Source organism: Elgaria multicarinata, chromosome 2 (assembly GCF_023053635.1).
Source record: "Elgaria multicarinata webbii isolate HBS135686 ecotype San Diego chromosome 2, rElgMul1.1.pri, whole genome shotgun sequence".
In the NCBI taxonomy this organism is placed as follows: Eukaryota; Metazoa; Chordata; class Lepidosauria; order Squamata; family Anguidae; genus Elgaria; species Elgaria multicarinata.
In genome coordinates, this window is record NC_086172.1 from 118572313 (window position 1) to 118716491 (window position 144179).

Below are 144179 nucleotides of genomic sequence, written 5' to 3' on the forward strand. Positions count from 1 at the left end.
CAACGATACAAACTATATTGTGTAGTTTGCAGGTATCAGCATGCCTTACACTCATCTCTCTCTCTCTCTCTCTCTCACTCTCACTCTCACACACACACACACACACTTACCCCACTCAGGCACTAGCTAACTACACTGATAGCAACCACATTCTTCTGGTGCTAGTTACCATTAACCTGTTCATAAGATTAGAATACATGGAATTAGCGATGGCTCATGAGGGAACAATCAAGTAGGAATTGTGGTTTGAGGTGTTTTGCTTTATTTTTGTAAGAGAGGGACCAACTGGGGGTGCTTCCGGATGGACAGCTCCTAGTATAGCCCACCAAGGGATATTGTACAGCCGTTCCATTCTTCCCCCCATAATGGATTTTCTGTGGGAAGGGGGGAAAAGACAGAAGAAGCAGCGGGAAAACATGGAAGGTTTGCAAACGGAAGATGGGGCTGTCGGAATCCTGCTTAAAATTCTGTGTTCGGCAGGGGGATTGCAGGAGAGAAGCCTCATCTGGAAGCACCCCCCCCCCCCGGTCAGAAAAAGCAGGGGGAGATGACCGTCCTTTTTCATTGGCAAACGGTAAAATGAGACAGCGTGAGGGGAAACATGCCATGTGAACAGAGAACACAGATTTGTGTGGCGCAGTAGAAACAGCTATTATTTCCTTCCCCATGCCTGTTTTCGGCGACAAAAAAGCCCTGCTGGCTTAAAATTCTCCAAATAGGGTAATATACGCAAGGCTATTATACCTAGGGTAGCTAAAAGTGCTGCATTTCCTCTCTCTGAGGAGGGCACCGGCTGCCTCAAGTCCAAGAGTGGATGGATTGGTTCGATTGTCCGTCCCTGTTTGTTCGGTTAGTGTCTGGAGGGCAACAGCCACAGCCCTGTCATGTCGCCCATGATATGGCAGCGCTGTGCTCCTTGGCTTTCATCCGCAGGGCTGCAATGCTGGAGGACTTGCGGTCGGGCTCCCCATTCAGCTCGTACCCATTGATGCCAGGGCTGATGCCTGCGCCGCCAAACAGGCTGCCCATGTGAGTCTGCCCCACGTGGCTGCCGGGACCTGAGACGCTCAGGAATTCAGAGACTCCTCCGGTTGTGTGGGGATGAGCGTGGGGAGACATGCAGGAAGGCACTGAGTCACAGGGCACTACGCAGGCTGGCACAGGGGAGGCAGTGCCATTGTTGCCAATCCAAGTTGGATTCTGGATCTGAGATTGGGGTGGGGGTGGGAGGAAGGGAAAGATACCAGTTAGCTCACATTGGCTTATCCCATGGTTCTCAAAGTGTAAGCAGCAGGGTCTCATGAGTAGGGATGTCCGGATTTTGTAAAATTTGTCCCATGTGTGTTTTGTGGATTGTGCAGTGTTGTTCATTCTGGCTTCGATCCCCCCCCACACAATTATGCAGAAAAATACACAAATAATTCCATAAGAAAGTTCACAACAATTTACATAATTTATGTTAGTACGTAACATTCAGCATATTTCCCCCATTCCATCTGACTTTCCCTCATGTGTATTTTCTAGCATGACATATGTCTCAGCAGAAATATGCGCATTTTCCTGTGAATGAATTTGTATAAATTTCAGGAGAGTCAAAAAATAGATCTGGAAGTCCACAAACTCTGTGCGGCCTGGGAAGGGTGTTCTGCTGCAGATTCCGCAAGCCGGATTCTTAGAAATCCGAACTCATTTTAGTTCATCTCGAATTTCGCCAGCATCCCTACTCATGAGAGAGGCGCAAATAGGGTGAACTTGTCCAAATGTTGTGTTCTCCCCTGAGTCAAGCCAATCCCTTCTTAGCATCTGTGAAGGGTAGGTGTCTCCCCACTTCCTGTTGATTGGCTGGGTTGATGGTGTTCTTATTTTTTCTCTCTCTCGCTTTTGGTCTCCTTGCAATCACTTCCATCTGAAAATATGCCTTTGCAATCTAAACCAGCTCTGAGATCAACATGAGCCGCCTCAGCTACAACGACCAAAACACTATGACTCGAGGTGTTTTGCCTGTGAAACTTGGTGGTGATGGTTTTGCATGTCTTGCATTCATAATGCAAATCCACTAGAATGCCCATTTGGTTTTAAATGATTTCTACGAGACTGCATTAATAATTTTCACAAAAGTTTAGAATTAGGCTGCATGACAGGCTCGTCAACGCTGTACGTGTTAGGTGTGAAAACGCTCCAAAATGCTCATACTGCCTGCTTAAGCGGGCAAGGTAATCAAGGGCTTGCCAAATCCAAGTTTCAGAAAGAAGAGGTATGCTGGAGTTGCATTTAAACTAATGCACATCCATTTATGTGTCCACTGGGGCTGCGGTATTTTAGAATAAGGGCAATTAGGCATAGGCTGATGCCAAAGTTGGCTAACATCGAACAACCATCAACTCTGCCTTTCATTGTCCCTTAGAGATAGCCAAAGTACCTGAAGAGTTTCCATTCTAGCATAAGACCTGTAACTTTAAGAACTGGTGCCCGAGTTTGCCTTTTACCGCCTCTTCTCTCCCCATCTCTTTTTCCTTTTGTGTCATGTCTTTTAGCTTGTACGCCTAGGGGCAGGGGCTGCCTTATTTTTTAGTTATCTCTAAGCTGCTCTGGGAGACTTTTCAGCTGAAAAGTGGAGTAAAAATGCTTTAAAAACGTAAGATCATAAGAAGAACCATTCTGGATCAGACCATGGTCCTATCATCATCATCATCATCATCATCATCATCATCATCATCATCATCATCTTGTTTTATATTGTTTGATTTTATCTGTATGCTGCCCTATGTTCCCAAAGATATAAGGAGGGATACAAATGTTTAAATAAATAAATGCCCAGCATTCCATTCACACAGTAGCCAACCAGCTGCCCATGGAAACCCACAAGAAGAACATGAGTGCAACAGCTCCCTTCCACCCATGTTCCCCAGCAAGTGATGTACATAGGCATACTGCCCGTGATACTGGACTTAGCATATAGACACCAGGACTAGTAGCCATTGATAGCCTCCTCCATGAATTTGTCTAACCCCCCTTTAAAGCCATCCAAATTGATGGCCATCACTATATCTTGTGGCAGTTTAACTATGAGCCGTGTGAAAAAAAACTTCTTTTCATCTGTCCTTAAGGTCCCAGCAATCAGCATCATGGGATGACACCGGGTTCTAGTATTACAATATTACTACTACTGCTGCTGCTGCTGCTAAACAATGAGCTCAGTCTGTTCCAACAACAGCCCATCATATCAGCCTAATCAATATATTAATTGCCACTGGATAATCATGGTGTGCAAAATTAATGTGACCTTGCCACCAAAGAGATGCCAGCTCCTGAAAGAAAGGACATTTCTGTTCAATGGAGAAATGCAGGACTGAGAAGTTCCATTTGGATCAGAAGCTGGCTGCCCCATGCCAAATGTCACATTTTGTATGCTTCATCCACTGGACCAGTTCTTCTCTTAGCAGATAGCAAAAGAACAGACAAACCTGTGTTTGGAATACTGTTAACCTGCTCAGATTGAATGGCAGCAGCTTAGGTTGACGTTACAGGGAATAGGTCTGCCACTATTTCCTCCCTGACAGAGGCTTAGTGCCTTGAATGCAAGCATGGCAGGCAACAATTCAACTGGTGTGGCTCCTTCCAGCGTAGAGATTGCAATGATGCTGAAAGCTGAACCTGCTGAATTTCTGTCAGTCAGTCATTACACGTACAGAGCCTTTGACAGGAAAGAAAAGGTGGGAATCCTAAGAAAGATTTGCCTTCTTGTGAATCATTCCAAATGTCTGTCTAGCCCAGGACTATCTGCTCTGACTGACAGCAGCTGTGCCTGCTGTGGGAAACAATCCTGGGTGAGACAAATTGGCCTGATTTTGAAACAGAAGTGTTCCTCACTTCTTCTATTCAGGATCCTTTCAACTGGAGGTGGTAGGGGTTGCGTCTGGGGCATTCGGTAATTAAATACATACTCTAGCTCTGATGTTCCCCCACCCCCCTTCTTTCCCATTGCTTTTAGGGTAACAAACAGAAAGGCAAAGGCAGAGCTCTCACAGTCACAAAGGCTTTGCACGTCCCTCTCAACAAGCGGATAATCGAAGATGTGAAAGCCAAAGACATCCTACCAAAGAGGAGAGTGAAAAATGGCCTGGACCAGCAGCAGCAGCAAGAGGAGGAGGAGGAGGAGGAGGAGGAGGAGGGGGCCTTTTGGGGGGTGAAGGGGAGGTGTGATGAGGGGGGAGTGCAAGATGAAAGAATGCAACAGGAGAGGATCCAGATGGAGAGTAGGAAAATGCATGTCTCCGAAAGGCCTGCATTCCACAGCCTGCCAGCACCATTTGCTCTGGCTCCACTTCTGACCTTTTACCTCTGGCAGGCTACAGAGTCATGTCAGGTGGGGGTGGGGGGTTTTCGGGGAGGGGGGAGTGACTTGGCAACACTCAAGAGGCGATGAAAAGCACGGGCCCAAAGGATGGCAAGCGTCATCAGAGGCATTGATGGTTCTGCCACATTTAGAATATTGTCTTCAGCTCTGGTGCCCACCCACCCCCATCTCAAAACTGGATAACACGGGAGACTGGAGAAAGTACAGAAAAGGACAACTGAAACAATCAAGGGATTGGAGCATCTGCCTTATTAGAGAATAGCTAAAGAGCCAGAGACACTGTAGATTCAGAAAAGATGACTGGGGTGGGGATCATTAGCGGGCTTTAAAAATAAAAATAGCAGGGATGGGGGGGAGTTTTCACTGAGATTGCAGCACAGGAGGAGAGGTTTAACCCTTTATTCTGCTGCCACCAATGGGAGCTTTCCTCCTGGGGCATATAGTAGCTTGGGGAGGGGACAATTTTTGTTAGGGCTGTGGCATGGTGTAACCTCCCCCATTTGCTCCCTGCGTGCTGTGATCCTGAAGAAAAGTGTGGATCATGTACCATTATTATTATTATTATTATTATTATTATTATTATTATTATTTTAAAACATGTGGATGTCAATCAGTGATGTAGGGGTAATTTTGACAATCCCTAGAGCCATGCCCCCGAGGGGAATCCAAAAACACAGGCAGCTATGTTGATGCATATTAAGGAACCAGTTCTAGCAGTATTCATCCACTAGGAATAGGTCTTTTGTAAACCTAATGGGTCTTCAGTGCCCATTCAATGCCAGTTAGGGATGCTGGAGTGCTCCACAACAGATTCAAATGGGTTCAGATTTCTTTAAATTTTACCTGCAGATTCTGCAGCAGACTGGCTTTCTTTGAGTGGTTAGTTCTTCCAGAGCGGAAGCTTTTTTTAAAACAATTTTTGGGAGGATTTGCACAAATCCATACTTGTGCCAATGTGCATTAATGCTGATGTGCTCATGATGAGCTCATGCTCATGCTCATTTGCACAAGTCGAATGAAATTCTCATACATCCCTAAAAAAACCAACTCCCCTGGATGCCATTGATGACCAGACAACAGAATGAAAGAAGCCTGGCAATCCATGGGACAGATTTTACAAAATCTGTACATCTCAAACACTAGGTTACCCCACAAATACTTTGCATTACAACAGGGAACAATCTGTTATTGCTGGGAAAATTAATTCCCCCTTCTATTATGTTAGGGTTGCAGCTGAGCTCAGAGGGAACAGGGGAATTGTGTGTGGGGGGGTGCGGGGCTGGCGCTACCATTAGGCCAACTAGGCAGCCACCTAGGGTGCAGACCTCAGAGGGGCGCAGTACTGCCCTTTTAAGGGTCACAGTTTTATACAGATTAGCTGTTTTAAGAAAAAAACATAATAAAAGGAAAATATAATAGTTCAGAAACTCTTCTTGAACAGCTGAATCGAAGTTGGCAATTTTTTGGGGGGGGGTTGCAAGTAGCTTGCCTTGCCTAGGGCGCAAAATAGTCTGCTACTGGCCCTGGGGGGTGATGGCAGCAGATGATGATGTCAGCATCTCTGCAAATCAAGTGGAGTCAGCATGGCATCCCTGTGAGCCCTGCCTCCATTACACACTGATGGTAATTACATGTTTGGTATCTCATCAAGTTTGACCATAATGGTGGAGATGATATTGGGGTACAAGGTTATAAACCAGCTTTTCCCAATGTGGAGTCCTCCAGATGTGTTTGACTGCAGCTCCCAAGATCTCCAGCCAACATGGCCAGTGGCAGTATTTGCACAATCTCCTGAAATCTGTGCAAATTTCCTCCATAGACTAAAGTGGGGCTGATTTAATCTACTGGGGAAGTTTTCATGAACCTAACTTGGAATCAGTAATGAGACAAATGCGAGAACATCTTCGATGATGTGGACACGTGCTCTCTCTCTCAGGGCTTTGAAAGGTGCATGCTCACATGTTTTGTGAGCAAAAATGAAATTCTCAAAAATCCCTACATTAGAGCAATGTTTTTCAAAATTTCTAATTCAGGATGTATTTACATCATTTTGTCAAAGAGCTCCTGTGCATTGCTAAGGATTCCAGGGAATGTTCTAGGATGCATGTTTAGTTCACACTCAACACTGGCCAGCTTCGTTTGGCCAACAGTTGCCTCATGAAAACCGAGAATGCACTTCAAAACACATCTTCTGTATGTACGTTGCAGGAGAAGATTGTAAGTGACCGGAAAAGATGACAGGTGAATTCATGCAATCTGATCACATGCACATTTACTCTGAAGTAACTGTCACTGAGTTCAACATGCTTACTCTCAAGTAATGAACATAGGATTGCAGATGGGTGGCAGATTCTCCAGTCTACTTTATGTTTCACACTTCTCCAGTGTTGTTTTTTTAAATAAAATAAGCAAGGTACACATTGTACATTTACTTCTTCCTGTTTTTGAAGTTCAAGGTTGAATTTCACAACCATTATTTAAAAACAAACAAACAAACAAACAAACCAATAATCTGTTCACTGAATCTGTCTCATCCAACAATATCCCAACTGGTTTAAGGCAGAGCCTCTGTCAGAACTTGAAGGGACAGGTATGCTGGTGACACGCACTCACCTGGGCATAGTTCTCTGCTCGAGTTAGCAAGGGCAGCTCATAGGCTGTAGAGAAGTGTGTGCGGACCTGTTGCATTTGACCAAACCGCTCTCGTTTCCTCCATTTTGCCCGTCTGTTCTGAAACCAAACCTGAGAAGATAAGCACAAAAGGATCCACATCAGAAAAGGTAGGAGGGGCAAAAAACCCTCAACGCTTCTATGGCTGGAGATGAGGAGCACACTGGAGGCAGCATACTGGCTTGCTCCCACTCACCTCTGCCAATTCATGGATTAAATAACACATCAAAGGATGTGAAAGAGGTGAGTGTTTAAAGTAGGAATGGAAGGACCAGATGGATGCTAAGAGTTCCCTGGGAGAGAATAGCAAACAAGAAAGAGCACGGTTGAGCATTGCAGGATGCAATTCTGTGTTTCTGGAGAATGCACATCTATCAGAAGAATGAAGAGAGTGTGATGGAGAATACAGAGGGGAAAGAAAAGATAGATAAGTGGGAACAATAGCATGAAGATATCTTATATGCAGGCTTCCCACTGTTCCTCCAGACAATTACAGCTTTCTGTCATGTACACATCCTGTGAAACTCCACAGATAGCTTGTCACATAGTACAATCCACATATCCTGAATATTATTATTTCTTTTACATGGAAACACTTTCTGTGTAGGAAATTGGGATTTGATAATGTGAGAAGAAGGTCATAGTTCAAGATGAGAGGCAGCCCAAGGCCCAAGCAAGCTTTGATTGCAGCTGGGTCATTAGGATTCACCACAGATTGCAAATAAAGTCCGGTTTTAAAGAACACCTATGTTGGCAGCCGCTGAACAAATAGCAGGGAATCCTCCAAACAGCTGCAAGGTCCTATTTTAACCAGCAATATCCAGAGCGTTAATAATTGCTAGACTATTAGCCATGCTGGTAATGTTCAAATGAAAGATGAAACCATTCCTCTCAATGCTTCTCTTAAGCTGATTTCAGCTTTTACAAGATACCTGCCAATTGTCCATCTTAAACTTAAAAGACGAGGCATGCACAGCAAACTGCAGTTGCCCTTAAATGCCCTAAACAAAGCCATTGGTTATCTGCTATTATCCAAATATTACTCATCTTCACATCAAGTGAGAACAACAAAGGGACAAACTAGAAGTTGCATGGAGTTCCAGGGCTTTCTCACCCAACTCTTTTAAAATGAAACATTAAACTGTCTGTTTAGACATTCGTGTTGTCTGAATGCAGCGCTTTCCCACAGGGTAGGTTATGGTGTTGCCCAAACGCAGCACTTTCCTGAAGGGTGTGTTATTGTGTTGTCTGAACATAGTGCATTGTCTACAGAGTTGCTCGTTAACTATGGAGTGTGGCTTTTTAACCACCCTGAACAACCCAACAACAAGCCATGGATTCTCAAGGTGGCTTGTTCGAGAAAAATAAACCATACTGCATGGTGAGCAAGCCAATCTGCAGAAAATGCTCTGTGTTCAGACAACACGATAACCCATGTGGGTTAGCATGTTGCATGAACCCAGCCCTAAAAAGCTACAAGCAGAAGTGGATGAACAGGGAGTGGAAGGGAGAAGGGGCTGTTTAATACTTTTCCTTCCACAATTTGTCTGCTAAGAATCGTGCCCCCTCCCAAAGCAACCTCCCAAATTGCCTTCCTCCTGGTGCTGAGTCCCCATCTTGTGTGGCACTGAAAAGACTGACGAATTTATTCTTGCATGAGCTTTGTAAGCAGGCACCTAGTTCATCAGATGCATGCAGCTGGTAGTGAAAATATTTTTATATAGTTCCAGTTAGTTAAGGAAGATGGAAGCTAACTGAAAGTAGAAAGTAGAAATGCAGTGTCTGAGTCAAGAAATAAATGAGATTCAATCGCAAGGGTTCAAACTGTGAATCCAGAGAAACCTAATTGCTGCAGGCTAAGACTTGGGTGATGCCACAAGCAAGATGACAGTTGTGAGACAACAAACCAAGCTTGATTAAAAAGTGTAAAATCTGTCAGTGAGCACCTCTGTCCACTCTTCAAACATTTTTTGCTTGCAAGATCGTAAAGTTCAAGATTTTATCCCAAAGACACTGATGTCGCCCTACCACAATAGTACATGAACAGTGTAAGATGCCAAAACCAACAACAATTAAAAAAGAATTACAGTCAGTTGCCATCATTTCTACCCTTTGATGCAAACTGACTGTGGTATAGGGCGAATTTGTCTTCTGTGCAGTGATGTGGGGTGGAACATTTTCCCAAACTGACAAATTTCCAGTGCTTTATTTTTCCGTGGAAATTTTTCCATTTCATAAATTCATCAGTAACAATAAGTGGCTGCTAATACAATATTAGCAAGTTTGGCAGTTTCGAAATTGTGATTAGCATTTTTCAGGTGATTATCCCAAGCAAGTATGTGAGAGAATACATACGAGTTATTGAAATACGTATTTCAATGACATATATGACAAATTTCACCAATATCAGTGGAGGAAAGTTGAACTCCGTTGAAACAGAGGAGTGATTGTCAGCATATTTGGGTTTCTAAAATTAGCAGGTCAACTGTTTTTAGTACTATTGTTCTTTTCTTAAATGAGAAACAATTGCCTTTACAGTTTTGCAAATATTCTAATTCAAAATTCATCATAATTTGACATTTAAATCATACTGTGTATGTTTTCCCTCAAATATTTCGGATCAAATACTTGGGGTGTACTGAGGCAAACAACAACAACATGAGGTACTTCGCTGTTTACTAAATGCAGGTAAAATAAACATGCTAATTTAGATCACCCTCTGGGGCATATGACATTTTTGCAATGCAAACTGAAAATTTTCCGAGGCAAATTGCCCTATGCAAATTGAGCTTAATTTGCACAGAGCATGGGCCAGGCCAAAATAACTCTCCTAACTCCATGAGCAGTTGCTGGCAGGCCCTCCTGCAGATGGGTTCCAGCCATTTCACATAAATGAGTGATCGTCTTGCTTTTACTGCTGCTGCTGTTTGGACAAGAGACAAACCATCCAACTCACAAAATTTCCAGAAAACCCACATCACTGCTTCTCTGTGTTATGCACTTCTGTTTTTTGCTATGGCGTTTGGCTGATGCAATTTTTAAATATATCTTGAATTTAAAAAAAATAAAACTCAAGAGCTGGAACAGAACATTTCTACAGGTAAACATTCAAATCTGATTAACTGTGCTTGTTTCACCCTCTGTGTCCACCATCTATCCAATCCTCTGCAGAGGCGCTTGGATGTCACAGTTAATTGAAGTACAATTATTTCCGATGGGGGTGGTGACTTCATGGTGTTGCTTTACTACTCCTTCCTGGTAAAAACCTACAGCACTGCTGCTTTGGGGTGGGAAATCCCCCCACCAGGGGGGAGCTCAGGCTTTCTGGTGGCCATTTGGCTCATCAGGCCCGCCCCCTGCCCGGTTTTATCAGCAGCCACCATCCACCCCAGAACACCCCCAGCTTGATGCCGAAGCAAGGTCACACAATGGAAGGACCGAGGTGATGGTCCTTGCTTCAAAGGAAAAAGTCAGGGCAAGTCCCTGACTTCTAAAAATCGCAGGTTCGGGGCTGCAAGTTAGCGACTGCATCGCATCATATAACTGACACAGCGCTGCTGCGTAGCCACTGCAGGGCAAATAAGTCGCATAGACAGCCCCATAGACTCACACCTGAATTGACTTTCCTTGTAGGGTTTTGCTAGGAGGTCTCCCTTCTCGTATTCACATAAATGTTTTCACATGTTGCCACAAATTTAATAGGTTGTCCTGTATTTTAGTCCAATTTCAATTATTTTATATGCTATTCATGCCTTTTGAGAACTAAGAGAGTGAGTATGGGTGGAAAATCTCTTCCTGATCTGCCTACTTCTCTTCTGATCTTCCAGCCCCGCACCCTACCCTGAGAGTCTGATTTCCCTTGTAAACCGCTAGAGTCAGTCCTGCCAGCATCTCGCTTTGATCTCTGAGAGGAGATCTCTCTCTGTCTGGTTAGTGCTGGCAAGGAGCATCTCAGTGACCTGGAAATTTCCTCCCCATGTGGCCCTGGGATGGCTTGTCTCTCATCCAAGCAGCAGTGGCTGCAGCAGTGAAAAAGCAAGATGATCACTCATTTCTATGAAATGACTGGAAGGGCATCTGTACGAGTGCTTGCCGGCTGCAGCTTTTTGAATTAGGAGAGAGATTTGGGCCTAGCTGCACACAGTTCAAGAGATGACAGTCCCTGCCAGTTAAAGTGGAGTCCCAAAGTGACTGTGGGATCAAATAGAGTTAGAGTTCTGACACAGACAAGAGAGAGAGAGAGATTGGGCTCCACCAGTGTCGACACAGAAACATGCATTTACTGGGGGGGGGGGAGAGGGGGAAGACTTGTAATGGGATTGGCTGTATCCATCACCCTCTTCAGTCTGCTTTGCCTTCCCCACACGTTGACATTGCCCCCTCCTATAAGCAGCCCAGCTGGCAGCCAGTCGCAAAAGTGGCCAGCCCCATAGATCTTTGATCTGTAGATGCAAAGTCCAGGATGGTGACCCTGCTGTGCGTAGAGGAACGGAGAGCAGGTAGAAGAGGGTACTGTGCGTTGCAAGCAACATATGCTGTGCACATGTGTCCATACCTGGCAAGCACATTGCTTTCTGTCAGTGTTAACTGCTCACTCTGGGGCTCCTGAATATGCATGACGTGCACTATGTAACCATTGCAGAGCATCCAGGTGTGCCCTCGGGCAAGCAGAAACCCCGGCGGACAACTTCCGAGGGGAGGACAGCGCTGGCGACGTGTGCGCAGGCCTAGATATCAAAGCAGCTTTCATATCCACAGGTTAGGACCTCCAGAGGAATAAAGCTGACCCTGGGCCTTTGAGACAGCTGACTTGAGAGGGGGATGAAGAGCTGGTTTTACATGTTTTAATGCACAGGCATTTCATGAGCCATCGTTCTGATGGGCCGAATCCTATACCTGAAAAGTTAAAACAGTGGTGCCCCTAGGCAGGACATAGAAGAAAGAGAGGCGAGCTCTGGTGCTGTGTGTAAATAAACAATGAACGTTTTATTTTTGTAACGATATAAAAACGCTTGACATTTCGGATTCAGAAGAATCCTTCCTCAGGAGCTGTAATAAGAAAAAAGGCGGGCAAGCTGCAATACTACAAACACAGTTTACTTAATGGGAAAGCCTCAGCGTTTGTTGTATGTGCTGCTATCAGAACAGCTCACACAACCCAGAAAAAAATTCAGTTCTGATAGCAGGACATACAACAAACGCTGAGGCTTTTCCATCAAGCGAACTGTGTTTGTAGTATTGGAGCTTGCCCGCCTTTTTTCTTATTAAAGCTCCTGAGGAAGGATTCTTCTGAATCTGAAACATCAAGCATTTTTATATCGTTACAAAAATAAAATGTTCATTGTTTATTTAGACACAGCACCAGAGCTCACCTCTCTTTCTTCTACCTCCTTACTGGTGCCAATTCCCTTCACCTACCAGTGCCCCTAGGCAGGACGTCAGAGCAAAAGTCCTGGGCTCCACTCATCAAAATGTATAGAAGGGCCCCCGGATGCATCAGAGCTAGCAGGTAACATTTTGGATTCAGTGAAATAAAACATATTACCTAAAGATCACACACGTACCCCTGGCGAAGATCATTAAGTTCAGAGTCTAAAATTACCCAGCTGTACCAATGGGATAGAAGCGTCATTCAGTTCTGCCTCTCTGCCAGGCAGGTCATCCCTCTAGCCCCGTGCTTAGAATTGGAACCAGCTGCTCTTCAAGGACTTGAAAGCTCATGTGCTGTATTTGTCTCAACAGGTTCCTCTACGTAGAATGGCTGCATCATGGAGAAAGCAGGCGAAGCCACCAGTATATCAGTGCTAATTAGAGTTGTTTGTGAAATGCAATAAAATCCATTTATTGAATTTGTTTCATTTTTGCTGTATTTATTCATTTATTTGTTAAATGTATATACTGCTCCATTGCCAAATGCTCTCAAGGCATTTGACCCATTAGAAACAAAACAAAAAGAGCAATATAATTGATGAGCTGCCTTACACTGACTCAGACCCTTGGTCCGTTGAGCCCAGTGCTATCGACACTGGCCCATCTCGCACGTAACGACAAGCCGCTGTGGTTGAATTCCCCATGGGGCTTGTCACTGCGGCGACTGCTGCCATTTTGAATATTCGAGGCACAGTGGGTGAGCCATAACTTCTACTTACGTGCGAACCTGGTGAGGATGGGTGGTTGGGGTGGCTGACAAGCAATCTGCAACCCTAAAACAACCCATGGGTTCTGGGTGGCTTGTCAACCACCCCAACAACCCACCCTCCTGGGGTTCATATGTAACAAGAAGCTGTGATAGTGGGAAGTTGGTTTGACACTAACCTCAAAAAAAAAGTCCAAAAGGAGCCAGGTATTTCCATTGATTAGATTTCCAATGATTTCCATCGATTCCATTGATTAGAAGCAGTTCAGCAGAACGCTCAAAAAGGAAAAAGGTTCCAGAAAATATTTAAAATATAAGAATAAGGTTTTCAGCATCAGCTCCTGAAGAAGGATTATTTTTAATCTGAAACGTCGAGCATTCTGGACACAGACAAGACTTATTAAAGATTTTAATCACTTTTATCGGCACTAGAGCTGGTCTCTCAATCTGCACCTGCACAGTGGTGCCTTTTTATCCTGCCAACTACATATCTGAAGGTGGAAGCAGATTGGGCCTGAACTGTAATGACTGCCTCAAAGGACTCTAGACCAGGGGGTCCCCAAATTTGGGGGGCACATTTGGGAATTTGAGAAACTGATGTGGGCACCACTACAAAATGGCTCCCATGGAAGATGTCACATAATGGCTGCTGTGGGGGCCTGGCTAGTCAGGAGGTTTGTGGTCATTCAAGAGGCAGCTGGACAACCATCTGTCGGGGATGCTTTAGGGTAGATTCCTGCATTGAGCAGGGGGTTGAACTTGATGGCCTTATAGGCCCCTTCCAACTCTACTATTCTATGATTCTATGGGAGAGGAAGAAATCATTAGGCGAGGGGGGAGGGGAAATGGAAAGAGTTGCTTCCTGGCCCACCCCATGTTCTTCCATCCCTACAAAAAATTTCCCCATTGCTCTCTTTTTCTCTCTCCGCTCCCAGCCTCTAGCCTTGCTATTTTTCTCCACCAAAGCCCTTTCCTCGCTATGGGCATCATCAGGCGGGGTGGTAGTAATTGTGGTTCCCTACCATCACTTCTCTGCCCCTGCTCCTGTTCCACAATACTTCCTTTTTCTTCCAGGAGAAGAAAGAGGAAATAAACAAAGATCACATGACCTATTCAGGGGCCATTTTTATTATGCTGTTTTTCCTGCACACAGCAGGAAATGGCAGCACATTCCGTTTCCTTAAAAAAAAAAAGGTCAGATTAAAAGGGGTCCATTTTGTGATGGAAAAAAGGCAAGGAGGAGCGGGAGGTGGTCATCATCGTCTAAAGGATGTGCGAAAAACCGTTAGTGGGCAGTAGCGAGCATAAGATAAAATTCTCATCTGATAAACCCCCTATTTCTCTCCCTTCCCTGTCCTCAGCGTTCTTCCTCTCCCTTCCTAGCACCTAGCCTCACTCTTTCTCTGCCCTCTACTTTCTCTTGCTTCCTCCTCCTGCTTGCTGAACAACTGATCAGCAGAAGGTTCAGGAATAGGAAGCAGTATCTGGCACCCTAATGTTTTTCCATTTTTTTAAAGTGAGCAGGGAGAGAAGAGCTGTCCGGGCACCATCAGCATGGCCTGCAGGTGCCATAGTGCCTGTGGGCACTACATTGGGGACTCCTCTAGGCCTTAGCCTTCAAGCTAGAAGCCTGTTCTATAGTTAAACTAGTTTTACTAGATTGGACTGGGGACAGTCTCTCCATGCCTTTTGCCAGTGGTTGCTGTTTTGCCACCATGGGGCCTAAGGTTGAATTCTAGTTCCACCATAAGGACAACACATATGTAGAAGTCCAAGTCCAAGTGCTCCAACAGTGGAATGCTAGATTCCAAAAGCCTCCAACTTGATCCCTTCCCTTCTTGGTCAATCAGGTTTTGTCCCGCATCACCAGCTCATGACATTTTGTCATGGGGCAAATGGTTTTAGTTGGTTTTGAAAGTCTCGGTGGATAACAGCATAAGAATTTAAACTAACAATAAAACAAAAGAAAGGCTCCTAAAGGTTTCAGAAACCGAGCCATGGCTGATATGCAAATATGAACCTATTAAAATTGCTCATTGCTGAGCAGTGAAATTGAGCTAAAACCACCCATTAACATCTGGGCGGATGAAAAACACACAATCTGTAACCATTTGAGTTCAGTGTGGTAGCAACCCTACTACCTCTTGGCTCCTTCAAAATGTGATATAATGAAATGCAAATGCTCACAAATTATGTACAAATGCTCAGATTAAGATTTCAACATCCTCTGCACAGAGAACTATATTAATCACTACTATTTCTAGGATGATGTTTTTGGACAACCTTGTGCTTCTATTGCTACATTCCTTGGGTTGCATCCACTGTTAGTGTAACTTAAGTCCCATTCATTTTAATGAGCGTATTTTAAGTAGGACCAACATTGAATACAACCCCTTTTTAAATAAACATACTCTTCATTTCTTTACAAGATTTTCCAGAAAAATGAGAGCGGACTGCAATGTGTTTACGAGATGGAGCCTAAAGGATTCTGATGGCTGCGTTTTCTCTGTGCCATTTTGAAAGTCCATTCAGTTCAATCAGAAGCAATGCATATTGGAATATGCAACGTCAGTAGCCCTTGCTTCTATATTACCTAGCCCTTCTAGGTAGCCAAGGGCAGAACTTTAATTTGCCCTTCCAATTTAAACCTGCCACAAGCAAGGTGTAATGTTACACCTTGTAAAATGATGTTTGTGTATCCTTGAAAAATGGTGTTTTGGTAGCATGACAAAAACCACCTTCTGTGCCTGGCAGGAGACACATTATCAGCTTGTCACAGGCAGTCAACATGCGCAGACGTTTTCCGTGGCTCTCACACATCCAGATTTGAATAGGCCCTTCTACTGTTATTTCCTAATTCATTAATAATATTTGTATACTACTTAACAGCATAAAATCTCTAGCCAGTTTACATATAACTAAGCACTTGACTTGCATTATACTCGTGCTGTTCAGGCACTGAAGAGAACATGTGTGGATTGAAAGTATGTACTGTGACAGGGATGTAGATGTAGCGGCCCCCAATATCTCTGGGCACACCGATCCCTCAGCCTCAGTTAAGACCTTGCCATGTTGAGGGTAAGAGAACTCTCACTGCGTTCGGAAACCCTGATAAAGCAGTTGGCTGCAATCGCCAGAGAGTTTGGGCTCATCTACACCAAGCAGGATATTCCACTATGAAAGTGGTATGAAAGCAGTATATAAAAGGCAGGAGCCACACTACTGCTTTATAGCAGCATTGAAGTGTGCTGCAGGATCTACACTACTGCTTTATAGTGGTACTGAAGTGCATTGACAACTGTCGGGGCCCATGACACATCTATACCAAGCAGGATATAACACTATGAAAGTGGTATATGGTTTGTGCCATGGGCCCCAACAGTTGTCAATGCAATTCAATACCTCTATAAAGCAGTAGGGTGGCTCCTGCTTTTATATACTGCTTTCATAGTGGAATATCTTGCTTGGTGTAGATGAGCCCTTTGACTCACATTCAAGTGAACGCAAGAAGAACTCCTGTTCTGACCTTGTCAGTTTGACTCTGGAGATGAATCCGGCACACCTGGAGACGTAGTGGGGGTGGGGTGGGCAGTGTACACGACCCTGGCTAGATCTACACCAAGCAGGATAAAACACTTTGAAAATGGTTTAAAAGCTGTATATGTAATCTGTTCTGGGCCTGAACAGTTGTCAAAACCATTATAAACTGTTTTAAAGCAGTAGTGTAGATCCTGTCCCTGTCTCAGTACACTCTTTAAGCCCTCACACATTCTCTTAAAACACCTGAACAGGGCTGATATCTATTCATATTATTATTATTACTGCTATTCCTATTACTATCTATCTAGTCATCTTCATCTTCATACTGTACAAAGACCTAAGCTAATTCAAATCCACCAATTTGGGGGCGGGAGGAACTGGTTTGGATTGGGGCTGTGGTGCTATAGAGGACTTAGGTACAAAATTAGAGAAGGCAGTAGTTGATATGAATGATAGCAACCAACGAGTGCCAAAGGCACAGAACTACTATAGTAGTATAAAATATACTAAAAAATACTAAAAAAGGGGGTGGATACTTATATCAAACAAAAGTTTATATAATATAATAAACAACCATAAATAGTCATAGTACACATTAGAATAATGATATACAATTGTAGAAACACAGAATCATAAAATGTAAACACAAATCTCAACAGTATTTTTTGAATTGACATAAGCTTCTTTCAATAGGCTAAACTGGCTATCGGTGTGAATTAATCCTGTTTTCGCCGTCTGCTTCTTCAGAATTACACCAACCATAGGGATAATGCCGTGGCCAAAAAGGCAGGAGTTCCAAACTTCATTCTATATATATCCACTTGAATGCCAAAAGCTCAGCAGAAAAACCTCAAACAGATTTTTTTTCTTCTAATAGCTGTGTTTCTGCAATTGTATATCATTATTCTAATGTGTACTATGACTGTTTATGGTTGTTTATTATCTTATATAAACTTTTGTTTGATAGAAGTGTTCAGCCCTTTTTTTTTTAGTATTTTTTTTAGTATATTGTATATTACTACGGTTGCTATAGAGGACTTAACCGTTTCCCAAAAGAAAATTGCCCTTCCTGCCAAAGCTTTTAAGAGAAAAAAGTCCTGTTAGGAAAACTTGCATGTGTCACATATAGAACATACGTTCTCTTTTATAGGTTTAGTTAAATGGGTGAGCAATTCATAAAAAGCTAAATTGGCAATGCTCCTAGTGGGTGGAAGCACAACTAAATTCAACTGCTATGGAGTTCCAAAAAGTGCAGATAACATACAAAATAAACACACACATACAGTTTATGCTTTAACTAATCAGGAAAAAATTGGGATAAGAGGATATGCTGTTTCTGTCACCACTTTCAAGAAATTGTACTTTGAAGCTCCTAGTTTTTAGCTTACTGAAAAGTACTTTAAGGAAAAGAATGTGAGCTCCATCACCTCTGCTGAGGACTAAAACAGGCATTACTAAAAAATTGTATCTAACAACTATGTATTTTAATGTTTACTCTAGAGTAGATGCAGCCCTCCTGAGCCAGGTCTTTAAAGTCTCCTCCCCTCCATTAACAATCTGGATTGGGGGCCTATGCTACAGTAAACATGAACAAATGTAATGTGTATTTTGGCCCTGAGAAGCCAGTTTCATCAGGTACTTCCTCTCCCTCAACTGTTATACAGCCATTCCATCAGGCTGCAACAGAGGGAGAGATGGGAACCAGGGACACTCCATCTGCTCAGTTGAGAGACTTTGGCTTCCCTGCCTTGAATATTTTCCAGTTCCATTATAAGGCCTTCGTAGTGTCAAGAACTGCCTGTGTTTGCTTTTCTTTCTCTTCTTCTCCAAGAACTGCCCGTGTTTGCTTTTTTTCCTCCTCCTTTTTCCTTTTATGTGACGTCTTTTACATTATAAGGCTAAAGGCAGGACTCGCTGCTTCTTGATTTTGTAAGCTGCTCTGGGAGCCGTTGAAGAGCAGAGTAAAAATGCAGTAAATAAATAATCCAAAGTAACGACGACTTATCTGGTTTTGAATTTTCAATGGCCATGGATTGCGATTTGTGGTTCATCCATAGCTAAGGAACCCTCGAACTGCAACTCCTGGTCCCCTAGGTCCCAAATCCAAATCCTCTCTTCTACGCACAGCCATAGCAATTAAGGAAATCATCATACTTGGAACTCCTCACAGGCAGCCATGGTTTTTTTTTGTTGGACTGCTGACTTTTGGCCATAGGTCAGGATAGTCACGTGATAGCCAAATGGCCCATTTAAACTCTGCTCTAATCAGGTTGTAGCACTTGATTATGACAACCCTAAAACAACAGTTGCTGTCAAATGCGAAAAGTGATAGGCCCAGGGACCAGCATGTGGTCATCAATAGTCAAATTACTGTCTGCATGACTAAAGGTGCAATCCTATGCATGTTTAGACAGAAAAAAGGTTTACAACCGCAAGCATTTCCCATGCTGGCTAGGGAATGGTGACCATTGTAGGACTTTTTCTGTCTAAACATACATAAACATACATAAATACATGCACCCTAAATGTCTGCACAGGCTGACTGAAAAACATGCCTAGCACAGTATGATAAAGTTATGTGAAGGTGCAATGAACAACAAAGCAGAAATAGTCCTCAACAAATTGTAACATCAACAAAAGCCAAAGTTAAGGAAAATGTATACCTCCAAACAGTATTCTTTAATACAAATGAATGCAAATGTAATAGCAATATAGTAATGAGAAATATATAAATATAAAAAAATTAAAAGCTGTGTGTATAAAACCTAAAAACAATAACACAAAACGCCAAATGCATTTTGACAGCAGCCTTCATCAGTCAAGGCCAACCAATTACTCACACATGACTTTGATACTGTTCGAGGAAAGTGGAGGAGAAAGACAGCTTATGCATTTTTCATCTATATTATAAGCTGCAGCTAACCATTTTTGAGGACTTTGTTATTAAGCAGCTGCTCACTTAGGATGATCACACTTTTAAGTTGCATGGATGGATTTATTCAGCCCTCCAAATCAAAGACTTATTTGCTAGAGTTAAGGCCAAGTGTTTTTTAGGCCACTGATGAAGATTGCTGTTGAAACACGTTTACTCTAATATGTAACTGTTGTAAATTTTATATATTCAGGTTTTAATTTGTTATATTTATATATTTGTCATCGCTATATTGGTTTTGCATTTGTGTTCATTTGCATTAAAGAAAACTATTGGAGTCATTTTCCTTAACTCTGGCTTTTGTTGAACATCATGTGTTTAGGTGGCCAGAAACATTAGGCAGGAAATGCAAATACTGGCAGAACTAGAGCAGACTAAGTAGCTGTCATTTTTATGTTCTTTAATGATACAACAAAACCTGCCATGTGATGTGGGCTTCTGCCTCTCTGCTTAACGCTAGAGCTGGCCCTATGTGAATGCAGTCTCAGATTAGATCACAGAACTCCACAAAATGGACCTGTGGTGCTTCCAGACAAGGCTTTTATGGTTCCATTGCCCTGTCTCAATAACAGAATTTAGTAGGGCCATCCAGACGGTGTCATCTTTTACTTGCAACCCTCCTGTGGTTTCCCACTTTTTTTTCAACCACAAAAATAGAATAGGTAAAAGGAAAATTATGTATATCCAAAAATATAAACTTTTTTTAAAAAATATAAACACTAATATCTCAATCAAATTTTTAATCAACATGTTTGGAATATTGATATTGTGTATTTGTACAGCCTTGGGTTTGGAAATTAATTTTGTGACTATGTATAGGCTATGAATGTTGTGGATTGATGTGCATTTTTGTCTACTCATCAATTGTTTTAATTTCGAGTGAGATATTAGCATTTATGTTAAAATGCATTTTTGGATTTTCCTTTAACTTATTCTGTTTTTCTGGTTGAAAGTGGTTAAGAATAGAAGTGATTTATTGGCATTAAGTCCCACTACTTCTTCCATCTTTTTCTTCTTTGCAGAAAACCCATAAAATGGAGTGGGGGAAGATGGAATAGCTCACAGAGCCTTATACTGGTAGTGGTAAGAACCCTCCATCTGGAAGCACATTGCAGGGTGGAGCACTCCTGTTCAATGTGCCCAGCAGCCATGACCTCTTCCAGAGTACTCCATTCCATTCCTCCTCTAGTTTTTTGTTCATTCCAACAGTGAGCCAATAGTCCTCTTTAGGCTGTTTTTGGGGTGTGTGTGTGTCATTCCCCACGTTAAGGTTTTCTAAAGCTTCTAAAATGTTTTTCTACTTCTACACAGCCAAGGTTTCACTATGCCTGCATTTACCTCGTGTCTGTGGGTGGCACCCTTTTGGCTACATAAGGATCCACACTGGCTGAGTTCACTATTCGTATACTAGCAAGTGGGCCTGGCTTCACATGGGTTGGAATAGCCCTTAGTTTGATACCACAGTCTTCAAGTACATTTACACGGCTGTCAGAGTTGGACGCATTGTGTCCCCTATTTGAATGAAGTCAAGCCTACCATCACTCCTAGGCATAGCTCCTGCCATGCTGTACCCCACAGCCTTCTGATGGATGGGTCTGTTCAATCAAATTCCCTGAGGGGGGCTGCCCCACATCAGGGGCAGGCGCAGGTGTATAACTCTGTCACTCAACCTACTAATCTCTGGTTTCAAACTGTATGGAATTCAAAACTATGTGCTGGTTAAGGATGTCTACCCCTAGTGACTGAAGATGTTACTGCAGGCTTCAACCACATGGACACATTTAAATTAATCAATATTCTTTAAAAACAAATGTCCCTGAGGTGTACGCCCCCAGGATCCCCTTAGTATGCACGCCTAGTTTCAGGTGTCTCAGTTTCACAGTCTTGGTGCTATGGCACTGACAGATGGACGGATAGACAGGCACCAATTCCCTTTTATCATGATAAGTAAACAGGATACTCCCAAGAGATTGATTTTAAGAGGGGCTAGATCTAAGTCTTGTTTTGTGCTCTGTGCCTCTGACCAGCTGTGTGTCTGGCCCCATTCACACAACCTTTCACTGTTCATCCCTAACATACACCAAGTTTGTTTTCCCACACCCATGCCTCTCTTATCTGCCTCTTGCGAAAGACCCCTGCCTCTGGCTCATCCTTGACAGCCTCTCTCATACATAAGCTCCACACCCCTGTCTTCCTTGTCAGTTTGCCCCCTCCCCCTCCAGCTGCCTTCTCCCATATTTCTTGCGGAGGGCCACAAGTTCTTCTCCTGAACGCTTGCTTGAATATAGGAACAGAGCCAGAATTCATCTTTAAGCACTGAAACTGGACACCATTTTATCAGTGGCCTGGAATGGGAAATTGGAGCCTGGGATGAGAGAGCTGAATAACTTGAGCTTGTTTTCATTTCATGTTTAATTTCCTGCAGGCTTAGCTCAGCCTTTCCGCTTCTTCCACCAGCCTCCCAGGGTTTTATGGGAGAAAAGGGATCAAGATATTTTACTTCTTGCTTTACTTTACTTTACTTTGCCTCTCTCTCTCTCTCTCTCTTCGTCTTCCTCAACCAGGCGGCAATTTTGCTTCAGCAAACGTTTGACATTTCCACCTTGCTTTCAAGCCCTGCCACATCAAGGGGTCACCGTTGGAAAAGATTTTCATTAACAAGAGAGGGCCCTGGGGATGAGCGAAGGTTTCTTGGCACTCAACACAGTGGAAGGAGGCAAGTTAGCAAGCTAAGCAGTGGGCTGCCAAAGAGAAACAGCTAACTGGAGAAACACAAGTGCGAGCTACATTGTATGGGTATGCTTGTGCCACATAGACTATTTATTTGTTTGTTTGTTTATTTATTTATTTATTTATTTATTACATTTATATACTGCCCCAAAGCCGAAGCTCTCTGGGCGGTTTACAAAAGTTAAAAACAATAGACAAGAGGGATGCCGAAACCCTTCTCTGCGTATGTGCAGGCATACCTCTGCCAATGAATCCATGGGGATCTGGACACAGGGAGTTACCTTATACAGAGTCAAACCATTGTAATCTGGTCCAGCACTGTTTACACTGACTGGCAGCAGCTCTCCAGTTCAGCTAGAGATGCTGGGAATTTCAGTTTGAGCCTTCTGCATGCAAAACACGTGCTCTACCACAAAGCTTTGTCCCTCCCTTACAGGACTTGCAGGGATGCAACTAGGTAATTTTAGACCTTGAACTTTATGGACTTATGGGGTCCCTCTTTAGATGGCCATGTGCATCGCTTCAGTTGTGAAGGAAGGACATGAGTAACATTTCTCAGTCCCCTCTAACTGCCATCCATCACCTTCCCATTCTTTAAAACTGCTTCTACATTGCTGATGTTAGGATAACAGCAAAAATGTTTGCCAACCCTGATTTAAACAATAGGAATCCTCTGTGCATATGCAGCTTTGCATTTTAAAGTCACTTAAAACACAGCATCATCATGACAACAGAAATAAAATGGCATTTGCTTCTGCTTTCCTGATAACCCCCATCACCTGCCATTTGCTGGGTGGTCATTTGGGGTGGAGGTTTGGGCCCTGGGGCCCTGGACTTTAGCCCCAAGGTCCAGCTGTAATTGCACCACTGAAGACTTGTAGCTAAGTGGTTGCCATTTTTGACAGGCACTCCTGAGACAAAAGCAGAGCAGAAATGTTGAGGGATGTTCTGAACCTTGAGTTCAGAATTCAGGATGTAAGCAGGATTGTTCTACATAACACATTGCAGCAAACCTGAGTTTATATATTCATTTGATTTGTACCCTACTTTTCTACCAAAAAGTGGCACTCACGGCAGCTTGAGTGGGCTTGCCACTGATTGTAAACTTGACAGGGCACTAGAGTCAATCCTTGCTTGCTGATGAGTGTACCCATACGATACATGGGAACTTGCGCCAGCACCAACCTTTAATGAGTGGGTCATGTAAAGCCCAAGGCCAAATGCCAAATTCAGCGCAGCCAGGATTGAACACCAAAGGTATGAAGTTGTGACTATATATCAAAACCTGAGCCAGCTGTCAAGCTATGCTTTGGTGAGATATGAAAAACCATACGTACGTACCATATCGTAGGCTGCGATCACCCAGATATATGTATTGCTATTCTTAACCTGCTTCAGACATCAGTGCTATGTGGACAACATTCAATGAGTGGTAGTGTGAATTCACCAAAATAAGAGTGTGTCCACACTAGTACACTTGCAATGTTTTCTTTCATGTCACTTTTGTCCTTCACTATCCTTAGGGTGTTTCCGGACAGACAGCTCCTAGCACTACCAGTCAGAAATCATTGTGCAGCTGTTCTGTCTTTTCCTACTTAATGTTTTTTTTCCTTCTTTTTTTGAAAGAGAAAAGATGGAAGAAATAGTAGGGAAAAATGGGACAGTTGCAAGTGGTAGATGATGACATCTGGACCCCCTGCTAGAAATGTTTGTGTGTTTTCCATGCTATATATGCTGCGTTTCACTTATAGATGTGTGGCATTATGTGGCTCTTAAAAAAGGGTTGCTTGGTGGACTGGCTGGCTGTTTACGGGATGTAAGGAAGAAGTATGCGTGGAGAACATATCAGGAGTATGCAAACTAACTTCTTTCACTCATTAAGCTCCCAAGTATATTCTAGCTTCTGGTATTTTCTTTTCCTTTTTCCTTGAATATGATTTACTTGAACGTTTTTCATTTGTTTTATGCTAAGAATGAAGAAAGACATGCTAGAGTGTTTTCAAGCTTCTGTCTATGGGCTTTTATGGCCACAGACTTCCTCATGAGTGAATAAGCAGGTCTGTTACAAATCCCGATGACCCTTTGGGGAGGGTGGAGAGGACCAGATGTTTCATTAAGACATCAGTATACAAACAAATCCCAGTGCATTTGTATGATTTGACATCTGCTTGGCTGCTATTATAATTACCATTGTATTTATTACATTTATATCCCGCCTTTTTTCCACCAAGGAACCCAAGGCAGTGTACCTAATCCTCCTCCTCTTCATTTTATCCTCACAACAACCTTGTGTGGTAGTTTGGGCTGAGAGTCTGTGACAAGCCCAAAGTCATCCAGTGAACTTCCATGATCATGTGGGGACTAGAACCCAGATCTACTGACTCCCAGTCCAACATTCTAGCCATTATCATCATCATCTTCCTCTTCCTCCTCCTCCTCAAATTTGTAGAACCATTTCTTTTTTAGAAAGTTCAATATATTCTACGATCATTCAAAAAACAGTAACACATTCCAATGGCCATTTGATATGATTTTTATAGTATGTCCTTCTGTATATAAGTATGAAAGAATAATGATTCTGGCTACACTTTTGCTAAGCCACTTGGTTAGTCCTCTTTTGTTACTCCTCTCTGCTCTTTCGTTTGGAATTCTGAATTTTTCAGTATGGTGACCAAGGCAGGATCTACACTACTGCTTTATGATGGTATTGAAGTGCACTGACAGCTGTTAAGGCCCATGACACATTGCATATAACATTCTCAAATCGCTTCCAAAGTGTTATATCCTACTTGGTGTAGATCTGGCCCAAGGGTTTGTAATTTAGGATTTAGAGCAGCAAGGATACTTGGTGTTTATATGATGGACCTAGACTAATAGGAATTTTCAAATCATAGATATAAATCCAGTTACTGGATGGTCCTAGGCTATGCAGAAGGCAAGGGTGGGCCATTTCCCAGGCTCATCCCCAGGTCAGGGCTGATGAACCTTTTCCAGCCCAAGGGCTGAATTCCATTTTGGAGAAACTCTTGGGACCCACATTCCAATGGCGGGTGGGCAGGGCCAAAGGCAAACAAGGCAGAGTCAAAGAACAAAAATCCCACCAGGATACTTTAGCTCTTTCTGCCCATAACTAATTGTTTAGGGAGGCATCTCAATCATTGAGAATGGGAGGAAAACTGCACCAAACAACCAGTGGCTGGGGGAAGAGGGTGTGACCTTCTGGGAATGCTCAGAGGGATGGATTGGGAGTGCCAGATGTGGTCTCTAGGCTTATGGTTCTGCACTGCTGCCCTAGGCTCATCCTTCATTTCCTGGGTAAACAACAAGCTACCTGAATGGTAGAAAGTGGAGATAGGGTGCTACAGACCTCAGGGAGCTTTGCCCCCTGTCAGTTCCCTGAGAGCTATGCTTGCTACCATCACTGTAAATGGGAGTGGGGGAACCCTGCTTCCTTCCACACTTGCCTCTTCATAACTTTCACACTGATATTCAGTACATATTCTATAATGGTAATTCAATTGTGGGAGTGATACTAAGGTATGTTAGGACTGATGTTTCCTTCCCTCTAATAACAAGGATCCATACTGCTTTCTGAGGAGACTCTTTTGTTGAATGTGTCTGCATATACAAGGCAGGGGATAGTTGAACTGCACAACAGCAGCCTTGCAGGGAAAACTCTTCTTTATTGTCTTTAGACACAGCTGTGGAGATTAAAATCCAAAGCAGCCAAAAAAGTGGCTTCTTCAACAACTGGAAAGAAGCCAAACTACGAGGGGGGGGGAAATCCTCATGGAGCTTGACAGAGTTCTCTACAGAGCCACAAAATTACAATTCGTCTCTCGGGGAGCTCTTCTCCAGGTGCCTGGCTTCCACGCAGGGATCTTACAACTCAAGTGTGAACTCAGAGAGAAGTAGTAGTAAAACAGGCATTCTCAGATGATGTCATATCTTTTCTCAACCCCTATCAGAGTGGCTGTGGGCCTGGATTTGGGACAGCAATTGCTTTTGTCACCTTGGAGGGTGATTTTTTCTCAGAAGAGGAGATATAGGGGGAATATTACCCTGTTTATCTTCTTACACCTTCCACACAGTGGACCATCTAGCTTTATTGAACTGCTTAGTGGGGTTGCGAGGTGCTTGTTGGTAATTTCTTAACTGACCAATCGCAGGAAGTGTTGTTGGAGTGCACAGAATCTAGTCTGTGATTTGCTCCCAAGTTGCCTTCTGTCCCATTTACTGCTTTTGCATAATGCTCTATATCATGGGTATAAGGACTAAAAGCAGTCCCCAAGACCTGTCTGATGACCCCCAGCATCTGCCAACACTGAAAAAAGGGAGAAGGAAGAAAACACCCAGGGGACGGGCTTTTTGGTTCCTGCCATTGAAGCCCCATTCCTAGAGTGTTCTAGGAAGTCAAGCTCAAAGGTTCAAGCCAGCTTCCTACAATGCTCTGGGGATGTTCTAGGAATGAAGTTCTATGCTCTTCCTAGAGCATTTTTCCTCTCTTCTTTTGGTGATCGGGTTGGGATGATTGGGGCAGGAAGAAGGCTTCAACCTCAGATCTGGTTTTTATTCAACTTGTTCTCAAACCTATTACAGGGACATCTGCAAAAGAGATAGGAGTACGTCATTAACAGATGCTAATGGATGTTAGCTTGGGTCTCTTCTAGCAGAAACTGTGATGTGGTATCTATGATGAATTCCTGTGGTAATTTATCAATGGCTTATTCTATGTGTATATGGAGGAGTGCGGGGGAACGCCTATGTGAGAGGGTGTGGGGTTGTGAGTAGTAGGTGTGAGATAGTGATGTGTGGTGTATGTGAATGTGTGTACATGTGCACATATATCTTCACACCTGCCACCCCAGCAGACACATGATGCAGCCCTCAGGGCCAAAAAGGTTGTGCACCCTTGGTCTATATGAAAGTACTGGGAGAGATAATCCAGAGGTTTAGTATCATCAGTAGATCCAGGATGCCATCTTTGTTTCTCTTTTTCCACTAACACAGGAACAGTCATGTGAGAGCAGGTGTTACATTGCCATTGAGGGACAAATCTGAGATATTACAAATATAAGAACAGACAGCAATAGATGCAGAAATGGAAGCTTTCCTGGCTTTCTGGTTCCTCTACCCCATCTCCCAAAGCTTCTGTCCTTACCTGTACCCGGGCCTCAGTGAGATCTGTCCTCATGGCTAACTGCTCTCTGGCATAGACATCTGGGTAGTGGGTCTTCTGAAAGACCTTTTCCAGCTCTTCCAACTGATAGCTGGTGAAAGTAGTGCGGTTCCGTCTCTTCTTGCCCTTGTTGCTCTCCGAGTCAGTCTTGTCCATTGGGCTGGGTAGGTCGTTGCTTGCCCTCTCTTGGGATACCTTCACTCCTGACTCTTTCACGCCGAGGTAACTGCCATCCATTCCAGCAGGATCTGAGCCTGGCTGTAGCTCGGCGTCTCCCAGGGAACTCTCTTTAGCTGTGGAGGTGGTGGAGGTGGAGGTGGTGCGAAAACGGGAACAAGGAAGGAGAGAAAGAAAACACAAAGCCATGGATAAATTAGTTCTGAGCTGGATTTACACCACTGTGAAAAGGAAAAAGACACACAGGGAAAAGAAGAAGGAGATGGACAGATAAGGATTTAAGGAGAGGGCTGTGAGTTGGAAGGAAGAAGGGGAGGAGGATGGCGCGTTAAGAAATGAGAAAGACAGGGCCATTTGGCTTAGGATGTATATGAAAGGTGAAGGAAGCAGCTGGAGACCTATAAAATAAATAAAAGGATTCCGTTTTAATGACTTAGGGAAGATTAGCTTTAAGACTCCATACTGGCAGGGATTTGAATTGGTCTTGCTAGTTTTGCTGTGGTTTCCTGTATTGAGGCAGATTACTTCAGGGTGCAGAACAGACGATAAGGGGATATCAAATATATCTTGTAGGCTTCCATAGAGTGCTCCATTGATTACAGAATATGCATTCTAACATTTGATTTTGTAAACGCAATCACATTACTCAGCGCTATCTTACTTATTCACATGGCGCAAGGGTAGGGGAAGCAGGGGGACATCTGAAACACTTACTATATAAAGGAAATCTCTCTCTCTCTCTCTCTCTCTCTCTCTCTCTCTCTCTCTCACACACACACACACACACACACACACCAGTGCTTGTCAAATTAACCTACATACCAAATTGATATAAAAGCAAAGGAGTAAAAATAAGTAATGCCCTATAGTGCAATCCTGTACACATCTGCTCAGAAGTAAATCCCACTGAGTTCAGTGGGGTTACTCCTTTCTCTTTTAACCGATGTAGCACTATGTCTGCCCCGTGTCTTAGGGCTCCATCACACCAGTGTTTTATCGCACTCTCATCATGCCTGGTTTTTCGTTTTGCAGCATGGTACTCACATGACGTTGTGCCTGACCTGCAGTCACCCTGCCTCTTCCCCTCCATTTTCTGTGTTTTCCAAGAGCGGGGAAAGTCCGGTTTATTTCCTCCATGTGGGATTAAAGCACCCTTCCGCCCCTGTGTATTGCTGTCCTCACACTATGTCCTTTGTTGGGTGTGTGTGCTTTGAAGGGAGGTCTTGCTGATGAAAGAGGAGGGTGGGGTGGTTCTCCTCCTCTAGCACACCATGTGAAACAAATGGGCTTGTGCTGACTCAGTTGAACGACAAGAACCAATGAACTGGAGGGAGAAGGAGAAGGGAAGGGGTGGAGTGGAGTGGGAGAGCAAACAAGCGAAAGAAGATTTACCAGTACAATGGCGATACCACAAACACACATGAAGGGACCATTAGCTTGACCCGCTAATGAAATGGAGGTGGAAATCGTGGAGGCAAACCGGGGGGGGGGGGAAGTAGGTGTGATGGAGCCCTTACTCCTTCTTTAATGGAACAGACAATTTAACAGTATGATATAAGTGGGGATCTCTAACAAAATGTTGCAGTGTATTCCTAGGCCCCTAATACAAGTGCTCCTCTTCAGAGCTCTGGAATAGGATAGTGGTGGCAGCAGAAAAACATGGAAGGGGGTACACAGAATGGGCAAAGCTTTCCTGTCCCTAAAATCCCCTGCATTTGGGGACAGGGAAGCTTTGTCCCACATGTTAGATATCTAAAGGAGAAATAATGGCAGCTTTCATATTGATGCTCTTTTCTGAAACATACTTTAACTTCTGCAGCAGGGGGGTGCTTTAAATTTACCAGCTAATATGACAAATGAATAACTTAGAAAGTTAACACTTTAAATGTCTGCACTTCAGAGTTCCCCTGGAATACAGAAACCACATTCCCATAAATATTATATGTATGATCTCTCATCCCTGCTAGAACTAGCAAAAGAAACTAAGATAATTTTATGATCAGGAAGAAATATTTCTGAGACTGCAATCCTATACACAAATATCTGGCAGTCAGTCTTATTCAGTTTCATGTACTCACTTCTGAGTAGACATGCCTAAGATTGCACTACAAAAACTACATTTCTGTGGCGGTTTAGAAAGCCAAGCAAATCCCAAAATGTGGTGGCCAGTGCCACTAAACATGGAATATTAAGACCCTATCTACATCTGTCCGGCGAGGTGATGTTTGCCCTGTCCTGGACGGTGTTGCACTCCCCCTGAAGGATCGGATCTGTAGTTTGGGGGTGCTCTTGGATCCAGAACTGTCACTTGAGGCACAGGTGAACTCAGTGGCAAAGAGCACCTTTTATCAGCTTAGGCTGATATACCAACTGCGCCCTTATCTGGACAGTGATAGCCTAGCTACAGTTATCCATGCTCTGATAACCTCTCGTTTGGATTACTGCAATGCGTTATACGTGGGGCTGCCTTTGAAAATGGTCCAGAAACTTCAACTGGTACAAAACAGGGCAGCACGGTTACTAACAGGGACTGGCTGACAAGACCATATCACGCCAGTCCTTTTCCAGCTTCATTGGCTGCCAGTCCAGGTCCGGGCCGATTCAAAGTGCTGGTATTAACATTTAAAGCCCTAAACGGCTTGGGGCCAGGCTATCTGAAGAAACGCCTCCTCCCGTATGTACCTGCCGGGACCCTAAGGTCATCCTCAGGGATCCTTCTCCGCGAGCTGCTGCCAAAGGAAGTGAGGCAGGTGGCTATTAGGAGGATGTCCTTCTCTGCTGTGGCACCCCGGCTGTGGAGTGAGCTCCCTAAGGACGTTCGCTTGGTACCTACATTATATGCCTTTAGATGCCAGGTGAAGACCTTTTTATTCTCCCAGCATTTTAACAGTCTATAAATACATTTTAACTTGGTGTTTTAAATTTGTAATTTTGCATTGCTGCTGTTTTTATCTGGTTGAGCTTTTATATTGTATTTTATATTATGGTTTTATACTGTTGTTTTATACTTTGAATGTTTTTAATTTTTGTGAACCGCCCAGAGAGCTCCGGCTATTAGGCAGTATAGAAATGTAATTAATAATAAAAAATAAAAAATAAATAATTTAACGCCAATCTAGCTATCAATGAAATTGTGAAAAGTAGAGTTTGGTGAGGTGCTGGGAAATCTCTGTCAGTATCCCACAACTCTGCCCAAACAATAGTTCCTAAGTTTCCCTGGGGACAAGGAATGAGTGTTAAATCAGTTTAAGTCCATTATGGTGGGATATGCCCTAAAACAGAATTATTATTATTATTATTATTTATTTATATAGCACCATCAATGTACATGGTGCTGTACAGAGTAAAACAGTAAATAGCAAGACCCTGCCGCATAGGCTTACAATCTAATAAAATCATAGTAAAACAATAAGGAGGGGAAGAGAATGCAAACAGGTACAGGGTAGGGTAAGCAGGCACAGGGTAGGGAAAAACTAACAGTAGAAAGTAACAGTAGAAGTCTGCACAACATCAAGTTTTAAAAGCTTTAGGAAAAAGAAAAGTTTTTAGTTGAGCTTTAAAAGCTGTGGTTGAACTTGTAGTTCTCAAATGTTCTGGAAGAGCGTTCCAGGCGTAAGGGGCAGCAGACGAAAATGGACGAAGCCGAGCAAGGGAAGTAGAGGCCCTTGGGCAGGCGAGAAACATGGCATCAGAGGAGCGAAGAGCACGAGCGGGGCAATAGTGTGAGATGAGAGAGGAGAGATAGGAAGGAGCTGGACCGTGAAAAGCTTTGAAGGTTAACAGGAGAAGTTTATATTGGATTCTGAAGTGAATTGGAAGCCAATGAAGAGATTTCAGAAGCGGAGTAACATGGTCGGAGCGGCGAGCCAAGAAGATGATCTTTGCGGCAGAGTGGTGAACAGAAACCAACGGACTGATGTGAGAAGAAGGAAGGCCAGAGAGAAGAAGGTTGCAGTAGTCCAACCGTGAAATAACCAGTGCATGAACAAGCGTCTTGGCAGAAGAGACAGACAAAAATGATCGAATCCTGGCAATATTATACAGGAAAAATCGACAAGATTTAGCTACTGCCTCAATATGAGGAATAAAGGAGAGCGAGGAGTCGAAGATAAAGCCAAGGCTACGAGCTTCCTTGACCGGAGTAAGCGTAACATCATTGACAGTAAGAGAGAATGAGAGATGAGGAGAAGGTTTAGGAGGAAAAACAAGCAATTCAGTCTTTGCCATGTTAAGCTTCAAGCGACGATGAAGCAGCCAAGCTGAGATATCTGAAAGACATGCCGAGATACGATCGTGAACATCAGGAGAAAGTTCCGGAGATGACAGATATAGTTGTGTATCATCGGCGTACAGATGATATTGGAGGCCATGAGATTGAATAAGCTTGCCCAAGGGCAACATGTATAAGGAAAACAACAACGGGCCAAGCACCGAGCCTTGCGGAACCACTACTGAAAGGGGAAAGGAGGAAGATGAGCTGCCATTAGCCAACACGCTGAAAGAGCGACCCGCTAGATAGGAGGCAAACCAGTTATAGACAGAGCCACAAAATCCAAGGTCATGAAGGGAATCTAAGAGAAGATCATGATCAACCGTGTCAAAGGCTGCAGTTAGATCAAGGAGAATAAGAACGGAGAATGTATAAGGGCCTTCTCGGTGGCTGCTCCAGTGCTTTGGAACTCTCTTCCCAGGGAAGCTAGACTGGCTCCCTCTTTGATGGGCTTTCGGAGGCAGGCTAAAACTTGTTTGTTCCAGCAGGCCTATGGAGAATAATCTGGCTCTCCATCTATGTTAAGGACTTATAATTTTGTCGTGTATTTTAAACGTTTATGTTTTAATATTGTGGGGTTTTTTTGTACATTTATTTTCCTAGGTTTTACTATGTATGTTTTAAACTTTGTAAGGCCACCTTGAGGCCCAGTATTGGGCAAAAGGCGGGATACTACTACTACTACTACTACTACTAATAATAATAATAGCATCCAAAACAGATCCAAAGGGAGAGACTTAGTCGAGAGGCAGAAAAAAATGGTTTTATTTTTTTAAGGGTGCAATCCCATGTGTGTTTAGGCAGAAAAAGTTCTACAGCTCCCAGCATTCCCCAGCCAGCATGTAGGACTTCTTTTCTGCCTAAATATGCATAGGATTGCACCCTTGAAGAATAAAACTATTCTTTTCAGCATCTTGAGACTAGCTCTCTCTTTTTGGATCTGTGACCTAAAGTAGCCTTCCCCAACCTGGTGCCCTCCAATGGTGTTGGACTACAATGCACATCATCCCAAGTGGCATAATTTATGGCAGTGATGGCTGGAGAAGATGGACAGAGTAGTCCAACATATCCTGAGGAACCCGGTTGAGAAAGGCTGCCTTAAGGGGCTAGTCCATGGCTGGTTGTTGGGTTATTGATGGTTGGTTGTTCTCAGGGTGGATTGTCATGATATGTGAATCTGGCGGTGTGGCTTGTCAGTGGCTTCTGGACACAGGCTACAGAGCCACCTGCAAGCTTGGTGAAAATCCCAGCTAGTGCTCCTTTTTTAAAACTATTTTTCCGTGTGCTTCAGACATACGCAAATGTTTTTGTATTATTATTGATGTTGTTGCTGTCCTTGTCCTCTAAGTACATTCACCTTGTCAATTTCCTTGTACATTACCTACTCCACTTTGGCACTTCCCTTGGCACTTTTCGGGGGTTGTGAAGGACGGGGGGGGGGGGATGATTTTTTAAGAATTGCAGGTACATTTGTGCACTTGAGAAGCATGTAAAAAGGTTAAAAAAAGGTTTGCAAGTGAAGAAATTGCTCATAAAAGGGGAGTCAATAAATCCCTACTTGTCAATTGCATCTTCTCATTTTACATCTTGAACTGACATTTGTCCGTCCTGGCAACTTCCACTTCAGTGCTTCCCTTGACCCTAAACTCCAGAAGCGGTAGCTAAACAGAATGGAGCTATTGGGGCAGGCAGGTAAACTTACTGCAAAATTATGGCTGCACTTACTATGCAAATGGGTTGTTTTTATTTCATTTTTCTGTTGTTTGCAAATGCACACTTGCAAACGACAGAAAAATATTGTAATAATAAAAATATCAACCCATTCTTGCAGTCAGTATATACACCCATACTCCCACAGTAAGTCACCCATCCCAATATCTCAGTCCTGTTGAGCTACCACTTTCAGAGTTCAGGGGCAAGGAAGCACCAAAGTGTAAGTGTGTGTGTGTAGGGGTGGAATTGGCAAGTGGGATTTCAATAGGTACAGAGGGAATATTGATATGAACTGCTCAAGAAAGTAATGAGCAGACAGGCAAATGTGTGCAACTGTGCACTTGTGAATGACAGAAAATTTAAAATTAAAACAACAACAACAACAAATCCATTTGTTTACTTCTAAAACACCATGTTTTTTTTAAGGTTGTAAATGGCAAAATTGTGCTGAAAAGGGGTAGATACCCGAGTGGGGCAAGAAATCAGAAACACTTCCCTTTCTAGGGACAATATGAGAGAGGCGGTGCCCCAAAGGAACATGTGATATGTGCGGGTAGCAGGCTGGATGATTAAGGGGAAACAAGCCACAGCAAACCACAAACCTCCTGATCATCTGTCAGGAGTAATATGGGTTAGAAAGCAAATAACCAAGCCTATGTGGCTTATTTTCAGGGTGGCTTATTGCAATGTGCAAACTGGCCTTGTGATTCCTTTCAGAAATAAAAGGCTGGAATGGGGTGAATTTGCGCAATTGCTTATGTGCTGAAATAGAGAGAGTTTAATTTCAGTTTAGTTGTAGATGTTTTTGTATTCAGTTGATCTTGTGGATCCATTGGCCAATTTCCTAATATCTTTGACTCAACCCAGGTTAAAATGATAGACCACAAATAGGAGCAGGGCCTTTTCAGGTGCAGCACCAGCATGATGCAGTACCCTTTCGAGGGAGGTCTGGTAGGCTTATATATTATATAGTTAAAACCCAGCTTATTCATGTGGCATTTGAGATTTGTGATGCATTGATACCTAATGCTTAGTGCTGCTCCCTCTTGTATGCATTCTGCTGGTTATTTGGATTTTTTAGTGCCTAATTCATGCTCCTTTTATGACTACTGTGTTTGATGATGATGATGATTTACATTTATATATTGCCCCATAGCCAAAGCTCTCTGGGCAGTTTACAAATATTTAAACACTGAACATTAAAATAGATATACAAAATTCTAAAGCATAAAAGTATAAAAAACAGACAGCAGACAAGGACAATATATATTTTAAACAACTGTGAACTCTCAGCCAGGCCTAAATATAGATCTGGGGTTGTTGTTCATCATGCGTTTTTTTTTAATTGTTCTGATTGTTAGTTGCTTTGGGCTGTTTTGACAAAATCAGAGGGGGTCTTATATTTTAAAATAAATAAATAAACAAATAAATAAAAATATATAGCTGCATATGACAATTACACGCACACACATGCACACACTTCCTTATTTTGTCTAATCAGCTACCCAGGCTTCAATTTTTAATGGGAGATCCGGGGACGGGGGTGTGCAGTGGAAGCATCTTAACATTTTTTATCTATGCCACTTTTCTACCTCCGAATGCTCTCCCCCTACTCCCAGCAGAAAGAAAGAACAAATGAAAGAACAAATGACAGAGCACTACCACTTAGAAAGCATTGTGCAGCAATTCCACTCCCCCCCTCCTTAATAGATTTTCTGCAGTGAGAAAAAAGACAGAAGAGGCAAGAAAACATGGGAGATTACGGGAAGATGATGATGATGTCTGAACATCCCAGTAAAATTCTGCGAATGAGGCAGGGTGATTGCACTATAAAAGACTCATCTGGAAGCACCCAAGGGAGAGAGAGAGAGAAAAGAACGCATTAGGGAAAAACTTCATAGTTGGCAATTATACCTTACAGTATTTACAAGACCTGATCATGGAAAGTAAACTTGTGTTGCGTTCATAGCATTCTAATGACTGCATGAACATTTTTGAACCTTGCGTAATTCTGCGTAATCCAGCCCCGAATTCTGTGCTTTCGTCAGATTTTCCCCTAGAATCATGAGCTTGAAATTGGGTCATGTTTTGGAACCAATCTTCAGATATTCCATCCGTAGTCAACTATGAGTAATTTTTAACTGACATTTTGCTTTTGTTACCAAATTCCACCAACATATAAAGTTCAGCATGAAAAAAGTGGATTTTGTGCACTTTAACTTTATAAACTGTGTGTAACTGTGGGATGTCTCACATTTGTTGAACAGGCAGTGGATGCTTTGGTAAAGTTTGTAGTCTGTCTGTCCAGAAGACAGGAATCACAGTGTTAGGAAAAGGGAAATAATGAAGAGTCTTAAATGGGAGACCTTTAAATAGAAAGATATAACAAACCTATGGGAAAGATGGCAACTTCACTAATCACAAGTAAGACACAAATGAACCATGCAAGAAGTTCCCACAGGACCTTGACAATGCAATCCTATGCAGGTTTACTCAGAAGTAAGTCCCAAGATGCTCAGTAGGGCTTAATCTCAGGTAGGTGAGCAGAGGACTGCAGCTTTAGGCAGTAAAACAGTATGCATAGGATGTTATGCATGTTAGCTTTGTTTAGCATGTTAGCTTTGTTTAGCTGTATGGGAATATATTTTGGAAACTGAAAAGTTTTTTTTTTTTTTATAAAGGCTGGGTTTCCAATGTAATGCCCATCAGCACCAATGTACCCGAAGACACCTCTCTTGCCACCTGCAAGCTTCCTGATGCTCCTGATCTTTATTTATAGATAAATAGCCAGCAAGGTGCCCTCTAGAACCTTCTTTATTGGGGTTCAAAGGAATGGGTTTGTGTTTTGGAGCTCTGCCTACTTAGGTTCTTGATTCTTAGATACTTTTATTTTATTCTCACCAGAGCCCAGAACAGTCCATGCAACAGGTACACTTCCTAGATACAACAGTACAACTACATAGTGGTATTATGAGCACCACCCTATACCGGAAACCTACAGATGGCTATACATAACTACATGCTTCCAACGCCCACCCAGAACACACCATGACATCTATTGTTTAAAACCAAGCCCGAAGATAAAACCCCATCTGCTCTGACCCATCAGACAGAAAGCTCCATCACACCGGGGGTTAACATGCTCCCTACCTTTGCTTCTCTGCCAATGTTTTCGTTCCTCAGTTACTTCCTCTTTTCAAAAGTGGAAGTACAGAATGAGAACGAAGCCCATTGAGTCCGCTGTTCTAATGGCGCTGCTTCTCCTGCACACAGCAGGACAGAGCAGCAATTCCGAGTTTTTTTAAAAAAAATCGGACTTAATGAGGGGATTTTTGTCACGCAAGAAAGGCCAGAAGGGAGGCAGACGACGTCATGTGAGGGACCTGAGCAAACTCCATGAGTGCCCAGTAACAAATGTGCAATAAAATGCTAGTTGGATAGAGCTTAGAGACTCACAGCTTAAAGATCTAAATGAGACATTTCTTAGAGCAGAACATCCATCCAACAAAGTGAATAAATAGATCCACAGGCCCAGGAATAATCTACTATGTGACAGACTGAGAAAACAACAGAACACTACTTATTGTCACCTATAGTTCCCAGCTAAGACCACTCAAACATATTACGGATGATGTACAAGCCATCAGGGACAATGACACTTCCCTTTCATAGGCCTTGGATGGTAGACCTGTACTTGCTTATAGACAGGTCCACAACCTCAAAAGGATTCTCACTACCACCAACACAGCTCACAATGGAGATTCATGAACCAGACCCTGTGGCAGACTTAGATGCCCACTCTGCCTCCTTATCAATTCTGGCAACTCTATTGCAGGATTTAATAATACCATCCACAACATCACAGGTTCACACACATGCTCATCCTCCAATGTGATCTATGCCATCATTTGCCAGCAATACCCCCACTGCATTCTACGTAGAACTAACAGGCCAGTCTCTAGGCAAAGAATACTTATGTTTATCAGAGCACCATTTCAATAAGGTCTGTGTTACTGCTCAACAATGTTTTGAGGATGACAACTGTTAAGCTAATTATCACTGTACCTTTTTGCATTTCAGTCCTGTCTTTACAGCACCAGCACCACCCTGCATGTGTATCTGAAAAGCCAACTTGGGATTCACACTTCATGCACCTGATGAAATGGACAGTGTTCACGAAAGCTTATGCCAGAAAAAACAAATGTGTTAGTCCTGAAGGTGCAACAAGACTCTTTGTTGTTTTTGCTGCAATGCAGCTAACCCTCTGGAAATTCTCAAGCTTCTTATATCATGTTACAGTTGCCAAAACACTTTACAGTCTTCTCTGCATTCACCGTTTCACCAACCTGAGGTAGTCCACTATTATTCTGATTTTTCAGATGGAGACCGGACGCCAATTTGTTCCAAGTTGTATAATGAACCAATGGTGGGGATGGAAATGCAGCACCCTCAAATAAACTACATTCCAGTTCTGAAGCTACTAGACCAAGACGGTACTTCTACATGTCCTGAAACTGATTATCTGTGGAAGTAGTTAGATCTATGGACATGAAATGTGATCTTATCTCCATATAATATTTGAATTCAGTAAACATTGCATTGAAAAATGCAGCAAAAGCTTGATGGCTTGCTGATTAAGTTCTCTCTGGATTTGAGTGGAAACAAACAGAAGCTTTGCTGAATAATGTAAAAATGTCTAGCAGCATCCCCCAACCTGGCCAATTATAGAAACATTTATATATGAACCCCAATTGTAAGGGGTGGGGTTTGTTGCTGCGTATAAATGCAACGATCACGTAAAAAGGGCTAAAGGGTTTTCTCTCTCCCCCTCCCTCCATTGAGACATAAGTAAAAATGGAAGCCCATCACCGAGTTTTGTGCCCCTTGAAGTTGGCTTATGGCCCACTAATGGAAGGCCACTGATGTATACAATTCATGTACCACATTATGTGAACATATTATAAGGATGTGTTACATTATCCATCCAGCAGGGGTGGGCAGACTTCAGGCTTGTGGGAACTGCTTTTTTCTTTTTATTAGAATCCTGAGATTCACCCCACCCCATCCCGCCAAATTGTGGATCAGGCGGGCAGACATAAGCTAAGAATTAAGGAACGGGGTGCCTCTGAGCACATACTCAGCATAGGCATTTGTGATTGCTACCAGAATTAAACTCACAAGGCCTTTCACACACAAAAACATTCCTGTTCCCCCCCACACACACACCCAAGTGTTCTTTTTCAGAAAGCTTTTTGTATGTGTGTGTGTGTGTGTGTGTGTGTGCGCGTGTGCGCTAAGGGACTCTTTAGTAGTTGCTATTGTTAGACAAATGGAACTCTTCCCCGTCAGCTGTAAATCACCCAGAGGTCTATCAATAGATCCCAATCGATCTTGTGCCCACTCCTGCTATAAAGCATACTTCTGAACCTCATCTTGAGCGGGGTGGGGCGGGGGAGATTTATCTCCCATTGACACCGTAAAGTCCCCAATCTGGCAACCATCACATCGACATTTTCCAAATTCATATCCCTGTTTATGGCCCTTCTTAATTTGTCATGCCTACTAAGCCATTAATTGTACAACAGCATTTACAGAAAGACTCCATCTGAACTTGGAGCCACATGTATTCTCTCCTCAGCGCTGGCAGCAGACAGCAAAAAGAACAATGGCTGGAGAGGGGGTTGGTTGTCATCTGCCAACTTTTGTTCCACATCGCTTTTCCTTCTACGCTCGCTTGTTGTTGCCAGTAGAGGAGGGAGCTCATCATGGATGGGTATGAAAGAATTATTGCAGAGGGAGAAGAAAATACATGTGTGCACAACACAAGGAGAGAGAAAAACATAATTCTTGGGCTGATCTAACTTCATTGGCTGCAGAACAAACTTGGGAGAGAAAATGAGCCAAGGGCTTTCAGCAAATGCACAGATCTCCATTGCTTGCCAGCAAACAACCCCAGATAATAGACTCACAATTATCCAGCCTCCCCCGCCCCATCCCCATGACAGCAGCTGGGGGCTGGTATCAGCTGAGCCCTCCCCTTGGATCTGTGACTTTATTAGAATGTGAAATGTTTGAGGGCTATTAGCGTTGTTGATGAATTGTACATCAACAAAGGCAAACTGGTATTGATGGGGGTGTTAAATTAATAAAGTGATTGTGATTAAAGTAATTTAGGACACCCAGCTTTATAAGCAAGCTGCTGGCCTTCCCCATCCCTGCTTTCACCCTTGCTCATAATCGGGTATTAATTAAATGCTTCATAAAAGGCTGTTTTCTGATGTGTGCGTCAGTTTTTGCTGGCGTAAGAACTAGGCTGGCTTGGCTCTGCATACAACTGAGTTGCTGTCTGCAGGACACTATCATAAATCACTTTTATCCTGCTCTTCTTCTAGAAGCTCAGAGTGAGGTACAGAGGAGTTATTCCATTTTATTATCATAGCCTTGTGAGGTGGGTTAGCCAAGAGACAGGAACTAGCCCAAAGTCATCCCAATTGGAGAACCACTCATGGGAAGTTAGCCCTCCTGCTATGGCAATTAATGCACATCCTCCATTGTCTTCCATTCCCCATAAGCCTGACAAGAGAGATTAGAATGGCAAAATAGCTAACAGCAGAAAGGCAATGCTTTCTCTTTATATGGGGCACAAAGATAAATTTCATTAATTTTAATTGGAAAGAGAAGCATTTGCTTAAATTCCTTACCCTAAAACTGATGGAACTTAGGGCATCTTCACCTTTTAAGCACTTTATGCAGCGGACATGTTTGATGCATGTATCCAAGTGTTTCCTGTAGCAAACACATATGGTGTACATGATGTATGTGCGTGCATGTCTTTCAACACACTTACAGAATGTCCAATAGGGCCACATTCCCCAGAGGGGTGACCAAAGGTGTTTAAAGATATATATAGACATACATATGTTGTTCACACTTTACGTGGTTGCGTTAAGAAACATTGGTGTAATGCGCATCATTGCAGGGTGAATATAATCACACTTGTATCCTGCTTTTACTTCAAGGACATCTTTAAAGGTTTATTCCAAGGCAGCTCTCATCTCCTAGTTGCTCCCAAAGTAACATCATTCAAAGGCATTACAGGAAATTAAAATGGCGGGCCCCAGACACCTGCTGGAGTGCTGCTGCCATATCTGTACATGCCAATTTAGAAATAATGATTATAATTTAAATAGAAACACATTCTATCTAACCACAGTGGGGGAAGACTGTAACCAGGTGACCTGTGTGTTGTCCAGTTGCTAAGGACTGATAGGTAACTTCAAGGCCTCTGTTCGGCCTCAATACCGTTCTTTATCTTTAAACCAGACTTGGATTGAACAGCCCTTCAAATAGAGGACTCTCCTCTGTAAAGCAGTTTCTGGGACACCCTACCAAGGAATGAGAGATTTGCCCAGAATCTTCTGCAACAACCACAAGGGCTTTTGGGGTGAAGGTTTATTTCCTGCTGGGGAGAGTGTTGGACCAAGCAGAGTAAATCCCACCTTTACTCTGCTCGGGAATCCTTGTTCAGCTCTTTCTTGGCAGTTCTCTTGGCAATAATCACCAGAGCCGCTATGGCAGGCCTGTGGTCAGGATGGGGCAAATGGGTACACTGTCCTCCCCCAAGCTGTGCTCCCCCAGGATGTTTTTTGTGGAGAGGTGACTGTCTTTTTAATTTGTGACATAACAGACAATGACAGTCTCTATTTAAAATGACAGGTTGTTTTAAGAACAGGAGCAATTTAAGAATAGGACCCTCTGAAAAATGCAGTGAATAAAGCCACCCAAAACTTCATTTGCAAGAGGCCCCAAAAGTCTTTTCCTGACTGAGGGTGAATTTTTTCATGATCGCAATCACCCTATAATTAGTTAAGTGATCCTGGCAGGAAAACCCCCACCCCCCACAACACAAAACAGCTTGCATAGTAACATGACCCTTGAAGAGTTAAATATTAGAACTCTGTATTATGGGCTAGAGTTAGATTCCACCCCATGGATTTTCCTCTGCTCTGCTTTTCAGTTTCAGTTCTGCTCTCCACCGAGACAGTGGGGGGATCTACACTACTGCTTTAAAGCGCTTTATAACAGTTTTGACTACTGTTGGGGCCCAGAACACACTGCATATACAGTTTTCAAAACGTTTTCAAAGTGCTTTAAAGTGCTTTAAAAGCAGTAGTGTAAATCCCCCCAGTGATAAAGAAGCATGTCTTTTTGTTCATTGTTTTTTGGCCTGCAGTAAGAAGTAAGAGTTTGTTCATTCTACAGTTATTATGATTAGTAGAGCAGGATTGGGTGCTTATTGCTAAAGAGTAAAATAGAATAATAGAATCATAGAACAGCAGAGTTGGAAGGGGCCGACAAGGCCATCAAGTCCAACCCCCTGCTCAAGGCAGGAATCCACCCTAAAGCATCCCTGACAGATGCTTGTCCAGATGCCTCTTGAACGCCTCTAGTGTGGGAGAGCCCACAACCTCCCTAGGTAACTGATTCCATTGTTATACTGCTCTAACAGTCAGGAAGTTTTTCCTGATGTCCAGCTGGAGTCTGCCTTCCTTTAACTTGGGCCATTATTCCGTGTCCTGCACTCTGGGAGGATCGAGAAAAGATCCTGGCCCTCCTCTGTGTGACAACCTTTTAAGTATTTGAAGAGTGCTATCATGTCTCCCCTCAATCTTCTCTTCTCCAGGCTAAATATGCCCAGTTCCTTCAGACTCTCTTCATAGGGCTTTGTTTCCAGACCCCTGATCATCCTGGTTGCCCTCCTCTGAACACGCTCCAGCTTGTCTGCGTCCTTCTTGAATTGTGGAGCCCAGAACTGGACACAATACTCTAGATGAGGCCTAACCAGGGCCAAATAGAGAGGAACCAGTACCTCACGTGATTTGGAAGCTATACTTCTATTAATGTAGTCCAAAATAGCATTTGCCTTTCTTGCAGCCATATCGCACTGTTGGCTCATATTCAGCTTGCAATCTACAACAATTCCAAGATCCTTCTTGTTTGTAGTATTGCTGAGCCAAGTATCCCCCATCTTGTAACTGTGCCTTTGGTTTCTATTTCCTAAATGTAGAACTTGGCATTTATCCCTATTAAATTTCATTCTGTTGTTTTCAGCCCAGCACTCCAGCCTATCAAGATCACTTTGAAGTTTGTTTCTGTCTTCCAGGGTATTAGCCATCCCACCCAATTTTGTGTCATCTGCAAATCTGATAAGCGTTCCCCGCACCTCCTCGTCCAAATCATTAATTAAAATGTTGAAGAGCACTGGGCCCAGGACTGAGCCCTGCGCTCAGTCCTGGGCCCAGTGCTCTTCAACATTTTAATTAATGATTTGGACGAGGAGGTGCAGGGAACGCTTATCAGATTTGCAGATGACACAAAATTGGGTGGGATAGCTAATTGGGTGGGATAGCTAATAAAGAGATAACTTAAAGTGGACTGAACAAAATTATCAACCCAAAGTTACCCTTTACTCTTTTAAAGCAGTCACTATACTCACAATCATAGTGGCTATTTTTTCTTATTTTTCTTGAGTACTTGATTGCAAAGGATGAAAATAGCCCTAGAGGAATAGACACACTGCTGTGTTAACTGGCTGGCCAGCCACCTAGACTGTAACTCTGGCCTAATTTCTGATTTTCCTGGGGGTGTCTTCACAGGGCTGGGTTGGCGCCATGTCCCTTGGAAACCCTGCACTTTCCCTCCCCTTGGGTGGTGTCAGGTAATCCCGATGCCGAGAAGGGAGCACGGGGTTTCTGGGCGATCGTCCAGGGACTGGGGCCACCCCCACTCTCTTCCTGGTGGAAGGTGACCAATCACAGGTCGCCTTCCATAAGGCACCATCCGTCGACACCTCCACTGCAACTCCAGAGCAAGGCTGAGGAGCTGCCCTGATGCCATCTTGCATGTCCTCATCTTGCTCCAGAGAAAAAAGTCAGGGTAAGTCCCAAGCTCTTTTTCTCCACAGCTTCGGTGGAAAGCTGTGGAACGGATACATGACTGTAGCGGCGTCATATAATCACTACTGTGCCACCGTGCACCCACCCTCAGACTTTCCTAGCGTTTAGACAGCACCCCCACCCCAGGGTATGCAGCTCAGCATGAGGCCTTTTCAGGGGTAGAAAAGTCAAGCCAGTGACCAGCAAAAGCAATTCCAATTGCTTTCTACAATTAGTCTCCAATCGCTTAGTTAGCCCTTTATATAGCAATCAGTGAAAAAGTTTTCCCTTGATTGTCCAACTAGAAAGAAAATTTAAAAGTCAAGAACAAGGCTAGAAGGAGGGATCCTCAGGGAGGAGTTAGCCAACACACCCTAAAGGCACAATCCTATGCATATTTAGGCAGAAAAATAGTCCTACATTTCTCAGCAATCATTGCTAGCTGGGGAATACTGGGAATTATAGGACTTTTCTTTCAAAACATGCATAGGGTTGTATCTTCAAGGCTCTCTGCCCTTCTCTAAACTTTTAGCATTGACAAGCTTGTTTTTCAGGTGGAACTTAAAACTAAAGCCAAGTTCAGGAGCTCACTGTGAACCAGAACACAGAGACAGACCACAGGTAAAACAGGACTGTAGCTATAGGCAAAGCCAAGCTTTTGAGTCTGGTATTCCTGGGGATCTCTCAAAAACAGGTGAGACAATTCAACAGATTCAACTTTATTCATACCTGAAGAACGCTCTCCAGTGTGTGTGCGTGCGTGAGAGACAGAAAGAGAGGTGGGGGAGCATTGGCTGGCAATGCTACGATCCTCCCCCCCATCCCCAAATGCCCTCCCATCTAGAAATGTGGCTGCCCCACCTAACAAGGAATGCTGGCTACATGGGTACTCCGAGTTGATTGTATATTTCCTAGCATGAGAGACGCACCAGTGATTCCCTCCTACTCTTAAGAGGCCCAAGAGACTCTTTTCTCCATGGCCTCCAAATGTCTCTGCCAAGGGGAAATGGCAGACTGCCTCAGAGAACGCTGCAACACAGCAAGCTCATATTTCCTGCTGAGTGGGATGCCTGGGAAAAGGAGAGCAGCAACAATTTCCCGGACTTTTTAGACTCACAAGGCTAAAAGGAGCATGACAATGTTGCTGCTGCTGTGGCCTCCTCCAACTCAAGGAATTCCTCCCAATGTGGGGAATGGCTTAGAGTCACCACACTCAGAGAGAACATTTAAGATGCTGAAGCTTGACAGGAACAGAGCAACAGTTCCTGAGACGCTTCCTCCGTTGGACCTCTGATTTGGGGTTGTGTGTGCTTGTGTGGGGTAGACAGGGAGTGAGTGTAGGGGGCTGTCTACACACAGGGGCAGGATCTACACTACTCCTTTAAAGTGCTTTAAAGCGCTTTATAACAGTTTTGACAACTGTTGGGGCCCAGGACACACTGCATATACAATTTTCAAAACGTTTTCAAAGTGCTTTAAAGATCTTTAATGCCGTAGTGTAGATCCCCCCAGGAACACCCTGGGGTGGCTACGCTGCGGCACTGCATTACTTATACAACTCAGCAGCCACTGCGGAGCCATCCTGGGACTTTCTCCTGAAGCTACGAAGTAAAAAAAGCCCAGGACTTACCATTCCACACCCCACAACCCCACTGTGGACCCAATCTGGACCCGTAACATGCACCTATAATTTAAAATGAATGAAGGCATTTTGCCTCTCCAAATTGCAGTTGGGGGTGATGGCAAAGGCTTAAAGTCCTCACCATCTCAATCCAGATAGAGGCCCCCATTTTGAGTAGGAAAAAACTGGCATAGCTGCAAGCTATGTATTAAAGGTAAATATTGTTTGACCCTTAGTTTATGAGAACTTCTGACAATCATGCCTCAGTTTTGGACACTGAGCCCATTTGAAAACCTATGCATAAGATGAATATATGTATTTACGATATTTGTATGCAAGCATAAAAACAAAGCATGAAATACAAAATAAACATAAAATCATACGAACATGTAAGAACATAAGAAGAGCCCTGCTGGATCAGACCAAGGGTCCATCTAGTCCAGCACTCTGTTCACACAGTGGCCAACCAGCCATTGGCCAGGGATGAACAAGCATGACATGGTGCAACAGCATCCTCCCACCCACATTCCCCAGCAACTGGTGCACACAGGCTTATTGTCTCGAATACTGGAGACAGCACACAACCATCAGGGCTAGTAGCCATTGATAGCCTTTGCCTCCAGGAATTTATCCAACCCCCTTTTTAAGCCATCTAAATTGGTGGCAATCACTACATCTTGTGTGTAGTATACACTACATAAACAGTATAAATGCAACAAGGAACAAACCTCACAGCAACCCCAGAATTAAAACACAATTTTAAAACTGACAAGCCCAGCTGAGTTATTCTAAATAACTGGATGACCAGGAAGATCTTCACCTTGCATCAAAAAGATAACGAGGATGGAACAAGGCGAACCTCTCTGGGAAGGCTGTTTCATAAATGAGGTGATGCTACTGAGAAGCCCGTCTCTTTTACGGTTACCTGCCTCACTTCATTCAGCAGGGATACTGGGCCTCTGAGGAAGATATTAATGTTTGGGTAAGGTATGTATGGGAGAAGGTGGCCTTTCAGATAACCTGGTCTTATTTAGGGCTTCAAAAATTAAAACCAGCACTTTAAATTAGTCCCGGAAATGGACTGGGAGCCAGTGCCATTCACAAAGCACAGATGTAATATGGTCAAACCGCTCAGTCTCAGTTAGTAATCTTGTGACCCTATTTTCCCATCATGTGCAGTTTCCAAACCGTTTTCAAGCTGGAAACAAATGGGGGAAAATGAGACCAACACATCCCCTCTGCTCCTAGAAATATGTGCAACACAATTCTTCAGCTCCTAAAATCTTTTGAAAAATCTGGCCATAAAGAACCAGTTTGAAGTTGTTGGGTCCTCTTTGGATTTGTTTGTTTTTGTTGTTGTAGGGGATGGGTAGATGAGCCCTATTTTGATGACTGAAAGGAAACAAAGTTCTTTTGAAAATCTGGTTCCATGTGACTACAGGAGGGAGAGAAAGACTTTGTAGAGTTCAAAGGAAGAGCAATAATGTATGTTCTCCTAGGATTAAAGACATTGCCAGGAGCAGGACTTTATGAGGATATTTCATAGCACGAGTGAGCATCTGGAAAGTGTGAGCTACTAGATTTCTTCAGCAGGCTAATAAAACTTTCATCATAGACCCGGTTGCCACTGATGCTAGTAGTTCATCGGTGCAATGTTACGGCATAGCAGCTCTTACTGTGTAGGAGTGTTTTGCCTTTGATAGTCGCTTGTTGCCTTATACCAAACTCACCTAAGGTACCTGCTTGAAAGGATACATGAGGCTTTGATTTCTGATGATGCGTCAGTTTAACACATCTCAATCTAGCAAAAGCTATGCTGAAGTCCTGCTGAAATCAGTAAGGCTGTATGAGTCACAACTCACTTGTCCCAGGGAGTTCAATGCAACTTGGACTTGAGGAACTTTTGGGATCACGGTATCTGTGGCTAGTCTAATGTTCTAGGTTGAAGTGCAAGCATTGTTACTAGAAAGATAGGGTGACCATATGGAAAGGAGGACAGGGCTCCAGTTTCTTTAACAGTTGCATAAAAAAGGGAATTTTAGCAGGTGTCATTTGTATGCATGCAGCACCTGGTGAAATTCCCTCTATCACAACTGTTAAAGCTGCAGGAGCCCTGCCCTCTTGACCAGCTACAAAAGAGGGCAGGGCTCCTGCAGCTTGAACTGTTGTGATGAAGAGAGAATTTTACCAGGTGCTGCATGCATACAAATGACACCTGCTGAAATTCTCTTTTCTATACAAGTGTTAAAGATGCAGGAGCCCTGCCCTCCTTTCCATAGGGTCACACTATAAAGGCATTAATTAAGCCCAATGCCACCGAAAAGATTTAGGTAATGGTGGGAGTTGGTCTGTGTCTTTCAGATGAAGTTTGTCATTTCAAATGGAAGAGAAGGAGAGGCACAGATTGTAAAAGAGGACACAGAGGGGAAGGCAGACAAGAGGGCGTTGGGCTTTTACTGCCCTTTTAACATAGCTCTGTGCTTCCTGGTGAATGGAATGCGAGGAATTGAGCTGAAATGATGCATGTGTGAGCCCATGTCCCACCTCTGGGCAATCACCTCCATCAGCCAGACTACTGTTAAAACTGCTTGGCTGTGTATCTGCCTGCCTAGATGTCTACAGACGAAAGCTGCTATGCTGATCCTAGGAGATAAAAATAAGCAAAATGAGTTTTCTTACTGGACTGATTTTTGAATATGTAAGCTTTCTGAATTCCTCAATTCTGCCTGAACTTTTCATCAGGCAGAATTGGACGGTGGCAACAGGAAAACATTTTGCAATGCAAACAGTGGGTTAATTCCCAAACAAGGCCACTGGTGATATTTAGATTCAGTATCTCAAAGTAGAACGTTAGAAGAGGCCAAGATGATTTCAAAAATCTTTCATAGCATTTGAATCATCATCTACTTTTTTAACTTTAAACCCAGGCACATGTTTGGAAGAGCTGTATCTATCTTTGTTTTAAGAGGACAAGGTGAGCAGAAAGCGAGTGCTTTTTAACGGGAAAAATGCTTGCCAACCAGTCAAAAGCATTACACAGACAAACTTTTATGTTGTGCCTTAAAGCTTTCTGTTTTTTAAAATGGTTGTTCTACTGCTGCTTGGCTTCACAGATTGCCTTCACAGAGGCTGTGCCTATGATAAGTGTGAAATAGTAAGTAACCAAAAAATAATAGTGAACATTTTTATTAATGATTTGGACGAGGAGGTGCAGGGAACGCTGATCAAATTTGCAGATGACACAAAATTGGGTGGGATAGCTAATACCCTGGAAGACAGAAACAAACTTCAAAGTGATCTTGATAGGCTGGAGTGCTGGGCTGAAAACAACAGGATGAAATTTAATAGGGATAAATGCCAAGTTCTACATTTAGGAAATAGAAACCAAAGGCACAGTTACAAGATGGGGGATACTTGGCTCAGCAATACTACAAACGAGAAGGATCTTGGAATTGTTGTAGATTGCAAGCTGAATATGAGCCAACAGTGCGATATGGCTGCAAGAAAGGCAAATGCTATTTTGGGCTGCATTAATAGAAGTATAGCTTCCAAATCACGTGAGGTACTGGTTCCTCTCTATTCGGCCCTGGTTAGGCCTCATCTAGAGTATTGCGTCCAGTTCTGGGCTCCACAATTCAAAGGACGCAGACAAGCTGGAGCGTGTTCAGAGGAGGGCAACCAGGATGATCAGAGGTCTGGAAACAAAACCCTATGAAGAGAGACTGAAAGAACTGGGCATGTTTAGCCTGGAAAAGAGAAGTTTGAGGGGAGACATGATAGCACTCTTCAAATACTTAAAAGGTTGTCACACAGAGGAGGGCCAGGATCTCTTCTCAATCCTCCCAGAGTGCAGGACACGGAATAATGGACTCAAGTTAAAGGAAGCCAGATTCCAGCTGGACATCAGGAAAAACTTCCTGACTGTTAGAGCAGTGTGACAAAGGAATCAGTTACCTAGGGAGGTTGTGGGCTCTCCCACACTAGAGGCCTTCAAGAGGCAGCTGGACAAGCATCTGTCAGGGATGCTTTAGGGTGGATTCCTGCATTGAGCTTGGGGTTGGACTCAATGGCCTTGTAGGCCCCTTCCAACTCTATTATTCTATGATTTAGAAATTGACTATTACCAAGTTCAGCCACCAGGTGGCATTTAACATGCAATCATCATCATCATCATCATCATCATCATCATCATCTATGGCAACAATCTTATGTACACTTGCTTAAGAGTACACCCAACTGGACTCACTAGGGCTCACTTCTGAGTAAATGTACTTAGAAACAGCCTTCAACATTTCACACATGGAAATAGGGACACACTTGTAACATCCTTATTCTCATGCCCAAGATCTGTGCCTGAGTCTCCTTCTGTACTTGAGAGGTGGGCAACTTTGCAATCCAGCAGCCAATTTCCAGCCCCCAGACACCCTGAAGGTCACACTCCTGCTGTTACCATGCAGTGAAATTTTGCAGTGGTGTCTGTGATTTACCACTGAATTCAGGAGCAAACTGCTACAAAGACTTTGAAAGGCCAAATGTAGTTTGTAAAAAAGCTAAATTTGGTAGTTTTGAGTCTCCACAGCAATTTGCCATTGAATTTACATGCATGCGTTCTAGAGACCAGATGCCTCCCCCTCCACTCAAGAGATTTACGTTAAGTACCAATCTTAAAGAATTTTTTTACAAAATGATGTATAGGTGGCATATGCCACCAGCAAAATTGGCCAAAATGTATAAAGGGGCATCAGGATTGTGCTGGAAATGCGAAGAGCAGGAAGGGACATTCTACCATGCATGGTGGACCTGCAAAAAAGCAAAGACTTTCTGGATACAAATTCACTCTGTAATCCAAAAAATCCTAAAAATTAATATCCAATTGAAACCAGAATACTTTCTTTTGGGATTTATGGATGAGCAGATGAAAAAAGAATCATGGGACTATATTCTTATATATGACGACAGCTGCAAGACTGATATATGCACAAAGATGGAAGGGCAAAATAGTGCCCACAACAGAGGAATGGCTACTGAAGATGTTCGAGCTAGCGGAGATGGCGAAACTCACGGCAATAATGAGGGAAAAATTGACTGTAAGATTTATAACTGAATGGTTATAATTGCTATTTATTGTTTTACTCTGTACAGCACCATGTACATTGATGGTGCTATATAAATAATAATAATAATAATAATAATAATAATAATAATAATAATGGGAACCTTTTGTAAACTTTATGAAGGGACGAGAAAAAAAATGACTTGTGGATTCAACCAATAGTGTAGAAAATGTGGAGTGAGAAATTAGAGATTTGGATTTGACAGTGATAAAGAAAAACAATAATAATGACAATATTGTTATATATATTTTTGTTGAGGAGAATATTGGAAGAACATTTTATTTGGTGTTTTGTTTGTTTGATTGATTTTGTTTTGTCTTATTTTTGTGGATGTGTTTGTTTTGTTAGTGTTTTTTATTTACTGATGTTTGGAAATAATAAAAAAGACTAAAGCAAAAAGAGAGAGAGAGAGAGAGAGAGAGAGATTTAGGCTGTAGTTCATAGGGAGAGCACACACACACCCCATTTCACCCCAGTAATGCAAATGGTCAGGGAATGCAGCAGATCTCTATTTTTATAAACTGGAGATACACAGCTGTGTATCAGCAAAGTAAAAGATAACAGATTCCCACAAATGTGCAGTTTTGGATATAAATTGAGGTGAATTAATGCAGCATCAGAAGAGTGAATTAACACAACCCTGCCCTCTGCCCGGCTACTTAAGACCTATCATAGTGCCAAGTTCCATCTCTTTAGCCTTAAAAATGACAGAGATGTAAGCATTTTTGTTAATTTCCATTGACTACAATGGAGCAGTTATTCCAAATTTTTAAAATTCTTTAAAATTAATGAATGAATGGATCTGCTTCAAACTTGGCATGGCTAAAGCCCTACCTAAGAGCTATCATGGGTCCAAGTTTCATCTCTGTAAGTATTTTTGTTAATTTCCATAGACTATAATGGAGTTGTTATCCAAAAACGGATCAAAGCTTTGATGGGGCTCCTCTCTGCTCTGCAGGTATTTATTTATTTATTTATTTATTACATTTCTATACCGCCCAATAGCCGGAGCTCTCTGGACGGTTCACAAGCTCTCTGGGCAGTTCACAATTCCACGATTTTCAGAGCAGAGTGCATAGCTCTGGTGTTTTAACAATTTAGCATTTGCCATTTCTTCCTTTCGAGGGGGAGAAATAGCAATGAGAGAGCAATGGGGTTGGAGCAGTGAAAGTTCGTTCGAGCGACTCAGCACGCCCTCGTCTTTCATCAGCAAGACTGCCCTTCAACGCACATGCCCCCATGAAGGGAGGTTCTGCAACATAGCATGAGGACAGCAATACATGGGGCCACAAGGGTGGTTCTATCGCATGTGAAGAACAAATGCCGCACTTTCCCCACCCTAGAAAAACACAGAAAATTAAAGGGAAGAGGCAAGATAACTGCAGGACAGGGACAACTTTGTGTGAGGGTCATGGGGCAAAATGGTAAACAAGGCAGGATGACAGTGCAATAAAATGCTGGTGTGATGGAGCGCTGGGTTGGATCATGCCCATTGTTTCATTAAGCAGAAATCAACGAGACCACGACATGTGTTGTGGGAGATCTGTGATCAGGATTCCCATCACTTTAAAAAGAAACTTAATAGCATAATTAGATGCATCAATATAAGTGTAAATCAATCTCTCTCTCTCTCTCTCTCTCTCTCTCTCTCTCACGCGCACACACACACACACAGATGGGGGAAATGCTTGATGACTCCCAGTGCCCCTTATACATAGTCTAAACAAATATTTATTTAAATTACTCAAAATGCCCCAACCCTTTCTATGTATCCCAGAAGACCGCCATAAAACATCTACAAACAGGATTCCATTAACCTTTGCTGCCTTGAGTTAGAGGAGCATATTTCAACAGCACTTAAATTGGAGTTTAATAAACTCTCGGCCCTCTGTCAGCTCCCCCCTCCTCCTTCCTCCCCTTCCCCTTCCCTGCCCCGCCTCCTTCTGTCTTTCCAGCATGACTTACTGCATTGGCATTCCGTCTGAACAGCAGCTGCCAATATGGGGGACTCATTAGTGTTGCTCCCACTTCTGATCTGAATGGTAAAGCACCTGAAAGTGTTCCATCAATCACAAGTCTAAATGGCTACTACGATGTCACACCTCTTATTTCTTCTATCAGAGAGAGGAACTCTCCCTTTGAAGAGCTCTCGCATTTCCCTGCCATTATTTCCTTCCAACAACCAATGTAAACTTGAGTATTTGGATGCAATGAATGGAGCTGAAACCAGAAACAGCTACCCAAATGTTCAGGGGGTCAGGTCTAAGAAACAAGGGTTACACAAAATTGCAGAATGGTACCTCAGGCAAAAGTTAATAAAGGATAATAAAGTGAGATTATAGGACCAAACCATTAAATTAAGAACATAAGAGCATGTTTGATCAGACCAAGGGTCCATTTAGTCCAGAATTCTGTTCACACAGTGGTCAACCAGCTGTTGGCCAGGAACCCACTAGCAGGACACAGGTACAACAGTACTCTCCCACCCATACTCCCCAGCAACTCGTGCACATGGCCTTACTGCCTCTGCTACTGAAGGTAGCACATAGCTATCAGGACTGTTTATTATTTATTAAAACATTTGTATCCCGCCCTATATCATTGGGATCTCAGGGCAGCATATAGATAAAATCAAACAGTATAAAGCAATAAATAATGTACACCTCTAAAAAAACCCACCATATTAATCTTGACTTCAGCAAAGCTTTTGACAAAGTACCACATGACATTCTGATTAACAAACTAGCTAAAAGTGGGCTAGATGGAACAACTATTAGGTGGATTCACAGTTGGCTACAGAATCGGACTCAAAGAGTACTTATCAATGGAACCTTCTCAAACTGGGGAGAGGCAACGAGTGGGGTACCGCAGGGCTCAGTCCTGGGCCCAGTGCTCTTCAACATTTTTATTAATGATTTGGACGAGGAGGTGCAGGGAACGCTGATCAAATTTGCAGATGACACAAAATTGGGTGGGATAGCCCTGGAAGACAGAAACAAACTTTGAAGTGATCTTGATAGGCTGGAGTGCTGGGCTGAAAACAACAGAATGGAATTTAATAGGGATAAATGCCAAGTTCTACATTTAGGAAATAGAAACCAAAGGCACAGTTACAAGATGGGGGATACTTGGCTCAGCAATACTACAAACGAGAAGGATCTTGGAATTGTTGTAGATCGCAAGCTGAATATGAGCCAACAGTGCGATATGGCTGCAAGAAAGGCAAATGCTATTTTGGGCTGCATTAGTAGAAGTATAGCTTCCAAATCACGTGAGGTACTGGTTCCTCTCTATTCGGCCCTGGTTAGGCCTCATCTAGAGTATTGCGTCCAGTTCTGGGCTCCACAATTCAAGAAGGATGCAGACAAGCTGGAGCGTGTTCAGAGGAGGGCAACCAGGATGATCCGGGGTCTGGAAACAAAGCCCTATGAAGAGAGACTGAAAGAACTGGGCATGTTTAGCCTGGAGAAGAGAAGATTGAGGGGAGACATGATAGCACTCTTCAAATACTTAAAAGGTTGTCACACAGAGGAGGGCCAGGATCTCTTCTTGATCCTCCCAGAGTGCAGGACACGGAATAATGGACTCAAGTTAAAGGAAGCCAGATTCCAGCTGGACATCAGGAAAAACTTCCTGACTGTTAGAGCAGTGTGACAATGGAATCAGTTACCTAGGGAGGTTGTGGACTCTCCCACACTAGAGGCCTTCAAGAGGCAGCTGGACAACCATCTGTCGGGGATGCTTTAGGGTGGATTCCTGCATTGAGCAGGGGGTTGGACTCGATGGCCTTGTAGCCCAACTCTGCTATTCTATGATTCTATGATAAACCATTAACTAGCTAAAAACAGTAAAAATAATAATAAAAACAATTAAAAACAATTAAAACTACATGCAGCTTTAGACCTCAAAAGCTTTGATAAAAAGCCATGTTTTAACTTCAACTCCACAAAGATCCTTTTACCAGATCATAGAGTGCTCAAGGCCACTGCAGCTAGCTCAGAGCCGCTGGACCAATCACCAGTTCCATTCCTTGCTCCTCACCAAGATGTGCCAAGGAAGCCCTCACCAAATCATCCTTTCCTCCACCCACCAAGCCTATTAGCCCATTAGCCTTGGGTGGGTGAGGCAGGCTGGCCCCAAACCCAAAAGACTCCCAGTCCTTGATGCCCTTAAGTAAGTAGCCCTGAGAGGCAGCTATAAGTGAAAACCCTTTACCCTCACAGTCATGCCTTGTGATGCTTATTATCATACCATCCATTAACTCACACTGACTCTGCAAGCCACGACTACCATGCCAGAGGAGACCGATTTTGCCCTTTGCTTCAACCTATTCCTGCAACACCTGGTCCTGTTTCCCATTGCAGCTTTTTTTAAAAAAAGACTCACTCTGCTACTTTCACCTCTAAGGTCAGAAGGTATCTCACTTTCTTCCTCTTCGTAACGAATTATGGTTTATTCTGATAGAGAGGTGTGTTTTTTAAGGGCATTTATTATGAAACTGTTTTGAATTGTCTTGCATAGGGCGGTGCTAGCAATACTGTATTGTTGAAAATGTACTATTTATAATTGTGTATGTGGTTTTCATGCCCTGTAGTGAACATGCTTTCAGCAGGGTGTATACAGAAAAGGGGTATACAAATAAAGTAACTAACCATTTCAAGGACATTTGATTAAAATGTAACCAAACCCAAGGCACAACCCCCCTCCTCCACTCTAGACTTACATAGGTGGTGGTGAGGGTGAAACTGTAGCCAATATGAGTCCAAGAAGGGGCAAACCCTACTCAGCCCTAGAAGACACACAGATAATCCCATACTACAATATCTAGGAAGGAAAGGGGATGCAAAGCTCACCAAAAGTGTGGGTCCACTAGACCACTGCTTGTGGCCCTCTAGATGTTTTGCCTACAACTCCTATAATCCCTCACCATTGTCTATGCTGCCTAGGCCTGATGGGAGCTGTAGGCCAAAACATCTGAACAATGATGAGCTGCCCACCCCCTATCTTACAGTCCTAAATAGCTGCTAGACACAATACCCATGAGGCTGGCAATATGGGCAAATCCGCATCCCTCTTCTTCATCTCTTCCATTGTCAACCCAACTGCCCACATGCAAAGCTATTTTCCCACTCATTCCACCTATGATGCAAGGGGGAGGGAGAGAAGCGAGGGGACATCTCACAGTTTGCTCATGAAAACCATTCTAGGTATCAAATGCAACCTTCAGGGTTTCTTGGGAAGCAAAGGAAACTGGGAAGTGAAGGGCGAAAGGGGAAGCAAAGGGTGAAATGTGGGCACTATAAGCATGATCCAATGCTTACAGTTAAACAAGGCAACCCACATAAGGCCTAAATCTCATAGTACATGAAATCCATTAATTGCTTGTGATGCCTCCTTTAGACACAGTCTAATGGAAAAAATAAAAACACCAGAATAATTGAAATGAACATGCATGACAAAAAGAATCCATGTGGATGGGTGAGAAAGATGAGGGCCAACATGGCAGCCTGAGAATGTTCAGAGCCAGTGGAGGAGGGCTCTTCACAGTAATTACAACAGTGATACATGGAACCTGCAACAAAATGTTGCAGTGTTGAGTGTGCCTGTTCACTGTTCTATCCAGTCATCCTCTTCCAAGATACTCCATTCTATTCCATTGCCCCTCCCACCTGGTTTCCTATTTGTTTCTTTTCTTCAGCATTCTGTGGCCGTTAAGTATGCTCAGTCCTCATTAGATTGTTTTCGAGAGCCCTCCCTTGGGGGGTGGGGGTAGGGGTGGGGTTCACCTAAAGAGTTTTCTGTACTTCTACAAACCTTGGGGTTCCCTGAGCCTGCTGATACATTTCTCTTCTGCAGGGGTGCTGCTGTTTTGATTACATACACAATGACACTCCTCTCTGAACATTGGAAATAGAGGGAATGATAATATTCCAAACTGTAGTACTAACTCCTGTCAAGAGATTGTGCACAACAAGAAATACCATAGTTATGCCTGCTATTGTGCAAGTGTGGATGTTATAACATCAATGAAAAGGAAACAGCAGCATCTGTGAAGCCCCATATCACTAGTGTTATACCACCTGTTGCGTTAATCTCTGTTAAGATGAAGTGGCCACATTCCACTGTGCAGCTATGTGCACTTAAGCCTGGTTTGCACATTTTGTTTTACGAGATGAGTACAGAGGGACCATTGAGTTTGCTTGTACACACACACACACACACACACACACACACACACAAATGTATTGCGTGAAACATCCCTAGTTCCAAGGGAATGTGTTGACGACCAGGGTGCCAAGAAATAATAAACATGTGCACAGGCAAGTGGAGGATTTGGGGATGCATGGAAATAGATGGAGTTGCTTTGAAGTTTCTTAAAGGCACATGTCAAGCCCCCTCCCTGCCCATTTCCGTTTTCCCAACTGTTTTGAGATATGCCTATCTCCAGGGGTCTGGAAAGAATGAAATTAAGGAAGAAGAAGAAGAGATAAACATTTTAGATTCCAATAGATGAAAGATACTGGAATTCACAGCAGGAAATCAGAGGAGGGGGAGTTTGCCAGTGTTGGCAGAGGCTGATTCTCAAGCTGTCCCCAGAATCCAAAGCTGGAAAAATGTTTGAAGGGGGAAGTTGTCGGTTTTGTTGCCATCTTCATTTGCTAAACCAACAAAAAAAATCTCTCGCTTGCCTTCTTGCTTCTTAGCTTTGCTTGCAATGAGGTCAAACCCATGCAAAATCTGAATCTATCCCATCAGATCCAAACCATGCCATTCTGTACTGTGAGACATTTGGAAATACATTATTACATTAGGGGAATTCAGCCCCTCTGGATGTGAGTCCTCTTTCCTGGAGGAACAACCACCAAAAAGCATCCATTTATTCGTCCCTTAATAATATGCAAATGTAAAGATTTCTTTATGTCTACCTCAATATGTTTTTGTAATAATACACAGAATGAAGATTCCACCAAAATAGCCGAGATGCAGTAGGACCTTAGGCGTCCCTACCTGGAAGTAAGTCCCACTGAATACAGAAGATTTTACTCCCAGGTAAGTGTGCATAGTACTGCAGCCTTGCAGCTCAACTCTATGCATGTCTACTCAGAAATATGTCCCACTAATTTTCATGAGACTTACTCCTAAACAAATGTGCATAGGATTGCAGCCTTAGTCCATTGCAACACAGAGACAACAAAGAGTATTGCAGCCAATTGTACCATAAACTTTCTTCAAAGAGCTATATATATAAAAAAAACAATTCACTACTTTCAAGTTTCGCTGATTTTCGGTGGTGAAAATTAAAATAAGTGGAACTTAATAAATTGCCTGGATTAAAGTCCATCTATTCTGTATCTCGCAATGGCCTGCCAGAAACCTCTGAATCCTCATAAGCGGAACTTGAAGATGACCGTTTTCTTTGGTCCTTTATCACCAGCACTTTCCTTTTGAGCTGGATTGTGCCCTAAACTGATGAAGATAAGGATGGTGATGGTGGTAGCATAATAATGCGGCTTGGTAAATGCATTTTTAAATCATAGCTCTGCAGTGCTCAAAATCCATGGAGCCCTGTGCTAAATTATGTTCAGGTAGCTGAACCACACATCTGGTGAGATCTGTTTGCCTTTGTAGTGGTTTCAGGACTGGCATAGCTGCTTTTCTCCATTCCCAGTGTGTCAAATACTGTTATCTGCTTGTCTTGCAGGATCATTCGGCTATAGCTGACCATCATACCCCAGCCATGGAACTCATCACTGTCAGGATGCTTCATCCAGTGATGATGAATGTCAGACACTGGCATCACTTCTGCGTAGCAAAAACTACGAAGAGACTTGCAGCACCTTGAAGACTAAGAAAGTTATCATGACACATGCTTTGGTAGATTGCAGCCCACTTTGTCGGAGGCATTAAGTGCCATCTTTGGTTGGCAGAGAGATAACACAAGAACAAGAGCTATGCTGGATCAGACCAAAGGCATTCTGTTCCCACAATGGACAACCAGATACCTCAATGGGAAGCCCACAAGCAGAACATGAGTGCAATAGTGCCCTCCCACTTGCATTCCCTTGTAATTTGTATTCAGAGGATTAATGCCTCTGATGCAGGAGGTAATGTATAGTCATAATGAATAGTAGCCATTGATAGCTTTATTGTCTATGAATTTGCCTGATCTCTTTTTAAGACTATCCCGGTACCTCTTCAACAACACCAGGGCCACCACCTTCTGAGGCAGCCAAAAGAGAGAGCTGCTATATCTTGACCTAGAGAATTTTTGGAAGAATATCAGCATGTTTGTTGCATCTAACCATAACATCAGAGATAGGCAATGTGGTACCTTCCTCCTGATGAATTGGACTAGAACTCCCATCAGCCCCAGCCAGCATGGCCAATGGTCAGGAGTCATGGGAGTTGTAGTCTAAAACATCTGGAGGGAACTGGGTTTCCTACACATGCATTACAGCATGGAATTGAAATATGCAAGGGGCAGGATTGCTTCTCCTTTATAGCATTCATCAACATAACCTTTACATAAGTCCTAATGGACAAAATTGTGATGGTTTAAAGTTGCCTAGTGGCAATCCTAGATCTACAGTTCCTAGAAAGATCAAACAGCTAGATGGTTGTCTTCTGAGCACAGAGCATGGCTATGAGCACAAATATGAAATGCGGACAAAGTAGTTGCGGCTCACCTTGTTGGACCTCATTCATGGCACACTTCTCTAGTGCACACTACAGTCCCTATTGTTCCCCCTGTGTCTTGAAGTAGTATTGTTTCTATTAGGTACAGGCAGCAGTGCACTATGGGAAAGGAAGGCAAGAAGTTACCAAAGCCAGGCCCATAGTCTGTCCTGCTCCTGTACAGGAGTGCTACAAACTCCTCCTGCCTATTTTGGACACCCATGCCAAAGGTAGACCACCTGTGTGCTAAAGAAAAAGAACCCTGGATACTTCAGGTATTGGTATTTGAGAAGGATTGTCAAGTGCATCAGTGAGGTTCTCCACATGCTGTTGGATTCCAATGCCCATCAGCCCCAGTCCGCATAGCCAATGGTGAAGAATTATGGGAGCTGAAGTCCAACCACTTCCAGAGGGCCACATATTCCTCATCCCTGGTCTAGTTTTCTCGAAGGGAAAAACTGGAACACTGCCACTGGTGTTGTTAATAAGTGGTGCCACATCAGTAAAAAACCCATTTTCTAAACCTACTAGATTCAGATAGCACTCAAGACACACACAGAAAGCAAGAAGATGCATGCCACACCATTTTGACATATTGTGTATAATGTGCAAGATTTAAAACAACGACAACATCCAGTCTGAACAATCAATTTGGTCTTGCAGGAAGGATGCTCTCTTCTCATCTCTATATGGTAAGACGTTGCTCCAAAACTCCTCTACTGCCACCTTAGTTCTAGGGGGCTGTCTTGATGACGCATTGGCGCTGCAAGCCCCCAAAACCCGCACTTGCCTTCCTGAGGGGGTTGTCCCCATGTTAAGGAGCAAGCGCAGGGTTTTCATCAGAGGAGGAGGAGCTGCCGCCGCCCCATGCATTGCTGCGCCACTGCATGTTGCCATGCATTCCTCCACGTTTTCTTTTTCTTTTACCTTATTTTCTACCTTGGCTTTCACTGCCAAGCGTTTCCTTCTCCCCAAGCCTGAGAAGCGCAGAGATGTTCTAGTGGCCATTTGGCTCACTGGCCCATCCCCTCCCCCCGTCCGGGCAGATGGCGACCGACCAGGGATCACCATCTGCTCAGCCAAGCCTCCACTATGACTCCAGAGCGGTGATAGACGACAAATGTGTCATCACCACCTTGCTCCAGAGAAAAAAGCCGGGCTAAGTCCCTGACTTTTTTATTTTGGAGCTTCAGGGGAAAGCCCTGGAATGGCTCAGCAGTCGCTTCTGCATCGTATAAACAACACAGCGCCACTGAGGAGCCACCCCGGGGCTTTCCTCATGTATAGACATTTCCTAGGACACTTTACTAGAAATTCATCCAGCCGTTGCATTCTATCTTATATTATGACCATCCTGGATACTCCAGAGGAAAGAGAGTCAAGCAAGTTTCCAAGAACTTTTACAAAAGATATGTAAGCAGTGTAACTGTCTCATAATCCTGAAAAGTGGGAGTGCTCCCATCCAAAACCATAAATAGATCAATGGCTATCTGTGCTGAATTAATCCAGTGCATGAAGACCATATCAAAGTGGCTACTATATAGTTGCATGAATGAAGTACATTTTACAGAAAGTGAGGGAAATAATAATAATAATTATTTATTTATTTATTTATTTATTTATATAGCACCATCAATGTACATGGTGCTGTACAGAGTGAAACAGTAAATAGCAAGACCCTGCCGCATAGGCTTACATTCTAATAAAATCATAATAAAACAATAAGGAGGGGAAGAGAATGCAAACAGGCACAGGGTAGGGTAAACAGGCACTGGGTAGGGTAAAACTAACAGTATAAAGTCAGAACAAAATCAAGTTTTAAAAGCTTTAGGAAAAAGAAAAGTTTTTAGCTGAGCTTTAAAAGCTGTGGTTGAACTTGTAGTTCTCAAATGTTCTGGAAGAGCGTTCCAGGCATAAGGGGCAGCAGAAATGCCCAAGACTTCAGTTAAAATGTTCAATTTGCCAACGTATTGAAAAGAAATCTGTTTTGGCATTTCCCCCCTAGTTCTTCATCCAGTTCAAATCACAGCTCATCTAAAGGCTCACTAACTGGCTGGAAGCAAGCCCCTTTCTCTTACCACCCCCCACTTGTAATATGAGGATTATAATACCAATCTACCTTGCAGGGTTGTTGTAAGGATTATTGGGATCATGTATTGCTTGAACACTGTAAAGCACTATACATATTTAAAGCTGTATATTGCTGGTTTACTTTTGCAAAGTGCTCATAATCATTTATGTGTTTTCCTGCACAACAATGCTGTGATGTAAGGCATTTTAAAAAGTTATTTTACACACCAGGAAGAGGCTGAAAGAGAAATGGCTTGCTCAAGGCCATGCAATAGCTGCCTTCTAGAGCCCAGCTCAGCATCCTACCTAAAGTATCACATTGGTTCCTAACATGTGTATCCACAATTGCAGGGGAATATAGAAGCTTTCCAACAGAAGGTCCAAAATGATGGTTTAAAAAAGGGCTTTTGTCCTTATATCAGCCTGCTTCAATCAATTCTAAAACAAGGCCAAAATTAAGGTTCCATTATTGCCAGATTACAAGCCTAGGATTTGCTTTGGAAGATTTCACAGTGCCAATGTATATTATATTTTGTTAAGTGATCGTCGTGATCCAACAAGCAGTTTTTTATTTCCACCAAATTTTGTGGAATAGTCTGTATTGTATGGCTATCAATAGGCTGTACTAATAATATAAACGTTGAGATCAGCGCCTAACTCTATTATGGAAACAGAGAATTATGCAAAATATGATTGATTTATATCTATTCTGGATTCAAAGTATGGGACTTCCAGAGGGGTAGCCATGTTAGTCTGTTCCAGTAAGAACAACAAAGCTGAAATTCTATGCATGCTTTCTGGGGAATAAGAAGTCCCATTGAAAACAGTGAGACTTACTTCTGAATAAATACACATATCATTTCTTAAGACAGGGTGGGGAACATCTTCCAGATGTTTTTGGACTGTAACTTGAATCAGCCAACATGCTCACTGGTCAGAGGTTATGGGGGATATAACTGAAATTGAATCTTACTGGTACTAGGTACTCCATAGTTATTGGAATCAGTGACCCGGTTCACATGACACAACAGTACTTGGTTACTTGAGGGTTGTTTAACCCTCAAATAACTCCCCTGGGCTGAGTTCACATGACACAACAACCCCAGACAAATGGCAGCTGTCACATGTCGCAGCTCCTCCAGGGTAAATTGACCCATGATGGGTTGTCATGTCATGCAAACTGGGCAAGACACATGAGTTTCTATTATGTACTTTCACCTATGTATTTATAGCATTTGTACATGTAGTTTCAAGCTCATATTGACATAAGCTTCTATATATCTTCAGTGGAGAAAGTAGATGTATTGTGTATGTATATTGGGATTTGGAATTGGGACTGCCACTTCCATCATCCATCACCATTGGCTATGCTGATTCAGGCTGATGGGAATTGCAGTCCAACAACACTTGGAAGGCCACACATTTCCCACCCCTGTCTTGAGAAGAATGTGGGGCATCTTTAGTCTCCTGTAGCTACTTGCAGCTACTTTCTGTATTCCTCTCTTCTAGACAAATAAAGGCCAAATTAAGTTGGGGAATACCTTACTTAAATAAATGTTTGAAGAACCCTAATTTAAGGTCTGTTTCTTTCTGATCATTTAGCTGGGAAGCTAGAAGCTCTCTCCAGAGGTCATAATGACTTGTTTTGCATGTCACAACAGGCCACTGTAGCTTAATTTAATTGTGGGGGTTGTTGTGTAGTACCAGGCACCTGAGCGTGCCATTTGTGCATTGCACTCATGGGCACCCAGCTTGCTGTAGCTTGCCATGTCATATGAAGACAGGCAGCAGGGGTTGTTTGAAAGTTAGACAAACCTCAAATAAACCATGGCTTGTTTTAGGGTTATTTGTGGGTTCAACAGATAGAACAGAGGAACACAAATATTACCATAGCAATGCCTGTGTATATGTGATAAATATGAAACTGAAGATAATTGTCTTTATCTACTCTGTTGTCCCATTTAAAGTTTGCCAAGGTTTTTTTAAAAAAATGCAGGAAAAGTTGCTAATTCTGGTCAGGGAAGTTGAGGACACCAAGATTAGCTTCTTAACTTCCCAATTGTCTGATCTGCTGTCAGGCACAGAAATTTAGGAAGGATTTCATGGGTACAAGTGTTGATTTTCAAGCTGTACTAGGTTCCATTGCTGTTTTAGATTGTATTTTGTATCGACATATTTAATGATCATGGTTGTAAGTGGCTGATTACTGAACTAAGGTGAAATTTCATTTTTAATTAGAGACTTTTTTTAAAAAATGATACGAGTTCAGTTGCTTAATGTTACAGGTGTCTCCAGTTGGGCATCCAAATAGCTATTTTGTCCATGTATACCCCAAAATTTGTGAACATAGTCAACACTCCTCTAAATGACCAACGTTCAACAAAACACACAGTAATGTACAGAGGGATAACACTCTATTCTGCCTCCAACTCACCATGAAATATTGGCCAGTTCCTTCAATTTCCCCACCTCTGTGCCATAGGGCAGGGGTGAGCAGAAGGTAGATCTAGATCTACTGGTAGATCTCTGGATGCATTGCCATAAATTAGGCAGGATTTGTTTCACAATAGCAGTAACAAAAAGACCTCCCCATAAATTATACTGCTGAAATGAAGGAAAATTGGGAAGGACTGTGAGCTCCATACAGTTCTAATACATGAAAACAAATTACTGGGCTCAAAATGATTTAATTCCAAATGAATGTGTTTTGCACCAAACTCCAGTTGGGTGGATCTCTGTGTTCTAGTATAAAACGAAGCTGATCCCACACGCGTGAACCCTGCCCACCCGTGCCATAGGATCTAAGTACATGAGCAATAATTCCCTCTCTTGAGGGAGCCCAGAGTAAGAGTCTAGATTCAATAATGTAGAATTCTCTCATTAAGCTACAATTACCAGGACCCTTGAGAGAATCCTTGATTGTGCAACTCATTATATCAGCCTTCCCCAACCTGGTGTCCTCCAAATGTGATAAGAATACAACTCCCAAACTGGGGATTATGGAGTTGTAGTCCAACATGTCCGGAGGGCACCAGGTTGGGGAAGACTGCATTATATATTCCCCTATGTGGAAAACGTACTAATTGACGTTTAAGTCCACAAAAGTTAAAAGATGCAACTAGCCATTGAAACTGGAAATGTACTGAAACCAAAGACAATGCTGAGCTGGCCCTGCCACATAAGCAGGGTGAAGTGACCTGTAAAATCCCTGCTGCCTGCATTTCATGGATTTGCAAGTGACTTTCATTTTGTCATCCACTCATTGACAGGATCAGATTTTTTTTCCAATTCCCCAAATTTCTGCAAATTCACACTTGCTGAACAGTCCACTTTCATGCTTTAACCTATGCAAGAAATGCACAATTTCAGCCGGTGTTTTTTTTAAAAAAAACAATTACTTATTTTTCTATGACTAAATTTGCATAAAATTCCAGAAAGGTTTTGTTTTGTTTTTTAAAGTCCACAAGTCTGCAGCATCTCTGTAACTCAAGAAAAGCCCATCTGCAGTGGAATCTGCAGGTTGGATTCACAGAACTCGTTCAATTCCATTTTGGATTTCTCAGACATCCCTACCTGTACCACGAGGAAAGATGGGTGGAGGCACCTGAATGGTTCAGCCAAAACTTTTTAAAGTGTAGAACCTAGCTGGGGTGGATGGGTATTGTTGCTGGCTGGCTCCACTTGGGCTCCACGTCAGGTAGCAAAATGTCTTGGGGCGGGGGGGGGGGGGGAGTAGGCGATGTGGCCTGGCAAGGCCTCTTCATGTCAGATTTTGGCAGACAAAGCCTCCATCCTGCAAGGGGAAACGCATCATCGTGGCTCTGTGGAAAAAGGAATAAATCTGCCGGCTCCGAGAGGCTGAAGTCTGTAAATTAACTCTCTTTAAGCCCTGACTGCATTAACTTGGGAGGTTGGGAAGCAGAGCCAAAACATCTCTATTGATTCACAACTTGTTTTGTGTAGTCACCCAGAAAGGCAGCCGGTGAATCACTCCAGCCGGTTTAGTCATGCAACCACATTGGATGCACACGCCAAGGGAGCACAAAATAAACAGCCCGTGGGCCCAGATAACACACACACACCACACTTCAGATGTGCTGTCTGGCCCCCATACATCTTGCTGAGGACGGGGCGTCTCATCCAAGCAGACACATTTGGGAAGCATCCCCAAACTTTTCACCCAGGCGGTTCCTCTTGTGCTCCATCTGCGTAGCAGTGGGTGGCTTGCTATCAAAACCGGGGGGGGGGGGAGAGAGAGAGAGAGAGAGAGAGAGAGAGAGAGAGAGAGAGAGAGAGAGAGAGAGAGAGAGAGAGAGAGAATTTAGCTTCTTCTTTTCCCTTGCTTGTTGTTTTGGCCTTGACAACAAGGCTTTTACAGGGCTCCACTGTAAGCCTGGGAGAAAGCAGAGTTAATTCCAGAGCTTGGCAATTGGAAAATAAGCAGGCCAAATGGGAAAGGAAAGCGTTTTCTTCATTTTGTTCTCCCACTCCCTTCTTCTTCTCTTTCTTGTCTCGAACGCGGAGAAAAACGGAGGAGGTCTGGAAGGTTGGATCTTTAGACGCATCAGTGCTTCAAACAAGATGCCTCTAAAACTTTGAAGGTGGCCAAATTAAATGCAACGCACACACACACACACCCCGTCTGTAAATGAAACAGACACAAATACATCTGGGCTGGGAAAGTCCTACCTTTCAGGTCTTATTTGCTAGCGTAAGGATCCCACAGCCTTGATGCCCGTGAAGATGAAGAAGGCTCCGATGCTGCCTCCAGAAGAGGAAGGACTTACTCCAGGCGCCTCTCACCAACTTCTAAAGCCAGCTCGTTCGCTTCCCTTCCTCCCCCCCCCCCCCCCGTCTGTCTGTCTCTCTCTCTCTCTCTGTCTCTCCCTCTGGCTGGGAGGGCGCTGGAGCCGTGAAGGACCGATCTGGCGACCCCTGTTGTGCAAGAGGGAAGGCGAAAGCAGCGTCAGGGAGCCTTAACTCCGGAGAGCAGCACAGCAGTGGCCAAAGGGAGCGGTTCCAAGGAAGAACACGTCAAGAAGAAAGCGAGCGGCGCAGTGCCACAGGCGGCTGCGAGTTCGAATCCGGCCGCGGGTCGTCTCAACCGCACAAGCCTGATCTACACATGCAGCACGTTGAACTGACTACAAGTGGAGGAATCACCTTTGTTTAAAAAAAAAGATGAAGAAGAAGCAGGGGGGAAAAGGGGGAGATCTTTTATTGAAAATCCTCCCTGTAAGTAGAAAGCTAGCACAAAAGAGACAGGGACATGTGCTCGTTTGTTCTTTCGTGTACTTGTTGGTTTGCTTTTATTTCACTTCATTCTCCGGTATGAAAATCTTTCCTTTCCTTTTTCTTCCGATGCTCATCTTCTCTCCAGCCCTTCTCTCTTGACCGTTTTGGGCAGGATATAGCCAAAATTAAATATATTTCAATAAGACAGAACGTATACTTTTAACTCTCTTTAAAAAAAAATAATCAACGGGATTTTACACATACTTTTCTTTAGCCGCCTTGAGTGCCCTTTTCTTGGTAGAAAGGCGGGGTACAAATCAAATAAACAATAGCCTCGATCGTGCTCTCTTCTCCCATCTCCTCCATGTCTTTTTTGTTCATCGTTGAATCCCCAGATTTTAGCGTTATATCCGGGGTTTCCGTATCTCCACTATCATACATTCGATGGAGCGAAATGATAATGATGAGAACCATCTTACCAACGTCACGCTGGATCCAGAGTTTGTCAGACCCTAGAGTAGGCCCATGGAAATCAATGGGATCGTGACTAACTTGCCCCATTGATTTCCATGGGCTTACTCTAAGCACTAAGTCTGGATCCAACCCATTGCATAGAACGTCGATTTCTGTCCCCCACTCAAAGGCGATGGCACCTGTCCATTTCAGCCCCTTCAAGGTCCAGGATGCGCCAACCAGTTGCTTTGATTTCAGGTTCCCTTCTTCCAGTGTTTCCGGACCCAAGAACGTAGAGAGGGAATGCATCACATCTTCCTTCTACTTTCCCAGCTGACGTCGGGGCAATTCTCTCCGGAAACGTCCCCCAAGGAAAACATTCAGCATAGAAATCAACTGCAATTTTGCCTGCTTTCCGTGCAGGGGGGGAAAAAGCCACACCCCTCGTCCCTCAACTCTCGAGTACAGTCTATTCCACCGATCAGCTAGGGATCAATTCTATACATGCTGGCTGGAGAATGCTAGAAGTTGTAGGACTCCCCCCCCCCCTGTCTAAATATGCATAGGATTGCGCCTTAAATCGCCCCTTCTCTTGCCTCCAACAGAAATGCACCTTCAGGATCATTTCACACAACATGCTAAACCATCACACAAACACGTCCAGCACTTGCTGTCTGCAGCCACACATATGAATGAGGCGTTACAGATCAGTACGGAGGCATGGCCTAGGAACTCAAGCGCAATGCTTTTCAATGGGATCTCTTCACCAATCCATGCTCAATAACAATATTCACAACCAAGCCACAGTGCAAGTAAGTGATTGTAGTCCCTTGGATTTAACGGTCATATGGGCTCTGGCCCATATGTGCACTATTTCAATTGTGAACATGCAAATAGCATTTTCCTCTTCCCCCCACCAAGTGCCATTCCATTCTTTAAAACTCCTTCTACATTCCTGCTGTCTAACAACAACAACACTTTGTGGGAACCCTGATTTTTTTTTTTAATTTTAATTCAACAACCCTGAACATGTGCAGTTTTGCATTGTGAACTCACTTAAGGAACACTCCTTTGCATGTTCAAACAACAACAACAAAAGTCCTACAACTCCCAGCATTCCCCAGGCTGGGGAATGCTGGGAGTTGTAGGACTTTTTTTCTGTCTACACTCCCATTGGGATTGCACCCTTAAATCATAACACCATCCAGGAATAAATGGAGTTTGCTTCTGATGCCGATACCCTCATCTCCTGCCCCTCTCTGGGTGGTCATTGTGGCAGGAGGGAGGGATTTCCTGGGGTCCCTGAACTTTGGCTCTAAGGCTGCAACCAATAATGTGTCTGTCAGGGCAGAGCCACACCTTTAGTGGTAAAATGGATTGTACCACTTCAGAAGTGATACTATCTTTGAATTCTCACCCATGCAAAAAAAACAAAACAAAAACAGAACAGAACAGCAACGACAAAAGCAAGCAAACTGCAAGTTAGTAAAACAAAATAATAAAAAATATATAATCAACATATCCCATGCTTCTCCTGAGCTAAATTTCTACAAGTTGAATCTACTTCACCCACTCCTTCTTGATTACACCATCTTCTCTTACTACATCTGTACATCCAATCTCAGCTACATCTCGTCATGTGTATAGTAATCAAGCCTGGGAAAAAGGAAGTGATGTGCATATACACCAGTGAACTAGTTTATAATCACAAATCATCATGATCAGGAAAGTTAAAGACAGAGTACTCTCACTCAGGGTTGAGTGATTTCTTACTCCCAAGCTTAGTAATCAACGCAATGTGGTGGCTATTCTGGATCAATTACTAAAGCAAAGTACCAGCTGGAGTGGACTCTCTCTCTCTTTCTCTCTGTGCCTTCCTTCCTTCCTTTTCTTCTTATGTGGTGCCAGTCCAATAACTGGGACTCACACACTATTCTAAGTAAGCACAACAGAGATAAAGGCTGCAATCCTATAACCGTTACTTTGGAGTAAGTCCCATTGAACTCAGTTGGGCTTACTTCTGAGTAAGCATGTATAAGATTATTATTTTTAATTATTTATTATATTTTTAATCCACCCAGTAACCAATGTTCTCTGGATTGCACTATTAGACTTTAAAAAAATAGTTTTTGGATTCTGTTCACACAGTTGCCAACCAGCTGCCTGTGAGAAAACCACAAAAGCAGGAGAAGAGTGCAATAGTACCTTTTTAAGGCTCCATCAGATGTGTGAAGTATGTTATGCTAAATTGATATGGGTATGTAACCAGGGAAACATGGAACCAGTGAGGACAGAGGGAAATGAATTTCAGAAAATACAGGCATTGATATTTACATTAAGTATCCTATGCAAAGTTACCTGGGAGTAAACCACATTGAACTCAATGAGACATACTTCTGAGTAGACAAACTCAGGGTTGCAGGGTATGTAAATAGTGAACTCTCACAAAATGGTGTTGATGATAACACAAACATCCTGGCATTGGTCAGCTAATGAACACCTAGTAATGGGTATTTAGATCTGAAGTCCTATTCACCATCACACTAAAATCAATGGACTTACCATAAATCCAAGTAAATACTTTAAGGGCTAGGGGGGTAAATAGACTGATAGTGCAATCCTATGCATGTCTCCTCTGAAGCAAGTCCTATTGAGTTCAATGGGGCTTAATCCCAAATAAGTGTGCATAGGATTGCAGCCTTAGTGCACAATATACATGTTTAGACAGAAAAAAGGCCTACAACTCCCACTATGACACATTTTTCTAGCTAAACATTCATAGGGTTTCACCCTTAAGTGCTTATACTTCACACTCCCAGGCATATAGATTGGGCTGGAAGTGGCTCTATTGGAAATATAGGCTTCTAGTCCAGGAGCAACATTTTAAAAGACTAGATGCGCCCCACCATCACTGCAACCCCTTCAAATCAAACACACGGAGATTAGAACTCCAGGAATCCACCTTATATGACATTGTTTATATGGGTCCGGGTGAACTTTGCATTTGTCCCATCTCAAATCAAGATGGAACCTTTAGCTATGGAGCGGTATAGAAATGTGGTGGTGATGATGATGATGATGATGATGATGATAATAATAATAATTTCATAGAGGTGCGTGTTGTAACTGCCTCCCCCATGTTCAGAACTGTATGGGTCCAGGTGACGATGCAACATTTACTTCACACCATGATGATGGAGTACATTTAGATAATTTAAAATCCCTAATAACCTCCTAGCATCTTGTAGCAGGAATAATAGCAGCAGGAGTGCCATCATTGCATCTCAACACCAGGAAGAGATTCTCCCATTAAATTTTGGCCTGCCATGCACAGAGTCTTTCTATGCTAAATAAAACAAACAAAAACAAAAACATGGTGACCCTAAGGACACGGTTGACTCTAACAGAAAGCTCTGAAGGGGCAGCATTTGCTTGGATTCGTTATCCCCTCCTGGGTTCTGAGGACAAGGGCTAGATCTATACTACTCCATTATAGCAGTGTTAAAGTGCCCTGATAACTGTTGGGGCACAATTCACATTCCATATATGCTTTGTAGGTCTACACAGTGCAGGATATAAAACTATGAAAGTGGTTTGAAAACGGTGTACGGAATGTGTGATGGGCCCCAACAGTTGTCAGTGCACTTTAATACCATTATAAAATAGTAGTCTAGATCCTGCCATAGTGTTATTTCCTGCTTTTTATTCCATTGGCATAATGATTTGACACAAAGTGTAGAAGGTCTAAAGCAGTCGGTGTTTCACAGCTACTTCTCATGCCAGGGAGAGAACCCATTGGTATTGGAAAGTGTGGAGAATGATGGGTAGAGAAAGGACAGACAGGTGGCAGGTAGCCATCCTAAGAACCTATAGCCCCATCCAGTTATATCACCTAATAGAGGCTGTTGTCAGTGACACAGTTTGCTGGTCAGTTACACCGCCATTCTGTTCTAAGACAATACTGCCAGTGGAGAATAAGGGTGGGGGGGAATCCGTATGCTCTTTCAAGTGCTCCCCCACCCCCGTCCTTTTCCTTCGCTCAGTAGTTGTTGAGTTTAAGACAACCTGTCCGTGTATCCATGATGTTCTCCGGATTTTTTTAGCTGCCCTCCTTTCCGTCTCTTCCCGTTGTAAGGGGTCTAGCTTTCATCTACTCCCATCAAATCACTCCCCGCCACACTTCAGATCTTGAATATGGAGCCAGAGGATGCGCATGACACTCCACTCCCCCCCGCCCCCCGCTTTATTTCGGATGATGCAGAATTACGAGCTTTATCACACCAGCATTATACTGTGCAATCACTGCGAACTGCGTGCAAAGGACTCAGAAGTTTTCCACCTTATAATCTGCTTTGATTATGAAGTACTCCCATACATCCTGCCATAATTGTGCTATAAAGCCAAAAGATTAGCTGTATTTAGCCCCTACTTTTTGAGCGTATCTTCTGAGCCTTCGCTGGGGCGCAGGAGCAGGATTTTAAAGAAATGCTTACATCTGCATAAGCTTTAAAGATAAAGACACCAAAATTGGCACAGTAATAGATATTAGGGAGAGCTTTAAGCATACCAAATTTGAATTGAATTGGGTCATCCGTTGATTTTTTATGATTTTTTTTTACATTCCCCCCCCCCCCGTTAAACTCAAGTCCTGGTATGCAAAGGATCGCTTTGGCCGGTAGCAAAAACAACAACAACCGCGAAATCTTAGCGCTACGGGGATAATCCGAAGGAAGCAGATATGGGATGAAGATCTACATTTACCTCCTGCTGTGCTGGCAGCAAAAAGGAGGCATACGGATTAGAATCCACTCTCCGTGGAAAGGATGGAGAAGAACAGAGGGTGGTTAAAGTGCGCTTCTTGGAGAAAACTAACGCAACACCTCCAGCCTCACATTCTCCCTCTACATTGGAATCTGCCTTGGAATCTCCAGGATTCGGGATTCGCCTTAAAATCACTGGGCCCAGTCCCCTGGGAAGTACAGTCCGGTGTAAACCCGATTAAAGGAATGGAATCGGCGCAAGGGCAGAACATTTTCCAGAGGGTTGTGCACTGTAGAAAGGAGACTTATCTTTGTTTGTTTATAGTTTAGCAACTTTTAAAATTAATTTTGGATGCGTGATGGGCTTCAGAATCGTGGAGAAAGATGGAGGAGAGGTCATAGCCTTGAACTTGGGCGTCAGAAAGTCCGTCGAAACAATCACCTTTAGGCACTCCCAAGAGAAGAGCAAAGGAGATGCGTCTGCTTGGCAGGCGGGTTCGAAAGCCATCTCCTTGCGAGCACGGACGGAAGGGTCTGCCTCTGAGCGCTCAGTGCAGTTCTAAGCCTGTGTCTGCTCAGATGTCAATTCAGTGTGGCATCAGCCTTGGACTACAAGTCCCAGCCAACTGTTGGGCTCCACCTTTGGGGCGGTTGCCTGTTTCAGCGAGGCGTGATGTTTAGGATTGCACCTGCAGCCTCGGACTTTTTCTGGGGCAAATTTCATTTCTTTCTTTCACAGAGAAGACCACTTTACCTATCCGGGAATGATGAGAATCCAGTGGAAAACCAGGTGGCCTGAAGAGGTCAATCCTGCACCTCATCTTTGGACAAGTTGCGCCAATGCTGCCCATTAGAAGCCTACAGTGTGTCCCACCTCATATTCATGGCCACCAGCGCGTGGCAGCAAAACTCATGGTGGGTTGGGAACGCTGTCCGAATCCTTCCATGGATGGAGCAGGAAAGCAGAGGAGCGCAGCTCTGGCACTTTTTTCTCTGTAGGAACGATGACGTCATCTGCCAGAGCTGTATTTGCCAGTGCTGGAAGTTTGGGGAGGTTAGAAGACAGCTCTGTTTTGGCACATTATCTGTCTAATCTAATCTAATCTAATCTAATCTATAGGCCATCTTTAAGAGTGGAATATGATCCTTCTGTCAGGTTCAAGGTCAACTACTTAATCTTTTGGACTTTCCTTGGGGTATGACTGTGGCAGCTTCCATCATTGTGGTGCCCTCCAGATATTCCAGACAACAACTCCCATCATCCCCAGCCAGCACAGCCATTGACTGGAGCTGATGGAAGTGCTAGTCCAGCACATCTGGCAAGCCACAGGTCAGGAAAGGACTCTCCTTGTAGGCGGTCCTGAATGGGGAGCTCCTCCTGCCCTTCAAAAGGACCAGTGCATGGATGCTGAGATCAAGAAACCAGGAGGGACCAAAGCTAACAGGAGCAGGGAGACATTCTCTGGTCTTTCTGTTTGAGATGGTAGCTCTGGGCCATTTCAGTGGTGCCGAAGCCCTAGGGTCTGACTGATAGCCAAGTTGGGGGTTGGGAGGGAGAGAGGAGACCACCCCACTTAGAATGCCTTGGATGGGTCACTTGCTTGCTGGAATTCATGGGAGCCAGTTTGTTCTGCAAAAAATTAAATAAATAAAAAGTCCAATCCAGACTGCATGCCTTGGGCCACAGAAGCAGAGAAAGGGCCCGGTGGCTGTGAGACATCGCCTGCAATCTGCTAGTGGTCTGAAAGGTGTAAGTTGACCAGGGGGTGGCTGAAGGGGGGCTGCCATGACTGCGAGTCAGATTAGATAGGTTTCTGGTGATCCTGTCCCTTTCTGATCCTCAGAACTGGCAATGTCAGGTGAAGCCAGGGCCATGGGGATTCAAGAGCCTTGCGCTTCTTGGACACTCAGACAACCAGAACTCTCCCAGAACATTTGAGATCTACAAGTTCAATCTCAGCTTTTAAAGCTCAGCTAAAAACTTTTCTTTTCCCTAAAGCTTTTAAAACTTGATTTTGTTCTGACTTTATACTGTTAGTTTTACCCTACCCAGTGCCTGTTTACCCTACCCAGTGCCTGTTTGCATTCTCTCCCCCTCCTTATTGCTTTACTATGACTTTACTAGAATGTAAGCCTATGCGGCAGGGTCTTGCTATTTACTGTTTTACTCTGTACAGCACCATGTACATTGATGGTGCTATATAAATAAATAATAATAAAAATAATAACCAAGGAATTAGCCAGACAGGCTTCTGGACAGAAGACAGGAAGGATGCTCACTGGGCAAATCAGCAGTTCAAGAAAGAAAGTCACACACACACAAACACACACACACACACACACACACACACACACCAAAAGAAAAGAAGAAAAAGAAAAGTGGTTTGTTATGTCTATTTGTGTGGCTAGGACCAAGTGTGTGTGTGTGTGTGGTTGGCACAGACTTATACACTCCTGGCGATAGGCAAACCAAAGAGGTCTCATTCAGGTGTATTGTTGCCTATGTCCTCTAGTCCCAGTAACGTAGACAAGGAGTAAAGTCCTTCACATCTGTCCTGTTGTCTGTGAGGCCAACCCTGTGGGGAAGGACTGCTAAGGAAGGAGGCCAGGAGTGGTCCTGCATTCTCCAGACCTTCGGTAGATTATAAGGTTCTCCTAAAGCCTTTGTCCCAATGGCCACTAGGGCTACCTTTTCCAACCTGGAAAAGTTCCACACATCTGGAGGGCACCGAATCTGAGAAAGCAGTTCTAGGGTGCCTTCATATTGCCTGAACTTCCATTCCGAATGGGCTGTACAGCTCCCTTTAGATTCCGACAGCTACATTCGCTCCACCCTCGCGAGTCACAATGCTGCTTTAGAGTCTGCCTTGGTGATTCGCTATAAAATAAAACAGGTCGTTATGAGTTGCCAAGCCTGGCACTTCGGGATTTTCCTGTGCCAGGAAAAGCAGTTTTTCTTTCTCTTAATCCGGTGAGCAAACATCCCAGGGCACATTCTCTTGCACGCCTCGAAAGGGCCTCCCCACTCAATCCTACCCCACACCCGGTCCCCTCCCCAAACCATATTTCAAGACGGCAATATATTTCCGTACAAAGAAATATAATTTATCTCAGCTACAAGCCAGAGAAATACTAATTCAGATTACTTTTAGCCATAAATCTTTGGAGAGGGTTCCCCCCTTCTCCCCACCTCTAACCCAAATATATAGCTTACTGTTATGTTTTATGCCCCCCTTTTAATTGCTGTTTCAGTTTGCGGAGGGATAATCCAGCGCCGTTAGTTTGGAAGCAAGGAAGTAAAGAGGGTCCGATGCAGAACAGAGGAGCGCGTTCCGAAATATGTCTGCCCGCAGGTCTCACTTGCAAATCAAAACCCGAATGGACTCCAGGATACAGTTTCCTCTGGCTACTTGAAGTCACTCCGCTTCGCATTTGGTACAAAACACGCGCTCAACAGTTAACAGAGAATTCCTTCCTCCCTTCTTTCTAACTTTATTTTAAAGAATTATTGAAGAAGGCAATAAACGGAGGTTTTGTGCTTTCTTTGTTGCTACGCCTACATGTGAGAGCAGCAAACCTCTTTGAAACCAGAGAAACTACCGTCTGGGTAAACAGGCATAGACTCAGACTGTATATTTATGGCAGGTTTTATTTATCTGAATAGATCAGGTTTGTAAATTACTTTCTTACCCTCCAGCCTGTGGAACAGATGGATAGTGACCACTCACTCACTCACACGCACACACAAACAAACACTGCGATATTCAGCTGTTGCGCTGCTTACTTTGCCATCAGGCACTCCAATCCCACCCACCCTTCTCTCTCCTCCGTTTTTAAGGGCCCGATACCCGGACCAATCAAACACACTCCTTTTTCGATCGAGCTGGAAGTCAACCGGAGATGCAGCCCCCAAGCCACGTGTTATTGAAGCCGCATTGGCAAATTTGCCACGGATGTTCGTGGCTGCGGGTTGCAGCCTGATCGTGGGCGGCGGGGTGGGGAGCGTGGGTGGGCGGTTTCGCCACCCGAAAGAGAGGGAGCCGTTTCAACATGAACGTATTTAGGATGGGAGTAAGTCGGCTTAGGCTAGAGCCGGACTTGAAGGCAGCAAGAAACAATTGGATGAAAAACACTCCCTCCCTCACACAGGAAAGGTGTGTATGTGTGTGTGTGTGTGTGTGTGTGTGTGTGTGTGTGTGTGTGTGTGTGTGTGTGTGTGTGTGTGTGTGTGTGTGTCTTTCAGATTTCGGGAAGAAACAATTCGATCCTCTTTGGAGGGCCTGGACAGTGAAAGCTGGATTGATCAGGAAAAGACAGAGGTCCGAAATGGGCTTCCAGGGAAACGATGGGACTGTTCGGGTCCTGCTGAAGGATCCACAAATCTCATTTGCCGCCCCGTTTCCTTTCTCAAGGCTAGAACGACGCTGACGCCCCGCAGCCACCAATGGCTGACGGAAGAGCAACAAAGCACAGCGCCAAACCGGATTGTCCTTGCCTGGTTTCTGGGGGTAAAATTCAACATAAATCCTACGTCCAGTAGACTCATTGCAATGAATGAAACCCATGCTAGTCACGACTAACCTAAGTCCTAGTCATTCTAGTAGGTCTACTCTGCGTAGGGCTTATGATGGATTTTACTCTAGGGATCCACCGCCCCAGACTAACGCCACAAGTTGGTCAGGCAGAGACCCCAGAAGGGACCATCAACGGCTGAACCAAGGCCCTGCTCTTAAAAACCTTGGAGATGAGGACCAGCCTCCAGAAACGCGACTTCAGCTTTTCTCAACCCGGCGCAATCCAGATGGTGTTGGACTACAAATCCCATCGTCAGCCAAGCTGGCCAGTGCAGATGGTGGGTGTTTTAGTCCATCGCCACCTGGAGGGCGCTGGGTTGGGGGACGGCGGTGCTTCTTGCACCCTTCGATCTGCGTTGTGTGAGAGGCCTGATGTGAAAAGGCCGAAGCACGCCAGCAAGGAAAGTCGTCAGAAACCGCCACGCTGGGGTGCTTCTTGGGGAGCTCCCTCCGGGAGCGATTCCAGCGCAGCCGGCACCAGAAGGGAATCCAGCACGACGTCGCCTTGAGCTCCCGCTTCTCACTCACACACAAACACACCGCCGCCGCCGCCGCCCACCCTCCCAGCAAGCCCCGGCCTTTTGCGGATCTCGATTTACCATAGCCAAAAAGCAACCGCGACACACGTCTGGGCCCGGCCCGCTTGGGGAAGAAGAAAGACACGGGCGTGATTTATAGCCGATGTCAAGGAGTTTGGAAGGAAGCCCCGCTGAACCCAACGGCTTTAAGGGGGACGTACAAGCGGGTTCAGGAGAGCAGGCCCAAGTCGGATCTGGCAATTCTGCAGGGGCGGTGGGGGGGGGGGGGAAGCAAGCTCGAGGGAAAGCAAGAGAATCACGCCGTGCTTGGCTTTCCTAAGGTTTCAGAAGGTCGTTTGAAGGAACTGCACAGAACAGTTAAAAAAGGGCCACTTCTTGGTCCACAGGGAGGCATCTTTTCTTCCAAAAGTCTCTTTTCCTCTTTCTCTCAATGTCTTTCTTTCTCCTCCTCCTCCTCCTCCTCCTCCTCCTCCTCCTCCTCCTCCTCCTCCTCCTCCTCCTCCTCCTCCTCCTCCTCCTCCTCCTCCTCCTCTTCTTCTTCTTCTTCTTCTTCTTCTTCTTCTTCTTCTTCTTCTTCTTCTTCTTCTTCTTCTTCCCTCAATTTCTTTCTTTCTTTCCCCCTCTCCACCCCCCCTCTGGCATCCAGATCCCAAACAAATCGGAAGTGCCATTGATTTCAATGTGAGTTGCCTCCAAGGCACTGCTGCCAAGCAAATGTTTTCGGGATCTGGGTATAATAATAAGCGCATTGAAAAGCTCTCCCAGCGCCTAGGTCAGCCGCAACTTTTTTCTCCGCCATGGTGCTTTCTCTCTCTCTCTCTCTCTTTCTCTCTCCCCCCCACCCCGCTCCGCTTTTCTTTTCTTCCCGCACATTGCCTTCTCACGAATCAATCTCTCTCTCTTCCCCCACCCTCTAATCAGGAGGCGATCGAGCTCCCCAGGGACTCTCTGGGAGGAAGCCCGAAGCCGGGCGAAGAAAACAGGAGCTGGGGGTTTGGCAAATCTTGCCCCGCGCTGGTTAACCAAAACGACACTCAAAAGCTATTAGTGCGTATTGCCGTTTACGGTCATTTCCAAGGCCTACAAATCGTTAAAGGATCCAATTGCAGAAGTGGCTGACCGGGAGCCGTGTCTGCAATTGCGCCGCGGCGGGGGAAGAAGCCTTGATGGCGAAGAGCGCCGCGTCTCGCCGGAGAAAGCGCCCTTTGATGCGAAGCAGGCGCCTTCAAACGGGCCGCTGTTCGCGTTCCAGCTCGCAGCCCAGGGCCAGTGGCTTGGGCCGTGCTCGGGATGAAACGGGCCGTGTGTGGGGATGTATTTAGCTCTTGTACGTGCAAAAACCGCATGCAGCTCTTCCTTCCCTCTCGCCGCACCCGGGGCTCTCCACAAATAAATGCTTGGCTCCGCTCTCAAATCAAGGGCGCAAGGCCAACCATGAAGAGCCTTTAAGGGCGCTTAGCGCCATTGTACCCAACGCCTACCTGTTCGTCAATGAGAGAGAGAGAGAGAGAGAGAGAGAGAGAGAGAGAGAGAGAGAGAGAGAGAGAGGTATGAGAGACGCGCGAGAGAGGGAGCCGATTTTTATGTGCCATTCGTCACTACCAAACCCCCGCCCCCAAACATATCTTCTACATGCTTAACCAAAAAACTATTCTTTAACCAATACTCCTTATTATAATCGATACTCATTATGATGATTCATTATCCCCACAGATCCAGGTGGCTCTCATTACATTTCCTTGTCCTTCAAGCCACATCACACAAAATGCTACGAAGCCCTTAAAAAGCTGTAGTTTGAATAGACGGCTCCGATTTAAAGGTGATTGGACACATCCTCTTAGTATTTGTGTATGGTGTGTCTCTGTGTTTTTTCCACCCCACCCCTTTTTTTAATAAAAGACGAATATCAAAATGAAGGTAGCGCGGATGCCACCGCTTCTATATATTATTAAAAAGTGCCACGATGAAGGCTGTTTTTGTTCCTACTCTATTTATCATCATCATCATCGACCCTAAACACGTTCGTTTGGAAGCCCGGTTGTTTTCATTAAGCATTGTTTCCAAGAATATATGTTTAAGATATTATTATTTATGTGTCAACAACAACAACAACAACAACAAGTCATCAAGGGCATCTATGCACGGCGCCTGCCTCCCAGTCTGGTGATTTCTAAGCGTGTGGAGCAGTTCATGGTTAAACTGGAATAATGAGAATCGAAACCGATTTACGGTCAGATCCCAGCCTGGGGTTTTAAGGATCTAGGCAGAGTTGGGACTAGAAATTGACTCCGAACACGCTTTGTCGCAGAGCTGTTAGTGGAGTCCAACGGGGCGCAAATGGTTATTTGAAACAGACCCACAGGTGTCGGGGAATATTTTTAAGAGCGGCACTTCCCTTCCCCTCCCCCGTCCCCTTGATTTATCATCTTGAAATTCTCAGCGAAGCCGACTGGGAAAAGAAGAGGGGCGCGCAAAAGGTTGAGCCTAAGGTCAGCTTATGGCGCAGGTGAGTGCGCGGTTGTTGGCCCGGGCTGATGGGGAGCAGGGAGCGCACCGCGGCGGATTCGGCCTCCCCGGAGTTTCCATTCGAAGCCCCGCCGACCGGTGCGCGCCTGGAGCGAGAGTCAGCCTTGGGAGCAATCGCCTTGCGGCGGGCAAGCGGAAGCTCTCAGGAGGCTTCAAAACGCACCCCCCTTCCGCTTCTAAGGCAGCAAATCTCTTTCTTCTGGCTCACGCGCCCTGCCTGGAGCGTCTACCTCTGAGGACCCAATTCGGAGTGACTCCGCTTTTTGGAATGGCAGTGTAAAAACAACAACAACTACAACAACAACAACAACAACAACACAAACCCGGGTCAGAATCGGGGCCTGTTATTTCTACCCTCCCTCGGAGCCGCACAAGGGACTTGTTATGAAGCTGCGGCTTTCCTTCTCCCGATCTCTTCTGCCGCAAGATGTTTCGACAGCTGCCTTCTTCGCGTCTAGGGCAGCTAAGGGCTCCCTTGCAGAGGAAACGCGATTACCACTACATTCGCCCTGCATAATAAAGGCGAATGTAACATCCTGCTATAAAACGATTTATCGAGACTTCCTGGGACAGGTAGCGGCGGTGGTCCACAGGTCCTGGGCTTTCTAATGTCCCGATGCACAATTTAATTCAGCTCCAACTCGATTCTCCTGGAAATCAACAAGGGATATCTTGAGTGTGGGTGGGACTGTAAAGAGACAACGGTCTAGGGAGTGTGGGGGGTGGGTGGGTGGAGGTAGTAGCGTCTTTACAAGATTTTATTCAAGGTGGGAGTAGGCAGAGAGAAAACTCATTTGCTTGAATTTCTTCAGCACAGGAGCATTTCTTGAAAAGGGAATTCAGTCCCTCCCCTCTCCATAATGTCCAAATTGGGAAGCTCCCAGACCTGTAGTACCAAACAAGGACACACACTCGCGATTCCACGGGCCTTCACGCTGGGCTTTCTGCCTTCCCATTACTGACGGGCTTAGCAGCAAGAGTGCTCACGCGTTTCCCTGAGCACATCAAACGCCTGCATTAGGTTGCGGCAATTTAAGTTAGATGCGCAAATGCGCATCAGGCCTTTCCTCACGTTGTGACTCTCATTGGCAGAAGGGGAAGAACAAGAAGGGAGAAATCCAGCCCCCGTGGAACATTACTGGACTCTGAAAATCGGCTGGCTCTCTTAGGGAATGAGTAGAGCCAGAAAGCGCAGGAACAAATCGGGATCTCTTTGCTGCTCCCTGTGATGGATAGCTTGTTAGCATAACCCCAGTGCCCTATGGCTTTCCCTCTAGGCAAAAAACACTCCCAGCCTGACGAAGCCCTTGGGGGATGGGGTGGGGAAGAGGAAGGTGCCTTCTGGAGAGGAGAACGTGAATGAAAGGAGGAAGGGAGAGGAGTGAGTGAGAATCCTGCAAAGGAGGAGGAAAAGCTATCTGGAAAGATGCATGAGGCTGCGAAGGCAAAGCGGATGAAAGAGGCACGATGTCAACCTGATGCAGACATAGTGTTGAACTGGGAGTTCTGAGTTCAAATTCTCAGAAGCAACCTTCAGCCAGCCAGGTTCTATCAAGTCTAGATATCGACCTCCCAGGACTGTTGTGTTAGGATTAAAGGGAACCCCTAGGAGGAATGGTGGAGAAAAAAGTGTGACCAAGGAAGACCCCAGCAAGAAACTCCGTTCAGGGTGCTGAAATAGGCTCAGGTGATGAGTCTCTCCTTCTCTGTTATTGGTCAAAATCCAGCCAAAGTTGAGCAGCTTTTAAGTCTCGTTCACTGGGAGACTTTAATCAAAGGGGCTTAACAGTAATCATCTTTGCCCCTAACGGGTCTGACTGTATTTGCCTCCAACAACTTTGATGGACGCCGCTGTTCCCTCTCTGCCCTTTGATGCTCTTCAAGAGGCCTCTCCTGGGGGCAGGTTTTGTTGAATTTAATAGTGGGGAAGGGGGGAAAAATGAAACCGTGTCTTCTGTCCGTCAAGACGTCTACCCTAATTCTAAACACTTCCTCGGAAATGGGATGTAACTTCGACATTTAAATTTAAGGTCGCAGCTTCGAAAACGCCAATCCAGAATCCGTTTACCTAGAAACCGGTCCAGCTAAAATAACTGGGATGGTATTCGAAGTGAACGAGTTTAATAAGACTGAGGTGGGGGGGGGGAACAGCGAGAGAGAGCTCAGGGGAACGTTTACAGCGGGTTTGCCAGGAGGAGCGACCGCGGAGAGGAAAGACCCAGACAGATAATCTCATTTTCACTTTCCCTTATCGCTAATTTCTTCTCCCAGAATAACCATCTCTAAGCAAACATTTGCCTGCCATTCTAACCGCGCCGTAAACTCGTAACGAGGATGAATCCGGGTTAAGGCTATTCGTTAATTCAATGCGCCAATGCGAGGAGGCAGTGCTTTAATTGCCACTAATGAACCGCGCTGCGCGTAGCCGTGGCCAAGTGCACGGCCCGAAGACTGCCTGGCACAACCCGGTGGAGGGCTTGGCTGGGCTTTTGGAAACCGGGATGCTTTTGGAAACCCTCTGCAGTAATTAGGAAATGGTTCGTATGTAGAAATAGTAGCCACAGCAACAGCAGAAGGAGCAGCAGGAGGAGAAGGTATACTTGGACAGAAAAGGAGACATGAAACATAATTAGGATCTAAGCTTTGGAAAGTTATTATAAATGAACCACTAAAATAAAATGTTTTTTCTTTGGCTCTGACTCCAAAATGGGGGTCGTTCTCTTTCTAATTACCTCGATTTGGGACAGCTTATTTCGAAGGAAGTTCCGGTGTAATAATTGGAAATTACTTCTTTTCCGATTGGGTGGAAAACTTTCATTCCGATCCACAAGCCAGTTAAGACGACCTACTCAGATTCGAAGTAATCTGCTCAGATTTTTGTGTGTATATATGTTTTAAATCGCACTGAAATCCGTAGGATTTCCATTAGTGGATTCCCAGTCCCATGGACGTCAATGGGTTGAAAATATGCGGGCATAACTGGCGTGTGGATCCAGCCTGCTGGGATATTTGCAAGTGTCCTCATGGAAGAGAGCCGCGGCTACTCGCAGTATCTTTTCAAACATCGTTCCGCTAACCCTCCGAGCCGGTAACCCTCTCCACTACAAAAACAAGAGACAGAGACCGGCAGGCAAGGATTTAAATCCGAATTCGCCTTCCCCGTGTGAACCGCCAACAACGTGACCCCAGAGTGACTCCGAATCTGTGAGGATCGGCCCAAATCCAGGCGAAACGGAGAAATCTCACTCTGGCCGCTTTCTGGATGGAAGGAGTGGGGGTGGGTGGGGCGGTCAAGACCTTCCCGTTCGCTCCGCCAGCCCGGGCCCGCCCTGACCGATGCGGGGACTCACCGTAGCAGGAGAGCTGGAGCGCTCCGTTGTGGCCGCTGGCGTCTTGCAGCTTGAGGCCGGAGCCCGGGGGGCTTTTGCAAGAGCCTCTCTGCACATAGAGCGGCGGCGGCGGCTGGTGCGGCTGGTGCGGGTGGTACTTGTTAAAGGCGGCCGCCGAGAGCGCCTGTTGCTGCTGCTGCTGCTGCTGTGGCGGCCCGCCGCTGCCGTCCAGGGACGGACACTCCGGCTGGCTGTAGCGGCTCCGGCACTTGGGGCTGTTGCTGCCGCTGCCGCCGCCGCCGCCACCTTCTCCGCCGCCGCCGAAGCTTTGCCCTTTGCTGGCCAGGAAAGCGGGGCTGAACTTGTCGCCGCCGCCGCCGCCGCCGCCGGGAAATGCCCTAAAAGGCGACGAGCCGTCGGCGCTGCCCTGCGAGGCGGCGTTGTAGAAGGAATCCATGGCAGCGGCGGCGGCGGCGGCGGCGGCAGCTGGGTCGCAAAAGGGAACGCAACTCTCGGCATTCATGGCTAAAATTAAAAAGGGCCCCGCGGTGTCCTCACGCAGCACCAGGAACCTCTCTCTGGCTTTCTCCCCCCTCCCGCCACGATCCTCCCCCTCCCAGCCCCCCCCTCTCACACACACCGAGCTGGGCGCTCACTAAGAGGATTCAGATGTTCTTGAAAGCCAAGCAGATCTCTTCCCCACTCCCCCGCGCGCGCACCCAAGCCCCCCTAAAGATCTAGCGAGACGGGGAAACGCTCTCTTTCCTCTCGCTCACCGGCTGTCCAACTCCAAGAGTGGAGGAAGCGGGAGTAGTGGGAAGGAGTCGCGGGGAGGTGGAGGGCGGGGGGGGGGGGTAGAAGGGAAGGAATCCCTCCTCAAGGAACTCTTCTTCCTCCCCCTCTTTTCCTCCTCCTCTTCCTTGCCCAGTTTTTTCCTCCTCGCATCCAGCCACCCCTCCCCCCCAAAGAAGGGGCCCAATCTATATATAAAGAGGAAAGGTCAGGGTTGGGGTGTTTTTTGGGGGGAGGGGGTTGTTTGCTTTAAAAGACTTTCTTTAGGCCATCATCATCATCAAACAATAAAATAGAGGAAAAAGAGCAGCCACGGGACAGTAATGCAATTAGAAGGCCTGAATGTCCTCGAGGATCTGTGCAAGGCGAAAGAGCGAGCAGGAATGTCATGCTTGGGACACGGTCGCTTCGCTGCGCTCCTTCTCCTTTTTGGTCTTCTTCTCCGGGGCCTGAGCCAGGCAGCTGCAGGGCTCGAGGCTTTGGGGCTCCCCCCACCGCTCCGTTATCAAGGGGGTCGCTCCTTTCTTTTGTAACTACAGGATGCTCTGGGTGACCATTTTTGTCTCGCTGGTGTGTGTGTTTGTGTGTCCGTGTGTCCGAGAACGATCTCCTCTCGCTCATCCAGGACCTCCTAGTTGCCAGCGCTGTGCTTTTGATTGTTCTGGGCAGGGCTGGGAAAGAGCTCGAGGCAGGTCAAAATTCAACAGGATCAGCTCCCCTCAACATCTCAAGGTTCCGATGAGGGCGGGGAGCGTCACCGTCTGAATGTCTGCCTCCCTGTTGAATTCCAACTGTTAGACAAACTGGGCTGGGTGACTGGACTAAGAAAACCGGTTTCCTACTACGGAATGAGATTTCTTTCCCCTGCAGCACCAACCACGAAGTCCAACAAACCCACGGAAAGCGAAGGCTGTTTGGTGTTCGTGGTTGGCTTCTAATTAGCGCCTTCCCATGGTCCAGCCCAGGCACGACCCGGAGCAGGCAGAGGCCAGCCGCGTTCCAGCGGCGCCTGCCTCCAGGGGACCGCAGCAGCGGCCTTTGCCGACGCGAGGGATGCAGGGCGCTGGCGAAGGTGCTCTGGATTTCGCCCTAATCGACAGCTACGGCTTCAGGCCCCCGAAGCGGATCCTGCAGAAGCCCGCTCGGCTTCACGAGGCTCCTCCCTTCCCATTTTAACTCCTGCCGCCCCTTTACGCTCCATTTTCTCCGTCTTCCTTTGTAATCCCTCATTTTTCCATGCCCACATCTGGTTTCCATTCCGCGCTCTGTCTCCCCGCACGCCCCCCCCTCCCCGCTCGCTTTACCTTGAAGTTTTCAGTAATAAAGATATTACGCAAACGGCATCAGCGGCTCCTCAGTCAGAAGGATCCTTAACCCTTTCCCCGCGGGGCCGTTATTGCTGCAAAGGGTTTACAGGGAATAATCGAGATAGACACAGTCGCATTAAGAAAAAAGGGATCACGTGGGGGATCCGGAACCATTTTTATCTAGATTGCAATACATTTACGTGACAATTGTGCTATGGAGAAAAATGGCTGCTTGTTGAGATAGCTCGATGGATCCATAACCTTATATCGTTCGATGTGTATGTACAAGTCAAGGCAAAGGGAAATTGCATTTCTGTTTATTATTCAGTCCCTCGGATGTCTAGGCAATTAATCGATTTAAGTCCAGGAAGTTCGCTTTAGCAGGACTACATAACCTGACAATACGGAAGAGTTGAACTGCACGGCACATGCCGTACATTCTCCCCTAAGCCGATTTACGGTCTGATTGAGTCAAGGCGACATAGTTACCTATGACAGCTAGACCTAAGGTTTTTGCCTGGATCATCCAGGGGTCAAACCTGTTCATCTAGGTGATACACAGGGGATCCAGTGCTCAGGCAGGGGCGAACCCTGGATGATCCCAGGATAAACCTTAGGTCTAGCTGTGGCCATAGTCCCACCGACTTCTGATCGGCTTCAGTCCAGGCACCTGTTTGACCTGGCGGACCAAGGGATTCTCGTCTGAAATGAACCTGAGGTCCAAGTATCCTGATGGGGCCGTTTTGGAAACAGAACGTTTGGCCTGATCTAGCAGAGGTAATTCTGAAGCCCTTTTGGCTGGACTGGTTGGTGGATCGCCAAGCCTAGGGCCTGAGCAGGCATTATTATTATTATTATTATTATTATTATTATTATTATTATTACAAGGGGACATCTCCCACACAATTGCTTTGGGTGGCATAAAGGTCATCTATAACCAACTTCAGTAGATAGAACGTTTAGTCGAGGATACACACACACACACATTTTATTGATAAGAGTCCATCAACTGGAGCTGCTCTTTCATCTTTTGTTAAAACTGCAGCAGAGAGACTTGTAGAAAACGTCACAAGGGGCTGCCTCGCTTTGCAAGAAGAAGCCCCCAATCTGTTGGTCTGACTTGATTTCCAAACAATCTTACAAGCCCTTCTTGGGCAGAGCTGAGGCAGGTTTCTGATCCAAGAAAGCTTTCAGCGGCTTTTCCTTCCTTATTCTCTTTATTACCTGCTTAATTCTTTCCTCATTTTTGGGGCCTCCCCCTCTCCCCCTCCTTTTATTCCCCTCTCGCTCACCCTCTCTCCCTCTCTCTTATGACTTAATAAAAACCAAATCAGCCCAAATGCCTTCGAGTATTTCTAAAAACCACTTCTGGACGGGCGATGGGGAATCCTCAGAGAAAAAGGCAAGTTGGGGGATTTGGGGGTATGGGGTGGGAGGGGTGGGGGCAGGTGGGGGAAAGAAAGGTGTCGCGCTCTTTCTAGGACTGCAGCCGCACAGAGCTGGAGTAGCCTGGACTTTGGGCAGTTCTCTTTTACTCAGAACAAAACCCAGCTCGCTTTGGGCTACGTTTTTGAGCGGCAGCAAATGAAAACGCTTTTGGCTACAATCCAGTTATAGTTAGTCGCGGCTCAGCACCATTGAAAGTAATGCGTCTTAAGAGAGCCCTGACTAATAATTTCACTTGTTTCTTTGGCTTTAATGGGACTTTAGACACAAAGATCTTTAGCTGGATCTAGGTGAAAGAGAAAAGGAAGGAAGGAAGGAAGGAAGGAATGAATCTGGAAAACAGTTAACAAAGATCTATCTATCTATCTATCTATCTATTAATCTCCAGACATCCTCCTAACCAAATTTTTCCCAGGAAAGAGGACAATATGGTTTAGGAACTCTGTTCATTAGACCTGGCATTTATTCATTTTTAAATGGAGAAATCGTGATCTTAAATTAAAAGCCTACTCCTAAACACACAGTAAGCCCCACCGAAATCAATCGTTTTTATTGCCCGCGTAAATACGTTCAGGATCGGAAGATGTCAGAAATTCGATTCCTAAACTAGCATAACCGAGTTAAGCGGAACGCCTTGGGTTGAAACCGATTTCAGCGGCGCTCAGCGGAATAGAATTCCGTTGAAAGCAACAGGATTTCCAAGAAAATCAGACTGGGCTGGAAGACTCAACATGAGATGAGTCCCTCTTTAGTGGGAGTGATAGTCCTCTGAAATCAACGAGACTTGTCTGCTTTACTCCGGAGGGAGAGGTTTAGGACTGAAGTGTAAAGGATTTAACCCCCCTCCTCCTAAACACGTTTACCTGGAAGTAAGTACAGATGAAACCCCAATAGAACTCGGTTTATACAAACAGAGAATGAATTCAACTTGATGTTCAGAAGAGTTGTAGACTGGAAGACAAAATGCAGTCTCGTCATGAGAGAAAAATGAAACCGAATGCGACCACGAACAGGATTTCTGCTATAATAGCCCCCCACGTTTACATCTTTCCCTAGAATGTGTCATATTTATTTTGTGTGCGGGGCTAGGCGGGCAGAGCAATGTCTTGTCTTGTCTTGGTTGAGTTTTCTCCCTCAGGAAATGGTCCGTCTCTGAGGTAGCAGAGGACGTTTTGGTTGTTTTGGCTCATCTCTAAAAATTCCGGTGGGTTATGCAGAGAGACGCTAACTACGAAGAAGCCGGAGTGGAAAGGCACGTTGACTGAAGATGGCCTTAGGACTGAATGGAAAGACTGGTGGGTCTTCGTAAAGAAAGAAAATAATTTGTTTAAAACCAGGTCTGTGTGCATGTCTTATGGTTGCCTAAATTAACTGAGCTCTCTAATAGGGCGATTGCATCGAATTGGGTACGAGAATTTCAACTGCGGATCATCTGCGTGTAGTTCTGGAGATCCCGGCAAAACAGTGATGCATCTCCTTACCGAGATGGGCTAAGGAACAGGAATTAGTTCAAGGATTAATAAACAAATAAATCAGAATTACCAGAGCTTCTATTTTCACAGTTCTGTCGTCTATGTGATGTGTGATGAGAGAGAAAGCCTAGATTTCCCCGAATGTCGGGTGGCTGAGTCAAGATTTCCCCTTTTACCAACATTATCAAAAATACGCGAGGGAAAGAAAGCAACTATCAGTAGGGCTCAAGTCTCCACCTGGAAGGCTGTGTGGCGCAAACCCCGTTGAGATGGATGGAAGCTGCTCGGATCAGGGTGCCCTTACGCAGCCCTATTCATTTCAGTGGGACTTGCGCAGTACCTCTACAGACTGTGTCTCAGGCATCCCTATCCGATCCATATTTACTCGGAAGTAAGCCAAGTAAATCGGAGGTCCAAAGAAATGTCTCTCCGTTTGCCGCCTTTAACAAATATCCGGTGGGGGTGGTGTTTCTGCAAACAACACCCACTCACATACACACAAACCTGGCACCAACTTAAATAGCCCAATAGAAGAAGTAGTAGCAGGAGTGATGGCTAAATAGTGCTACCATCACTAGTGACGCTAATAGTAGCAGTAACACCAATTTCAAAAATGACTACCTGGAAACCATCATCCTGGTCATGTAATATCTAGAATGTTATTTTTCTTGCCGTGAAGGTTCATTGGGTTTACTCGGAAGTAAATCCCATTGTGTCCAACCGGGCTTACCCCTAGATAAGTGTGCACACGATCTCTGAACACTTCGGGTTGGATCCAGACTTAGTCATAGAACAGACCCATTGAAATCAATGGGACTTAAGTTAGTCATGACTAACAAATCTTACTGATTTGAAAGAGAATCTCCTCTAACTAGGATTCAGTCCGAATCCTTAAAAATACATCAACTGAATCGTTCTGCTTGCTTGCTTCCTATTTAGTTTGCGTACGTCCTCTCTCAGTCGCTTTAGGTTTCTTCCATTTCTAGGGCTGCATTCTACCCACAGAAGTCCATTGCGAGCTACTGATAGATTGGGGCAAGGAAACCGGCAAGACCATTGAAGATTTCCTATTATTATTATTATTGTTGTTGTTGTTGTTGTTGTTGTTGTTGTTGTTATTTCTTCCAAGTGGCGGCCTAATCGCAAAGAGAATGTCAGAAAATCTGGTTCAAAATGGTGACCACCAAATCAAGCCTGGTGCTGTGATTCGCTTGCGTTTGCCAGCCCAGTTCCTTGTCCGAAAAATTTCCACACAAACCCAGAAAGCAATTCCTGAGTTAATCGAAGTCAGACCTTCCAAATCGGACATTAGAATTCGGGATACGACACGCATTGCTGACGGCGAGCCTGTCTTTGAATCGTTTAGGGTGCAATCCTATGCATGTTTAGGCAGAAAAAAGTCCTACAAGTCCCAATATTCTCCAGCAAGCCATATTGTAGGGCTTCCCCCACCCCCCCGGTCTAAACATGCACAGGATCGAACCCTTACAGTTTGAGTCATGAGACAGTTAAGGCTGGGATCCGAAGCACACGTAGTTTGGTAGCAATGGGACTTCTCTTTCGTGGAAACAGAGAGAAAATGAAGCGCCAATCCCTTGGGACGAAATTCTTCTTATTATTTTTCAAGTGCATCTGCAGTACACAAGACTTCTTCTTCTTCAACAACAACAACAACAACATAACCGTCTTTCACAAACCGAGATGAATCGAGACAGATCCGTGCCATCAAGGCGCTTTCTGCCCCTCCCTGAATAAATGAATGCACGGGTTTTAAATTCAGTTTTAGCTCGCTTGGACTGTACTATTTGGAAACCATTTCGATGGAGCTAAACTCTAAGGCAGGTTCATCACGCCTGGCGCCCTCCAGATGCGATGGACTACAACCTCCACCAATCCCTATCCATGGTGGTAAGGGCTGATGGGAGTTATAGTCCAACGCATCTGCAGGGGGTGGACAGGCGCGCCAGCTGAAGGAAGATTGCTCTAGAGCGAGGAGACCAAAGGCAACTTGATAGCCGGCTTCTTCAGCATGCTCCTTGACTTGGAAGCCCACCGTCCAGTTTTAAGGAACTTTGGAGGATAGGAGGATGTTGGCAAACGGCATCGCCTTGGGTTTCACTCCCTGCACGATTGTGTAGCTGCGAGAAGACGGCCCAGTGGTATAATACTTGCAAGCACTCCCGTCTGTCCAAATGCATTTTGGCTGTCCTTGTAAGCATTTATCCAGAAATAAATCCCACCAGATTCGAAGGAAGCGCGCATGACAGCAAAATTCTGAACACGTTCCACGGGACTTGCTCCCAGGTAAGTGGGTGTAGGATTACAGCCTTAATTGTGTCACCACGCGATTTGGGCTGTGTGGTATGAGGAATCCTGCGCACACCAAGCTTTAACCCCCATTCAATTGAATGGGATATTGAGGCAGACCATTTGGCCACTGGCCGGCATGCAGCCAGCGCCTTTCCAGAGTCATAGAGTCTTTCTCAGCCATGTTATCCAGCATCCTTGGGGAGAAGGGTAGTCCAGATATTTTGGACTACAAGTGCCATAATCCCTGACCATTGGCCGTGCAGTTTAGGGAGACTCGTGGGAACTGGAGTCCAACACATCTGGCGGGCACAGGATTCCCTTCATTGTACGTTATCACTGCACTATGAGTCCTTGCCATGCATGCTCTGCCTAAACCTGTATAGGATCAGGCTGCAGGATGCAATCCTGGGCATACTTACTTGGGAGTAAAACTGTATCTAGTCCTCTTCTGGAACTTACTTCTGACTACATAGAATTGGGCTATTCGAGCATAATATTCAGCCCATTTTTACTGGAAAGGAGAACCACACAAATCCACAACAGATTTGCAGTCCCCCAGGCTTCAGGGGTATTTCAACAAGAATCAGTGGAGGCTGGTGGCTCTGAATTTGGTGGGTTCAGTCAGAATCAGCCATAACTCTAAAGGAGCCAGCCAAGATCCCAAGCCTAGTCTGGGGGTAGGTTTCAGCACCTTGGATAGCTCATTTAGAGTTCTGGCTCCTTCTGGCTGAAACCCAGAAATCGGAGCCACCAATCTCCACTGGTAAAAATGCTCCAGACTAGTTTCTGATTTGTGGCTCACACCCTTCGGACCACTGAGAACTTCCACAGTGACCTCACCGAAGAACCGTCCAGCAAAGTTTGTGGACAAAGAAATGGTGTATGACTGCTGTCCCTGCCAATAATAAGCCAATAGCGCTGGTGCGCATGCTCGGTAGCAGATCCGTCTTGAAGGCTTTTTCTTATTGTCTCTGCACGTGGTGTGTGTTCTGCTCCAGGAATCCTCATCAGGCTCTGCTCCAGCTCTGTGCTTAACCAACTGCCCGAAGAGGAGAAATCTCTATCCAGGTCTTGGCCGGATGTGCCTTAATCAGAGGAAATGGGAGAGTTTTCTTGGAATAAAGAACTCGGATATGTGTAGAGGATCAATGTTGGAGAAGATGGACCAAGTTTAAAATGTACAAAGCTAGGCACTTTCTGCCTAATGCCCATGGGATAAGATTTACCTCGAAGAAAGTTCAATGGAAAGAAGCCCAAAACACAAACCTTAAATCATTGTCTAGGACGTTCCATTCATTTTCAGTGGGGCTGTGTAGCACGTTCTTCGAAAGTCTGAGTGTGAATGTGACTTTAGTTCGAAGTAAATAAAAGGTCAGCATGTGACTTTGCTTCGAAGTAACTATAAAATGTCACGTTATTTCGAAATGATATGGGTCAGGTGTGACTGCTTCAAAGAAAAAATAGGGTTGGGGATGTGTGACTTTAATTCGAAATAATACCTGTCTGGTGCGACTTTGGAAGGCAAAAGGAAGAGGGGCTGACCAAGGGCAAGATGGATGGATGATATTCTGGAGGTGACAGACTTGACCTTGGGGGAGCTAGGGGTGGCGACGGCCGGAAGCGACTGAACGAATAAACAACAATGTGGATTTACTTCAATGTAAATCATTAAAAGGATTGGATGCGAACGTACATGGGTGTGCGAGTGATTTTACTTCGAAGTAACGTGCGGTCCTGGTGAGACTCATTAGGACTGGGATGCAAAGGTAAGTTCCCTTGAAATCAACGAGGCTTGACTTCCAAGTCCATGTGTTGAGGCGGGGTCAGGATGCAACAAATAATCTGTTTTAAAAGCCACACTGGTGTCCACATTCACATCACCGACCTGACCTTGCAGAGACTCTCTACCGGAGAGTGCCTCCCACCCTCCTGTCCGCTTTAAACTATTTGCTCGTCCTGGGTTTAATCGTAGCCATCTCAATCAATGGGATTTCCTCCACTGACTTCAACAGGAAGTGCTGAACTGAATTCACCCTCCCACTCATTCCTAATCAGTTTTCTCTTGATCAGAGAAGAACCAGTTTCTAAGGGGGCAATTCTGCGCATGTTTAAATGGAAAAATAATAATCCTACAACTCCCAGCATCCCCCAGATAGTATGGGGAATGCTGGGAGTTGTAGGGCTTTTTTCCCCCTAAAAATGCATAGGATTCTGTCCGAAGTACCCTAACTGAGTTTAAAATGCAAAACTGCACGGATTCAAGGTTGATTTTTTAAAAATTGTTTTTAAAAATATGGTTGTGTCTAAACACGCATAGGATTGCACCCTAAGGGTCCCCCCTTTGGTGTTGGTTAGGGTGAGCATATGAAAAGGAGGACAGGGCTCCTGTATCTTTAACAGTTGTATAGAAAAGGGAATTTCAGCAGGTGCCATTTGTATGCATGCAGCACCTGGTGAAATGTCCTCTTCACCACAACAGTTAAAGCTGCAGGAGCCTTGCCCTCTTGGCCAGACACAAAAGAGGGCAGAGCTCCTGCAGCTTGAACTGTTGTGCTGAAGAGGGAATTTCTTTCACCAGGTGCTGCATCCGTACAAATGACACCTGCTAAAATTCCCTTTTCAATACAAGTGAACTTTTGTAAACTGCCCAGAGAGCTTCGGCTATGGGGCGGTATATAAATTTAATAAAATAAATTAATAAATACAGTGTTAAAGATGCAGGAGCCCTGTCCTCCTTTTCATATGGTCACCCTAGTGTTGTTGATGGAGGGAAGCCCCTTACTGGAAAAGATACGGTCCTTTTCACTAGCGATGGAAGGCTTCTTTTCATACCTCGTTGCTCGCCTCAGCAGCTCACCTGGGCAGGGCTGGCTGGGTTGTCCACCGCCCTCGGATTTCTTTAAAGCCCCACACAGGTTTGGTGCCTACCTCCTGCTACACGAGACCGGAGGCTGCTGCCAGAGACGCTGTCCCTCCTGCATCTGTATTGGTGCGGGGGCTCGCTTGGCTACGGGACACTTTCCTGATGCTTTGTCGACCGACCATCCCTCCAGTCTCAAATAAAGGTATGCTGGGAGAATTGGAGGGGGAGGGGAAAGACTGTGTGGGGTAGTGGTTAGAGTGTTGGACTGGGACTCGGGAGAGCCAGGTTCTAGTGCCAAAGCTCACTTGGGTGACTTTGGGCCAATCATTGACTCTCAGCCTAACCTACCTCGCACGCATAGAGAGGAGGAGAATCTTGTAGGTCGCCTTGGGATCCTTGCAAGAGGAAAAGAGGTGGAGTATAAATGTAAAAAGTGGTGGTTAGCCGGATTTTTTCCACACCCCTATTCAAAGTACATTGGTGGCGGAAGGCATGTGCAGTGACTTCAAAGGGACTTATATTTCCTTGCAAGGTAGCCTCTAGCAGCTCCTGCCCTGCTTCTTGTTTCGCTCTCTCGCACGCGTAGAAGAAAATGTAGAGCAATCCGAGAGGCGTCCGAATCTCGCGTCACGCACACAGACACACACCGAACTGTACCAAAGTTTGCTGCAGAGAATCTACAGTTAACATTGGAAGCGTATATAGGAAACGTATATAGGAAACGTATCTTCGGAATCTCTTTCTTTCATCGCCCCGATCCTAAAGACACTTTCCAAGCGGGAACTCGCTGGCATTTCCTTCCCTTTTAAAAATGCTTACGTTACCTAAAAGCAAATGACATTCAAATCGACTGGGCTTCTTCGGGACTCGGATCATTCTAAGGCAGCCTTCCCCAACCTGATGTCCTCCAGAAGGGATTTAACTGGGGATGATGGGAGTTGCAGTTTAACACATCTGGAAGGTGCCATATTGGGGAACGTGGGGGCACCAGGTTGCCTTATCCACCTCCAAATAAAGGATACAGGTAGATTGATTAAAGCTGCAATTCTATACGCATTTACCTGGGAATAGGGCCATAGCTAGACCGAAGGTTTATCCCTGGATCGTCCAGGGGTCAAACCTGTTCATCTAGGTGACACACAGGGGATCCAGTGCTCAGGCAGGGGCGAACCCTGGATGATCCCAGGAGAAACCTTAGGTCTAGCTGTGGCCTAATAAGTCTTATAGAATTCAATGCGCTGTAACGGATGATGATGATGATGATGATGATGATGATGATGATGATGATTAATCCGTATGTATTACAATTTATTTCTTTAAAATTCTTGCTAGGTCGTTTTTCAGGGTGCAACTCTCCGGTACGATTGGTACCCTACTTTTGCTTATGAATCTACCCGCCTTAATGGAAGTAAACCCGACCCGAGTGGATGGGACTGGAACTGATGGGATCGAGGTCTTAATGTTTTCACATTAATCGGCTCGATGTGTGGTTATGACCCGACCCTCCGTTCAGCAGGGCTGTGGGGGCGCAGTACGGGAGCTTGACACACGCTGAGCTACTAAATCCAATTAAAGTCAATGGGAATTTAAAAGAGCTTAACTTTGGCTGGAATTCGACCATCAGTTTTAATGCCCTTGTGGAATAACAATAACGAAGATGGCACAAGCCATAGGATTCGTCCTCCCATTAAAGACAGATGCCGGGGCTCAGCCTAGCTTAGATACTAGGTGCAGGCTACGATGTGTGATGTGAAAATTCTGCCCACGAATTCCAGGTGCCTGGGAGGCTGCTCCGAAGTGAAGCATTCTCTTTGTACACGCGCGTGGGCGCTCTCGACTGAACCGAAGACGCCTTGGCTCAGATTAAGCCCCATTCGCAAACCAGTTTAAGAGGGAGCGGCCCCTGTCCACATCCCGGATGAACTCTTAGGCGCAGCAAAACGGGCCATAGGCTCTATCCTTGCTAATGAAGTGCGCATGTTGCGCGATCCTATGCGTCTCTCTTCGGAGGTCAGCAGCGGCAGCAGCTCCAACTGGGTTCAGTGACCCTTCCAGTGTACCGTGCAGAGGAGACATGCCTTCGTTTCAAAGTGATCGTAAGTGGGTCGGGGGTACTCTGGTTTGAGCGTTCAACTGAGACTCGGAAGATCCGGGTCCTAGTCCCTACTCGGCCACTTTGGGCTAGTCACTGACTCTCAGCCTAACCTACCTCATAGGGTCGTTGTGAGGATTAAACAGAGAGGACAACGACCATGTAATTCGTCTTGGCTTCTTTGCAAGAGGAAAGAGGCAGGATATAAATGTAATAATAAAATAATTTAAAAACAAAAATATGTTTTGTCCCACTGACTTCTTCACACACAGCTCATCTGAATCGGTTTGTGTAGCCCTCACTCCCTCTTGCTTTGCTGATCAATTTCAATCAGCCTTCTCCAACTGGCGCCCTTCAGATATGTTGGACTACAGATCTCATTGTCCCCAGCAAGCATGGCTAAGGTTTGTAGACCAAAACATACAGAGGGCACCAGGTTGCCCCTGTGCCCCATGCAGGGGGACGCAAAATCTCCCTACAGATTTTCTCCTCCAGTCACATGCTCATAACAACCACATATAAGTCAATAAGACTACTCTGGAATAAACGGGTGGCAGGAACCAGGTGGTGTTCTCTGCCAACCAGAGCTATATTAGGACTGATACCCGTCCCAAACCACAGAGGTTTCCTTCTGGTTTGGAGGAGGTTTAATCCGGATCAGGTCTCTCAGGGTAGTGTGAGTAATCCGTAGCAGACATTGTTTACAGTAGTATCCGGTGCTAGTCCTACGTAGAGTAGACCCATTGAAATGAATGAGATTTCAGTTAGTCATGACTAACTTAACTCTCATTCATTTCAACGGGTCTACTCTACGTAGGACTACCACTGGATGGCTGCAGGAAGAAAAATGACTTCGAATCTTAACCGTCTGACAATCGCCTGGATTATTGGCAGCGGAATTGGTAGCCGTTTTAATTCCATCCTCTCCCTCGCGCTCCCCATCACCGAAACCTTGAACTTTAGATCAGCAGCCTGGGCCACCCCACTCTCCAACTCAGCTGTTCCACTCCGGGTTGATTCCTAATAGCCTGTCCACATCTCCTTCGCAGTGAAGCGGCAGTGCTGTGAGTGAAGTCAGAGGGAGCAGGGATTGACTTGATGGATTGTGTGGATCGGGGTGAGTGGCGGGGCGCTTAAGCGACTTACAATCAAACTGAACCAAAGGAAGGAAAGAAATGGGTTTAAAATCCATCCAGGGACTTATATGGGCTGTGCATCAATTGGGGTGAGTGGGTAGGGGGGAGGGGCTGTGAAATCTTGGGAATTTTGCCATGCGCATGACCGCAATGCCCATGTTATTAGAAAGGGCACATTGCCCCAGCACCAGTACTTTCGCAGCTGTGCTCCTGTCCCAATTTACCTGGGACTAAGCCCCACTGCATTCAGTGCATTCCGCTATTGAGCAGACTTGTTTTCATAGGGTTGTAGTATTGAATTTCACAGGATTGTAGTATTGAATTTCACATCGCAATACCGTCCTAGGAACAGAAAGCAATGGAAAGCATTTGCCATGGAAAATGCAAGAGGCAAGACCTGTTTTAATGCTCCCTTTAGATATGGGCACTGCACATGATCCATGTACAATTTTGCTCAGCTGAAAAATAATGGACAGTTATAACTTCATAATAATAATTACAGCTATATAGCTCCTTCTGGGAATTCAAGCAACTTCAGTACTTGTGTCAGTAATCCTTATGCCAGCCCTGTAAGGTAGGCTATTATCATTATCCTCATCCTCCTCTTCCCCGTATCACAGATGGGAGGCTGCGGCTGACAGTGGCTTGCTGAAAGTAACCTAATACGTTCATAATTGAGACCAGATTTGAGTGTAGGACTTGCGTATCTGAGCTCATGGTACTCTTAGCCACTTATAACACAGCTAAGCTTTAGTGCAGAAAAGGCTTCCTAAGACACCGTGCTCCAATGGAGTAGTCCAAACATATTAGATCTTTCAGGCCAGCTGATGCAGATACTGTAGATGGATGTTTCTGATGTGAAGAGGGATGCACATTCTTCTCCAGAACTATAAGTTAGACTGGGACTACAGTATTTAGGTTTGAACCTGGATGTCCTGATTCTAAGTGAATAGTAAACTCCAGTCTGAATCAAATGGACTAACATTAAAGTAACAGATTTATGATCCCAGACATTAGCTAGTTATTGGGGCACAATCCACTGAAATGTGGAGGTCTGTTGAAATGAATGGGAACTATACCGGAAGAAAATGATACAGCATAAGTAGCATTCTTGGGCAGCTTTCTTTAACTTCAGTGAGGGTTGCTCAGGCTCATTTTCCTGGCATTGTGCTTTGCCCATCTACCCTTTCTCTACTCTGAAGGCAGCTTACAAATAATATCATCCAAAGCTTATCATATCACTTTTTAAAAAAGCAACTGCTAATAATACAGGTAACAGCAAAATACATTCAAAACCATCCACACAGAGAAATATTTGCCACAGCAAACTTCTTCATAGATATCATAGCATGCAAGCATTTTCTTCTAAAATTTTCTAGGGACTGGCAATGGCCTTAATTGGGCACTATACTTCACAATTTGGGGCCATGACCTTGAAGGCCCTGCTCTCTGTCCTGCCTCACTTCTCTCCTGAAAGTTCAGAGCAGGTTCTCCTGAGCTGATCTCTACCTGGTGTGAAGGTTCCACATTTAAAGGTGGCCTAGTGTGTGTGTGTGTATAGTATATATATAAACAAATGGCAGAGGTGTTACCTCACATTGAGTTGTTCTCTCATTTTGACCTCAGTGACACCCAACATCTCAATCCTAACAAATTTAGGTCATTCTAATGGAACAGTGCTTCCAAGCAAGTGTGCTTAGCATAGCTGTGCAAATCTACTTTAAATATGGTATTTTTTAGCTTAATCAAGAATGGCATGTGGCCTGGGTTGTAAAGGAATCAAAATCATCTTTATTTTTTATTTTATTTTGTTGGCTTTCATTTCTACACACAACATACACATGCTAATCCCTGTCTACAAGTGGGTAAAGATGTTATGGACCATTCTGAATGTTCATTTTTTAAAAAGCAAAACAAAAACTACGGAGAAGAAAAACCATTCCTGAGTAGCACAACTCCACCCCCTCCATTTGTTTTACAGCATATAAGACAGAAACATGATCAATGTGTTCCAAATAGGTAAAATAGACCAGGGGTGGGTAGAAGATAGATCTCCAGAAGTTTTGGACTTCAAATGCCGCACAGCCAGTGGTCAGGAATGCTGGGAATTGAAGTCCCAAACATCTGGGAATCTACTTTCTGCCCACCCCTGGAACAGACAATATCAACAGGTTAAATTTTCCTCATCCTCTCCATACTATGCTAGGGAAGGTTCCCTCAGTTCAATCTCTGAGTCTCATGTACATAGCATTTCAAAGTCACCTTGTGGATGCGAAGAGGGTCGAAGAGTGACAATACTAAATATGAGGATACAAACGATAGAGTGATTCTGTATTTAGCTATTACAGCACAATTAGTTGTAAAGTCAAGAGACACCTTTTAAAAAGCCTGGATTCACTGTTCATATGCTGGCCAGGGTATGCCAGTCCTCCAGAACTGGAAGCTACTTGTGTCAAGACCTGCAAGTCCAATTTATAACACCGATTTCAATCTGCAACACCAGGAGCCAGATGTGAGCTCTTGCTTTGTTTTGTTCTAACTCAGGGGTTGTACTACAACTCCGCTCACCATTGGCTGTGCGGACAGTGGCTGACATGGCAGTTGTAGCCCAACAACATCTGGAGGGAATTCAAGTTGCCCACCCCTGATCTAATTTATTAAAGGTCGCTGCCACCAACATTCTGCAACAATCTCATGCTCTCAAAGAATATTAGGCTGCAATCTTAAACTCTCTTTTCCAAAAGTAAATCTCATTGAAGTCAATGGGATTTATTTTTGGGTAGACATGTCTGGGATTCTAAAACGCCCTTTGCTTTTCCTGTTGGAGCTGCGATTCGGCAAAGAGAGAGTAAAGAATTTCTTAACAGAGATCAGTGCTGTTTCCACATATTGACCCTACATCTGGATTGTGTGTAGCAGCTACACATAGCTGCACCATTGCCTTAAAGAAGACCAACATTTGCTATTGCTGCTGTAATGGAAGAGAACTGGTTTGAATTCAGAAATCCCTGCTCCTTTGACAGCGGCTGCATAAATCGTAAGGATTTTTGAATCACGGCCTACAACGCAACGCGTTGCAACTGCGCCGGGGCTCAGCTCAACACGTGGTCAAGGAGTCCCCCTCGGAGGACAGAAGGAGAGCGGTACAAGGGGATATTCTTGGTGCAGCTTCCTCATTGGCTAGCCAAGGAGACAAAAGGCGGGGTCAATGCGAGGCCCAGCCGTGCCAATTGGCCAATGGGAAAAAAAGCCAACGCGAGGGCGGCAGCGGGAAGCCAGGCCTGAGACTGTGACCTTCCGGAAGGTCGCTGGGAAGCGCCCGGGCCCTCGGCACCAGCTGCCTCCAAGCTTGCGGCCTTCGCCAACTCTCGGGAGGGGGCCTGGCCTAGCCTAGCCCTGAGAATTTCCTCTTTGAACCTTGCCGGGGAACACAACACGCGGAGGGAGCGAGCCTGGAAGTGCGGGTGGGGGCAAGGTGGCATTGGAGAGATGGAGGGAAGTCAGCCCCAACGGGGTCGATTGGTATTTCGCTACACCTGTCCGTCGGCACGAAGGATCTCCCTGACCACTGAAACCAAAAGCCTGAGAGCAGAGCCAGTCGGGAGGCGGGGAATCTCAAAGGGAAAGAAGAAAATGGCCGGTCCCTGTTTTTATTGCTTCCCTACAGAAACACGATTACCACCCTAAAATTATTCTAATAATTCTCTTTTATTCTCACTGACATGTTTCTTAACACTCTTTGTCTCCATAATCCTTCCCAACTCTGCTGTCCTATTTGTACCTTCAAATCTGTCTCCCAAACCAATTTTCCTGAGCACCCTAAAATTATTCTGCCTACCTGTTTCGTCGTTTATTTTTTCCTCGCAGGCTGAGGAAGAGTTACGTTACGGCTGCAGTCCTGGGACACATTGATTTGGGAACATTGTTGTTGTCGTCAGAATCTTGTAATAGGGAACATTCACCTGTATATAAGAAATTTAGAGTAGTCCAAAACATAGCTACGGGGGAGCAAGTCCTGTTTAACTCAGCGCGATCTACTTCTGAGTAAACATGCTCACCTAGGGGTTAACGTCGCTAAGTGGTAAATGGGCCACATTAGAAATCGAGTTCGCACCCTGGAAGTGAAGGGAGCGCTGCTCCATCGAAGCCCCTCGCAAGAAATGCCGGATGTAACCGCTAGGACGGAGACTTCTATTCACCAGCATGTAACAACAAGCCCCCGAACCACCCCTGTCCCGCTGGAAGGTGGTTTTCCTTCCTGATTGTTTGTTGCTGTCGTTGACGCAGCAGTCAAAAACTGCGCAAAAAGGGGGTTGGCTGGGGGAGACACTTCCCCCCTTTTTGTTTGCAAAATAATAATAAAACAATAAATCAAATCAAAACATCGCAGCTTCTTAGGGCATTAGCTCTTTCCAGGTCATTTCAATATCAGAAACGAACAAATAATGTGTTCAGAATCCAAGCAGGCGGCGACAATCTCCTTAACGAGTGTTTTCGAAGAACAAATTTAACAGAGGTGAAAAGGGGAGGAAAAGTTTGGACCGGAAAGCATGATGCCTGTTATTTTCGAAACGATAAAAATCGCAGTAGGCGTTTGTATAGATGAAAACTATTATTATTATTATTATTATTATTATTATTATTATTATTATTATTATTATTATTATTTGTTAATACATTAACTAAGCAGGCACTAACTACATTATCACGTTGCGAGGCAAAACACCCCTCCCATTAATCTCATTGCCCGTTTCTAATGACAAGATATCTGCCATCGTGCGTTCACTGATTCTTCGCTCTCTGGCGACATAAGGGAAATGCGGGCTGCAATTCTGCACATAGGCTTCAGTGGGGATTTAAGCAGACACAAGTGCGCGCAGGATCGCACCAGCCAGAGACGGTAATGTACGACGGAAAGTTATTGTAAGGCATAATGACATTCTACTGCGGGTCAAACGTTCTGACCGGTTTATCACAGAGGATACAATTGCTGCAAGGTCATATTCTTCTTATTAGGTTAATTTCGCGGCATCCACCCTATTTATACCACGAGGACGTTACTGTCCGTACTATTTATTCTATCCTCATCATATTTCATTGGCCGATTGACTGCTTAATTAGCCCTCTTTGAATAGTAAGGCCAGAAATAGGGAATGCGATATTATTTACAGTTGCCTTGTCAATATTAATGCTCCAGCTATTTTCGATTGCCTAGGATTAGGAGGGCTCTCTCACCCGCTTCCCGTTTGTGTCACGGGAAATCACGTCCATAATTATAACCAGGTAAGCAATAAATGTGTGCGCCAAAGACGTCTTAACTATCAAGCGATGGGTGAAAGGAAATCTGGAGCAGATGCCCGAACTCCTTGGCGGTGGGAGAGAGAAAGGCGAGTCCAATGGGCCCGGCATAAATTCTATCCCCACCCTCGGAACCACCTGGCTCCCCTCTCTCTCCAAGAGGGTCGTTGTCTCTCTTTGTTAACAACCATCAACCACTGGCGAAGAGGAGAAGCGTGCTGGAGGGAGCCTGGCAAGGTAAGGCAAAGCAACGCCAACGCTTTGGCGTTTGAGACCCGGCAAAGGAGTTTAAAAAAACAACGAAAAGTGGTCTTCTAATCTACCCCTTACAACACTCCCTGTTTGCAGCCGCAGCGACCAACTTTGCCAAGTCTCGCGAGCTTCAGGGCTGCAAAGCGAAGTCAAAGCAATCTTTCGTGACGCGGTGGATTTTAAAATAATACGCTTGGAAAGCATTACAGTTTAAAAACAAATAAACAAACAAAACCCCTTCCCTGGCAATCCCAAAGCATCATTCGGTATGAAGACTCTCCTTCCCTCATTTGGTCAAGAAAAACTTATTTAAAGGAACGGGCGCATTCAAGCCTTCCCATTCGTTGCTGTCCGTCCCGACTCTCCGCGGTAAGATGGACCTTAAGACGCCCCGTAGCTATAAATTCCACGGCCGACAGAAACATCTGCTTAAAGCACTAGAGATGTTATTCGAGCAGGTTGAATTCTTGAACGCAAAGCTTTTCCTAGCTGTCCCTCAGAATCACATTTCCTCGAATCACATCTCCTGGGTGAATAGATAGGATTTCACCAAAGCTCTCTTTGCACATGCCTTCGCTTGCCCTTGAGTGTTACGATAGTTATCCCCCCCCCAACCCCACCGTTTAATTCACTCACAGTGCAGTCGTATGCATTTTCTACTCAGAAGTAATTACCATTGTGGCCAATGGGACATGCTCCCAGGAAAGTATTTAAGATTGTGGCTGTACTTGTTTAATTGTTGATGCTGTTATTTAACAACTTCTGCAACAAAGAAAACATAAATTAACCGTATCTGTGGGATTGGTAGCAATGGAAGCAAACCCAATCTTAAATTAAAGTGTGATCAATAGTTTAATTTACAGCCAGTGGTGCATGTAGGTAATTTTAGATTCTGGACCTAATTTCCCTTTGGGGTCCCCCTCTTTATGGGTAATGTGTATTACTTAATTTCAAAATGTGGCAACCCATGTCTTGCTAATCCTGCTGAGTTCTACCCCAAGGTCTTGAGGGCTCAATCCTATGCATAACTACTCAGAAGTAAGCCCCACTGAGCTCAGTGGGAGTGAGTTCCAGAAAGTGTGTATAGGATTGCAGCCTCAGAAAACTTGAATCCAAGTCATACTTATACCTGAACTTATCGAAGTCAGTAGAATCAATCTCAAAATGGGTTGCAGCCAGTTTCATCAGTTTATATGAGATAGGCACACCAATCCAAACAGGTACATTTGAAAGTAACTATTCCCATTGGTTTCAAAGGTGATTACCTTCCAAAATGCATTTCATTAATTTACCAATTTCTATTTTAATCTATAGCATTATTTTCAAAAAGCAAGTTTTAGGGCAGCCTTTCCCAACCTGGTGCCTTCTAGATGTTTGGACTACATTTCTCATTATCCCCATCTAGCCTGATTGTTGATCACAATGGCAGAGTATGATGGGAGTTATAGTCCATTACATATGAATGGCACCAGATTGGGGAAGGCTGTTTTAGGGCATCCCTAGCTATAGCAATACTTTAAAAAGCTCATTTTAAAAACATAACATTGATGGCAGGCACCATCTTTTTTTAAAAAAAGTTTTTTTAAAAAAATTAAGTATTTTATGGAATGCATCATCTTTAAAGAGGCAATTTTACTCTCACACGGGAGGAAATGCCGCTCCCTTGACTTGGCTTCTTCACCATTGGCATCTTCTTGGACTTGGTGGTACCTTCCCTGATTATCTACACCAGGAATTATTTATCAATCAGTATACTCAAGTGCTTATGCTTCTCTCATATTTTCAGTCTTAGCATTAGGTTGCACACTGTCAAGCATTTAGAAAATGGCTGATGGCAAGAGATATGACTGCTGTGCTTATGGTGACCAGTTTTTTTGTTTTTTTTAACGTGCCTATGATGACTATTCTGTGCTTGGGGCAAATAGGTCATTGTCCATTTCATTTGCCAAGAGTAAATGGTTCTGGTCATGGAAACAAGCCACATATTCATTTACTGTTGATGCTTGCACATACTAGGGATGTATGGATTTTGTTAAATATGTTCCATGGACTGTCAGATGTCTTTAATTCCAACATCCACTCATTGATGGAATCAGATTTTTTAAAAAAACCACCCAGAATTTTGTTCTACTTGTGCTAATTTGCATTAGCGCTCATACAAATTTGTGCAAATCTACTCCCTCAAATGAAAAACTGGTCTACAAGTCTGTGGAATTTGCTGGTCCGCTGTGGAATCCACAAGTTGAATTCTTCAAAATCTGAACTCATTTGAATCCATTGCAATATCTTCGACATTTCTAGCACATGCAGAAGCAGATGCCATAAGCAGCACAATGGCCACTCCTGATCTTGATTTTCAGGAGTACCGATAACCTATTAATTCCATGGGAATCAATTAAGAATTCTGGAGCACCTGGTTGGTACCTCTAGAAGCCAGGCCATTTCACACAAGTTTTGGAACCTACACAGTTTAAATAAGTGATTGATTCTAGTAATAATGAGTTATTTATGGAATAATGAACAGAGTGTTTGGGCAGTGCTCAAATTATGGGGGAAAAGGTAGGAGGGTACTTAAAGAAATCTGCAAGTCCAATTCCAGACTCCCTATTTTTAGCCAAACTATACCCGCCATAGCCATCTAAAAACAGTAGCTATGGGGACCATCACAAATAACAAGGCTGTGTTCCCCATGTCCTCTATCACACATGTGAGCACTAATGCTGGACATAGAGATATGGTAGATCCAGCAGGAAACCACTTGCTCACCCCTGTAGCCAAAGCTAATTACAGTTTGTGCAGGTTCATTTTGGAGGAGGTAGTTCTTAAAGTAGTCTAGTCCCAGATTTAATTGTCAGCATCAGCACCTTAAATTGAGCCCATAAACCAACTAGGATGAATGAAAATGGGTTAACATAAGGAATAATATGATATCTACTTGTTAGCCCCAGTTAATAGTAGTTGAACTTCGAGCCAGTTGAGTTTCCAAGCCATTTTCAAAGGCAGATCCATATGGACCTTATTACAGTAATCCAATCTAGATGGCACGTGGGAATGAATGACCAAGGGTGGGCCTAATTTCTTTAGGCAGGGGGCAAGTGGCATACCAGTCAACCGTGGTAAAAGGCACATCTGGCTACTGCTGCCATTCAAGAGGAGGATAGGATCAAGGAAGATATTCAAGCTGTACACTGATTTCTTAAGGGGGTATATAACTAGGGATATACAGATTTTGTTAAAACTATTTATTTCATTCCATTTATATCCTGCCTTTTTTCCTTCCAGGAACCCAAGGCAGCCAACTCTCATTGGTCAGGCTCTTTGAAGAGCTATGTTGGCCATAAAAAGCAGTTGGTGTGGGAGACTTCTCAATTCAATGCTCCTCCTACTCTGCCCACCTGAGGTAGGGGGATTCACCTTGTATCATAGGAGGGCCAGCCCTGCTACATGTATTCTGATATCTGCAATATCTGCTCCTTACTAATTCATTCAGAATGCAAATCTTCATTTTGAGACTGGGCCTTTCTGAACTGCAGACCTCAAGGCCACAACGTCTGGCCAAACTTTTGGATTTTTCTTTGTCTTCCCTTGCTCTTTGGTCCATCTATCCTGATGAGGAAAACTCGAAAGTTTGCACAATTTTGTGGAATTTTGGTTGAGCCTTATAAACGTTTTGTCCAAATGTGGAAGTATTATTAGGAATCAGATTTTCAGGATTTAAGCCACGATGAATCTAAGAGAGCTAACCTGGTCCTGGTGAATTCAAATGAAGATGATAGGAAGAAATCTTAACAAACAAATCATGAGTAGGGAAAGCACCAAGAAGAAATCTGAGATTTGCAACAGGTGATGGGTTAAATTGATTTGGTAGTGATATGAAGTGGAAGATCCAGAAAAGCTGCTCTGAAGTTTGAAATGACAGCCAAGAAAGCTGGGCTGTAAGGCCACCTGTGTCCTCTCTGCCACACAGATTTATAGAGTGCCACATTTTAATAAAAAACACACACACTTTCCCACTTTGGTGCATTAAGAGATTTCTAGCAAGACATGGCAATGTTGCTATAAATTTCCTTCCCAGCACCCTTGCAAGTAATAACTCAAACTCAGAATTTTGGATTAATGTTTATTTTGATGGCTGTATTCCAGAAAGAAAAGGAAAAAGTACCCCTCTCCCCAAATTGCTATTAGCCTGATGTTTTCAATAAAAACCAGCACAAACTGGGAAACAAACACTTGGGGAAAGAAGGCTGGAAAACTAAAATGCCTATTAAAGGGGAATCTGGGTGAAAAAATATGATCCAGTTTGGCTTAGGTAAAAATGATGGTTGAAGTCACTTGTCAAGCCAATCCACAGAATCATTGACGGAATCGGCAGTGCTCACTTATGAGCAGGTAAGAGCAACAAAAGGTGCCTACACAACAGTACCCAAGGAGCCCTAGACCTTAATAGAACTCTGACCTGTAGTAATTCATGAGAATTCTTGAGGTACACTCTAGTGCAAAATGTTTAGAGCAGACTTCCACAACCTAGCGCCCTCCAGACGTGTTAGACAATGCAACTCCTATTGTTCTCTGCCAGCCTTGCCGGGCACAATACAAAGGGCTGGTTATGAGCTATAAAGCCCTACACATCCTGGGACCAGGTTATCCCCATGCCTGGATGTTAAGGTCTCTCATCAACTTGAGAGAAGGCCTTCTCAGCAGCTGTTCCCAAGCTTTAAAATTCCTTGTCGTGGAAGGTCCTGTCTCACACTCTCTGTGATGAACTTCCAGCAGCAGGCAAAGATAATTTTATTTAGAGAGGCCTTTGGCCTGCAAGCTGATTTGTAAATATTTTGTAATTGCTTTTATTTACTTGGTTTGATTGATGTTTTACCCACTTTCTCTTTTTAAAAACAACAAAAACTTAAAAACATTGTTTTACTGTATATGATTCTATTTTATTTTATTGTGTTTTTATTATCATTTTAAGCTGTCTTGAGTGCAATACAAACATAAAATCAATCAATTAATAAAATGATTTTATCCTGTTCTGATATTTCACATCCTCTCTTACACTAGGTTGTCTGCACCTCTTTGTTTGGGTAGAGGTCATGCACCACATGACCCCTACCATGGTCATGGAAAAACTGGTATAGTTAGGCACTATTAAAGATGTGTATCAAGCCTCCTGTGGGTATTTCCTAAATGTAGACTATGCCAGACTGGCCTTCTCATTAACAATATGGATCAAAGTTTTGGTATTGGTATGTGGTGCCAGGGGCATTGCTATAGGAGTGATGGAATACCAGTAGTTGTACAGTATTAAAGGATAAATGAGGACCTATAATCGCTCCAGCCAAGCACTGAAAAGTTCACTTGTAGCTGGTGTCGTATTCCATACCCGCTGTAGTATATTTGGTTCTAAATTAAGGTATGTCTCTTATAAGAACTTGGCATTGTTAAGTATGCTTCTGTAGCATTGAAGCACATTTGTTGTTGTAGGTCTCAAGCCGAGAGAGCGGGAAAGTCTACACAGACAACAATAGCAAAGTCAACCAGAAAACAGCGCCAATGACGTTTTCCTTTCCAAGGGGAATAACCAGTTCAGGGTCTGATTTTGATTGGGACCATGGCAGGAGGCTCCCTCCCTTGTGCACAGTGATGATGACGATGATTTGAGGCATTTTAAAAAACCAAACCAAACTGAAAACCATTCAATGCATTCATGTAGTGTTTAGTTTGTTTGGCTCTTAGATTATTATTCACACTATCCTCACATGTTGTGTTAGAAAATTTGGAAGTGCAACTTGTTATCACACTCTTGAACTCAGTCTTTGCAAGGAGGATGGGAGGATGTACTGTATGGCAGGGTGGGGAACCTCAGGCCTGGAGTCCCAAGATGGTCATCCAAGGGTCCACAGATGACCATGCCCCCTTTCATTGCTCCACCCCCTTTCCCCAACCACCAGTCATTTGATAGTTTCTTGGCTCTTGTGCAATTCCCCCCCCCCCCATTCTAAAATGTTGACATCCCTCTCCCAAGGCTTTGTTCTTGGCAGTTACAAGAACATTTGTTTCTGACTCCCATCCTTTTTGCTTTCAGCGTTGCCCACCACTGGAATGCAGCCCCTAAGAGCTTTCCTGAAATTGAATCCAGCCCTTGTGCTGAAAGAGGTTCCCCACCCTTGCTATGTGGGTCAAGATTTGATAATGGCACTCAGTTTGCTGGACATGGTCAAAAACTGGCAGGGACTATGGGCTCTTCCATCATGTAATATTTGCCCTCAATCAAATAGCCTGGTAGAAACCAGGGTGAAGACAAAGACCAGAGATTCATGCAGAGACCCAGATCTGGCTGCACTGTAATTAAGGGGATTGCTTGAAATATTGTTTCATGGGAAAATTGGCTTTCAGATTTGGTGTCTGTGCCTCAGAAAGACAAAAAGGCTTTGGAGGCATATACAAGACTGGTCAAAGGTATGCAACAACTGTCCTTTGAAAGTGAGTTGCATGCATTGTAAGTACCAAAGCCAAAGGATAATATGTGTCTCCATAATAAGTGCTGGAGATAGATGGTATGATGCATTCATGGTCATATGAAGACAGAACATCAGATGATCAAATCTTTAAATATGAAAGAAGTCATGTTCAGGTTATTCCAGGAGAGGAAGAACTGGAGAAATACAGATTATAGCTCTGAACAAAGTCCAGAATGGGGTCTAAGTCAGGACTGAACTATGTAAGAACGTAGGAACATAAGAAGAGCTGCATTGGATCAGAGCAAGGGTCTATCTAGTCCAGCATTCTGTTTAACACACTGGCCAACTAGCTGCTTGTGAGAAGCCCACAAGCAGGACATCAGTGCAATAGCACCCTCCCACTTGAGTTCTCCAGCAACAGGTCTACAGAGGCATTCTGGCTCTGACAATGGATGAACATTCGTGAACTGAATGTTATGATGGACAAGTTGGTTTTTTTAAAAAAACTGTGCTTAAAACAGACTTTAAAAAAACATGAACAAAAAGCAACCATAGTGCTCCAATTTGGGATGTGGTCCACATCCTGATCAGGGATCTGTGCTGGTTTCCTGCTGAAAATCCCAACCTTGCTATTTATAAATTTATTCAGTGGAATTTTAAGATGTTTTTAGAATGTTTTTTAGGATGTTTTTAACAATATATATTATGTTTTAATTCAGTTTTATGTATTTTATCATTTATTGTTGTTCTCCACCTCAATCAAAATGGAGAGGTGGGTAAGAAATAAAATTATTATTATTATTATTATTATTATTATTATTATTATTATTATTATTTTCCCAAAGTGCTGTTTATCCCACAAACAGCAACTTCTGGGACAAAGAACAGCAAGGGGGCATTTTTGGTTGGAAATTGGTTTGGGGCAGATGGGAGATGAAGTCCGAAACATCTGAAGGGCACCAGGTTGGAGAAGGCTATTAGTGAAACAGCCTGTAACATGAACTGCTAGAAGATTAACCAATACAGAGACTAGCAGTACAATTCTATATAATTCAACTCAGTTGCCTAGTGAAGACCTCCAGCATGGTCAGGGATGATGGGAGTTGGAGTCCAACATCTGGAAGGCCACAGGTTTCCCACTCCTTGTGTGTAGGATTGCAGCCTAAAACAGTCCTACATAGAGATCAACCAGACTACAAAAAGCTCCACAAAGACGAGTTGAACATTGTTAATGTGTACAGACTTTTAGTACTAGTTTTCCTATTAACATGCAATATCCTGAAGGGAAGATGTTTGGAAAGTAAACTGGTCCCTTCAGAAGGACAATTTATGTTACTTCACAGAACCAGTCTCAGCTAGTCCTAGCCACAGTAGAGTTAGAAAAAGGCCATGCTAGTTTAGAGCATACGGTTCTGTTGTGCTTTGAATGAACAGTTTGATGTAAAGATTGTCTCCAGCTTAATCAATCCAAGTTGAGCACAACACAATGCGTCTCCAGGTTGAAAGAAGCAGCAGCAACCACAGCAGTGAGCAGTGTGTATATATACAGATATTAAAATTCCTCCAGTATAATTCTGCTGTAATTGGCTATAAATAAATAAAAAAACACAAAGCCTAGTCCCATGGCAGAGAAACAAACAATACAGTAACTTTCTGCTCTGTGATTAGAAATCTCCAGGAGACTCAAATTTCAAATGAGGTTAAAAGCTTTATGATTTGTTTAACCAATCCGTGTAAACCCAAGGGCTATTTTTGACCCGCAGAGTATTCTTGGCGCACAAAGAGAAGGCATCTGTAAACAGACAGTTAAAGGATCTGCTCTGTTCCATTGGTTAGAAGATGGTAAATGGTTCTGGAATTAAGTGGTCATAGAGCATGTTCTGTAGTGCATGCTACGTGAATGATATCGGCATGGCCTATGGACATCTTGATGACAGCGCATTGGCTCCATGAGTCCTCAAAACCCTGTGCTTGCACTCCTGTGGGTTGTCCCCACGCTAAGGCGCGAGCATGGGGCATGTGTTTGAAGGAGCTGCCTCCACACCCATGCACCGCCAAGTAACTGCGCATCACTACATGGGGTGCCATGGCATGTCCGTGCATCCCCACATTTTTCTTTAACCCCCCTTTTTTTAGGGTGAGCCTTCACTGGTGAACATATGATTTCCATCTGGCCCAGCACATGTGACAGGCAGGACACCCATTGAGAGAAGATGCTCTGGGAGGAAGTCTGTGATCACTATCTAGTTTTAAACATTTTTTAAACTTTTTTTTTTACCTTTACTGCCCATGCCAGAGAAGTGCAGTGATGTCCCAGCAGCCATTTGGCTTGCTGACCCGCTCCCTTGTTCCCAGTCCAGGCCAATGGTGACCAATCATTGGCCTGGCCACAGAGCAAGGCAACAGATGCAGATGAAACGACATTGCCTTGCTCCACAGAAAAAAAGTCAGGGTAAGTCCCTGACTTTTTTCATAGAATCATAGAACAGTAGAGTTGGAAGGGGCCTATGAGGCCATCAAGTCCAACTCCCTGCTCAATGCAGGAATCCACCCTAAAGCATACCTGACAGATGGTTGTCCAGTTGCCTCTTGAATGCCTCTAGTGTGGGAGAGCCCACAACGATTCAGATCTTCTAATTCAGATCTGCCGGGGAAAGCCCTGGGATGACTCCACAATGGTTGCTGTGTCATATAAATGACAGAGTGCCACTGTGAAACCACTCCGGGGCTTTCCCCTCATATAGACAACCCTCAGTATTTGGATGGGTCTGGTGATACACATTTTCAACATCACATAACAACATTTTCTTTGTGGTAATAATGTAATGCACCAATAATAACCAACTTCTTCTGCACTATCCTCGTAACGATACAATGCTACCATTATTTTGGAGAAAGATTAGCAAAATACAGAGAGCAGTGGAAATGTGTAAGGGGTAGGTGTGCTGATTGCTTCTCACCTCTGTATAACATAGCTCAGTGGTAGAACACATAGTTGACATGTGGAAGGTCCCAGCCTCCCAGGTCCTATTCTTGGCATTTCTAATTGTTTTTTTTTAAAGAGTGCAATCCTATTTCTGTTTAGACTGAAACATGTTTTACAACTTCCAGCTGGCTGGGGGATGCTGGGAGTTGTAGGACTTTTTTTCTGTCTAAACATGCACAGGATTATAACCTTATTTGATTTATTATCTACCCTTCCTCATAAGAAGCCAAGGTGAATAATAACCTGTATCAGGCTTCCCAAACTGGGTGCCTGCCAGATGTTTTGGAATTATGACTCCTAGGATTCCTAACCATTGGCTATGTTAGTTGGGGCTGATGGGATCAGAAGTCCAAAACATCTGGAGGGCACCAGGTTGTGGAAAGCTGACCAATATAAAATAAATACACATAACACCACCATCATAGTTCTAAAATTATAAATACATAATAAGATACAATAAAACAATAAATACAAACACCAGAGAAACTGATAGAATATTTACCTATATCCCAAAAGCCTGACAGCAGTATGGGGGACAGCCAAATCTCTACTGGAAGAGAGTACCACAGCTGGGATGCCACCACCGAGGAAGTCCTGGTATGTGTGGGAGTTAGGGAGGTATGGATTGTGTAGAATCCCTTCCATCTGTGTTTCATGGGTTATCAGGTGCCTTAATTCTATAATCTGCTCATCGATGGAATAGATTTCTTTTGTTTCCAAATTTGCACATCCAAAAATGCACAAATCATCCAAAAATGCACAGATCATCCAAAAAGGCACAAATTCCCCAAACAGGTGGTGGTGCATATTTTTCTATGACAAAATTTGTGCAAATTTCCCGAAGGTTAAAAAAAAAAGTTCTACAAGTTTGTGGAATCTACCCGATGGGGGAAAATGCTGGTCCACTGTGGAATCCATGGGCTGGTTTCATAAAAATCTGAACTCATTTGGCTCCATTGCAGATTTCTTTGATATCCCCAGTGGCAGCCAGATTCCTCAAGAACACCACAAACAAAGCTGAAATTAAATTTCAGGTTGGCTGGTACTGGACAAGGCAGTCATTCAAGTACCTGGCTTCTGAGCTGTTGAGAGCTTTGCATACTGGTTCTTGAATTGGGCCCTGAAGAACACTGGCAGCCATTACAGAGATTTCAATGATGGTATGATGGTATGATATGCTGACGTATCAGGGCTGCTGCTGTCAACACATGGGAAGCCCCGTGAGAAGGATCATTGGTAGTTGAACTGGGAAGATCTCTGTTTGAGCAAACTTAGCCAACATGGGATGAGAGAGAGGTCTTCTTAGGAACAAAGGTAGCTGCCTTATATTGAGCCAGACCACTGGTCCATCTAGCCCAGTATTGTCAACACTTGGCTGGAATCAGCTCTCCAGGGTTTCAAGCAGGATTCTTTCCTAGTCCTACCTGGAGATGCTGGGGATTGAACCTGGGACCTTCTGCATGTGAAGCAGGTGTTCTACCACTGAGCTACAGTCCCTCCCTTTTCTGGATCAGTAACTGGTTAAAAAATATAAAGCAGAGAGTAGGAATAAATGGCCAGTTTTTGCAAAGGAGGGATGTAAATAGTGTGTGTGTGTGTGTGTGTGTGTGTGTGTGTGTTCAAACGATCTATATTAAGACCGGTGTTTTTTTAAACAACAACAACCACCTCATTCATAAGTGATCTGGAGTTAGTGGTGAGCACTGAGGTGGTCAGGTTTGCTGACCACACACAGTTATTTAGGGTGGTTGAAGCAAACCAACAAACAAGAACAAAAGGATCTCTTTGAACAATGGGCATTCAAATGGCAAATGTGGTTTAATGTAAGCAAGTGTGAAAGGATGCACATTGGGTCAAAAAATTAAATAGAAACCCTAACTTTCCATATACAGTGCTGGGGGCTGAGCTAGCGGTGACCAGTGGTGTAGTGGAGCCTAAGCTCAGAGGGGCAAAGCATCAGGATTTGATTAGCAGGAATTATTATGTCAACTCCTCCCCCTTGACCCTTGCAGTCAGACTTCCTTGTTCCTTCCAGCAGAGTCTGGTGGCTCTGATTTCAGTGGGTTCGCAACCCAACCAAAATTGGAGCCACAAGCTTCCACTGGTTCCCTCTGAACTACATGTTATGCTAAACATGTAGCATGTAGCTCAGGGTTATATTTTGTCTGGTATAAGTGCATGTGGCCCCAAAGTGCACTCTGGGAGAGGAGGAGTAAACCTTCAACACACTGTTTGCTTCCTCAACTCCCCTTCCCTTCCGGGCTGGGGGCAGGTTAATAAAAGAATAATCTCCACTGGTTTCATTTTGGGAAGCAAATGGCGAGGGGAAGGAAGGAAAAATTAATCCTCTTCTTCCCAAGCATTCTAGACTAATCTGTGGTGCAACCACACTTGGAATACTCTGTACAGTTCCGGTTACTGCAAAAAAGATATGGCAGAGCTTGAGGAGGTGTAGAAAAGGATAACCCAAATGGTCAAGGAGCTTGGAGCAACTCCTCTATGAGGAAACATGAGGCATTTGGGGTTCTTCAGCTTAGAAAAAAAAGGCTAGTAAGAGAAGAAGGCATATAAATTATCTCCCTTTCTCATAGTACTAGATACCAGAGTCATCTGATGAAGCTGAGTTGTGTGAGATTCAGGACAGACAAAAGGAAGTACTTCTTCATACATCTGGCTGGTTCTGATTAAAACCCAAAATGGAATCCAGCCTCTACTGCCTGGAACAGAGCAGAAATGCTCATTGCCAGAATTGAATGGCTCAACAGAGCTCTCTTCTGCAAGCTCTGCTGACCTGCCCCATTCCAGAAACAAGCATTCCAGCTCGTTTCTGGTTGCCTCAGGATCCATTAACTTCTTGTTGCTCCCGTGGTGGATCTGCTAGTATGTGGGTAGCGCTGGGTAATTCACTCATTAGAAATAAGAAAATGTGCAAAATGCTGTTCAGCTTCTTGAAAACCTTGCAGGAAGAATCACAACAGCTTATACTTAGATATTGAAAATGTTATTTTTAAAATGACTATAATATGGATTATAACCACATGTCTACATCAGAGACCTAGTAGAAAAGACTTGACCTTGTTACATTTGCCATGTAACTAGGTCTCTGGTCATTCTGGAGTTTTTGTTTTATCGTCAGGGATAATGTCTTTAAATACTCATTTTTCCCTCCATCACCCGTGGCTACAGTTGCAAAGCTGTGGTTAGGATAAAAGTGAACAAGGAGACCATAAATCAGCCAGACTCAAGTTCCTTAACCTTTCATATTAACCTCTCGCATTGACTTGCACGACGTGCTATGTTTTACTGCTGTAAATCATTCTGCAGTAAATTTACCAGCTTCTGCTCAAGGAAGTGTGCACTCTTGATTGCCACTTTTCCCGTTTGGTGATTCAGAAAAATCACGCTGGAGAAAGTTAATGCTTGAGCACTGTGACAATTAACCAACTCAGTCACTCTCCAAAGGGATCTGGCAGGAAAGCTGTATGTTTGTGCTGTGGGGGTGTAGTGGGGTGGGTGGAGTTCAAAAGAAAACCAAACTCACCATTAGGTCTTTCTAGGGGAAAAATGCAGCCAGGAGTTAAATCAATTTGTGGGTTTAAAATAACAACCCATTTATCCAAGTACAATCATCACCTTACTCCACCACCACTCTGACAAGCATCTCCCCCACCTCTCTCTTTCTCAGAGGTTAGTTTGCTTAATGGGAACTATGAAAAGGACATATGAAGGGCTCTGCTCGATCAGTTCAATGATCCCTTGAGTCCAGCCACCCTCTTTGCTGGTCAGATTCAGCTAGGAAGTCTACAAGCAGGACATGAGAGCAATAGCCCTCTTCAGTTTGTTGATTGCCAGAAATTGGTACCCAGAGGTAGAGATAGACAAATAGGTCAATTTCAATTTCTCTCCATTTCTCCTTTTTTTCTAATCTTAAAATCTGATGCGTCTTGAACATGTTCCTATCTTAAATTTGGATGGTCCCAAATGTTGAGATTTGTTTTTTTAAGGTTTGCATGTATGCACTTTTGTGCACCTTTCTCCTAATTCATTATTATTATTATTATTATTATTATTATTATTATTATTATTATTTATTACATTTATATCCCACCTTTTTTCCTCCAAGGAACTCAAGGCAGCGTACATAATCCTCCTCCTCTCAATGTTATCCTCACAACAACAACCCTGTGAGGTAGGTTAGGCTGAGAGTATGTGACTGGCCCAAAGCCACCCAAGTGGGTTTCCATGGCTGAGTGGGTACTAGAACCCGGATCTCCCAACTCCCAGTCCAACACTTTAGCCACTACACCACATTGGCTCTGCACCACACAAAAATTCATGCATGTTGGTATGTAATTCCCCCTAATATACACATCTTTGCAAATAATTTCTCAAATATTATGCATTTATTTTCACAAATAAATGCAGTTTTGGATGCACTTTCCCCTCCTCTATGTATTTTCTTTTAATCAGGGAATTCTCTAGCAAAATTTGGAGAAATGTAATGTTAAAAGCTGAATTTCAGCTCACGTATTGGTTCAAATGGGTGAAATTAGGTAAATTCACATTAAAATGTGACCCAAACACATTTCTCCCCTTTCCCTGCTCAGAGACAGAATGCTTCTGCACCAACTACATTTTCTTCAGTTTAACTAGATGGTATGAATGGTACTCCGATCTCTGTTACACAGCAGATATGTTATTGGCAAAGGAAGTTAAGCCAATGTCAAAGAATATGAGGGATGGATCAGAGCATCAAGTCCAAGAGTAATTTGAATGGCAGGTCCCTTCTCACTTACTAAGCAACCATCGAAGTTTGCCCTCAAGTGCTTAGAGACACTGTTGTGTTGTCCCATTCCCAACCCTGGGGATTGCCAAGGGAATATTTAAATAGATGTGGGGGTCGAGACAAGGTGATTCACACTCCCTACTCCTGTTTAACTTGGCATTTGAAGAAAGTCATCAGAACCAGATTAGAACTTTTGATGTTGGTGTTCATCTGAACGGCAGCCGCAAGCCGCTTTCAGAGGCTGACATGATTTTAACAGCTGAACATTTGAACACATTTGAGTAAGCGCTTCAAAGATGAACTCACACGGCAACAAAAATAGGTTTGAAAAATATTGAAACCGCTTCTAATTTCTCCGTAATTCAAGGAATACAGACAAGAAGAATAAAGACAGCACAATGTCTTTATTGTGCTGCAACATTCTATCCCAGACAAAGAGGGAAGGGGAAATCAGCATTGCCTTTTGAGAGATGCCCATTTCCCAGTTCCCCATTGTCACCTAAGGTTGACTATGGCCTGGTTCAGACAACATGCTAAACCATGCTGTTTAACCACAAAATGGTCCCTTAACCATTTCAGCAGGTGTCATTTGTATATATGGAGAACCTGGTGAAATTCCCTCTTCATCACAACAGTTAAAGTGCAGGAGCTATACTAGAGTGACCAGATGTAAAAGAGGGCAGGGCACCTGCAGCTTTAACTGTCATGTTGAAGACAGAATTTCACCAGGTGCTGCATGCATAAAAATGACACCTGCTGAAATTCCCCTTTCAATAATCTGTTAAAGATACAGGAGCCCTGTCCTCCTTTTCATGTGGTCACCCTAATTAGCAATCATGGCAATTTTAAAAAATGGCTATTCCACTCCCACACCATCAGAACCAGTTGATATTTTCTGGCACAGTAGCTCCTTGGGAGGACATAATACCTGTCAAAACACCAGAAAAATACGTGCAGCAGTTTTTTGTGCAACTGCCAATAACTTTTTAAATAATTCTTGGCAGAATTCGATTTAATTTGAAGTTATAATTACTCCTTCTCAGGGGATTGAATCTTCCATGTTTGAGATGAATAGGTGCAGGGAGTTTCTTGCAAGAGTAGCAATTCCATTTTGGGGTATCCAAAAAATAATGTACTTATCCCACTACGTTCCTTGTGGAGCATTCTTCTGAAAGTAAGAAAACTGAAAAGTATCAGAAGGATAGCGCAGCTGTTTATGTGGAAGGGGAGTCCTCATATTTGGTTGTGTGAGAGTGATTTGCTTTCTCTTTTCTTTTCCCACCATGGTACTTTTAACAATTTTTTAAAAATGAAAACAGCAGATATCATAAAGTGGGCCCAGTGATTAGAAGGGGGAATTTCATCAGGTGCTGCATGCTGAAAAATCCCTTTTCTATGCAACTGTTACAGGAGCCCTGTCCTCCTTTCCATATGGTCACCCTACCCAAACTCAAACATAAGAACTGGAGCACTTAGCACCCCCTCCCTCTACATACTTACAACCATACACCTGCAGCACTATGTTGTTACTGGAGCAATGAGTCAAGTGTGATGCAATTTACAAGGTTGACAGAATCATGGGACTATAGACTATGGTGTTTGATGAGATCTGATGTTTCTTTGGTCCCTTACGGTTCCACAGGACACACTTCATCTGAAATGAACAATGTTTATTGAGCACAGCTTCACTTCCTCTGGTTTGAATGACAAGTATAGTTTGAGAACGGCACTGGGAGATTTTCTAGTGCAAACACTAACGATATGAAGTAGTTAAATTGCAAGAATGAACTGGATATTTGGGGCCTGCGTGAGTAGCAACTCATAAATCTGCAACTGATTCTCTGAGGTGCTGAATACTTTCAGTTCCCACTGAAGCCATTGGAATCTGGCATTTGGTGCTTTGTAAGTTTGGGCCAGCAACTGCAAGCCTATTGCAGTATTTCATATACTGGGCTATAAAGGACTGATTTGATTGGGAGTAATTTTTATTCCCAAATTATCATTGTCATCTGAGTTAATCTGAAGTGCAAACATGGCTTGGCAGGATAAATAAAAAAGTGGGCACTAAGAGGATTCATTTGTCTACAACTCCAATAATATGATTTAAGAATGTTTTCCCTTTGGAGCAAGAACTGTTCCTTCTTTGGTACCATTCACATGATCACATTCGCTTAATATGTGTAGTTACTACAAAAAAGTCTCTTCCATTTACATGGAGCCCTTAAAGAAAGAACATAACTTAAAACTATAGACTGGCCATTTTAACTCATGGGGTTCTCACTGGCCTTCCTTCTTCTCACATCAGTCCATTAGTTTCTGTTCACCACTCTGCTGCTAAGATTATGTTCTTGGCTCGCTGCTCTGACCATGTTACTCCACTTCTGAAATCTCTTCATTGGCTTCCGATTCACTTCAGAATCCAATATAAACTTCTCCTGTTGACCTACAAAGCTTTTCACTGTCTAGCTCCTTCCTATCTTTCCTCTCTCATCTCACACTATTGCCCCGCTCGTGCTCTTCGCTCCTCTGATGCCATGTTTCTCACCTGCCCAAGGGTCTCTACTTCCCTTGCTCGGCTTCGTCCATTTTCTTTGGCTGCCCCTTATGCCTGGAACGCTCTTCCAGAACATTTGAGAACTACAAGTTCAATCACAGCTTTTAAAGCTCAGCTAAAAATTTTTCTTTTTCCTAAAGCTTTTAAAACTTGATTTTGTTCTGACTTTATACTGTTAGTTTTACCCTACCCTGTGCCTGTTTACCCTACCCTGTGCCTGTTTGCTTTCTCTTCCCCTCCTTATTGTTTTATTATGATTTCATTAGAATGTAAGCCTATGCGGCAGGGTCTTGCTATTTATTGTTTTACTCTGTACAGCACCATGTACATTGATGGTGCTATATAAATAAATAAATAAATAAATAATAATAATAATAATAATAATAATAATGGGGTGAGTACCAGGGCATGGCAATTTTAATCTTAATTACTGATCACAAGGGGAGAACCAGGGTGTTGTATTTATTCCAGATTGATATATTGCACAGTTTGTAAGACAGAGAATATAGCAATACATCTGATTTGAAATCCAGGTGACATAACTTTCTATCATTTCATCACAGTGAGCATCTCAGAGGTATTGAAAACCAAAGTGAATGAATTGGTGAAAGATGGAGAGCTTGTGTCACACTGGTGAAACTTCATCAGTCAGTTGTATGCTGCATGTGAAACCAACCACACAATTTGCACTGTGGAATCCACTGCATGTGGGTTTCCCATGGGCAGCTGGTTGGGCACTGTGTGAGCAGAATCCTGGACTAGATGGATCTTGGTCTGATCCAGCATAGCTTTTCTTAGTTAAACCAGGGGTGCAGTACGTCTTTCAGCCTGAAGAAAAAAATACATTTTGGAATTACTCTCGGGATGGTGGTACATCCCAAAAGTTGTTGAAGCTGAAGGCAAAAGAGGTGAGGCCATAAAATGAAAATGGCCAGCATTTTTTATTTATTTATTTTATTTATTTATTTATTACATTTTTATACCGCCCAGTAGCCAAAGCTCTCTGGGCGGTTCACAAAAATTAAAACCATAATTAAACAACCAATAGTCTAAAAACACAAATACAAAATACAGTATAAAAAGCTTAAACCTCTTACTGTCAGTACCTAAGCCTTAGGAGACGCATTTCAACCTTTTAAAATGGTGTTGGTGGGGGGAAATGTACAAAATCTAGGAACCCACCAAAATATCAGTGGTTGAAGGAAAGGGACATGGCCTTTGGGTGACACCTGGAGGACTGGATTCAGCCGCCAGGCCTGAGGTTTTGCACCCGGGTTAAACTAAGGAATTTGCTACTACAAGATGTGATAGCCACCAACTCAGATGGCTTTTAAAGGAGATAAGTTGAATTCATGCTAGCTACTAGTCATGATTGGCCTTCAGTTTGATCCAGCAGGGCTCTTATGTTCTTAGCATACAACTGAGCGATGTGATTTTTCACTACAGAGGAGTGAAATCATCACTTCAGTCCCAGACTTCGTGCTTATACTCTGGAAGGGTCTGTACCAGTGACGCTGAGTTTTCCTATGTGAACTCCTCCCTCTTTGGATTGTCTTTCACATTACACATCATGGAACCATTCATCTCAAAACAGGCATACTTGTAAGTGTGGATGCAAGTAGGGTGATCAAAAGCAAGCTAAATGTAACAGCTAAGTGGGGGTGGGGCAGGGGAAGAAAAGAAATTAATCTTCATTCACAAATTAAGCTAGACTGTACTAGAATAATGGCCTTTGCACAATCATTTTGTGGGGCTGTCTGTGGCCTTAGCTAGACCTAAGTATTATCCTAGGCAAATGGAGGGGTCGTCCCTGCCTGCTCCTAGGATCCCCTGTGTGTCATTTGGATGCACAGGGATGATCCCGGGGACAATCCTGGGTTTTAAGCCTGGTCTAGCCATGGCCTCTATCTCTTCTAAGACCCATCGTGGCTGTGAATTGGCACTGTGTTGGTTATATGATGCAGTTGGTTATACCACTGACCTCGCTCCAGAGTTGAGGTGGGGGCATTCTAAGGCAGATGGCAACCCCTGATGGTGCTGCTTCCAGCCATTGGGATTACCCACCACAACCCCACAGCAGTGAAACCACAGGGTTTAGCAGGAAAGCAGCAACAACGTGGTGCCATCAAGACAGGGCCCTGGACTTCTTTTGTCTGTACATGGTGACTACCAAATGTGCAAAATTAGTTGTCATGTCTTTATTTACCAAAACGATTCAGTCTTTAGACCCAGCAAAAAGCATCTTCTCTCTCTCTCTCTCACACACACACACACACTGTCTACTCTACATTTTGGTGTGGGTGGGTGCTGCATGGTAGGGCAGGGATGGGTATCCACTTTCAGCCTAAGGCCTGAGTTGAATTTTGGAGAAGTGCTCAGGGCCTGCATTCCAATGGTATGTGGGGCTGAAGGCAAATGGGGCAAAGGCCAAAAGGGATAGGGCCTAGATAGATAGATAGATAGATAGATAGATAGATAGATAGATAGATAGACTGGAATATTGCAACTTAAAGTGGTTACTGCCACTAACTGAGCCTTAAAAGAAGCATTTCAGCTTCTAAGAATGGGAAAACCAGCACCAAAGCTGAGAAACCACTAAGTGATAGGTGATTTGGGGGAAAGGATGGGGTGTGGCCAGAGGAAGGGGTCTGGCCATATGGAGGACCCTGGATGGCTGGATTGGGATTCAAGGTCGGCCAGATTAGGCCCCGAGGCCTGAGGTTCCCAAATTCTGTAGTAGGGGATCACCATGCAAAAGACCCAAAGTGTGATAACACCCTTAATATGTTGTTATGGACATGTTTAAGTACTAGCTAGGGAGTGACAATGGGGGGAAATCAATTACTGTAGCATTTGTAAAGATGAAATAATCATTTAGTTTAAATCCTTGCTCAGTCCCTCAAATCTTGTATTTTCACCTTGTTCAGTAAAGCCACTTGTTTCAAGCCACAGTGACCTTGTCTTTGAAGCTGAAGCAACAGAAACGCCAAATTAGGTCTCGCCATCGAGGCCAATTGAACAAATGCTCTTTGCTCCACAGGGGAAGCCACATCACAGCTTTTAAGCTCCCTTCCCATGATTCTTCTGTGCAAGCAAATGGCTGTGCCTGACTCAGAAGACTTTTCATGATGCTTAGCAGGGCTGTGTTAGGCAATACTCAGTAAGAAGTTTGCATGGGATCTTTGTTCTTCTGATTAAAGCCTCAGTGCAGCTGTTTCATGCATGGTCTGGCAAAGGGCATCGAAACAGCATTTGAAAGCAGATACCCAGGGGAAAAAAGAGAGAGAGAGAGTTTCATAAGATTTGCAAAGGAAATTGGTTTTTAAGTAATACTTTTGTTCTTATATCACTTAATTTGGGTTTAAGGATATGCAATGAAGTCTAAAAAATATTTATATTTCTTCATTGTTGTAGTGGTGGCAGTGGTGGCGATGATCATCATCATCCAGTTTTCTTATTTTGTTGCTGAAGGTTTGAGGCTAATTTATGGGCAATGATATTCATGGATGGCATTCTATTTCTGAGTAACACTCTAATCTGTATCCACATCCACCCATGTTGTCTGAATAGCCCATACACAAACGGGTTATCCCATGGGAATGTTAATCTTGTGAAATGCATGTTGCACGTCACAGGGTTGCTGGGGAAGAATCATATTTGTATCCCATTTATTTATTTATTTATTTATTTATTTATTTATTTATTGCATTTCTATGCAATGAAGCTCTCTGGGCGGTATTCAAATATATTCTGGTGTTGTAGTCACAGTAGTAGAATCAAACCAAGTTTGAAGTCATATGGCATAAATCAGCTCATATTGAAGGACTCAGCAATATGGATGGCAAGTTCTACCATGTTCTATCATCACAGTAGTGAAGACATTTCATTTTACCATGTAGATTCCATGGAACCTTAGGGTGCATCCAGAGGAAGGGTTTGAATAGGAGCAGATGTGCATTCTATGTGCACATTGATACCTTTAACAGTAGTAGGTCTTGGCCTAACTCACCCACTGTGTGAGTCATGGTGAGCAAATAATGAATAGTGGGCTGCCAGTCTGTAGTAGTATATACATTTTTCAGGTATCTGTTTCAGTGGTTGGTTATGCTTGTAGTTTAGTGCACAAATGTCAAATTGAGAGCATGAGAAGGTGCTATCTGGAAACATTGCACCCCCTTTCCTATTTACTTTGATGAAAATCCCATTTATTTCAATGGAATTACTTTTTTTGTAAGGGTGTCGTAGAATCACAGCCATAGGATATAATTTAAACTGAACATACCTACCAAGTAATTTCCTGTGCTCCTGTGTTGGCTTTATCTATTTATTTATTTACTTATTTATTACATTTCTATACCGCCCAATAAACCGGAGCTCTCTGGGCGGTTCACAAAAATTAAAAACATTCAAAGTATAAAACAACACTATAAAACCATACTATAAAATACAATATAAAAGCTCAACCAGATAAAAACAGCAGCAATACAAAATTACAAATTTAAAACACCAAGTTAAAATTTATTTATAGACTGTTTAAATGCTGGGAGAATAAAAAGGTCTTCACCTGGTGTCTAAAAGCATATAATGTAGGTGCCAAGCGAACCTCCTCAGGGAGCTCATTCCACAGCCGGGGTGCCACAGCAGAGAAGGCCCTCCTCCTGGTAGCCACCTGCCTCACTTCCTTTGGCAGGGGCTCACGGAAAAGGACCCCTGAGGATGACCTTAGGGTCCGGACAGGTACATACGGGAGGAGGCGTTCCTTCAGATAGCCTGGCCCCAAGCCGTTTAGGGCTTTAAATGTTAATACCAGCACTTTGAATCGGGCCCGGACCTGGACTGGCAGCCAATGAAGCTGGAAAAGGACTGGCATGATGTGGTCTCGTCGGCCAGGCCCTGTTAGTAACCGTGCTGCCCTGTTTTGTACCAGTTGAAGTTTCCGGACCGTTTTCAAAGGCAGCCCCACGTATAATGCATTGCAGTAATCCAAATGAGAGGTTATCAGAGCGTGGATAAACTGCTAAAACTGGAAACACAGAAATAGTAACCTCTAAAGCAAAGAAGATGGACCCCATTTTAACAACTCTCATGTCAAAGTGAAGACACTGGTAGTATCCATAGTTGTCTCGGCACTATTGCTAATGGCGTCACACTGAAGTAAACCAACTCTTGCACAATGGAGAAAGTGGCAAACTGCTACTGAAATTTGGTGGTGCAGAGGCAAAACAACAACCATGGAATTATTTTTTTCCCTTCAAAACAAGGTCATAGGGAGCATACACTTTGTTTTGAAGTCATCCCTTTTCACCACCAGATCACCAATTTTTTGTGGCAAATCACTATTTTTCCTATTACGCTAGTTATGCTGCACAAGCATTGGTTTACACTAGCACAACAGTATTAGCATTAGTACCGGGACAATATTGGATACTACTGTCTTGCATTGTGACTGCTGAGAATGTCATCATAGGGGTCAAATATGCAGTGGAGCACACCCACTGCAGATCTGAACTTTGATTTGTCATTGGCCTATTTGTTGATTACAATCTAAAAATGTACCACATGGCTTTTGTATGTGTACCAGGAGATTTCGCCAGACTTCCAAACACAGGTGGCAAAAGTGTGAAGGAATGGTGAATGTTTTATGATGCTTTGTGAAAAAACACTACAGTCTTCTAAAGAACTGCAGTTCTCTGAAATGAGAAGCCGCACTGATGAAGAGGGAATGTCTCAAGGAACAAGATAAATCCAAATATGGCTTTTGGATGAGGATCAAACACATGATCTTAATGACGACATTCAGCAGTCTCATAAATGAGAAAACACTTTCTGGATCTCAAAATATTTTAATTAAAGAAATGCAAGCTGCCCGCACCCAAGCTATTTTAATAGTCTGCAGGAAAACCATGTCCCACCCCAATTAGACAGCTGTCCTCTAGTGTGTGAACAAGATTTGAGTCTTAATTAAAAAGCAGGATAGGAGAAGGGGGTACCACATCCATCAGAAAGGAGAAGACGATTAACTCCCCCCCCCAAACTCTGATAGACAGTTATAGGCAACATGCTCAAAAGTCCAGAACACACAGATATCTGAAAGCACTTGGCCTTTAACTTCATTTTAGTGCTGGAATGAAATACTGCTTAAGTCCAATTGCTATTCTCAAACTTTATATTTAGGGCAGGGGAATGCCTACAATTCCCACAAAACTCAGGTTTTAGTTATGAAATTTTGTCTGGGCATTAGCAATCTGAAGCTTGCAATTGTGAAGCCAGTGGGTCATTTTTTCCAAACTTTTAGAGTTCACAATTTGCATTTCAGTTTGACTCCAGCTAAACAGGCTTATCCACGAAGCTGTAAAGCTGTATTCACTTGTAATCCTAGAGTACTAGATTAAATCTGAAATACTTTTCAATAAAGTTTCCCCTGGCCTTGTCATTAAATCATGAGGTTGAGACTCTGGAGAGATGATTTCAGTTCTCAGCTCCACTCTATATAAAAATCCATCTGTAAAATGAACACATCACTCAGAAGCCAAGCCAATGCCCACTTTTGAGCACAATTATTTGGCTTTAAGTAATGAAATCCATTAAAACCCACTGGGAATTGGGTACCCCCTCCCCTGTTTCTATGCACTGATGTAGTTTTCAACGTAAGACAACTTTCCTCAACCTGGTGCCCTCCAGATATATTGGATTGCAATTCCCAAAATGAGAGGTATAATCCAACCCATCTGGAGGACACCAGGTTGGGGAAGGTGATTTGGCCAGCAATCTTAGACCAGGATCCAAAGAGTTACTTCAGGTGCACCCAATGTCTTAAGCATGATTACCGCCGGCATTTTTTTATTTTTTTGAACACAAACATCCATCCCATATCATAAAACTGCTTTGGAAGTCCCTTCATTTTCCAAAGCGGGTTGCCATATGTTATGATAACTGCTGGTTTAGAAATAAAAGCCAAGGGGTCCCTGGCGGTGCAGAATGTTGGCTAGTTCTTTGGGTCCTGCACCAATTATTGTACAGATGTGACATAAACATCTGTGCCACTGGTATATTGTAGCACCGTACTGAGCATTTCTGCCATCAGGGATTATATTAGGACCATGGGAAGCTGCCCTATACCGAATCACACCATTGGTTCATCTAGCTCAGTATTTCTCCTCTGATTGGGCACAGCTCTTCAGGGTTCCAGCCCTACATCTTTCCCAGCCCTGCCTGGAGGGGCTGAATCTGAGACTTTCTGCCTGCAAAGCATGTGCCCTATCACTGAGCTATGGACCTTCCCTAAAGACAGAAAGATGGGATCTTTTTGCTTAACCTCAGACCTATAGTTACTTATTACACACAAATGTATGTAATTAAAGCTACAAGGGCTGCATTTTCTAAGGCAAACCAACTTCAGGATTTGAAGTGGAAAAAGGGTGAGGGAGAGGGCATTCTTAACCCACTTCTCTGCCTGTTGCTTCTCTACCTGTGTGTGAATGTGTTCGTGTGTGTGATGGCCCATGACATTTTGCTGCCTCAGGCAAAGGACAAGATGGTGCTTCCTTCCCATATCATGTGTTAGCCGTTGAATTTTACTTCAACACTGGAAGTGGGATAATATCTTTCATCACATCTGAGGCATCGGCCCTGGATAGATTGTGTGCCATACACAACTCTGTCCTCAGATGGAGTGGAACAGCTGGTGGCTCAGGAGGAACAGCCAAGACACTGCCACCACTGCCCACCCCCAGCATATGGCACCTGAGGTGATTGCTTCTTTCTGCTTAATGGTAGGGCTGGCCCTAGACACACACACCTCACCAATCAAAACTCCCCTCTGATGCTGCAAACATATACAAATACAATACACATGCATATACACAAAGCATGTACGTCTCCCCTCAGGATGGGATGAAGACCCTGGAGATGATTCACATGGTACCCTTTCATCAATGTACAGATTTCTATCAATCAGTTTTTGTTTCATAGGCATGTGCCTGTCTCCCATTTTGTGAATGGTTCATACAGTGAACCATTTTATTTGCCAGTCTGGAAATCTTAAAGAATCGTGATTTCAAGCGTTAGGATGGCCTAACCCAATCTGTACTGAATCATTCATAAGTCAAGGAAACATATGCCAAGCTGATATGAAATTACTGAAAAACTCCAATGATATCTGGAGAAATTATGTTCAAATTCAATCCATCCTCCAGCCTGCCTCCTTTCAATCATTTCTGGTTGGCTAAAAAGAGTACATAAAACTGACACTCAACTCCACCTTCTTCATTTGAAAAAAACACACAAAAACAAAACGCTAACCCAGGCTGTTCAGCACCTGGGATTCATTGAGCAATCTCTTATCTCATCCCTCTCCTGATTTTCTGCATCTGAATATCCAACTTTCCCACACTCCCTGTTGTATGTTTCTGTCTTAAAGGGACTCCACTTAAAGTGGATTTAGGAAGGATGAATCTGTCTTAATGGAACAATACTCTATTAATCTTCCACATGGTTTCAGCTTGGCAGTTTTGTGGCTATTTCATTTAAATATTTCATTGGCTATAAAACAGCTACGACTCTGAATATTGCCTTTCTCTTGTGCCCCAAAATATAGAGTCTCTCTTCCCTCGCGGTACGGAAAAATGTCTGCAATATAAAAAGCGAAAGACACAACACACAGAGGCCCTGACTCCACCGCCCAGATAATACAGGAGGATATTTCAAGTTTCGAGTTTGTTTACCTTATAGAAAAGTTAATTAGATTCTTTTGATCTTACAGGAAAAACCACAAAGTAAATGTTCTTAGAGTCACAGCAAAGCTGAAGCCAGGACCGAAGTTACTCTCCTAACTTGGGATATTCATTAAAACAATTCCGTTTCATTTTTAATGTAAAGAAAACATTTTAAAAATTTCCCTTTGCGTATTATTAAGAACCCCTTTTGTCCTTAGGGTAGGATATAAACGCTATTATTTTTCCTTACTGGAAGCCAACATTAAGCAATTTAATAACCTGTGTTAAGGGTGTGTAACTACACATACAGACAAACAAACAGGTTTGTGCAATGAAATTTATACTCCGAAAATATTATGAAGAATTGCACTTTTTGTATTCCATGTACTAATGCCTAGATTAAGCTTACATGTGTATTTTCAGTACAGATATTGCAACGTCTAAAGAAATTTGCCATTTCAAATTCAATTACTTAAATGAGGAAGTGTCAAAACATATTCTTCTTATCTGGTATTGTGTGTGTGCGTGTGTGTGTGTGTGTATGTATACTATTAAGTCAAAGAGTTTTAAAAGTCACATTGTGCAGAATAATTTACTATACCTGTATTTGGGCACCAGAATATGTATGCTTCTTTCTTTCTTTTCCTTCCTTCCTTTCTTTCTTTTTTAAAAAGATAGATTGAGCATTTTTTCCTCATTGTTGAAAATGTACAAAATGTAAAAGGTAGACAGTAGAAAAACAAACATCAAGAATCCAGAAGAAAGACTGGAAGAGTAGAGAGATTTCAGAGGATAATGATAACAACAGAAAAGTATCCATTTTAATATAGGGAGGGTAAAAACCTCTGTGCTAGATTAAAATCAAAATTAAGAAAACTGAATGATAAAGAGAAAAGAGTATATGAATTTTCACAATTATTTATTTGGACGCTAGTGCAATATACTATCATACATGTACGTGTTTATCTCTGAACCATCACTCAAAAATGCAACTGCTCAAATGTTTCCAGACAGAATTGGCAAACAGAAGTAAGTGGTTTGGAAATGATAAATAAAATACAAGCATCAGCATGTGTTTTTCTCTATGTGTATGTATATGAGTGACATGGGTAATAACACTGCGAATTTTTTAAAAAATTAATACTTGGAAAGAATGTAATCATTTATTATTAACTCAAGTGTATGCATAGTTAAATAGATAATTTAACTACTGATCATGTCTGTTGCCGATTCTAAATCAGCAAAATGTAATGAAAGCCAGCCAGCTAAATTGTCTTGGTTACTGTTAAATTCTAAACATTTGAATTATGTATTTTTTGTTATATTACTAATGATATTAGTCAACTTCTCCCTGCCTTATACAACTTACTGTTTGCATATTTTCCTCCATACGTTGTATTTTAAATTCCAGAATATCATTTAGAAATGCATGGCCTTAAATATACCCAACCTTTAATCACTTAAAGTGAAAATCCAACCTATGGTGAAGAACAGAAACAGTCTTTCTGCTTTTTTGAATGGTATTCTGTATTTGAATGAAAAATACGGAATGTGTCAGAGTTGCTTAGAATTGTATTTAAATATAATTTCCATGGCACTGATTCCTTAAGCAATTCAAAGCAAAACGGCAGCCATATAGAACGGACATTTGACTCCTTCTTTGTACAAATATTATTTTGAACAATGATTTTTTTTTTAAAGTGTTCGTTTTACCAGCCAGGGAAAAAGTATGCCAAATTTCTAAACGATCTTTAATAAAAAAAAGAGAAATTAACAGAGCACAACAAAATCACTACTACTTAATTTTTAAAAAATGAAAAAAAAAAGAGAGGCTAGACAGGAAGACAGAAAATTACATGCAAGCTACAGTGATGAATTATTTGCTAACTGAACAATATGCCAACTGCTCATCAAAGTTCCATGGTTAAAGGCAATGAACTTACCCAGTGAAGAAAGAAAAGTTTAGACCCTACCTTTCCTGGATGAAAAGTAATGGAGAACTGTGTTCCAAAAGTGTATGTGACTTAGAATGCCTATATGGTATGCCTTACCTTAAAATCTATACATTTCTAACCAAAACAGCTTGGAGCAATTCACATAAAACAGACCCAAATGTTACCCATTCCGTGTACAAGATCAGGTTTCTGTCTCAACTCAGCCTGTGATATCAGGGTGGTTGGTTTTTTTTATTTATTTAATTTTTTTTTCTTCCCAAAAAGTATTCTTATGTTTCCAATCCTTCCAACATGCTTTTTTCATCTTAGGGAAAGGTCTCTTTTTCTGGAGTAGAGTGTGTGTGGAAAAGGTTTTTGACTTGTCTGGACCAGGGACTTTTCAGTACAATTAAGCTTTCACTTGATCATTCGCAAGGGCTCGAACGATTTGCTGTGGTCACCGGCTCTTGATTATGAATATTGTTGCAGATACATAAAGTTTACTGCAAGCAGTAAATATGTCAGGTTTTGCCACGGGGTTTACTAATAAGGAACTGTTACATGGAGATTATTAATGGCAAAGATAATCTTTTCAATAAGGGTTCTTGCTCACTCGCCGCCCCGCCCCGCCCCCTCCTGGAAGAGCTTAGTTCAGGGGCATTCCTTAACAAGGAAAATGCAAGCATTTGACTCTTGGAAAAGTTTGCTTCAGGCTATGCAAGGAACATTGGGCATAGCACTTCTGTTCTTGGCTTCATTCTGACTTAATGTGACTCTGCCTTTCAGCACTATTTTAAATGCCTTTTTAGTGTTATTAATATGTTTGGTATAATATAACTTTTTTTTCCAAGAGTCTCTGACTGTATGAAATTGATGGATTGCCATAGGACGCTTCCCAGTTATTTGCTTAGGTGTTTCCTTGGGTAAAAGTAATGGATAATGTGGATGTTGTTACCTGGTACGAGTTCCCTTTTCATCAGAAGGATTTTGGTTGTTGTTGTTTTAAAAAAGGTAATGGGGCACAATCTATCCAAAGTCAAGCACTTTAAAAAAAAAGTCTCATTAATTTCAATGGGAAGGGATTTAAGTCTCTTGGAATCAATGAGGCTTAAGAGTACTGCATTTTGGCCAGATTGTGCCCATGATTAAGAAATAACTGGACTTATTTTCTCCTCTATTCTAGTTGATTCTGCAGAATCACATCATGTAAGCAGAGCAGCTAGAATGGAAGAGGGAATATATTCACTTCTTTCCTAACCAGGGGGACAATCCAGCCAAGATGCAGCACTCTTAACTTAAGCCCCATTGAGTTCAACAAGCTTATATCCCCTTCCCTCTGAAATTAATGCACTCACATTGTTGTAAGTGACAACTCAACAATTTTTGTTCGCTGTGGTATTCATTACAGTGACAATAAACATGCTGACCTCATCTGGTGTTAATGTGGTTATCATATGGTTTCTTAGCCAGAAGAATTCTGTGCGCATTTAACATTAATTAAACGCATCATTATGCACTGGGTATGCATCAAAGAGGGGAAAAGACTTCTCTGGGCTCAAATCCTTGTTTAATTTTAATTCTAGAAACCAGCTGAGGGAGTTCAGGAGGACAGGCAAGTTGGAGCTGCTTGAGCCATTTATCTGACACCAAAGCTGAAATTTCAGTTCCCCACTCCCCCACCCCAAAGCATGCATGGGAAATTTATACAAAATATCCAGGGTGAGTTTAAAGCATTAATTGATCAATCAGGGCAGTACGGATGAATTTGTTCATCACAGATTTAAAGGCTGCTAATATGTTAATCATATTTTAATCAGACCTTTTCCTAGGATTGCCCCATAGTATTTTGCTGCCTGAGATGGAGCAGCAAATGGCAACCTCCTCTGCCCCCCTCCCCTAAAGTATCCAAAGCAATACATGTTCTGAGGGAGAAAATTCTACAAGTATCTTTCCTCCTCCCTGGCAGTAGAAAATACAAGAATGATAAGCAAATCACTAACAATTTATTGTCCTTTCAGGGCATCCCAAATCAGCTGCCTCAATCTACCTATACCCCTCAATATTTTTATTGTCTGAATGGTTTTGAAAATGTAAAACAGGTTGGGGAGTCACAGAGCATCTCCAGGCTTGCCATCTTTTATAGGTGGAGGTTCATGCCAGTCATGTCCCAAATGAGCAACATGCTGTTTGCCTGTGGCAGACATAGACCCAGTTCACATGTAATGACAACCTATGGACTGTTTAATCCCTGGGTCATTTGGCATAAGGGGTAATGAGCAAACACACTACTTCCAGTGCGCTCCTCACTTCCACTTTCAGTATACAATCTACAACCCTTCCATTCATAAGTTGTGATCATGATGTGCCTGGAGAAAAGATTGAGGGGAGACATGATAACACTCTTCAAATACTTAAAAGGTTGTCACACAGAGGAGGGCCAGGATCTCTTCTCGATCCTCCCAGAGTGCAGGACATGGAATAATGGACTCAAGTTAAAGGAAGCCAGATTCCAGCTGAACATCAGGAAAAACTTCCTGACTGTTAGAGCAGTGCGACAATGGAATCAGTTACCTAGGGAGGTTGTGGGCTCTCCCACACTAGAAGCCTTCAAGAGGCAGCTGGACAAGCATCTGTCAGGGATGCTTTAGGGTGGATTCCTGCATTGAGCAGGGGGTTGGACTCGATGGCCTTGTAGGCCCCTTCCAACTCTGCTATTCTATGATTCTATGATTCTATGTCCAAACTCAGGCATTCTGGGTTGTTTAGGGGTTAAACCACCCAGAGTTAACTCATGACTTGCTGTTGGGGGATATCTCCCTCACAACTACAAATGGGGTGATTGTAGATTGTTTACTGAAAGTGGACATCAGGAGTGTGCCAGAGGCCATGCATGTGTGCTTGCTTCACCCCTGGCAATTCACAGTGAAATAACTCACAAATTGGCATTACGTGTGAACCTAATTCAGTAGACAAATAGACAAGCCCAATTTGGATTACAATTCTCTTACAGGTCTGTCATAACGAACCAATATCCAGATTGGTTTCATCCAATGATAGAATCCTGGTATTTTGAGGGCAGGCTCTAATGCACATGGACATTACTTAATTCCTTGTCCATACATTTCACAGTACTCGAAGACTCTTATGAAAAGTACTATGTTTGACATGACTGATATGGATGCTCGGTCATGTTTTGTTTTCTAATGTGTTTGCCACCCCATTCTATCACCCTCCAGTATCAGCAAGTGTCATGCGGGCTGGGTATGCACACAGAGACCCACATTTAGTTAACAGGGTGGCCTTTGGCAAGATGCTCTCAATCAGTTTTGCAGACCACCAAGGGTTATTGTTAGAAAATAATGAGATAAGGATGTATTGTTTTGCAGCTTGCCCCTGGCTCTGTCTATTACTCAATATGGGTCCAATTCATCCCATACAGTGCATGTGATGTAGTGTTGGATCCAGATTTAGGTGTCTGCAACTGGGCTGGTGGATGTGGACGTCCCACCCCTTCCTCCTCACCACAACTTCTTCAACTGCCTGAAATTACTCAGAAGTTTGGGGGACTCTGCTAAGTGGGGGGATCCCCCAAAATTGGGCAGAGGCACCCTCTATGAGCCAAGCCCTTCTGTCTATAGAAGGCAGTTTATGAATCCAACCCTGTGTTCTGTTTTTGCTATGAGTGGGTACAGGGGCAGAGAATAAAGTGAGAATAAAATGAACAGTGTGAATGAAATAGAAATCTGGCCAGTTTTCTTCATTCGGCAAGGTTATTGAATGTTAAACGCATACACATTATTGGGCACTCTGATAGACGTGAGTTTGCAAGTAGGGAACAAAACATGGAAACAACCCCACCTTACCCCTTCCAAATCTTATCAAAAGAATTAAGATTTCAAAGCAAGATTTGAATGGTGTAGCAAAAGTTGCAGGCATGATTGTAGAAGCCACCACAGAAGTGGGATATAAATATAATAAATTAAATAAAATAAATATATCTACTTAGAAGTCCCATATAACTAAATGGTGCTTACTGTCAGGTAGGTGGAGTAGGACTGCAGCCTTAAAACCTCCAGCTCCCCTCATGAGCCTTCTTCAGTCCCTTCTAAGCCAATAGCTTTGACTATAGGTCAGTGATTCAAGATATTCAGCAGCAACGATGCAGGGGATGTTTGTGATTGGAAGGTAAAGATCTTCCTGCACAGCAAGGGCAGGGTTTGATTTATGCCACAGCTAACCAGCACTGAGCTCTTGTATGTGTAAAGCAAGAAAAGATGATAGGGCACTTGAGTTCGCTCTGCCATTAGGCAGAATGAGGCAATTGCCACAGGTGACAGATACTGGGGGACAACAGTGGCAGCCCCCTCCCAGTCACTGCCCTCTATTGGAGGACAGAGATGCATGTGCCACACCACCTGTTCTGCCCCCTTTAACCTAGCCTGCTGCCCTCAGAGGCGGAGGAGGACATTAGCCTGTCTTCAGGGTTGAAGTAAAACGTAACAGCCAGACCAGTTTATGTCTGTACATGGAGTGTGTGTGTGTGTGTGTGTGTGTGTGTGTGTGTGTGGGATAGGGAGCACTGTGTTGACCTTTGCCTCAGGCGAAAAAAAGTCTTGGGCCAGCCCTTTGATTAGAGAAGGCACAGACAGCATGGATAAGGAGTTCACAAACAGCATGAATGAGGTGGAATCATTTTCAGAGTAGGAGGTAGGGTTTCCAGGTAAACCCAAGCCCTGGCTTATCTTCTGCTTGAAATTTAGCCTTGACAAAGGATCTGCAGAGTTTGTGTATGTGTAAAAAATAAATAGGTGATCAAATGGAAGCATCAACACTGTTAAGTGTTTCACTGGAGTTTCAAATAAATGCTTCGAGCCTAGGTGACAATTAAAAAGACACTCAAGATGGAAGAATTCTAAGGAAAGTGGAATGTGCAAGAGATTTTTGTTTTAAAAGACAAATGAAAGGCTCAGTAGAAATTAGCTGCTCTGTTCCAAATTGAGTCCATGAGTTGTTAGGGTCAATAGATCCTGAAGTTCTTTTTTCTTTCTTTCTAATGGGTTGTATACAATGGTGGTCTGACTTAAGTCTTATTCATTTCAATGGGTCTATTCTAACCAGAACTAACACTGGATTCAATCTAGCGTCTCCAGATTTGATGGTTGTGTCAGAGAAATTGTGGCCATCAGAATTAAAATGTTTTGAAACAGGTCATTCACATTTTCTGAGGTCAAGATTTCTGATTTCTCTTTTCTAAATCATGTATGACAAGCTGTAGCTCCTAGGGAGAGGAAAGAGAGGGTCTTCTTAAGAGTAAGGAGGGCTTGTTGTCTGAAAAAAACCCCATCTTCTTCACTCTGTCAGTGCCCCACAAAAGCTTGCAGGCTGCTCTTGCTGAAGATAGGTTATCTCCCTCTCTCATATCCTTCTGCCAGCAGACATTTAGCATATAAGTGGCACTGTCTTTACGTGAGCGATTGGCCACCCATGGAAGTTTGCAAGCCCATTACACGACATCTCTGGCACCTTCTTCTAGTAATCCCATTCTAACCCCCCCTCCAGATATCCCAATTCTTCTGAAATATTGCAGGATTTCCTAATACGCGTGCAGCTGAAGTTGTGTTACAAAGCACCCACCAGAGGGCGCTGCCCCATTCAAGTATATGAACACCAAGAGGAGGGGAAGTTTTCAATTATAGACCACCTGGTCAGCAATTCAAACCATGTGGTCGCCCTTCTCCGCGTATGTAATGCAGTCCATTATAATCGTGCAAATGAAGCAGGAAGCATAATGCCCCCGAAAGGCAACATGATTTCCCCTTAATGTAGAGATACCCTGGATCTGTTGGGTTGGATGCTATTTTTATTCTATAACTGTTGTGTTTTTAATTGTGCTTTTAATGTATTTGTTTTATTATTGTTTTAATTAAGTTATTTATCCATAATTGTAAGCCACCTTGGGTGCCATTTTCTTGCTAGAAAGGTGGTGTTGCAAATCAATCAGTCCAACAAATAAATAAAATAAAAAAAGAAATAGGCAGACTACAGAAAGTAGTCTATGGTGGTCTGTTGTTTTTTCCCCAACATAGCAGATGCAACATCCAGACCACTTGCATTCAGTAATATAGATTACGTTGTTAGACTTGCAGGTGATGTTCTATATAAAGAATCAGGTTTTATCAGTTGTTCTGTTTCTAAAGGTACGTGTTTCTCTAAGTCAGTGCAGGTGATGTATATACAGATTTCACCACAAATAAGTTTTCATTAGACAAAACTAGGGATGTGCTCCGCTCCGATTAGGAGCGTAGAAGCAGTAGCGGATTGGCCTGCTCCGCCTTACCCAGAGGCGGAGTAGGAGCGGACCGCGGACCCCCTAGAAGCAAGGCGAAGAGAAGCGACCATTTTTCGGAGCTCCGAGTTCAGTCGGAGCGCTCCGGTCGCCATCTTGAAAACATTTCGCCATAGGATTGCATTGCGGCAAATAATCGCGCATAACTACGTTGTTTTTGAAGCTATCGTTCTGGAAATTCTTGTGCACAGAGAGTCGTGGATGGGGGTCATTTTGAGACCACTCTCACCTCTCTGCGTGCTGTGGTTCACGTGCAATATTTTTTTAAAAATCGGGTCAACCGCGGGGCTCAAACTGCGTTTCGGCTTTTCGCCCATAGGATTGCATTGAGGGAAAGAATCGGGGATAACTGGGGGGGGGTTTAAGCTATCGTTCTGAAAATTCTTGTGCACAGAGAGTCGTGGATGGGGGTCATTTTGAGACCACTCTCAACTTTCTGCGTGCTGTGGTTCACGTGCAATATTTTTTTAAAAATCGGGTCAACCGCAGGGCTCAAACGGCGTTTCGGCTTTTCGCCCATAGGATTGCATTGAGGGAAAGAATCGGGGATAACTGGGGGGGGGGGTTAAGCTATCGTTCTGAAAATTCTTGTGCACAGAGAGTCGTGGATGGGGGTCATTTTGAGACCACTCTCAACTTTCTGCGTGCTGTGGTTCACGTGCAATATTTTTTAAAAAATCGGGGTTTGGGTTTTTTTTTTTTATTATTATTATTTTTTTGGAAGCGATGACAGGCACATTCAACTCCCAATCCTGATGAGAATTCATCTCCTCAGAAAGCATCCTCCTCCAATCCCAGCGTTGGAGGGGGGACTAAGGCAGACCCACCCTGAGAACTTTCTGTTTTGTGTCTCTTTGTGGGTTGGCGTTCGTGGAGGGAACACTTACTTAGCTAGTGCTCCTGCTTTGGAGATAGATTAATTTAATATAGGTTTAGTTTGGCGCGTGTGTGTGTTTGTTTGCTTCTTTCTGACTTGTAGCTTAGTTTGCCCTGTGTTTTCCCCTTACTTTGATTTAATATAAACTTTATTTTTGAATTTTGGAGTGTGTGGTTGGGTTGGTTGCCCCCCCCTTCCCTGTATTAAAGCCTGACTGTTCTGCTTTTGTGAAAGCTTTCTTTTGAAAGCATACACACACTTTTTGTCCCATTTCCCTACATTTATATTCTTAAACATATTTTATTATATTCTTTCACATAGTCCATTAGTATATATTCTCATACATATTATATTAGTATTCATATTTTGTTCTTCTTATAGTAGTGGTTGGTTCTTTTTCCCCCTCCCCTCTCTTAAATCCTGATTGTGTTTCCTTCTATCTTCTATATACCAAATATACCAAAAAAATTGGATTCTCTTTTTCTTCTCTGTGTAACTTCGACGGAGTGGGCTGCTTTTGTCAAGTTCAACAGGCAGCCACAGATTGAGCATTTTGGGGAAAGCATACGCACACCATTTCCCTATTCTTAAACATATTATTATTATATTCTTTGACATAGTCTTAGTAGTCTATTAGTATACATTCTCATACATATTAGTAGTAGTATTCATATTTTGTTCTTCTTATAGTAGTGGTTGTCCCATTTCTTGTCCCATTTCCCTACATTTATTAGTAATATTCTAAAACATATTATTATATTCTTGTAGATATTCTTAGTAGTATATTCTCATACATATTAGTAGTAGTATATTTTATTGTTCTTGTCCCATTTCCCTACATTTAAACATATTATATTCTTCTTATACATATTCTTAGTAGTACCTTATACATAGTATTAGTAGTATTAATATTTTGTTAGTCATCATGAAAAGAGAAAGCAGGCGTGCTGAAAGCAGCAAGGCTCAGTCTGCCAGCAGGGCTTCCTCTCCTCCTGTGAAACTCAAACGGGCAACTCCTTGGCTGACTGCTCCAAAACAGAAGCAGGACAAGCAGCAGGCAGAGCCACTCTCTTCTGCAACTTGTGCCCGGCGTTCTCTTTTTGAGGGTGGGAATGGGAAAAGTGCCCGTTTGCAAGAGGCACGTGGCAGCAGTGCCATTAGAGGAGGAGGAGTATCCCCAACTCCTTCATTCTCCTTTCAGCCCACGAGCCCGCTGATGGACCTAGACGAGGTCCTCAGCACAGTGGAGGGGGGGGAGGAGGAGGAGGCGGTGGGCCTCCAGGATGTGGGGGCTGAGGAGGAGCAGCAGCAGGCCGAGGCTCTCTCCCCAGTCTCATCCCACACCCCTGTTTCTGTGGCAACACCAGAGAGCTCAGGCGGGCAATTGGTGGTGTCACCACAGAAACGAAAGACAAGCATCGTGTGGGACCACTTTGAGTTGGGAGCGGATCCCCGCTTTGCTGTCTGTCGCCACTGCAAACTCAGCCTAAGCAGGGGTTCATCGACAGGGCATTATGGAACCAGCAGCATGAAGATGCATCTTCATAGGCAGCACCAGGCGATCTTGCTGGGGAAAGAGGCGGGCAAGGCGACTGGTTCCAGGGGAAAGCCGAAGGCGGCTGCTGGCACTGCCACTCTAAGCTCTCCATCTCCCATCCCCACAAGGGTTAGGCAGGCAACCCTGCAGGACATGGGGTGGGGGAAGTATTGACCCACAAGATGGCGTTTTCCAATGCCCACCCAGGGTGCTACTGTGTTGGGGCATCTGCCGGGACTGACTCCTCCCCAATACTAGATCTATGACATGTCACTCTGCCTGCCCCTCTGCTAGCCTGTCCTCCTCGGTGACCGACTCGCTGGGATGGTTTGCGTTTGCAATGCGTGACTAACTGCAATGCTGGCTTAGAAACCAGCCATCACTTCCTTGTGCCCCCAGAAATGCCCGCAGCCTGCCTGCCTGCCTGCCCGCCTCCCCCGGGGTGCTGCTGTGGTGGGGCATCTGCCAGGACTGACTCCTCGCCTACTCTGCCTGCCTCTCTGCCCGCCTGGTGCCTGGTTTGCTCCCAATCGTCCTCCTCTGTGCCCCTCAAGGCGTAACTGCTGGCTTAGAAAGAAACAACCAGCCATCTTTGCCTCACTTTGCGCCCACTTATGGGTTGGTTTGCTATGCGTTAGTGCTCAAGCCATCCTTGCGGCACTACAATGCATGCTGCCTGCCTGCTTTCCATTGATGGTGCTATATAAATAAATAATAATAATAATAATAATTCTCCCCTTCCCGCCTTGCAGCGATGGTGTATGTGTCTTGCTTTGACTAAGGGGAGAAGTCCTTCCTGCGCTCACTTAGACTTTATCAAATTCAATAATCCCTTTTTCAAATGTGCCAGAAGATTTAGGGTTATCTCGTGGCATGTTGGGATTGCCTTGGAACTGGCCCCATTGAGCTGTCTGCAATTGCAACTTTAAATCCCTGACATACTGGAGTGTTCAAATTTCAAAAGTTCCCCTAACATCAGGGGATGATGGGATTGCCTTGAAACTTGGTGTCCATGGGGACACATGGGTAAGCTGTCATGGGACCAAAGGATAGGTTTCTAACGTGCAAATTGACGTAGTTGTAGAATGGGACTTGATTTGGGGTGAGTTAAAAAGTTTAAGCCGCGCCAAAAATCAGGGGATGATGGGATTTGCTTGCAACTTGGCGTGCATGTGGACACATGGATAAGCTCTCCTGGTGCCGAGTTTGAGGTTTCTAACATGCAAATTGACGGAGCTATCCCAAGGGGTGTGAATGGGGTGCCCGATTTTCATAAATTCCCCAAAAATCAGGGGATGATGGGATTGCCTTGAAACTTGGCGTGCATGTGGACACGTGGATAAGCTATCATGGTGCTGAGTTTGAGGTTTCTAACGTGCAAATTGACGTAGTTGTAGAATGGGACAATTTGGGGTGAGTTAAGCCATGCCAAAAATCAGGGGATGATGGGATTTGCTTGCAACTTGGCGTGCATGTGGACACATGGATAAGCTCTCCTGGTGCCGAGTTTGAGGTTTCTAACATGCAAATTGACGGAGCTATCCCAAGGGGTGTGAATGGGGTGCCCGATTTTCATAAATTCCCCAAAAATCAGGGGATGATGGGATTGCCTTGAAACTTGGCGTGCATGTGGACACGTGGATAAGCTATCATGGTGCTGAGTTTGAGGTTTCTAACGTGCAAATTGACGGAGCTATCTAAAGGGGTGTGAATTAGGGTTATGGGAGGTGCGTTAGAGGGTAGAGCCGCGCCAAAAATCAGGGGATGATGGGATTTGCTTGCAACTTGGCGTGCATGTGGACACATGGATAAGCTGCCCTGGTGCCGAGTTTGAGGTTTGTAACATGCAAATTGACGGAGCTATCCCAAGGGGTGTGAATGGGGTGCCCGATTTTCAAAAATTCGCCAAAAATCAGGGGATGATGGGATTGCCTTGAAACTTGGCGTGTGTGTGTATACGCCCATGAGGTGTCATGGTGCCAAACGTGAGGTTTCTAACTTCAACGGAAAAAAAGTTGTTTACTTTTTTAGCTTTCAATGCAAGCCTATGGGGGGGCAAAAACGGAGCTCCGGATCCGATCCGGAGCTCCGGGCGGAGCGGAGCGGAAGTGGGCGGAGCGGGGGCGGGGCGGAGCGACCCGCTCCGAAAAATGGCGGATCTGCAAGTGAAGCGGAGCGGGGGGTCCGTGCACACCCCTAGACAAAACTACAGGGCATCTATATTGGTGAAGGCCAATATGGTGTCCTCCAAATCCCTCTGAGATCTATATATCATGAACACACAAGGAGCACATAGAGACACCCTGAGGGACAGGCCGGACATCCTGAAATGAGATAAATGGATCTGAATGATACCAATTAATTTCACAGAAAAGAGAGGGTTTTTTTTAAAGGACAGATGCTCCTTTCTGTCAAAATTGTTTCCCCCCCCCTTCTTTCCCCTTTTTTATATATGGGAATTAGCTATGCCAAAATTTTATTGAGTCCCTTCCCCTTCAGCTTCCTTCCCTCTTTGCCTTTCCTTTCTGTCTGTATTTTGTTTATGTTGCTTCCTCTGTTGTGCCTTTTTTAGCCTTCCAAAGATTAACTTCAAAAGTGTGGTAAATTTCACCCCCACATCCTGAGCATCAGCTTATAAAAAGCTATACAGGTCATGCTCTATCACCCTTCAGGCAGTCTTCCTTGAGTTCAAACCGTTTGTGTGTGTGTGTGTGTGTGTGTGTGTGTGAGAGAGAGAGAGAGAGAGAGAGATTGAGAGAGAGAGAGAGAGAAATAAAAGGAAGGAAAATCAAGAGGCAAAGTGGGGGGGGGGGGGAGAGATGAAGAAGCTTACATCATGGTTAAACTATGCCAGCTTTGGTTGGCAACAAATTCAACATGTGAATTGTCCCTTCAGGGGACAGTAGGTGTGAAAACAACAGGGAGAATTTAGAATGATAAATGCCACTTCGAAAGTAGTTTAGGCATACTTCCTTCCTATCTCTCCCCACCACTAAATAAGGAAAGAAGGGTTCCCCAACATTGGAGGAAGAACTTTCATAGTTTAGAATAAGGAGGAGAGGGGCACATAAAATTATTTTATTCCAGATCTTACTATGGCTGGTCTAAAAAATTGAAATCAGAATCATGTCCTTTACTGAGGGATAACCTTATTGGAATCAACCTTTGCAAAAGAGAGGATTTTTGTTACATGTAGCATGTACATGGGACTTTCACTTTCTTCCAGTATCATCTTTGTGCATCTGCGTGTTTTGTTCTGAAGCTCCGGGACAAAAGGAAGATTTTGGTGTCTGAGGCCAAATATTAAAATAGCACCTCTGATCAACTTGGCAGAGTAAGAGAATTCCAGCCCAGTTGCTTGTTGAACTCCAATCACGGTTCCCAGGAGCATGCCAGATATATGCCATCTACTGGAATTCTTGGCTCTCGTGTTTCAGGGAAGGGGTGCAGAACCTCCGTTCTGGGGCTCAAATCCAGCTCACCTAGGGTCCCAATCCAGGCCTCTGGGATTCTACAGATGGCCACACGCCCTTCCCCAAGTCCCAACTACCATTTGCTTGGTAGTTTTACAGCTTCTGTGTGCGTTTTCCCCATTCTAAAAGGTTGAAATGCCTCACCTATACTTTAGTTACTGGCAGTAATAGCATTAGGCCAAAATAAGCTGGTATTTTGGTACCTTAGCCCCACGCTCTTTATCCTCTGTCCCACCAACCACCAGAATGCAGTCCCTGAGTGCTCCTCTAAAATGGAACATGGTCCTCGGGCTGAAACGGGTTCAACACCCCTACCATAAGAAGACAAAGAAGGGATCCCTGTGGCACCAGGAGTAGGTGTGCAATACTTGGGTTCTTGTCTCCAGAGCTGGGTACACAGTGCAATGCAGATTGGCACCCATAGGTTAGAAGGCAAGCAACATGGCCTATTGAGAGAGTCATGAGGCTTGGGAGAAGTCCTGTATCCTCTGAGAGGACAAAGAGATGCTATTTTCATTAGGGCTACAATGTTTAGTCAAGTCATCAATTAGATTCATCCATTAAAACAGTTTGATCAACAAAAAAGTGTCCCCAATGAATTAGCTGACAGACTTTAATTTAAAAATATATATTTTGAAAAATAAGTACAAATAAAAACTGCAGATGACAAATCTCATTGTAAGATAATACTTTTATCCTCCTATATGGGAAAGAAGATAGAATCTCTCTTCTACAATGACATGTGTATATAACCTAGAACTGTGCATAAATGGCCTCTCTGAAGTTGTAAAAGCAGCAGGATCAAACCTAGATTTTAACAAAAGTTGCAATTGCAAGTATTGTCGTTCAGCTGTAGCAGGCAGATCTTATCTAACATGCAAGGTTGCGAATGACAAAAACTCATCATCAGCACCCAGGAGTTGTTCCAAGGTAAATATCAATTTATCCATCCAGGTTCACCACAAAAACATGTTCTTACCATTCTTTAAAATCTGGGTTTATTTTATTTTATTTTATTTTATTTATTTATTTATTACATTTTTATACTGCCCAATAGCCAAAGCTCTCTGGGCGGTTCACAAAAATTAAAATCACAATAAAACAAACAACAGGTTAAAAACACAAATACAAAATATAGTATAAAAAGCACAACCAAGATAAAACCACGCAGCAAAATTGATATAAGATTAAAATACAGAGTTAGAACAGTAAAATTTAAATTTAAGTTAAAATTAAGTGTTAAAATACTGAGAGAATAAAAAGGTCTTTTTCCTTTATAGGTTTCCGCCTAAAGTCAGTTTAGCACGTGAAAATGGATAAAAATGTAATTGATGTGACATTATGCACCACATATTTTTAATGGCCATAACTGTGGGCAGAACCCGATCTGCTTTAATTAAGAAACCTAAGGCAATCCATTTTAAGAGAGGATACAGACAAGAAGATTCCACAACTAAACAGGATGCAAAATCTGATCTAAGTGGAAAAGACCCAAATTTAGTGGAAGTCAACAAATAGGCCTGAAGGTATAAAGCAAGATTGGGAAAGCCTAATTCACCTTCTTTAACTTTTCAAGGATATCTGAGGTGGGGAGGAACTCCCCATTTTATTTTAATGAAACAAAGCATTGCATTTTTTTAAAAAAAAATTTGCCAAGTATAGATAAAAGAATTCTATGTATGACATAAACAATCTGAGATAAAATATTCATCTTGAGTACATTAACCTTGCCCCCAAAACTCAGTTTTAAAGATGCCCATGTATCTAAATCCCTTAAAACAGTGGTTCCCAAACTTGTTCAGGTAACCGCCACCTTGGTTCCACAAACTCATGCCCAGTGCCCCCTATCCTACACCATAAAAATCATTATTCAGAATAGTGGTTTTCAACTACCCACTAAGGAAGATAATAACAATAAAATTCAAAACAGTAACAAATTCATAATCAACAGGTTCCCTCCCTGATTTTGTGCATGCCTACTTAGAAGTAAGTCTCATGGAGTCCAATGGAGTCAGGGAGGGAGGGGTTAATGGCGGCGGCAAGCCCAATGCCAAGGAGTGCACGGCGGGGCCAAAATGCTGCTGCAAGAGAATGCATGTGCTTAAAAAGCAGGTCAATTACAGCAATATCCTAACTTAAAATAAATAAATAAATCCATTTTTTGCAAACCTCTGCTAGGAGGGGGCACTCTGAGGAGGTCTTAGATGATGAGTGTAGTATATTTGGTAGGGTCATGCCAGGAGAGGCGCTCGATCAGCCTGAGTTGTCTGGAGCCGTGCTGCCAAGAAGACCCTCCTCTATCCACACATGTATTAATACCATTTAAGAAGAGTCCTTTTTAACGGTGAATTGAACTGTTTCAAAAGCACCAAAATGCTAATAAGAGACATACCCTGCTTGGTGTGCCCCGCCACACACCAGCTGCAAACAGAGGCATTAGCTCTCTTTTCCCTCCCTCCCTCAGCAAGCCTGGTACAGGTGCTTCCCATTGAAAGGGGTCGCACTCCTCTGGATCCTGCTGGTCTAGGTGCTTGGGTTGTGGAGCGGTGCACAACCCAAGGGCGGAGGAGCTGAAAATAAAAAAGGGGCCGTGCTGCGTGTGGCCCATTTAAATGGGAAGCACCCACCACAGGCTTGCCGAGGGAGGGAGGGAAAAGAGAGTGAACTTCTCTGTTTGCAGCCAGTGTGGCAGGGCACACCAAGCAGGGTATGTCGCTTTATTAGTGTTTTGATGCTTTTGAAACATTTTTTAAAGGACTTTTCTTAAATGGTATTAATACATGTGTAGATTCTTCCCCTATATGGCTTGGGACCAAACTACTTTCCCCCATAAAAATGTCCCTGGGTTTTAAGTCCTTCTGGAGAGGTGCTTCTTGGAAAAGACCACCTTGAGTGCCCCCTGCCACCTCTTTGCCTCTTAATGCCCCCCTATGCAATCCCACCCCCCTAAGGGGGCAGTACCGCCCACTTTGGGAACCACTGCCTTAAAATCTCATTAATCAACTTACTC

The 144179-nt window shown here is 43.8% G+C and overlaps 1 protein-coding gene across 1 annotated transcript; it reads right to left on the reverse strand.

The window, feature by feature from the left end:
• Positions 1-525: 525 nt before the first annotated feature.
• On the reverse strand, positions 526-83059 carry ALX4 (ALX homeobox 4). The gene is made up of 4 exons (XM_063118821.1): positions 82558-83059; positions 27527-27837; positions 6971-7099; positions 526-1206 (listed from the first exon to the last, which is right to left on the reverse strand). The coding sequence occupies exons 1-4, from the start codon at positions 83057-83059 to the stop codon at positions 883-885; spliced, it is 1266 nt and encodes a 421-aa protein (XP_062974891.1). The 3' UTR covers positions 526-882.
• Between the last annotated feature and the right edge of the window lie 61120 nt (positions 83060-144179).

Excerpts from the sequence above, each read along its gene's own strand:
- ALX4 (XM_063118821.1), bottom strand. The coding sequence starts at position 83,059 with ATGAATGCCGAGAGTTGCGTTCCCTTTTGCGACCCAGCTGCCGCCGCC. Across the intron at positions 27,838-82,557 it reads GCTCCAGCTCTCCTGCTACG|CTAAAGAGAGTTCCCTGGGA; the intron begins GTGAGTCCCCGC and ends CCACCTCCACAG. Across the intron at positions 1,207-6,970 it reads GAGCAGAGAACTATGCCCAG|ATCCAGAATCCAACTTGGAT; the intron begins GTGAGTGCGTGT and ends CCCCAATCTCAG.